The sequence below is a fragment of the Lagopus muta genome, chromosome 5 (assembly GCF_023343835.1).
Source record: "Lagopus muta isolate bLagMut1 chromosome 5, bLagMut1 primary, whole genome shotgun sequence".
In the NCBI taxonomy this organism is placed as follows: Eukaryota; Metazoa; Chordata; class Aves; order Galliformes; family Phasianidae; genus Lagopus; species Lagopus muta.
In genome coordinates, this window is record NC_064437.1 from 20856619 (window position 1) to 21000797 (window position 144179).

General features: G+C 39.8%; 3 protein-coding genes across 11 annotated transcripts in view; 1 reads left to right on the forward strand and 2 right to left on the reverse strand.

The window, feature by feature from the left end:
* Window positions 1-649: 649 nt before the first annotated feature.
* Window positions 650-60184, reverse strand: PTPRC (protein tyrosine phosphatase receptor type C). Of its 7 annotated transcripts, none has more exons than XM_048947077.1 (32): window positions 60052-60184; window positions 59849-59966; window positions 29515-29604; window positions 29139-29159; window positions 28602-28739; window positions 27729-27815; window positions 26882-26911; window positions 25882-26097; window positions 25258-25380; window positions 23756-23908; window positions 22660-22791; window positions 21523-21678; window positions 19075-19277; window positions 18126-18186; window positions 16767-16875; window positions 15506-15537; window positions 13648-13763; window positions 13019-13109; window positions 12847-12923; window positions 12576-12612; window positions 11865-11962; window positions 10787-10912; window positions 9245-9402; window positions 7796-7931; window positions 6965-7114; window positions 6516-6606; window positions 5395-5528; window positions 4493-4627; window positions 4197-4319; window positions 3592-3770; window positions 2773-2908; window positions 650-1994 (listed from the first exon to the last, which is right to left on the reverse strand). In XM_048947077.1, the coding sequence occupies exons 2-32, from the start codon at window positions 59913-59915 to the stop codon at window positions 1725-1727; spliced, it is 3675 nt and encodes a 1224-aa protein (XP_048803034.1). In that variant the 5' UTR covers window positions 59916-59966; window positions 60052-60184; the 3' UTR covers window positions 650-1724. The 7 variants fall into 7 exon arrangements, with proteins under 7 accessions (XP_048803034.1, XP_048803033.1, XP_048803035.1 ...); XM_048947076.1 differs by having other exon boundaries at window positions 13648-13799; XM_048947078.1 differs by lacking the exon at window positions 29515-29604 and having other exon boundaries at window positions 13648-13799.
* Window positions 60185-82830: 22646 nt separating this feature from the next.
* ATP6V1G3 (ATPase H+ transporting V1 subunit G3) lies at window positions 82831-94387 on the forward strand. The gene is made up of 3 exons (XM_048947084.1): window positions 82831-82993; window positions 90382-90482; window positions 93679-94387. Exons 1-3 carry the CDS (start codon window positions 82912-82914, stop codon window positions 93850-93852), a joined length of 357 nt encoding a protein of 118 aa, XP_048803041.1. The 5' UTR covers window positions 82831-82911; the 3' UTR covers window positions 93853-94387.
* Window positions 94388-139368: 44981 nt separating this feature from the next.
* NEK7 (NIMA related kinase 7) overlaps window positions 139369-144179 on the reverse strand; it is a 71224-nt gene continuing 66413 nt past the window's right edge. For 2 of the 3 annotated variants that reach the window (XM_048945254.1, XM_048945255.1), the window contains exon 11: window positions 139369-144179. This exon is cut by the window's right edge and continues 6306 nt beyond it. The gene's annotated coding sequence lies outside the window, so the exon portion shown is untranslated. The other variant, XM_048945256.1, reaches the window with a different exon arrangement.

The following is a 144179-nucleotide window of genomic DNA, read 5'->3' on the forward strand; positions in this document are numbered from 1 at the left end:
CTGAGAAGAATCCACTGCCTCTGTGATTGCAGCCACTTACTTAAGCAAAACTGTCAAGGATGCACTTAATTGAGCTGATAATTGTGAATGAATTATTTGATCTATATTAGCAGCAAAATTAAACTAATGTTTTAACCAAAGCAGTGTGACAGTGTACACTGTTGTAAAGATAGGCGGCAGATAGAACTGCCTTTTGAACACATTTTGGATCAGCAGAGGAAGGTATTGATCACAATCTGTAACAAAGAAGGAATAGTTTATGCCTTTCCAAGGATCAGAGCTCACTGAAAACTCCCAAAAAGGTGATCTCTGAGTAGAGATGCTTTCCCTCTGGCTGCCGGCCCATCAGTGAGGTTTGGGAGGGGTGGACCCTGGATGAATTGCTTGCACCTGTGCTCCCAGGGCTGGCCGTGTCCTTTCACCAGTTGCTCAATCCCTGGTTCAGTCCCTGACCTAATGGTCCCCCACAGTTGTTTACATAGCTCTCCAGACATTTTCAATTTTGTTTTGAAGGAGAATTTATGAACATGGACTGATAAGTGAAGTGGCACTACATCTATTGAGAGACAGTTTCTTTAATGACTTTCAGCAGAAGAAAATCAGCTTTGTTCATCTGTAATGAGAGAATCATGACACATACCCAGGCTCATACAGTTTCATAAGAATTTAATGGTGTCTTTTCCTAATGAAATTTGTTGTTTTTTTTTTTAATCCACATGTTGGATAGAACAAGATTTTGGGCCTTTAGAAGAAAATGGCCAGTTTAGAGACTTCAACAGAAGAAAACAATTACCACTTTGTTAACTAATCTGCTAGAATGCAGCAAGAAACAGTAAAATTATCATAGCTATAACATATAAAATCTCAAAAATAAAATAAAATCCCTGTACTAATAAAAATCTACACTTTGGAGAAAAGCATGTAAGTATTTTCCAGCTCTGAAAACAAGTCATGTGCATTTGTGGAAGTATTCTCTTCAAATCACAGGATATAAGCATAAGAAATAAATGTGCAAGCATTTCCATCTCTAAGAATAAACAGAATGCGTTTTCTGTCAGAACTGTTGCAGTCATTTAAATCTCAAACCCTTCTTCGAGTCTAATATTGAAATTGCAGATGAATTTTTGTGGAGCAACAAGGCCATCTTGAGGCAAGATAGAGAAATGCAAAACTTCTGTTCCACATTGATTTGGGAGGATAGAGGGTCAGAATCTTGGCACACAAACGTAAATGTTATCCTCTTGAATTCTTTGGCAAAGTCCCACAAGTTCCTCAGAGTATTATTAAAGCAATTCTTAGCCAGCAGTCCTGAAATGATAGGAGGCATGCTTACCCCTTATGTTGCTCTACTTGCTGAAAGCTTTGAACACAGAGCTGCGTTAGCAACATGCTTGCCATGGTGCGTTGAGTTGCTTTTCTCCTTCTTAGAGAACTGAAGAAAAAAAACTTCCCACTGCTCAAAATAAGAATAAAGTATTACACTGTACATATTTTAAAATGGAAAAGTATAAAGATAGTGAGGAGGCTTTTGAAGCATTAGACGCAAATCTACAAAAAATTTAACTTTCACAGTTCTTTGTCACTCTTTAGAAGTTTCAAGTATTGCTTTAAATTTGTACCTTTGAAAATCCGATATAAATGTTCTCCAAAAGGGAGGGGGAAAAAAATCTTAAGTTTCTTACTGTGGTTAAGATTTGTTTGGTATGAAAATACCAAAAAATTTTCTAAGTTAAAACTGGAGTTGTGGGCCCATTCGTAGAACTTTCTGTCCCCTTATTTGTGTCTGCAGCCTTAAAATCATCGCAACATTCAGGAGCATCATTTGCCTCTGGAGTTGATGGAGTAAGGTCAATAGTGATCAAATCAGTTTCCTGATCTTTTTTCTCTACTTCGTTGCAAAATTCAACCTTATCTTCCTGCTGGCTGTTCTTTATTTGTCCGTTCTGGGCAGGATAGGTACGAGCAATGGTGTCATACAGAAATTGGTAATGTTCCTTAAATACAAAGAGAAGAGTATAGTATGAATGGAATGCACAGAGCCCACAGATTATCTCATTCTTACTTCTTTAAAATTTTAGAAATGTAGCACATAGCTGGATGTGCAGGACCATATATGAAGCAGATTCCACAGCTTCTGGCAGAGAGGACAGTGGTTCTATGGTATATTCCAATATCATGCGTATGTAATGTCTCTGCAGCTGCCTTTATCAGATGCACCAAGCATTGCACTTTTGCTTTACAAAGCGAAGTCACCAAAGCACATTCTTCAGAGTATCTAAGCATTAAACAACTTGTACTGTGAAGACTCTGGAAGAGTTATCTATAGTCTGCACCATACTGACAAAACCATTTGGTTTGTTAGTAAAGCAGCAAATGCCACAGAGATCCAAAACCTCTCGAGTGATTTAAAGTAACTAAGTTGGTGGCTCCTAATCTGTGCGATGGAGTTAGCTCCCTAACCGCTCAAAGGACGCTGTACCTGCATGTCCTTTGAGCAGCTGCAGAAACACCAGTTTATGCTATTTGTAATTGTACAACATGCATCCTTCCGTAATCTGTTTTACAATTCCAGCTTTGGACTGCTGCTACAATTACAGCATAGACTGCTTTATTTTTATCAGTAATGGCCAGTTCTAAAGCAGTGGTAAGTGGCTGTTCATATTCTGATTGTAATTAGTGTTCCCTATGCAGAAACAACACATATGGTTAGGAGGATATTTGACTGATGAGAAGCCTTGTGATTAGTCCTGTTATTTCACAGGATTTACTTACAAAGGTAGAGACCACTCCCAGCCTGCTGCGACGAAGAGCTTTTACTACTTGGAAAACATCTATTACTTCTTCAGTTTCTGCACTTTCCAAGAGGGTCATCAAAGCACAAAACACACCAGTCTGCTGCGATCCATCACTAAAAGAAAATGCACCTTCTTAAAATGTAAAATCAATAAGACTTCTTATTAAACAATAACTTCAATATTTTGACAACAATAATTTCAAAGTCTATACAATGAATTACATATCTGAAAGGTGTTTTACTGGACAGAAATTGTGACAATTAAGGATATTTGTAGGATACACACAAGACATAACTTATTTAGATTATATCTTGAATTAATGTGGCCATTTAGTATATCAGAGAGAAATTAGAAGTAACAGACTTACAGGCTCAGCAATGATTAGCGTAATTATCTTCCTTTTAAGATAGTATGCAAGGTTATTTTATTTCTAGAAATGGTCCTAAAAAAGCCAACTTATGCACTGGGATAAACTAAATACTCTGCTGGATCCTCACTATTATTTCACTATAAGAGCACTCTGAGCTAGCACTTCTCAAAATACACATATCAGGCGAAAGTAGCTAGCTCTAATCACCTACCCCATACAGGCTTGTTGAAGAGAAGTGCACTCATCTTACAGTACTGCAATCAAAAAGGTCAATTCTGAGCTGAAAAGAACATCCTAAGGATAGCTGAGTCTCTCCCTCAAGCCACAGAAAGGCCTGTGGGAAAAGGTAGCTACCACAAAATTGTGGTTACGAAGCATACCCAAACCTCAGAGGCAGGTTAAAATATGTGTTGAGTCGAGACCCACCAGCAGTGGATGACAAGTGGGACAGTGCGGCTGTTCCTGTTGTCCTCAGAGGCTGCTCTGGCTGGCACTTTTTGTTTAAGGCTTAGAATCATATCAACTAAATCTTTGGGGTCTTCGGGAACATCCAATCCATTCCACTTGTGATATTGATACTGATACACCTTCTGTGTTTCTTTCCTCTGCAAAACAGCAGTGGAGATGTAGTTAATGGTCAGGCTGAAAGAAAAGGTTCATGTAGCAGTACATCCATTACAGCTGATACACAAAAGAAAACTTACATTCCTGGGGAAGTACATTGTGATATGAGCTCTGCCTCTATGTAATTATGAGGTAGGGAGAGGACCAAGCTTTGCTCAAAGTACAAAAGATAACTGACCTCCTGGGACTCTGCTACCACTCTCTTGGCAATGAGCTAAATGGTAAATCTGAGGCAATTTGTCACATTTAGTGTAATTAGCAGCTGGTCTAGAAGACAAAAATACTTCAGTTTTTTACAGCAGAAGGTGTAAGTGGTGGGAACTGCCCCTACTCTCTCTTTGAGCTAGATCTATAATTAGAAGAACAAATGTAAAACGTCCTTTCATAATTTGCAAAGAAACTTCTACCTTCAGATGTGTGACATCAAATGCGCGTATGGTGTAGCTAGGACAAGAGTTGACATCTGTCATTTGAACTTCTATGCCATCGTATGTTTGTCTTCCTTCTCCCCAGTACTGTGCACAGAGTTCCTAAAATAGATAAAAATACAAGTTAGTGCTTACTGTATAAACTTCTTTATATTTTATCTTCCACGTTCACTTACAGAATTCGTTCTCTTCAAAGTAGAAGAGAATAAGAGAGTGCAGGTCAGTATTTTCTTTATATATAGATGACCTTTAATATGAGAAAATGTCGCCCTTACCTCATCCCCTTGTTTCAGCTCTGTCAGCATAACAATGACTTTGACTTTTCTTTGGAATACCATTTGCCAGAAGTCAGAGATAGTTTCCTGCAGTGGGCCTTGCGTTGCAATCATAGCTTTTGGACCCCAGTAACCCTACAGAAGAAATGTAAAATATTTTTTCCCTTAAATTCATTTCAAATGTGACTGCCATGCAACAGAACTCATTGTCATTTAAAGAGCACTAAATTAATTATCTCTTTTGGTCATTGGGAAAATACGCCCATCACAGCAGGCAACAACTTTGCAAGAATTACAGAGTCAAATGACAGCAAAATCACAGTATGAATTCCAAAGTATTACTTCCAGATTGACAACAAGATGCATGCATGCTACAGTGAGTGAGGCCTCACAGTGCCATTACCTACAAAGCATATTTTTTCAGGGCTAAAGCAAATATTGAATTCGATAGAACTGTTTAATTGGATCAATAAGAAATAAAGTTTACACTATTACAACAGAGTTAGTATGCCACAAGTTCACATTAACCTACCAAGAGTAAAACTAAGTTTACACTTAATAGAAACAGTGTAGAAATAGAAATGTAACAGTGTCACATTTTAAAGAATCCAGATAAATCTAATTTACCTACTAATTGCACAATATCCATTATTTTCGTAAGTGACAGATAATGGCTCTCTTCCTTGGGGGTAAATATGTCACCGTAAAGCTGATAGTCCAAACTTTACTAGCACAGATTTGTATATGTGAATAACAATCACATTTCACTTGTAGAGAAAATATTAATATGGATAAGTATGTTGTAGCAAAGTTTAGAATATTTTTATGACTAAAATTATAAGTTGATTTGCCAGTCAAATCTTCCTTGTGAGTTACTTACAGAGGACCCTCTATATACATACAGTTATGAAGGAAGCATTAATGTATTTGCTTGATTCTTCACAGTCACTCTCCTCATCTGAGGAGTCCTCTGAATCGTGTTCGCCCTCCTTACTTTGTTCCTCTTCATTCCTGATTGGCACTCGGTTAAAGTCATCTGCATGAGACAGAGTCACAGTTACACCACACTGCTGCTCAGATAACAGTATTTGAGCAGGGCTGACCCTCTGTGTCATCACCCTCCTGCCACCTCCAGGGAATCCCAGCTACTGTTTTATCACTGGTGAAGGTGGCCACACACATGGTGGCTTGGGTTCCCTTATGGTTTGCTTGCTTTATTCTCGGAGCTGAGCACAGGAAAGAAGTTTATCTACTCACTCTGAACTGTATCCATTTCTGAATTTGGGATCTTGCTACCAGGTGTACATTTGTCACTCTCTGACTAGTAGAGGAGGGTCAGGAAACTGGGTACTGATTCTGGAAAGCCCTTGCAAAACACGTTATGACCAGCAGTGTCCTTTCTGGCAGAAAGCCAGAGGCATCAGAAAAAGGGGGTTTGATAGAAGAGCACTATGAGCTTCTGCACCTTGGGTAATGCCAGAGGTCAACCTTGGAGAACTCAGGATTTGAGAAAAGCTCCTCCAGGTTTCCACCTGTCAGGCTTCCTCTTCCCAGTGCAATTCCTAAGTGAGCCACAGACATTTTGGGGCACACTGCATCCAAATACTGAACAAAGTTTTGCCCTATATGTAAGAGAGCAACCTGCTCTTTGAAGCTTAGTGCCTGTCATCCTTCACTAGCTTGTCAGTCACCAAGTTCAAGTTCTTCATTTTCACCATCAGAAAAGACAGCTGGTTCCTGATATTTTAATGGAAGCGGCAACCAGAAAAAGGCCAGTCTTTCACCTAAAAATTGCAGAGTGAAGACCACCTGGTTTGAAATAAATCACTCCCCAAAATTCATATTTTTAACAAATCATTTCTTCTTTGAATCACAAGGGGAAGTTTCTAATTTTACAATCTTGAGAAAATTACTTAAATACATCTCTGTAAGGTAATTTACTGCCCTTGTTTGTTCAGAATTTAATAGGTTTTCTTGAAGAAGACAACAGATAAAATTCAGAAGGTTCACAGAAAATACTTACATGGAATTGTGTTGGCACTCCTATTTTTGTTTTTATTTTCCTCTCTATTCCCAGTGTTCTGTGTCCGCCATCCCTTGTAGGAAGGTAGTCTCTAAAGAAATAAGTTTGAAATTATATTTGAGATAAAAATAGTTTCTTGTATCTTGGTCCCCTCTGAGCACCGACATTCTGTCCTCATCTCCCAGTGCCTTGAATTCTTACTTCAATTCTATGAACTTTGGTCACATCTGGACTATAGCTTACAATTGCCAACTCCAACAAGTACAGTAACATGGAAAATATGCATGCAGACGCAACTAATCATCCTATGCCCCTAATCTTTATTAAAAATATTATCACAGAAGTGATCTATTATATATATTATCTCTTTCTTGTGGCTATTGTGCAAGTCACTTTCAAACCTAAGTGGGACTGAAGGCCTAGGATACCAGAAAACAGTGCTTCTTTACCTGAAATTCTGCCTCAAGTAGAGAAGGTTCACTTGGAGGATCTTTTCTTTTCAGATTGTTAAGGTAGGAATGTAGTTCTGAGAGGCTGACCTCTGTTTCTCCATACTGATTGTATTCCACCAGTGCTTGATGGATAAGGATGTACTGTGACTGGTGTTAACCATTTGAAAAGTTTAAAAATGAAATTATGAGTAAACAAATTTATACCATTATTTTAAAAACAACTACCAACCACTATTTCTTACATTGTAAGTAGTAATAACATTAAACATTATCATTAAGCAGCCATTACATTCAAAAAATCATAGGGGCTTCCAAGTTGAACATTTTGGATCACGCAATGTGTTGGATGAAAGGTATCCTGCAAATAAATGCCACATCAATAAAAAACCATGCAATTAAGATTTGAAAGATCAGGGGGAAAAAACGAAATAAGTTAAAAACATGCATCCCATTAAGCCTACCATTGTACTCCCAACTTAACTGAAAATCCTGCTAAACTGTTTCTTCAATACAAAATTTATTTAATTATGCAAGTTCAACTCTGCTTCTTTGCACTTATGAGTTGCATGTCAAAAGCTGGATTATCAAATCTAAAAAGTAACTCTCCCCTTTCTCTAGCATCTAAACTCAGCAAGCCTAAACTTGTTAAATTTAAACTAAAAAAAAACTTTGCTGGAAGTTCTCTCACCCTTTTTCAAAGCTGTATTTTGTATGAAAGTCTTCACCTGAATTTCAGCAGTATCCATAACTGAGCAGAGCAGTTCTGAGAAATACAGATCAAGAACTAGTAAAAGAGAGTTTTAAGTGAAAGGAACTTTAGTAAGATACCTCTACTTGAACCATGAGGCATCGCTGCCGGCGCAGCTTCACAACGTAGCCATAAACATCCACTCTGCCTTCTGCATCCAACCCCTCCAACATAGCATCAATTCCAATATAGGTCCCAGTGCGCCCAACTCCAGCACTGCAAAGTGCAAAGGGATTTGGTTATCATAGAATCAAAGAATCACTAAGGTTGGAAAAGACCTCAAAGATCATCTAGTCCAACCATCTACCTCCCACCAATATTGCCCACTGAACTATGCCTATAAGTACTCCACCTGCATGTTTCTTGAACACCTTCAGGCACAGTGGCTCCACCATTTCCCCAGGAAACCTGTTCTTCAACCACTTTTTTGGAGAAGCTTTTCTTAATATCCAATTAGAACCTCCCCTGACACAACTCGTCCTATTGCTAGTTATGCAGGAGCAGAGGGCAATCTCCCCGTTGCCACAACCTCCTTTCAGGCAGTTATAGAGAGCAATAGGGTCCCACCCTAAGCCTCTTTTTCTTCAGACTGAACAACCTGTGTTCCCTCAGCCATTCCCAAGAAGGTTTGTGTTCCAGACCCTTCACCAACTTTGTTGCCCTTCTCTGGACACACTCCAGATGTCCTTATTGTAGTGAGAGGCCCAAAACTGAAGACAGCACTTAAGATATAGCCTCACCAGAGGCCTCTCTGCTCCTGCTGGCTGCACTATTTCTGACACAAGCCTTCTTGGCCACCTGGACACACTCTGTTGGCTCATGTTCAGTCAACTGGTGACTAACATCTCCACGTCCTCCTCTGCACAGCTTTGCAGCTATTCTGCCTGTCATGTTTCATGGTGTTGTTGTGTTCAAAGTGCAGAACCCAGCACTAGGTCTTGTTGAACCTCATCCAATTGGCCCCAGCACAGCAATCCAGCCTGTCCAGATTTCTCTGCAGGACCTTTCTACTCTCAGGCAGATCAACACTTCCCCCCAGTTTGGTGTTATCTTCAAACTTAATGAAGGTTTTCTTAATTCTCCTACCCAGATCATCGAGAAAGATATTAAACAGGCATATCTGAGTCCTTCCCTGAGAGAGGAGCAGTCAGCAAGAGAGCAAAAGTGAAAACAATTCTCGCTGGAAATTAATTGCAACACTAAAAATGATGAGTCTGAGTTTTAAATGCTTTGTAGTGACAGTAAGGTCAATTCTGTCAATCATGGTGCTTATAGCCAGAATAGTGCAGCATTTACCTGGCTGCTTTTCAAAAGTCTACATATCCTCAGGTTTAGTCAATTTGAATAGAGAATGATTCACCAGAAAAAAAAGCTTTTCTTTGCATCTTTAACTACCTCCTCTCAAGTAATTATTGCACAAAATTTGGCATAAGCCAATTACTTTTGACTTTTGCTAGCTCCATTCTGTGAATAGCTTAACTTCATATTCATTTAACGTAACATAATCATTATAAATTTTTATGATTTACCTGCAATGAACCACTATTGGGCCACTAAAAAAGTTGCTGAGAGCATTCACTCTGCGTCGGAGTTTGAGAAGGAGATGTGGATCCTCAGGAACACCATGGTCTGGCCAGCTGGTGAACTGAATGTGAGTGACATCTCTTCCAGATGTTCTTTCTCTTCCCTGGACAAAGAGAAGTATGACTTTACATATATATATATGTGTGTGTGCGTGTGTGTTTATGAAAAGCCAAAATCAAATGCAGATACACAAAGCAAAAGAAAAATAAGGACAAAAGTCATCAAATATTGAAACAGAAATTTCTGACAGTTTGGTGTCATGTGAGGCTCCCAGCAGCCTCTCAGGTTACATTTTTCGTATTCACTTTTAATCAAAAAATTACAGTCAAGAGCTGTGAATCAGGAATTCACAACAACTTGAACAGAGGACAAGCAAAAGGTTCAAAGCGTTACAAATATATTATTCTCAGGCTAGCCTATGATCCAGGGTGTAATATGTTTCCCCATTCCATTCATGAATAACTTAGTTTATAGCTCTTCTTGTTTCAAGTGATATCGGTTAGTAATTCTCTCATGTCTCCTAGAAGTAGTCTGCTGAGGGCACCTTAGATTAAGAACAATAAATAAGATAATAATATATAAACAAAATAATATACATTTAACTGCAGGCCATACAAGAAATAGACACAGTAAAGCCATAGTTCTCATCCTGTTGCAATTTTTTCCTTTTAAGATTAGTCACAGAGCAATTATTTACATCATGATACCTTACTAAGTTGCAATTTTTGCATTATTGCAATGTAATGAGAGAGAAGAGGAGGAATTTCCAGCTGAAATAATGACTCAAGATGGGTGGATTTGCTTGATTCTTCTGCTCAAGATATCTCAGTAGAATTACTCTTTGAGTTTTAATGCTTTTATCTGTGAATTAAGTTCCATTTGCCCTTGCTAAAATTTATTATCATGAGAGAAGCATTTAGCCTAACATGGTAATTTTTTTTCCTCAATTACTCATAGAGGAAATAATGTATTTCAGATGTGTAAAGAGAGAGCAGTTAACCATGCTTATTGACTCTTCACATAGGTAGATGGTAATTTCAAAATGTTTATATTTATATTGAGATCACTCAAATTTTGCAACTACTGTACAATTATCATGGAGTTAGGTAACAATGTCCTATGAGTCACATTGATACTGCAAAAGATAATGCTAAGATGCCTATACAGTTTCTGTATTAATGAACAAGTTATAAGAAAATCACGAAGTATTAAGTTTTCCATACTTAACATGTTAACAGATTCCCCTTAAACACAGACGAGATACTACAAAAAATAGTTTTTTAAGTTGGGAAATACATGTCTAACTCACATTTCCTGAAAGAAATGACACCCACGTCTGTCAAGTTCTCTTTTACACAAAATGTTGCTTGGGAAACATAAGCAAAGCATCTTCCATTGCTACCTAACTCTTCTCATGCTATAAATAATCTCTTAACAAAACCTACAGACTGACCCCCATTCAGCCTTATGCTCCTAAATCAACTTACATTTGTGATGTGTAGTTTCTGAATTATATAGTCTGGACACATTTTACTTTCATTGATCTTCACAATAATGTCTCCATATGTTGCAGAGCCATTCTCCATTGATGGCCAGTACTGGGCACACTTGTTCTATGAAGATATGAAGTTAATTGGTGAGCAGAATGACTGCAAAATGGCAGACAGCAGAGAGCTAGAACAAAGTCTGATTTAAAATAGACAATAACTTCATATCATTTTCCAATTCCTTATAGGTCTTGTTCTCCCCTGAAAAGGCAGTCAGTGCTTAGGATGTCACTGCCAAACAATTCCAAATATCTATGGAATTTAACTTGGAACAGAAAGTGGGAAAAAATCTCGTATACTAGGTGACAATGTGAATACCTCCATGCAGACCTTGTGGCTGTTGCCTGAAGACTGTGGAGAAGTTTGTTGCTAATTCTACAGCATCTTTTTCAGCCTCCAGGGAGGAACTTTGCTCATGCTTGCTGATAAAACAACTCAGAAATGCTTTAAACCTGCATGCTGCCAACATTTTAATCTTTAAAAGCTATCAAAACTCCTCATGTTACCTTCCCTGCTCTATGTGGAGTAAGGAACATAAGCAAGCCAGAAGCATTCAACTTTCCCAATTAACGGAAGGGAAAAGATAGTAGATACAAAAAATATTATGAACTGAGGGCATTGGCAGAATATCAGAAGAGCCTAGACAGGGGAAAATGCAAATCATACATTTTTTGCCAAGTCTACAAAAAGCCAGAATTCTACCTCAAGCCCTTTTCTGGGCTTTACTTGGAAGCCCACCCTTTACTAACTTACAGCTGTAAATAAAGTGACGTTTTCTGATAAGTGATAATTCCATATGGAAACACTGGTTTGGCATGCCATCCAACATAGGTTTTGACAAAGCCAGAACAACAAAAAATGAAAACAGAGGACTTAAGAAGAAAATGTAATTCACCACAGCATAGCAACCCATTCTGATTTCAGACAAAAGAAGGATGGATGGATGGGTGGATGGATGGATGGATGGATGGATGGATGGATGGATGGATGGATGGATGGATGGATGGGCATTTCTCACCCTGTTTCCTTCCTCACAGCGAGTAACCATGACAATAATTGTTGCTTTCTGTTCCCAGATCATTCTCCAGAAATCATCCGTGGTTTCATCCTTGGGACCTAGCGGCAGAAAATTTCTTTACTGTGAGGGTTATATGGCACTGGAATTGTGTCCAGGGAGGCTGTGGAGCCTCCTTCGCTGGAGAACCCGCCTAGATGCTTTCCTGTGCAACCTGCTGTAGGGAACCTGCTTTAGCAGAGCGTTGGACTCAATGATCTCCATGGGACCATTCCAACCCCTACGATTCTGTGACTGTGTGATATTTCAAGGCATTTTTTCAGAGTACAGCTACTCAAAAGCTGCCTTGATGTTAGCCCTGCAGTCTGAAAAGCTAAACAGATACCATGCAAATAACAGACACAGACTTGCTTTTATAAGGGCTGCTGCCATTATGCTACATTTTAAAATTTTCATACGTTTTCAATACATGGCTGTGAAATGTGAAAACTCCTGCTGTAAAGTTATGCATCATCAGAAGTCTACCTCTAACATATTATTTGTTCACCATCACAAAATTCTCTAAGCTAAAACTTACTGGAAGCATTTTCTCATTAAATTTTAAAATGTCAAACTTTCAATTCCTCCTTAAATTTACTTTAAGTTTACTTTGTGACTACTCCCTAAAAAAAAGTGATTGAAAGAATAAAACAGAAAATTTAAGGTTAAACTTACCTTGTGCAGCAATATATTTTCTTGGTTCTTTGAAGCCCTATTAAAATGTACAATGTTATTCAACTTAAAAAAAAAAAAGAAAAACGCATGACCAATAAGATTTGTAACTTTAAAAATGAATTCCATATGCAACAGTCCAATAATCTCAAATACATTGTAAAAATGGAACGAACACATGAGGACATCTTCAAAGCTGTTTAACACATGAAATGCACAGGCTCAAAATTTCTTCAGTAAGGCCTATAATTTTGTACAAGTAAAACTCACTCACATCAATATAACTTGCGTTGATATAGTCTGATCCCGGGTCTCCTGGAATCTCAGAGAGCTCAACACGGTTATGATCATCTGTTTAAATTATTTGAAACAAAATAATTATACTCTCACAAGGAACTGAGAAAAGAGGTACTAATACACCACGTAAAAACTGTAAAAATACTCACATGGAAGAATATCGATGTAACGGTTTTTGCTCTGATTATGGCTCCTCTTGGCCTCCTTCATTGGAAATTTAGTGAAAATTCTTGGTATGCTCTGTAAATAACAATGTTTATTTAACTGGTAATCACATACTTCAAATAGCTTCTGTTTACCACCAAATACATACAGAAGACATTTGGTACTGCTAAGAATCTGGAAGACAGCATTCTGTTTCATACAATTCTATTTCATATATTTCTGTCATTTATAACAGTCATGACATTTATTTTCTTTCGTTATATATCTCCACAATATTATTTATATCCCCAAGCCTACAAAGTAAGAGAGACTAGAGAAAATCTACCTCGATAAGCACTTTTGAATTAGATAATTTTTAAACTATGCATTTTATACTTTTGCTGAAAAACACCTCCAGAAAGAAAAGGAAAAATTGTAATATGATCTAGCAATGAGGAGAAGTAAGTAGAAAAATTAGCTGGAGCCTTATTTGACCTTTGATGAGAATTCACTGAGGTGTCTGTTCTTTGGGTTTTATTTGTAAGCAGTGCATATACTGCAGAAATGCTCTTGAAAAGAATTCTTCCCACCACCTGGCCACAAATCTGTGGTATATTTCAAGCCAGTCACAAACCTGAAATTCATCCAAGAAAAGTCTTCCTTCATCAGCAATCTTCCTCTTGTATGTCTCCAACAATTTCTCTGAAGGTATTGGATCTATGTTCAAAAGCTGCCTTTCATCATCTTTAACTGTGTAAATATGTCGAACATTTATCTTTACTGGCTCTTAAAACACAAATTACATTTCAGCAAATGTGATTCTCAAACTGTCAGCTGTATTAACAAAAGGACAAACCCATTTATTTTAACTGAGCACGTTAATTTTTCACGAACTGGTGTCCCTCAGGCGATCTACAAGGAAACAGGTCCCAGGAATAACAGAACTTGCCTAGCTCTGCTGCAGAGTTGAGAATGCACCAGCAGGGCGTGTGCGGGGCTCCTGCCTGAGCAGCGCTCTTCTACAAAGTGGCGGTTGTAACACCTGGGTCAGTGCAACAGACTGCCCAAACACCCACCGTAGTTACGTGGGTGTTCTAATTCTTTATTGGCAATGGTAAATTGAATTACTGTATAAACAGCCTGTTAACATTTCTCTTGAAATATAACAAGACACGTTGCCTATTTTTCCCAATTTTCTCTGACATATTCACCATCAGATTCCGTTGTAATAATCTGTAATATTATGTTTAATGACAATGAATGACAAGGCTTAACATCTCTAACTATATTTTTTCACTTCTGCTTCAGAGATTTCTTTAAGCAGTAATATGAGTCGGAACAAATGGATTTGAGTATCAATATTGTATAATGTCCCATTTAATACAAGGGCTGCTCCGAAAGTAATGCCTCTCATTTCACAGTGTTGGCCCACGATGTCAGAAGTGGATGATGGCGGTATGGCAGTAGAGGTTGGACCTTCCTAACAATATTCCAGCAACATGCTGTTGCTGTGTGACAGATGGCAGCAGAGGGGCAATCTGACAAAATGGCATCTGACATGGAAATGTGTTTGAAGCAAAGATGTGTCACTGAATTCTGCCATAGGGGAACAATGGCACCCAATGACATTCAGTGACACTTGCTGAACGTTTCTGGAGATTGAACAGTGGATGCGAGCACAGAAAGGCAGCAGGTGGAGCATTTCAGCAGTGGTAAGAGCAATAGTGTGTCACCTCCACTGGTGCAGCATGCAGGCTCTTGTTCTTCACTGATGAAAACGCACATCCAGTTGTAGTGACAGTGTAGAAAAACAGTACTTTGTAGCTGAGAATTTGCCCTCTCAAACAGTGTTATTGTACTCCTTATATCTGTTGTTTCCATGAAAACATATAGGAGGCATTACTTTAGGAGTGGCCTATAATAATCAATTTTTCTGTGCTTAAATGCAATAAATGATTTTTTTCTTGAAGCTCTCTAGTAGTCACTGATTTCATCTTCCTCATAAGCTTTGAAATCCTGTACAAAAGGTTGCACACACTGTCTAGTTTCAGTCTCCGGAATTTGAAAGCCTTAAAAAATTTACAGTGACAAAGTACTGCTTCATGTTAAAATCCTTGCTTTGAAGAAGGTAAATTGGGAAGGAAAACTCTAGATGAAGCAATATTTGACTCTGAAGTTGCTTTCAGGGTTACAAATGTGATGACCGTTGTCAGAGACAATTGTTTTTTTCAATGAAATAATAAATAAGAGTGTTTCAAACCAATAAACTTTTAGTTCATTTAAGTATAAATACTTCTGAAACATATTTGAAATTCAGTATTTCAATGTACCAAAAACACTCAAGTTTTTTTTTTTTCTTAAATTTCCCTGAATTATGTTATATCATGCTAATATTTGCAAACTACATTTATAACCTAGAATGCAAACATTTCAAAATTGGCAGTAAGAGATCTGACTTATTTTATTTCCATCTGTTATATAAAGATACTCACCACCTACAAGGCTGATGACTTCAGAAGAATTGCTGTAAGAGGCAAAAGAATCTGTAAAAGCTTTGACTGGTATGACACATATCTGATAACAGGTTAAATAAATGCAGTTTCGCATAAGAACACCAAGGCTTTTCAGTAACCAACAGACAGCATTACAAGCTCACTTTAAAACAAGAATGCTACAGCTGAGTCTGACAGCCCCTGGGCAGATGTCAGGATCTCTGTTGTCCTGCATTGAGCACTTAGAATGGGAGAAACAAGGGAGCTGCATCACAAAGTGTTACTGCTTGCACAATTCTGTCCTTATCACCAGTAGGTAACATCTTTAATTTATTGACTGGAGTGACTTCTCACACCACCTTTGTTCCTCTTGTTTAACAAAAGGAAACATGTGTCAGAAAACTTACACATATGTAAAATGTAAAATTAAATTAATCATTAAATAATAAGAAAATTAAGTTTAAGTACTAAAATAACACAGAACAACTCAACCTCCTCTGGAGTCATATAGTGAAAATTGATTTTGATTCTTGTATTAGAAAAGTTTGAGTCTGGGGAAGAGCAGCTCCCTGTCCTCCTACTGGAAAAAGAAAAGATGAGAGGATCTAGCAGAGATGAATTCCCTGGTTTTACTGTGGCTTGAAGGCTGAGAGATTTCTGAAGAAACTGTTCTAACTCCTCCTTCCGTGCCAGCAGTAAATGTCCTCTCACATGTTGCACAGCACCCCTCACAGCAGAAGCAGCAGTCAGCCTGGTGTTCTAGCACAGTACTAAGGGAAGGCAATAGCTGTCCTGTCCCAGTACACCATCCTACAGACCTGTCAAGTCAACCCAGAGATGGCTGTAATAAACAATTTCTCTGAGATGGGTGAATCCAATTTCAAAACAGTCCCAAGAAACTGTGTATCATTTCCAATACTTTTAATTGAAATCATTTAGGAGAGGTATTCCAGATAACTTGCGAATATTTTTCACATAGTGAAAGGCATTTTCTTCTAGCAGATTAAACCCTCCATGTTTCAGATAAAAAGGCACACCAGGGAGATTTTAATTCTCTCTCACTGTATTTGCATTGCCAGACAAGACGAGAGGGTTTCTGAGTTTCTTTTGAAAGGATGAGAAGATGAATGAATGACTGTGCCAAGGATTAGTGAAATTAGAGACCTTAACACTTCCGAACTACTGCTTGTGAAATATTGTTGAGAAACAGAAAAGAAAAGCAAAATATTTTTTAAGAAAGGGAGAGAAACACGAAGCTTACCTAAGCTTTTTTTGGTGAAGGTCATAGATTTTATACAGAACCAGTAGTAAAGCAATTGATGTCACAACAATCAAGAACACCAAGAATATAATCAGGGCCCTCGAGTTATCTAGAGACAGGCAAAGAATAAATACATTATTCCTCAGATAAATAATTAACAGTATATAAGTTTCCTATTTTTTCTTTTTTTTTTTAATTTTAAAAAGTATATACGCAAACCAGGGCAAGTTTTTTATGTGTGTGCGTGTGTAAACAACTAAGTACTTATTTTTAAATATTAAGTTTAGATTTGTTATTCCAAGGTCAAAAAATGTTAAGCTCACAGAAAAGGAGGGAACAACTTCTTCCTCATTATGAAAACTTTCACTGTAGTCCTCCATGTCCACCTGTCAAAATGCCAAAGCTCACCAGCCTGGCACAGCCCTGGTCTGCATGCTGCACACTGAGCGTGTGAGTGGTGGGAACGGGGGACCTCAACCCCAGGGCCGCAGCAGCTCCAAGTGCAGCCTGCCCTCTGCACGATGGCCCATCCTGTCATCATCTGCTCACTACACAAATAGACATGGGAAGTCTTGGGTAGTTGGTCAGAAAAACTTCTGTTCCTCAACTGATCTCTTGATTCACCTCTTTTTATCCTTTTTTTTTTTTTTTTAAATTAATGACAGCTCTTGCGAGCTCTACCAAGAAACTTTAGTAACAGATATTCTTCAAATGAAAAACTCAGTTATCCCATTTATCCAATTCCTTTAATCCAACCATCATTTTGAACTGAATTCAAAACAGGATATCTCACATGGGAGATCACTGACATGTTCCCTGTGCCTCTGACAGTTGATAAGACTTCTCTGACAGACACGGAGGGACATCTCCCAAAAAGATGCAGTGGGAAAAGTCTTCCATGTAAATAAGTTACTTTAGTTCAATAATATATAAAGTTCTTCTTTATTTATATCTTGTCTACTATACTTTTCATGCCTACGATACTTCAAGTTTCTTAAAATAGTTGGCGTTGTACACACACACTCCATGGGAGTGGGGATTCCCTCACAAAACACAGCTCTTGGAACACAACATCTGAATACAGGAAAATAATTCTGAAGTGATCGATTTAAGTCAGACGAATGAATTTCTAAATGCACGCATGAGGAAGCCACGGCTATGCAGGTATTCTGAGTTGTGTTTGATGACTTGTTAACATGGTCTTTTACATTAATGTTGAAGAAGGATTTTTTTTTTTTTTTTAATGCAGTTAATTATTACCTATACAAATAGGCAGATTGTAACAAAATTCAGAATTTACACCATTACTCCATACTACACTTAAGTCAAGAAGTAAAGATGCTGTATGTTTTTACTTACATCTGGTATATATTTCTTCACATACTGAGTCTCCTGTATAAAATCCATTATTCACGGAGATCTGCATACAGTGGGTGAGAATAATAAAAATGTTCAGATACACCAAGTAAAAATGCTTGCATAAATTCTTTAAAAAGAAAATTTCTTTAAAAAGAAAAAATCTGTAGGTCTTTCAAATATATCTATTTCCAATGAATATCAATCTCATTGACAGCCTGTTACAGTGCATCTCATGTTTCCAGTTAAGTTACAGCAAGATCTTGATCCAGAAATAACTGTTTAACTGAATGGCAATGTTAATGAAATAGAAGACATTTTACAAAGTCAAAGACAGATGCATCTACAAATATATTCTTTCTCTAATCAAATCTCTCAAATCCGAAAGAGAAACCAAACGATGTGCAATGAAGCATCATTATTACATTTGCTTCAATACCAAATACATAAATAGCAAACTGATAGGGATATTTCTAAGCCAGTTATTGTGCTGGAATTTATTCATAAAAGGTTAAATTACAAAAGCCGAAGACAACTGTTAAAAACTTGCTTTCTAGAAATATTAACTTTTGATTACTTTAACTGTTAAATAAAATACCAGCTTTGTTTAGATATGTTCATGTCTTTCATACTATTGTACATTTATCCCTCCTTTTTCATTTTCTTTATAGAAAATATCTTTTTCTATCTGTCCCAAGCTATTCATCTTGTAGGTTGCATGCTGTCTGAACCTATATGGAGTAGCAGGTAAGGGCTTGATTGATACAACTAGAAACATATGCAGAGACATGTTATTTCATAAGTAACAGCCACTTGTTTACATCTCCTGCCTGCAGATCCACAGATGATCTCACCGCCAGATTTGCCTTTTTCTCTAAAATCAAGAATAATGCACTTAAACAATGTAAATATAGGAGTTTTGCTTTTTATTTAGCTAAATAAGCTCACTTACCTTAAAGGTATATTTTGTCAAGTAAGAGAGATCTTTTATTGTAAAATCGCATTCATTGTTACTCTTTTTCTCACTCCCGCTGCTGGAATTCCAAGCCAATTCAAATTTTGTTTCACTTCCATACACTTTTTGACTTCTGCATTCAACTTTGACAATATTATCAGCCACCAACTTTAGTTTGAAGCCAGCCACTTTCTCTGGTTCTGTTTGTAAAAGAAGTGTTACTGGATCCATTCTCAACATTTCAAACCAAACATTTTAACAGTATGTGTTCACGTCTACTTGTTATAACCTCTCTTAACAATGTTATGCAATTTCTTCCTTAAAAATCACTGTCCCAATTTAACAAGATGAAAAAAAAAACAATTTGGGAAATCAATTTGGACTTATCTGAACTGAAAAAGCTATCAAAGGGAACTGAGACAGCTGGGAGGAACAGAGCTCCACTGGAAGTCGGGCTGCAAAGATAATAATATGGCAACTATCTTTTGCTTCTGATGTCACCCATTTGAGGACAACGGACAAAACATGGGAACAAACAAAGTTTTCAGCCTGAGCACATAGGTTTCAAAACTGATGTGGAAAAGTATAGTTGGATTCAAGTATCAAATTTTTCTAAAACTCCTAAAACTTTTTACTTTTTAATGCTAGTACATCTATTAAGTCTAATCTGTGTTTTCTACCTTTAATATTGCATTGTGCTGCAAAAGATTTAAGAATGGGACACAGCCTAAGGGACCTTTCACTGGCTGTTAAAGCCTCAAAGGGCAGTAAATAACCATCCACATAAGGCAGCTTTATTAGCCACACTGCCATGGAAATTTTCTCCAAAAATCACTCCAAGTTGCAAGCCATACACTAAGAAGTATAAATATGCAGCTGTTTTTCCTTCGTATGGAGAGTTAAGGTGTGTGAAGCTTTATGAGCAGACTGAATTTCATCTGGGGGGCAGCAGGACACAATGCTTCGCTGGATGGGCTGTGGTTCCTGATTCACTTTTATCCACAGGGCACATTTGTGACTTTCAGAATGCTGCTAAAAGAACTAGGACAAGAAGAAAGCAAGCATTTCTTGTGGGAATGTGCGTGTTGAAGATGGAAAACTGTTTTCCAAATTGTAGCTTTTCCTATTCCCTAGGAGCTGTGCTCTAATGACATGTTCTCCTGTTCAAGAAATCAAAAAAGCCTCTCACAGTATCTGCTTGATCATGTTGTTATCATCTGTTGTAGCAGCTGGAGAAGGTTTAGTGTCACAAATTTGTGAAAACAATCAAATTCTAGTTTTCATGACTAACACAGGATTTTTTTTTCCTGGACCTTTAAATATATGGTGGACCACAATCTCTACCTGATATATTAAAACATGACTGGAGCCCAAGAGAGTAGGAGCTCCAAAATTCAGAAGTTTTAAAATTATTGTCTTAATTTAAACAAACAAACGACTGAACAATTTATGATCATCCTATAATTAGGACTGTTCAAAAAATAGTCATTTTTTAGTTTTTCTTAAGTCTCAGATCAAACACATTACATTATCAATCAATTCATTCATCAGTATTTGTTGATGTTGTTTTAGCCCTATGGGGCTTCAAGTGATAATTTTCATCTTTATATTCTTGTGCGTATAAGCTCCAATGTGTTATGAAAATGACCCAGAGTAATAGAGAGATTCCAGTGCTTTCATGAATAATATGCAAAACTAGATGCAAAACTCCCAACATCCCAAAGAGAGAGAGAGAATTTAAATTCAAAAGAACAGCCTGCCTGAAATACTTCCCAAAAGCCTACAGAAACACATTAATAAAAACAGCAGCCAGAGTTGGTGATATTCACAAAGCAACAATAACAATAACAAAAAACAAACAGAAACAAACACGCATACACAAAAAAGCACACCAGTTTAAACTATTGTAACAACACTAGCACAAAAATAATATTTTATTTTTCACTATAAAGTATTTTTTCTGATTCTGTGCAGCCAGAGGAAATATTAATTTTGTATTCCATCAGGTTATGTAGCAGTGGTGATGCCACACCTTGACTTCTGTGCTCGGTTTTGAGCCTCGGGGGAAAAAATCAATCAACCCATCACCACCACCACCAAAATAGGAAGCAGTGATGTCTGTATTAACCCTTGTCTCCATCAGGAAATATTTTCAAAATCTGGTGGGAAGGGTTCTTCTGCTCTTGTCACAAATTTCAAATGAATGCAATTAAAAAAAAAAAAAAGTCTAGTATGGATAAAAATATACCATGTTTAATTAAAATCATATTAAATAATCAAAAATGAAACACTACTGATATTAATGTTAGTAAAAATAATAATGTTAATAATTTTATGGCAGAATAGTAGTAACATACATAAAATTGCAATTAAGTACAATAAGAAATTACGTACTTCCTGTGTTAGTGTCAGCCTTGTTTGCAACAATTAGCAAATGAGACTTACTTGCTGGTTGTGTTTTCAAGCAGTCTTCCACTGGAGCTCCACAAAAGATTTCACCCCTTACACACTTGCTGTTTTTAAATGCTTTTACAGACACAGAGACATCAGTATAAGGTTCTAAATCAATACAAGTAAAGTTGGTCTGATTCATGGTAACGTCTTAAAAAAGAAAAATGAAATTAAGATTTATGCATGTAATCTCTTGCACCTCATCAGAGTTATGCAAATCCACTGTTATGCACTTCCACTTTAATTACTATCTACATTTGGCATTTATTTTCTGAAATAACATATCAGGCTCTTTCTTTTCAAAACGCCATCTTCCAGCACGTTTCTTATTTTGAATTAAAGCTCACAGACGGAATATATGGTCCCAGTATAATGGGGACAGACACATCCATCTAAATGTAACACAGTCTAAAACAGCATAGAGGAAGGGAGTGAGAAGAACCTGGATTTATTTGTTTAAACATGTATATGCAATCCTGTACTTAGCACCCCTGACTTTTACATATATAATTTTTCCACAGAAGGCAGCCCCCTTTTTGCACTTTCTACCATTTCAGTAAGCAGTCACAAATCTGTAGTCCTTCTTGAAAGTTCAATTCTGTTTATCATCCTTGAAGGAATAAACAGGTTTAGTGCTGCTTTAGGACAACCTACCCACAAAGGTTCTTAGCCTTTCCCTAAAAAGTAGGTTTTTCCTAGGGAAAAATAAAAATAAAAATGATTCCACTTTCTCACAGATTTCTGATGTGTTAAAAATTAGAATTCTAAATAGGAATGTATCTTCTCAGTAAATATATTAACAAGCTGTAGGTGCATTTTCTGAGGCAGAGAGTACTGTGCTAAAAACCTATCAGGTAACTGATCCCATCGGGACATTTATATTGCAAGACACATGAGAACTGAAGTGTGACAGATGATGTCCTGAAATGATAAAATGATAAAATACACCACATTGTTGAAGTGGAGCAGCTCAACTCAAAGAAATGTATAAATATGTTTGTACAAACAATATGTTTAATTGTTTCTACTGGACAGGTTTAAGAAATACATTTGGAAAATGCATCATGCTCAGTGCTTTGTGAATATTAAAATATGCATGCAATTATTCTATGACAAAGGGGCAATACTTACGTTTAACAGTGCCATTGCACATCACAATATAGCCATCTACATGGTTTTCTGCTGTGTTGGCGGGTTTCATCCACGTAAGTGTTACTTTTGTGGCAGTAGGATGTACTGTAAGATTTTCTGGTGCTTTTGGAGCTGTTTGGAAAAAATGTGACAGGAAGAAAAAGTTTGAATGAAAGTGCAAAATACTCCTTTTTATATCTACTTTGATCAAATTAAATTTCGTTAAACAGTACACAACATACCAATATTATTTAACATTTTGCATAGCACATTTCCTTCAGAGAAATTATACGTAATTATAAAGAGAGTACATACAAAATCATAAAAATCAGAGAAATTTCATAAATTTATTAAATTTGAGACACAGATGAATACAGCAATACCATATATTCCTAAAATTTTCCAACACTTCCAGTTAAAATGAAATATTTTAAATTCCTTACAGTTTTAACCATATGTATATTTTTTTTATCCTGAAATTTTATTAATAGGTTACATGTTTTAGGGTGATTTTCTGTTAATTCAGAAAACAAAGCTAAACCATTTAGCCATCTCCAAGGGCAATGCTGTAGAAAAACGTGTCATTTTCTACGGAGACATTTTTTGCAATCATTCTATCATATCTTTCTTCAAAAGCCAGCATTCAACTCTCGTTTCAGGCTAGGCCTGCACCTTCAAGTGCTGGGCAGCCTGGTCTAGTTGTTGGCAATCCTGCCCATGGCAGGGGAGTTGAAACTAGATGATCTTTAAGGTCCATTTAAGGTCCCAGGCAATTCTATGATATGATTCACTGAAACCTGCTTACATTAAGCCAAGTTCTCTCCCTTAAAAAAAAAAAAGTTAATCTCTGAGTGAAGGAGAGAATGGCTTCAGACTGCAGGTCTGAGCCAGGGGCTAGAAAAGGAAAAGACAATTGTGACTATGGCCAAAAAATACAAAGGACGTGAGATGGGGGTGGCAGGAGCTGGCAGAGAACCTGAGATTGGCTGAGCATAATGTCGAACAAATATCTTCATCTTCAGGAAAAGAGTGGAATTCCTAATGGGTTTTTCTAGAAATATATGGAACGTAAAGCAAAAATAAGCATTATACTTACCATCATAATCTGTGGTTATTTTGAAATCTTTGGTGAAGTTCTTTTCAAAAAAATGTACTGTAACACTGCAGTTGTACTCACTGTCTGATGATAAAGACTTTAGAAATATGGAGTCATCAATTAATTCCCGAGTGTATTCTAAATCTGGATTATCTGTGGACACAAAAATGTCTTACGAATATTTTTCACAACTCTAAAAGTACATAGTATCATTTTAAACGAGATTTGCTCATCTGCGTTTAATCAATATCTAGAAAACTACAGAAGTACCTCAAACAGAAAAGTATACAAGCTCACACATAGACTGAGTTCTATGTGCTTTGATATAAATTCAGTTTCCATAGATCTTTACTTTTCGTCACTAACACTCCCTTGCTTTGACTTTCCAACAGTTTAAGTACAGAAATAAAGCAATTCATGGCAGAAACCTGAAGAGTCGCAGCTTCTTAGAAGCTCACCCATCACCATCTTCAGCTCCCTCAAAAGTGGAAAACCTCAATCCCAGGACACTGAAATCATAGACCTTATTCTGAATTGGAAGGGACTGAGAGGATCATGGAGTTCAATTCCAGTGCAAAATAAAAAACCATATATATCAGAGCACTGCTGAAACACTTCTTGAACACCAGCAGACTTGGGAACACGACCATTTCCCTGGGGAACTGTTGCAGTGCTCGGCTATCTTATCTGAGGAGAACTTTTACCATCAACTAAAACCCCCAGATCTCCGTGTGCAGGGCTGTGCTGCAGCAATTTGTTCCCCAGACTATATGAGCTTGCAAGATTACACAGTTCCAGGTGCAGAATCCAGCATTTGCTCTTGTTAAATTTCACAGTTAGTGACTGCCCAGCACTCTATTCTATCAAGATCTCTGTGCAAGGCAGCTCTACCATTATGAGAAGCAACAGCTCTTCCCTATTTAGTACCATCTGCAAACTCAGCCTGCACTCAATGCTTGCGTCCAGATCATTGATAAAAACACTGAAGAGAACATTCATCATACATTTTTCTGGAACGTGAGGATATATCCAGCATATCTTCTGCATAACATCAGTTGCCATTGAACCAATGTTTCCTCAGACTCCAAAGCTGGCAAACTCCAAGACCAGAGTGCCTCAACTCTCACTGTACAGGAGCCTGCAGAGCCAACTGCCTAGGCAATTTGCAAGGAAGCAGCTCACAGCAGACACTCAAGTCTCTAAGCTCTCACTTTTCCTTCAGGCAATCAAGCAGGAGGTCAAAAGCTCCTTATGTCTGCAATGTGTGAAGCTGGGAATCTCAGCAAGTGAGCTTTCTGGGCTTGAACTCTCCCCACATGTCCTGCAGGGCACGCAAACCCCAGAGGGCAGTCTCTGACCCTCTGACCTCAGAAATTCTGAACAACTCTTCCCTCACACTAATACAAATAATTTAAATCTGCCAGACTCATCCCAAAACATCTACATTGCTTAAGAAATAATAAAAAACGATCAGCATTTAAAATATGTTAGATGTATCTCACTCGTTTTGCAGCTAGCAGTCACATTGGGACAGCCATCTTCACAATCTCTACATAAAGAATGTAAAGGCAATGTTGCAGAGTTGTTTCCAACGCATGAGTTATTAAAAGTGTATCTTTTTTCATCTAGAAAAGATTAAAATTAAATATCACTGTGATAATAGTTATATATATTGATTTGTTATTTTATACTTATTTGTTTTGCAACACGAAGATTCAATTAGCACAGAATAACATGCAAAGAATTTAGAAGCTGAAATTGAAAATTAAAAGGTGTTCATGAAATAAAAGACAATGTTGGCATTCAAATAAAAAATGAAACTTTTAATCCACCGAAAATAATATCATTAATGAACAAAACCTCAAGCATAAGTAATAGCTTTCAAGTACTCAGTGGCCCTGTTACTGCTAGCCATGCTGTATGTGGCCAACACAGATGAAGTTCATTTTTTACATTTACAATAAGAAAAGTACATTTTTTACGTGAAAACCTCTGTCAGAATCCCTGAAAAGGCAACAGTAGATAAGAAAGACCAGTACAGCTGAACTACCATATGCCAAAAATAAATAAATACATAAATTAAAAAAAAAATTAAAAAGAAATTACTAAAACCCATATATACCTACCAGGTGGAATAGTAAGATACATGTCGTTGCAATTATCAGATCTAACTGTATATCTTTTGCACCACTTAAGCATTGCTGTGTTGTTGCTGGCACTCACTTGTGAGCTCTCCCCACCTTTCCCCAAAATATAATAGGTTCTGTTTCCTTTGAGATTCCGTAGCGTAACTTCAGCTAAGTTATTCTTGTCTACTATAATTACGTTATCAATATCGTTATCTAAAAAGAGAAGGAAAAAATAGTCAACCATAATTTTATGACAATTTTTAAGAAGTATTAAATGCTTTTTTGGCTCTCCACAGCATCATACTTGTTTTAAGAACTAGAAAATATAGGAAAATTAGTTGCTTTTTTATACTTCATTTTTATTTTTATATAACTTCTACCTTAAAAACAGTTTAGTTGAAACAGAAAATTTACTTAGGAAAATACTCTTTTAAATTGTTGTCTAGTAAGGAAACCTAAAGAATTTAAAAGATTAACATTCCAGAATAACTTTTTATTATTATTATTACTTAAAGCACCAATTGAAAGCTAAATATTTTATTTTGACACATTGAATCAATTGCTTGAAGAGAAATTTAAAATCTTCTTGTCCAAAACATTTCGTAGCTATCTAGTAAATATCAAAAGCCATTCCTGAAAATCAGAGAGTGGAGTTATTTCAAAAAGAGAGAAATCAACATCCAAGCTTTGGATTTACTATGGCTACAAATTGTGTTTTGCAGCATGTGATTATCGGCGTGATGGGGGAAAATTAGAGAGGGCGTCGTGAGATGAACGCAGGTTCTTCCATAGCCCTGAACAGCCCAGTACAAGGGCAGTTCAGCAGCTCTGCGAATGGAGATGAGAAGGCCAGAAGAGTTAATAACTTTAGAGCCCATCTTCCAGAAACACGAGACAGCTCAGATGGTCACTAATTTGTTTTTGTGATCAGCTTTCTTTGAGTTTACCGATTTGCTCAACCAGTAGGGCTGAGATGAATAAGGGGCTTCTTTCTTACCACAAGATTCTTTTGCTGTTGTAGTACTTTCTGTAAGAAAAGAAAAAAAAAATGAAGGTATGCTTCTCACAGAGCGTTAGAGGAGCGCAACTGATAATGCTCAAAACTCTTCAATACATTACAAATATTGTAAGTCTACTCACTTCTAAAAAAAGGAAGAAAATATCAACTACCTACACACTTCTCTTAGCCAGTTCTTTCAAAGATGCATGCTTCACCATCTTCAAATGGTGTCAAACTGCTTCTTCATAACATTACTCCATACAAACTTACACCAGAATATTCCAAATTCACTCATTCTCTGTGATATAATGAGTTATAACAGTGTCCCAAAATACATATGCTATGTAATGCCTAACTGACAGTTTCTAATATCACTAAAGAAACACAATTTACCTACTTTATGCATAGCTACTCTTTCTGAAAACAGATTCATTCAACATTACACACTAATTTACAATTACTTTAATACTGGAATATCCATAAAAGGAATTAAGAACCAGTGCATAGGAAATCTGTAAAGAAGCTCAAACAAAGAACTTCATCCTGCAACCAATTATTTAAAATGCACTAAGGTAAAAGTATTATCCAAAGAGACTGAAATCTGAAGAAAGGCCCTGGGGTTGTGTCCCTCCAGCACTGGAGCCACACACTCAGCAAATAGTATATCTCATGTCTTGTGCTATTAATAATATTGCTTAAAAAACAAACAAACAAAAAAACCCGAGAAGTTTAATGCAGTTGTATTTTTAAAGTTTGATTTTAAATAAATCAGGATTATTTCTCTCTAACACATTTTCTGTGCTTGCAGTATCATAATTGTGACAGCTGTGTGCAAGTTTGTCACCTATTGTGCTAGTGGGGATGGTCTCAGTGCTTGCTGGCATGGTGACTGGTGATGTGGTGCTGTGCAAGGATGCTGAACTGTAATAATCTGTAAGGGAATAAACAACACATCAGCATTTAAGAAGTAAAATTGACTATTGCATATGGCTATGTCACCAGTAAATATCATACACTATACTCCCTCCTCCCCCTTTATTTTTTGTAAATCCAGGGTTTTTCTAAGTTAGAGAAAAGTGCTGAAAGAAGGATCATGCTAATTTATCCAGTAAAAGAAAGCAGACTTTTAGGAATATACCATTTAAAAATGAATTTTGCCAAAGGAGGAGGCCATGCTTTCTGGTTTTTTTTTGGTTTTTTTTTTTTTTTTTAATGCATAATCCAGGATAGAGTCAATAGAATACAGTACAATAAAAACTGCTTTAATGTTTGTGAACAAGGAACTAAAGCACAGTGCTGTGCTCTTACAATAATACACAACTATGAATAGTGCTCATGCTCCTTCAGAAACAATAATCCAGTTGGGTTTATTTGGCAGATAAGATACACTGCTCATGATGTTACTTACTGTTAGCATTTACCCCATTGCTTATGAACCACTGACAAGTTCTTCCTTTCTCATAGGTCCATTTGTGTGGTTCTTGCTTTGACAGCAGCCTCATTCACCAGAGTTACAATACTACTGAGATGACTGCGAGACTTTTCCATCAGATACCAGATCACAAATACTATTGGGCTCTTGCCCCTATGCTGAATTGCAAGTGCCTGTTCTATCTGATAAACCACAATGTGGAAAAAGTTACCCTGAGGTCAAATAACTCTGTTTTTCCCTACAGCTCCGAGGGCATTGCATGGCACCTGAAAGAAGTAAGCAAACCTGATGCAGGCTGATGAAAGGCAGTGAGAGTGTGTGTGGTGAAGGCAACAGGGCTGCTATGCTGCGAGTGGCTGAGTCCCGTGGTCGGACCGGAGCCTGTGTGCATGGAGAGGTGTGTGCTGGCTGCGGGAGAGGAACCTGTGGTGAGAGGCACAGCGTCAAATGCTTTGGAGACATTAACTCAAGGAGAGACACAAAGCTCACGCAGCTCTGCTGAGGCAATGTGAACTTGGTAGGAATCAAAGATACCGTGTATGTGCAAGGCTCACGGTGCTGGGGGGAACAGGAGGCAAGAGAATATCCTGCCAACGTAATCCATTATGGCACTGGTTGCACATCTTCCATAATACATGCTGAGTTTAAATATTCTCAAGTACATCTTGTTTGATATTCTACCCTCTTAAAAAAGCATATTTCATTTCACCGGGCTGAATGAAAAGGCATTACACAAGATGACAGTGAGGAGGAAAAAGGAAGAAGAAACCATAACTAAAAGGAGTCAACAATGTTCTGTAATTTAAATTAAACATTTCTTACCTGTTGCTGCTGGCTGAACTCCTTGAGAAAGAGAGAGAAAAAAAGATGTAAATCACACTTTCAACAAATGATACATAGTCAACAACAAAAATAATAATAAAAAAGAATAATTTCTCCTATCAGCTGAGCTCTCCCTGGGGAATTACTTATTCTAAAGTAACATTTAAAGACATGTAGCAACAACAAGGACCCCAAAACATCAAGCATATAGCGTATGAACTGATACTTTCACATTAAAGTTCCATTTTCCTGAGTCTTGAGGGAGTCTGTGCCAAGCAGCCTAAGGGATGGTCATAGCTTCAAGGAAGGCTGTGATGGATGCCAGCTCAGCTGAAACAGAAGAGCAGCAGAGCCACGGTCCCAATTTCACGGTTACCTGCAGCGGTGCTTGGAGGTGAGAATGATGTGGAGCGTGTAGGTAACGCAGAGGAGAGAGAGCTGGCAGAGGTCAGATTATCATTTCCTTCTGCGCAGTGAGAAAAAGATATCATCAAGTGAGAAATGCATGAAGGTGAGAAGCTCACCTACATTAGAAAAAGACTGGAAGTTTGTATGGCTTTCTCTAAGTAATGTTCTTAGGACAGAAGATACTGGACAGTACTGAAATGGCATCTTCATAGTTCTCAGTGTATTTTGCAATAACAGAAACTAAAACATTCAAAATCTTTCAGTTCATCACAAAGCAGTGTGTCTGAGTAATACCAACAAATGGAGCTAGACTTGAGTGAAAGAAGAATGATTAGAAGAATGAATTAGAAGAATTAGAAGAATGATTTATTAGCAAGAAAAACACCAAGTTTACTTCTTTTCTCAAGGAAAACCTTACTGGTATATAACCCCCAACTACATGAAAGCTAGAAATACTTGACTCAGTATTACTAAAAGCCCTTTAATTTTACTAATACTCATTCCTATATCCCAGCACTTTTCCTGGACCACTCTGCTGATATTTAAGAAACTCTCCTGAAAGCACTAAGTTAACCTCTTATAAACCACTCCCTGATTTCAGCTGGAAGCTGTGACTTTTTCATAGCTATGAAAATAAACCTCAGCTTAACACTTTGCTTTGAAACTTTGACCAAAACCATTCTACATTTGTGTAATGCAATATCAGGAGAAAGACAAAAATAAATGACAATGCCTGGGACTGTGAGAACAACAACTTGCAGGAGCATCCACCATAAAACAAAAGTTTGTCCTCATCACTGTATCTTCTGCTCACTTTGAGGATTAGAAGGCTCCACTTTGAATTAAGAAACATAAAAGCCCTGCTCAATTCCTGAAGAAATCTCTCTCTAATACAATTGCCATGCTTTCAATATCTAGCAAGCTTCCACTTGTTCACATGCTTCTTGCTGTAACTGTCCACAAACTGTCATCTCTCTTCTGTCACTTGTTGTTTTTTTCTTTTCTTGCCCTTTTGCTACTAGTCCTTCTCCATTATATTTCTGTTAGAGTTAAGAAACAAAAATGTAGATGATCTTTTGAACCATCAACACAACTTTAGCATCTGAAATCTCAGGTAAGGACTGGAAACTTTGTTAACAGCAATTGTATAATCTAGCAATATAGATTAAGTTGCCAAAGAACCATATAATGCTAACATATAATCATATTTGCCGTAATCTATTCAGCCTCCAAGTAACTTCATATTTTTTAAATCCAGTGTTCGAAAGCTGGCAATTAGTCACTTTCATTGTCATGGTGTGATTTGCTTTCTTCAATCGGCTTATCAGCAGAAGAATCAATTATTCCCCCTTCTTCCCAAGCCTTGCCTTGTTTCAGTGCATTAAGTATACTTCATGCCTAAAATTTACTTTCTGTAAGCCTCTGTACAGATTGACTTTCAGTTTAAAAAATAATAATAATAAAAGGAGTTGAAGTATCACAAAGTGGCTAATGAAACAATTCAAAATATTTGCTAGGTATTTAATGGAAATGCGATGAAGGCAAAAATGTATAATTAAAGATTCCCTCTTTTGATTAAAATTGAGTAATATGAGCAAAAACATCACAGTGTTGTAATTCAGGCTGTCTCACTGATTTCCTTACAGATCCTGTGAAAGCCATTTTCTTCATTCTTTCCCTTGTAAAGTTAGGAACGATGATACTACTGTAAATACAGTTTCTTGCTTGCTCATGGTGACAGATGCTACATGTTACACACAAAGAACTGATGAAGTTTGGAGGGAGATGACAGAGGAGATTGTCTTGTCCAATCTGACCTACACCAGGGTCAGCTAGAGAAGATCATTTCTTAAAGAAGTCTGGAAAATAACAGTCCTAGATTACCCTTTTTACCTTGGAATAAGCACTGGCATTTTAAAGAACTGCATGGCAATTTTGTGTCATTCTGAGCGGTTTATAAATCTCCTGTTCTGTGATTCAATGCTGTTATTTATCATGGCAATGGAATAGGATGCAGTTAATAAGAATTCAATAGGTGGCACCAAAACACTAAAGAAGTCCTTCCAAACAGCAAGGCATAAACTTACAGAGAGATCTTAGACAAACTGAAAAGAGAACTCAGCAAACAAACTGTAATACTCCAGTATGAGTGAGCATGTTGACAAATTAATTTACTTTTCTCTAAACGTCCCACAGTTGTCAAATACGTCTGAGCCAATCTCTGGTTAACAAAGTCCAAACTGTTTGCTCACACTTGGATTCTAAAACGTGTCTCTGGAAACTTGGAGGCTGAAATCTAAGAATATCTTTAAAATTAATAAGGATGTTCAGCCCACCAAAACCATGCCAAGCAGTATGAAAGTCTGATGATCACCAAAGTGAGCAAGTTGGTCTGGGTTTAAACAGGAAATGCTTTTCTCTCATCTTAAAGTGCATCCATTAAGAAGCCTTTTTTAAGATAATATATAGAGGATAGCCTCAGATAATCCAAGTAAAAGAATTATAGCACATAAAAAGTACTAAAATGCACATGAATACTTCTTTTGCCTTCCCTTAATTCGGCCACTGTCTTGTTCCTACTGACTTACCCAAAAGACTTATGATCTATCAATAGTGTTTGAGCAGTTCTAGCCTTGGCCAGGTACCTTGCAAAAAGATCCCACCAGCACATCCTGCCAGCAGATGGGCAGCTTGGCTAACTCATTTGGTTCTCTTTTATGTCTCACTATCAGTTGGCAGACAAGAGTACAGCTGCTGCTTAAAAGAAAGGTTTTAGTTGAGATGACAGCGTCTCAAAGAAATACTCCTAAACTGGATGAGCTAATCATGTTTTCTCCTGAAAGCCTGAAGGCATTCAGGCCCTAAGATTGAAACATGGGACTATTATATTTTGTATTCAACAAGAGTAAACAGAACAACTTTGAAAGAAACCAGGCTACAAAAGAAATAAACCCGACAACCACAAACATCTTAAACCCCAAGGAGAACAAGGTGTAAGGTCACATTTGGAGACCCAGGAGCAGCTTTGTCACTGCTGCAGTTATGACTTTGGACCTCCTGCAGTGAACCATGGTCGCACTCTTCTAAGAAGTTAATGTTTGTTGATGTCCTCTAAGGAAAGGCAGAATAAAGTGAAAACACTTCACTTGGAAGAAACAAGCAACTCAAGAGCAGACAGCTAAGGTCTAGGATATGTTAAAAGTTAGTGCGCGTCAAGGCACAATCTCTTTAAGCAGAACTCTCCAGCTTCATGTGCTTGTGTGTAAGTAAACAAAACTCCTATTACATAAACAGAAGAACCTGCGTTAAAATCCTGAAAACTTAATGTTTTTACGGACAAAAAGACTCTAACTGAAGCACATCTCCTATCAAGGAAGGTTGAGGGAGCTAGGCTTACTTAGCTTGGAGGAAGGCTTCAGGGAAACCTCACTGCAGCCTTCCAGTACTTGAAGGGAGCTTTGAAGCAGGAAGGGGACCAACCTCTTACAGGGGAAATAGCAACAGGACAGAGAGGAATGGCTTTAAACTAAAAGAGGCAAAATTTGGGTTAGACGTTAAAAAGAAATTCTTTACTTAGAGGGTGGCAAAGCCCTGGCACAAGCTGCCCAGAAAAGCTGTGGATGCCCTTTCCCTGGAGGTGCCCAAGGCCAGGGCACTGGTGCTGTGGGCAGGGTTGTGCCTGCAGGTAGGTCGTACACAGGTCCTTTGGTGCACACAGCTCAGAGAAAGGAAGAAAGGAGGGTCCCTTTCTGCTGACAGTGCATTTGGCTTTTTATCTAGGGTGGTGCCACACCTACTGGCTCTTTGCATCCAGCTGCACTCTGCGTGTCTGCTTGAGCTGGGGAGAGGCAGAGGAAGTAATCCTCTCAGCCTCGTGTCCGCATCTGGGCTCCTCTGCTGGGAGAAGAGCTCAGTAACTCTGCACAGCTGCCACCCTCTCCCAGGTGCTCTCTACCCTTTGGCATATTGGACAGACCCCACACCCCCCACCTAGTAGGGCTTCAGACAAAGCAGCCAGTATAGCACCAGAATAGGTCTTCCTCCTTTTTACAGTTTCAGCAGAGGCAGGTTCTTCATGCCTGCACTGAAAGTAACAGGATGTGGTCTTGTTCAGATGGAGTAAAGCTCTCTGAGGGGGTCCTCTAGCAAAGAGCGCAGACATTAGTCAGCTCCACTGCAAGCCAATCCTAAATTGCAAAAAAAAGAACAGTTCCTAGTGGGAGGTGAAGGGTGAGTAAGGCAAGGAGCCTTACAAAATGCTGCCAGCCGCCCTTCTTTGATTTATTTTTAAACTTCAAGTGGGATAGGATGTAATTCACACCTACTTTAAGGCTGCCTTCTGCTGCCAGAGCCAGCTGAGGAGACATTAAAGTAAATGAGCATCAGGGCCAGAGATGTTACTGCTTCTTTTGGCCACAAACACAAAATAAAGAGATCCATTGCTACTTTATAAATAAACCTGGGAAAACCTATGAGTAGGCTTGCAAACACTTAAATGTCTGAGTATTTCTATACCACAGAGGATGCCCCAAATTCTAAAAGTAGAATCATGTGTGCCAAAGTGCTTCCACAGTCAGAGTGCAGAACTGCTCTTCAATCTTTACCATTGTGTCTTGAGGACGAAAAATAAAGCTGTTTCTATTTTCCGGACAACTTGCTGCTTTTTGAAAATTAACTAAAATAAAGACACATACAGTTCACACAAAAAAACACATGAGATTTTGCATGCTTTCAGTTATAAAGAAAATAAAAGTTAATCCTTCAAATTTAACATGTAGAAACTTCTCAGGAAAATGGGGCAATTCAGATAGATGGTCCTAAACAAATGCTAAGGGTTTTGTTTGTTGTGGATGGAGACACGAAAGCACTTGAAAATAATCCATAACCCTAAATGATAAAAAACTTCAGCAGTCCTAGGAATGCAACAAACTTAAGGGAATTAAAAGTAATTAAGAATTAGAATTTCTATTCACACAGGAAATATGATGTTTATTTTCATCTGGAACTCTGGGATACAAATTTGGAATTATAAATTTTAAACTAAGAAAAATTCTTAAGTGTGTTGATCATACATTGCCAATCATATCCTTTTGGCATCAGGATGTACGCATTCATTCTGACTCTCCAAAGTGATAATTAAACTAAACAGTTTTGGTGTGAGTTTCTCAAACTGCTTCCTTTTATACAAATCCATTAATTGTCCCCACCGTGGTTCCTTACAATACTGCAATCACAGTTTAAGAGTGTGATTCTGGCAGCTCTTTCCTGCCACACATATACCTCTGGGGAACCAAAGGTTTTGTCCTTCCCGGGACAGGGGAACCTTTGCTCAGACCTGAATTCCACTGCAGAAGGCACAGTCCTTCAGCAAACCGTGTCTCAGGAGTAAGCACAGGTCTGCACACCAGCTAAGTATGATAGGATGCAGTACTGTATTTTTAATGAAAATTGACCTTTAAAATTAATGCTTATTCTTGCCTTGCCAACCATTGCCATGACCTTCTTGCTCTACACCTTCCAGGATGGGAGCTGCCTCTATCCTTCACAGTTCCAGAGCCAACCAGATACACTAAGCAGAAGGCAATGAATTCAAATTGACCAGAAATCAATACAAGGGCAGGGGGTGGAATTAAGAAGAATTTATAGCTGGCAGATACATCAGGGAACACAGTGTTGTAGGCTCAGGAAAGAGGGGGAATTGCAAACATCAGAGTTTGTCTGCATCCACCAAATTAATACCAAGTATAAATTCTGCTATCATACAGAGCTTCTCTTAAGGAAAGAATAAGAAGAAAAGTGTAAGAAGAAAGCTGGAATATTTTTTTCCTCAGCTCATCTAGCTAATCTGAAATCTTTTTTTAATCAAAAACAAATTTCTGATTCTAATTTACTTTTCCTAGAGAAAAAAAATACAGGGATAAACAGAAATTTCCCTCTAGAAATATTGATTTTATGGAAACATCTGTTACAAACAATATCTGGAGTCTGACAAAACCATAAATGTGGAGTAGAACATAACCCAAAGGCACTAATTCAAATGCGTTTTGCCAGCTGCACAGTTCTTACAAACTAATAAATATCTAGGAAGATAGTGCATTTATCAGGCAGAAGAAAAGCATTTCTATCAATTGCACTGCATTTCAAATGCCCTCCTTGGTCTTCATAGGAATACTTTAGCTACAGTAACCCACTTGTTCGACTGCAGCTAACGACGCCTTTGCTGCTCTGTGGTTTCTCTCATGCTGTTTACTTCTGTTTTTCTTCTACAGAACCCTGCTCAAAAGGAAGAGGGTGCAGCATACTGTGGTTTTCAGCTTAAGCACTTCCAAATGGTGAAACTGTGTTACCATAGCACCCACATGCTCAAGCAATCAGACCTATCTCAGTGCTAAACCACAACTTCTCTAGTGCAGTCATGAAATTTCCCTATTAAACTCCTTTTTGCCAAATTTGCATTTTATAATTATTTTTAGTCGTACATTTAATTGTATCATTAACACGATACTGCTGAGGATGCTTTGCATGGAGAATTTGTGATTATGTGAATTGCCTCCAGGAGGAAAAAATATCAATTGCTGATGTAACAGTTCGCTGTGAAGCGCTGGCTACCATCCACAGTCATTACGAAACACCGATCCATGAGGGATGTAGGACTGGCTGTGATATTTGCTTGGCAATTTTGTCATACGTCCAAAAGAAAAGATGTGCTGTTTGTGTTCCCCTTTGTATATTTTCAGTGTTTGAACTTGTACAGAGCCAAGATCCTCTGTCAAGAATCGGTACCTAACTTCAGTTACGACTCTTCCAGGTCTGCTGTCCCTTCCTTGATCTCCTTTTTCCAAATTTACTGTGAGCAGGAAAAAAACACTTGGTCCAAACTGGTGGCTTAATGATATAATCCAGTTGTGGAAGTGCTGAGTGCACATTGCTTACGGCAAGCAGAAGAAAGAAAGGATATGCACCTGTGGCACCCTCAATTCCTATGTTGTAGTTTCTGTGTTGTTGTTGTTGTTTTTTGCTGTTGCCACTTCTGTTAGTCTGTTAGTTCTGGGGAACTACTGAACACAGTTAAAGGCAGATCAGTTCCCAAGAGGTTTGAGCGGAGACAGGCTGCAGCTGAGAAATCACTACTGGTGAGAGTGTGAGGTGAGGGCAAACTTCTTCATCCTGGACCATCTCATTGGACCGTGGTTTATCTAAATGTCTACCTTCTCCATCCACCCTCTGCCCCGCTTCAAGATAAAAGCGCTGTCTTGTATCACATCTCTCTCCAGATTGCAAATTGCTTCTTATAATTTTGTCAGCAAAAGAAAATGAATAAGCCCTGAAACTGTTTCCCTAAACTATTCCTAATCAGCTCAGATATCAAACCATGAACAATTTAACATAATATGAATTGCAGCATTTTGACCGCTGATAACCTAAAGTCAGCTAACATCATAAACCTCCTGTATGTTAATATGAAATCCTTGGATCAACAGCTCTGTACCTATTGTGAATGTTGTTTCAGCAAGTGAGTTTCAAAAGATGTGGCCAGCAATTTTAAAAAACAAATGAACATTTCTTTTGAGAAAAGAGACCCGTCCATGATCTTTCCTCTATGCACTAGTGCTTTTTTTCTGATTTGTTGCTGTGTTAAAGACTCAACAACTATAACACAGCTAACAGGCCTGGGGGTGCTGAGCTACAGAAATAAAAAGTTGATTTTCAGGTGCTCTGAACATTTATTTCTTCATAACTTTTTTTAACATTAAATGTGTATTGCATTCAGTCATTAAAGAGGTTTAGATGTAAGACTAACTTTCAAAGTAAGGTTGCTTCCTCCTATTTGGCTTTTATTTAGAAAGCAGACATATCTTATTTATAAAGCAGAAATAATTAATCTATCACAAAAATAACTACTCAGTGCCATATTCTGTGGATGCAACGAAAGGGTTCATTTGGACAAGGTGGACAAGAGGAACATTTCTTGCTTTACAAAAGAAAAACAATACACAAAAGTTGAGATAGGTGTTCACACTTTCTTTAAAGAAAGTCTGTGCTGCAATCAGGATCCTCAAATGACAAACCACATGCCTGAAAAGCCCCATACTGGCTAAATCCACACACCTGAAAAGCCCCACACTGCCTAAAGCCAGTGGCCCTATTGCATAGCAGAGCAATGCATAAGCCACTGCTCCATACCTCTCATGCACAGCACTGCGCACCACTCCTTTGCCTGCACAGCCTCAGCTTGTGAAGGATCCTTATCTAGAGCAGAGATTTATGAATCAGAATAAAGGGGTTCTACTGAAACCCACAAAAAAATATATAAATAAATAAATAAATAAATAATTCCAGTGATCTAGCATCCACTTTCTTGCTCCAAGATTAGCAGGACCCTCAGCAGTTCCTGTGCCCCAAAATCCCAGTGAGACATCACCAAGCAGCAATGCTCCAAATTATCTTCAGACAATTCCCATGACCCAGATTTCTTCCAGCATCAAGAAAGATCCTAACCAGCACTGACTGATAGATGCCTAGCTTCTGTTTTGTAAAAAGATAGAGTACAGTGAGAAAAAATGTGCAGCTGGCTCACTGGAGAGCCATTCCCATATCAAATGCCTGCTAGATAACTTCCTTACTGCCCTGGGCAGCAGCTGCAGCCAGCAAACATCATTTCAAGAGAGAGAGATTGCACTCGGTCACCAACCTCTTTTGATTTTTCCCCTCCAGACGTTTAGGCCATAAATGACCAGCAAAGCCAAATGAACACCATTTATCAAACACACAACTGAATAACATTTGTGTTATTCATAAAACATTATGATAAATGGAGTTCACCAATCAATAGCTAAGTCAACTGTGCACTTGCCAGGTTACAATTTAAAGCAGTAAAACACAGTGTTATTAGGAAGTCTCATTCAAGGATCAGATTCTACCACTGTTACTGAAAAAAGTTAATTAGTGAACCATATCAACATCCTTTAGAAAAAATGTCAGTTAAGAGCTATTTATACACATTTCCTACGGAAAACCACATGGAATTATTTTTCTTTTTTAAAAATCTTATTATTGAAAGCAGAAATTAGTCAAACTTCCTATATTTGATGGGTAGACCTAAATCCATCTTGCATTCAGATACCATAAGGAAAGTTGGGACTAAGTACTACCCACTGATCAAGCTGGTGCTTCAATTCCACATTTTATTACTGCATCAGTGGTCAGACACGACTTCCACCTCTGTAACATCATCTGCAAAGCACAGATAAAGGCACTATCCTACTAAGATGGCATATTGTTATTACAAGCTCACTAAGAACCATGAACCTTGCAGTCAAAGGACCTGACAGTGTTAAAAAAAACAATTATGCCCACACCTGCTCGATAGCATGGAGAGAGTCATAACGCTACAAAGACTGAAATACTTTGAACTCGAGCTCCTCAGAATGCCATGTATGCCTTACAAATTCTCACACTTTCTTAAAAACTATATTGCAAAACTTGTGCTCTGCCTCTTCAGGACAGGGAGCCAGCACTCAGGAGAAGAGACCTGCACCTCATGTCACACCAGGAGCAATGGAGGTGAACAGCTTACAGAGCAGCACTGAGCATACACAGCTCCTCCTGGAGCCAGTAAAAGCTTTGAGTGAGAGGAGCTTCTCCATTCCTCTTTCCTTCTCCTCTGGCTTATTTGGTTGGTTGGTTGCTTTTGAAAGTTCAGATCATCCATGTTGGTGTCCAACCATGCCAGCATTCTAAATCCATCCTTTTCTCTTGCTCTCAATTTGCCATTTTCATTAAAACAATCATGGCACGTGAACCTCACTTTTAAACAAGCAATTTGTCTGAGAAACACAAGAACAAGTAGGAGGAAATAGTTCATACTACTCCACCTTCAATTCTCTGATGACCATTCTTTTCGAAAAGACAGTGTGAGTTGAAATTTTCAGGAGATGAAAATACAGGCTCAGAACAGGACTCCACTGGGCTCACAGGGATTGTGGTGCCCCAAATCAAGAAAAGAACCTGTGAAACCTAAAGCTCACATTCCTCTGGATCTGAACAAGACTAATTTTAGCATTGTTTTAAATAATTCAGGAAAACAGGAACACAACCTACATTTCTTTCTTTGGTGTGTAGCAAGTAATTTTTAGTAGAGCTTCATAAATCTTTGCTTTTTTTTTTTTGCTTGTTTTGGATTATAATTTAGTCTAAAAATGCTAAGTGAGTAGTGTGGGGAAGATAATTAAAATCAAAGATACTAGGTAAAGTATTCTAGAAAAAAAAAAAAGGAAATTAATTAATTTAGGAAAAGAATTTTATGGACTTCCCAATGTATAGGGACCCAGAGAAAGCCCTCAGGCAAAGCCAAGAGAACATCCAATTTCATGCTCCAACTAATTTAAACCCTTGCTATAGAGACAGAAGTGTAAAAGCCAGGAAAATTATCAGACCTTTAAGTATTTCTGATGTCTAATAGTAAGAAAGATGTATGTAGTGGCATTACACATCTCACAAGTACGACTCCCACTTGGAAGTGAGAGGTCAGAAAAGCTACGTGAGCAGTAAAGTGAGTAGCAATTTGTATACACACATACACAGATGGAGCACTTTGGAAGGAGCATGTGTAATGTCTCCTGCGAGGACAGGTGGAAAAGCTGACACAGAAAGACACAGTATGTGCAAACGTGGGTAAGATTTTACTCTTTGACGGTCTATACTTTTCCAGCCTCTGGCTGAAACAGTGATGAATTTACCACCACACGAGCTGGTAAACTAAATGCTTTTTCCTTTTTAAGTAAGGGAATGTATCAGGAATTCTGAATGTATCAGAGATTACTGAACATCTATAAAGCGTTGAATATATTTGCCTAACAGATTTGATTATATGAACAAAGTAAAAAAAGACAAAATTTCTGGCGGTAAATATTCATTTCCACACAGAAACTCATAATTGACTTCAATAGGAATTAAGGCTGCAGTTTAAATTAAGATGAGGTTCTGAATGAGGACTGTTACGTTTGTGGCATAAGCATGTGACACATCCCTAAGAACACCTCAGCAACAAATACAGATGGGCTTAATTCAGCATTCAGCTCTGCTGGCTAGGGAAGGCATGAGCCTTTTCTGTGCTTGGTGTGCCTAGACCAGCTCCAGTGTGGAACTGACAAGCATACTGCAGGCTGGTCTGCACCAGGTGGGCACGCTGTTAGGAGTTACTTAGATAAACTGAACTGCAATCAAAACCCTGAACAATCTACAGCACCCGCAGCCAAACTTCATCAATTCATCTTCACAGCGACTAAAAATTCCAAACTTCGTTCATATTGAAATTATGGAAGAGGATTTATAACTGTGCCCAACGTTAGCAGAACAATTGAGACCGCTATACCCAAGACTGAAAAAAGCTGCACCTTTTCTGTTTGGACTTTTAAAATTAAATTAGCATCATACCCAAAAAGAAGAAATCTATTAAAAAGTAAAGCACCGTCTACTGAATTCCTGTTTTACTGCACAGAATGATTTTGTAAGAAGCTCCATGATCAGGAATACTTGATGTTCTGCTCAGCGTAACACAGAAATTTCTATTTTATAAAATAAAAATGAATTAAAAGCTGTCTCTTCATTTTGGCTGATGCCTGGGGCAGAGAGCTATCCCGAAGGAGTAGGGTTTCTGAGAATGAGAACAGAAATTGAACTTCTATGAAAACCTTCTCCAAAGGTCACAAGAAAACAAGTTGCCATCCTCCACATGGCTGACGGGGAATCCAGCCACAGTTGGCCCGAGCTGGCCCTGCAGAGTGAGGGGCTGATGGCTGAGCAGGATCCCACTACACTGGCCTCACAGCTCACTTCTCACTTGAGACCAATTACCATCTTACTCTGCTTTTCACCCTGTGATTGTGGGTGTAAACTCCATGAGGAATGCCAGAGCATCTGCTCTCCAGGCAGCAGCAAAGGTGCATTACCTTGTGCAAAAATAGCACAATGGCTTCATAGCCAATTGTATCTTGTCTTACAGCTTTAAGTTAGTGGCAGTTGCTAATGAAAAACAACTTTTACCTCATCAGTGCTAAGGAGTGTTGGCAGCACATTACCAAGTGTGGTTATAAGAAATCTGCTTATGGAGCTAGCTGTGTTACTGTCTATACAGGGAGAACTGAGAGGCTAGTTTTGGTGTTTACCCATTATTCAGTCCACAGTTTTGCTTGCTCTGCATCTGATGGTTTGGTAGAGAGTTAGAGCTATCACAAAGTAAATAGAGCCCTCTGCAACTCACCAGCTCATCAAGAAGTGGAAGAAGAATTTTGAGAACTTTACCAGAACAAAATTGTAGTAACTTTGTCCAACAAAATGGCTTCATGTGGTCCTTTCCAGGCCATGTATCAGTGCTAACACTTAAAATAGTGTATGACTATGTGCTAATATACTAATGGCCTTATACAAAGGGTTGATGGATAGCTGTAGGTCTAACAGGGCTCTGTTGTTTTCTGCACATGCACCAGCCTACAGTACTGTCCGTTGGGAAAACTAAAACTGCAAAAGCCGTATGTGTTCTGTTATTTCTTGCCATGTTACTTTTTTTTTCTCCCCAGATGGTTTCTTCTCTGCTTCTTCTGGAACAGTTTCAGCAACCTGCCTCATTGGTGCAATGGCCCCCAGTGCTCAAGGGGCTGATCTCTTCCTGCCTGGCATAGTTTGTTTTCTTATCATCGTGAATCTGCTCAGGTTAAGCTCATCTCTGCCTTTACTGACAATGTCCCCACAACACAAATATTCCCATCTAAAAGATGGCTCAGCCTTCTGTAACATGATTTAGACCTGGTTGTCCAGCAAGCCTGAGACATGGCCATAGTACTCTGATTATCCTCTTAATTTTGAACAGAGTTCACTGGGGGAATATCATTTGACTTCAGACAGACTTGCAAGCTTAATGAAAATTTGTTTCTTCTCAGAAGATAACCAACTTAAATTCAGAGGAATGTCCAAGTTAACTCATGCCATTGTTCCAAGCTCCATTTAGTCATATACCATTAAAGATAAAGAAATCTAATTCCTACCTTCATTCCTGTTCACCACTAGAAAGGAAATGTCAATTTCCATTAAGTCTGAAACATTAGAAGTGTGTATGTACTCCAGAAATAGAAGACCGTTGCAATTTTTTCACTGTTTAAAGCTGGATAGTTTATGAGTTTTGATCAGAAAGAAGAAATGACACAGGAAATAAGAGCAAATAATGGTTACAGATGTACAAGAAGAGCCAAATTAACTACCATTTAGAGGAACGTACTCGCTTTAATTTGCAAAATTAATATGGCAGACAAGTATACAGAATGGAATTTTTCTCTTCCTCTGACACCAGCAGGAAAAGCCCAAGTTGCATCAGAAGAGCTAGCTCACAGGGTTTGCTTTCCACTATATGCAGCAAATCAAGCATAACTTAAGCACCATGGTGTTTTAGCAGCATCTGGAACTAATGGACTTCTTTTCATTTCCTGGTAAATGGCTGCCTGCAAGAACTTTATGGTATCACAGGATGTGGGTGCCTTAATTTTATCTCTCTTTTGCAGCGTGCTGGTCTGTACTTAGCAAACTAGTTCTCAGCTTGCATTTTAAGCTAGTGCTTTCCCGTTCCCATAGCAAGGCTGCCTGTCAACCCACAAATGAGTAAACTTCCTCACTGAGGTAAGCTGAATAGTAGCAATATACAAAAATAATAATGCTTCAGTCTACACTTGAAAACACAGAATTCTGCAAAACAAAATTACCAGAAAGAGTAATTGTCCTAATGACCCACTTGTCATCTTCAGAAATTCCTTTAGCTACAGAGTACTACAACAGCAATGTCTACAACGCAAGTCTCATAAAATATCATAGTATGAGACAGTTATCATCTAATAATTAACAATTTCTGGTTTAATTTCCATGAACATTACACTCTACACAGAAAATCCAGAGGTTCTCCTATACTAGAACTATTTGATTTGCCCAGTACAAACCAATGTACTTTTTCCTCTCAGTACGGCTGTGGCTTCTCCAAGTTGGTACCCTGGCTAACTTAGTCGTGATGACCTCCTCCACACTACTGCCAGCAAGGGACAAAGAGCTGCAGCACCTTACCAAGAGCCACTCAAGTAGATAGTAGGCTATGATAACTGAGATTGAGAAATAATTTAAGAAAATGCTTACAATCTACTAATATACATTAAAATATATTGAATATGTGATTTTTTTTAACTATGCAACAGCCTATAGACTAACAATGAAATATTCCACTTTCTTTTCCCAGTTAGCTAGCAATGCAATTGATCATTACCAGAAGATTATTCTTCCAGGCAAAGGCTTTCAGATAAACAGGTTTCAGGGCTGGTGCACACTATTGCCTAGGATATCTATTCCCTTTTGTGGTTTTGTCCAAGAAATACCCCTGCAGACCTGCTTTTGAGAAAGTTCATAAGTCAAAAGTAGATATACCAGTTCAAGATTAATTCTAAAATAAATGTACTATATTTTCCTTCTTCTAATCATATTTCAGTCAACACAAACTGTGACAACACAGACAAATAGCCCATTATCTGTTATCTGGACTAGGTATCTGGTCACTTTTTCCCCACAGTATTGTTCCTTGGACCTTTGAAAAAAACTTTTATCCGTGAGACAGCTGTTTGAGAAAGATATTGGAACTTGAATATTACATGAAAGCTTTTTAATATTACTATTTTCTTTCAGATCCAAGTTAAAAGACGCTTTCAAAGACATCAACTGAAGCAAAGTAGCTAATGTTTCATTACTTTCATTATGCAGTCTTTCCAAAACTCCCTTTGTATTTTTGGGGGGATATGGCTGGCATGGAGTTAACTTTCCCCACAGCAGCACATGGAGTCAGAACAGCACTGTCACACCAGCATCTTGGCTGCTGCTGAGCAGAGCTGGTGCAGCAGACAGGCTCACTCCCACGCCCCCTTACCACACAAGGTGCATTACGATGGGGGAGCAAGAGGTGGGGAAGAAACACAGCCAGGAAGGTTCTAAACAGATCATAGCATACCCTGTGCTGCACGATGACATGTTAAAAAATAAATTCTGGGGGAACAAGAAGAAAGGGAGATGGTGATTGTGGAAGTACAACTATGTGTATTGAAGTCTGCTTCCCTAGAAGTGGCTGAACATTGCTTGCAAATGGGAAATAGAGAAAAATTCTTTTCCTCCTTTTGCTTCCACAAGGCTTCTCCCTTTCCCCCTCTTAAAAAAAAAAAAAAGCGTTAAGTTTAGAAAATAAAACAATTATTTCTGCCTGCTTAACAGATTTACAAACGTTAGAGAACAGCAAAATAAGCCAGTTGATTTTTGTGAATTTTCTCAGATAGGTAAACCATAAGTACCACTGAAAATAAGGATATTTACATAAAGACATACAGAAAGTTCATTCTGATAAATTAATAGTCTGTTGACAGCACAGAGCTACTGCAACAGACCTGGCTGTGTCCTTGAAATGCCTCTGGCCTTGTGAGCCAAGAAAGAAAGTGGCAGGAAATGGATTTTGCAGATTATGAATGATTCTCATGTCTCCAGAGAATCCTCAAAACTCCCCAAGATACAGAGAATGTGTACAGCATGGTTTAGACCATGTTTTTTTCTGTACTGTGCAGAAAACTCCTATCCCAGTATAAAAATTCTAAGGAAACTTTCTGACTTGCTCTATTATCCTCAGAGCAAGACTTCACATGTAAAGAAGACATGAGCTCAGCTGATGCCCACCAATTTGATTATTATGTCAATAAAAGCATCGAAGGCAATACTAACAATATGCACTAGTAAAATTGTAAACACTGAACTTCTAAATCATATTAAATATATATATTTTTAGGCAAAGAATCATCAAAGAACTGGAATCCAGTAAGCAGGTACATAAAAAGAACTGCGTCATAAATACAGTGAGCTGAGAAACCAAGCTAGGACCTATTTGCAGTCAAACTGGCTTCTTCTCCAGTAACTGCACTGCGAAGCTTCTAGATGGAACCTACAAACAAGAAACCAACATCCAATACTTCAAATACTCCGCATCAGGTGCTGTCAGTCATTCCCAGTATTCTTCATTATGAGTGAAATCTCCCATCTCAGTATGGGAAGGAGTCATAGGGGTTTGGTTTTGAGTTTGTTTTTGAGCTTAAAGCTTTGAAGCCCTTTTTGTTCTGAAACATAGCATTACAATGAATTCTGTGACAGATCATTTCCCTAACGATCATGCTTCCTGCAGTGAGACTTGTCATCTGCCTCTGTACTGCACCACCACTGCAACCACGTCACATCATAACATTTTCACCCCCAGTGAAAACGCTATTATGTGTGCTCAGATTGACATGCAGACAGGGCTCAAAGAGATGTATCACTCTGACCTAAGGCACAGATCAGGAGTGTTCTTCACCAGCATGGTTGAGCTGTTTTGGTTTTGGATTTGAATTTCTTTCACAAGGAGAGTAGAAATCACCTTTAAAAAAAATTCACCTTGCTAAGACCTATCATTATAGTCCTCATCATCCTAGTTCTCACTTGCACTGGCCTCCAGCAGTACCACAATAAAATCCAGACTATGACATTAAGTACGCTTATTAAACGGACCAATGCTGCAAAATGGCCAGCGTTATTTTCATTATTATTTCCCTGCTCTTAACTTACTCTTTGCACTTCTCTAACTTGCTTATGGCTGCAGAACATTTGCAAGGCATCACTCTTTGATCTTACCCAACTGTCCCAGCTATCCTTTCATTTGTACTCCAATTTGATGCCTCTGCCTGAAAGCAGGCAGAAATTTTCCTCTGGAGCCGACAGCAGCCTTCTCTCAGGAAGAAGGACTTTCCATGGCGTCATTCCCTAATAGCCTTTGCTAATTTCAGGAACAGTTCTTGTGGCTGCCCACTTCTAGAGTGACAGTACTTTAAGAAGAAGGTTAAACCAGGATTTCTGCAGTTGACTGATAAACAGAGTTTGCACGATTTGGCTGACTGGCTCCTAAGACACGTTAAATGAATTGATTATTTTGCACATAAATCAGTGTTAGACATGTCTGTCTCTCTGCACTGCTCAGTATTTTTTTGCTTGTTTGCTACTTTCTTTATAAAAATGAAATTTACAAGCAACTTAAAAGTTCTAAGTTTTAAAAATTGTTCTTCATGTGTTTTTGCTTCTCCTTTTTGCTTTTTCTTACTTGGAAAAAGTTCCAGGGTATTTCTTTTCAACCACCACCACCTTCCTAGATGACCTTTTGGATGTCAGCACTCTGGACCTATTCTAAAGCCTTCAGCATGCAGGAAGAGTTACTGCTTTTCTAATTAAATACATAAAACCACACACTATGAAGAACTATTAAGCCATTAACAGTTTGTGAATACTGGATGCTTAAATACATACAAGAGACTAAATCTTGTATGTTTAGGTTGCTACTGACACATATTATCCACACTTTAAAGAATCCAACTGAAATTAGCTCTTAAACTTTTGCATAATCATTATAGTAGTGGATCTCAATGATTACTGATGCACTTTTCTGATTGGAAAAAGAGTTTTCTTAACTAGATACTGTTTATTTCGCTCTGCATTGGTTCTGCACAATATGCTTACTCCAAAGAGAACTTTCTCAGCAACTTCTTTGGGCAAGAATTCCTTCCCCTAAAGAAATGCCTCTAGTTGTTGTAAGTGGAAGAATGATAGTTTTCTGCCTACACTTCCTGGAAACTCATATAGGTCTGTGTCTGCTTTTATCAAAACACCTATCAAAGGTCAGGTAATTTTCCATACTCACAGAGAGATAAAAATGCTACCTCTATCTTGATGAATCAGTGCTATTGCTTGTCCCTTAAAATTAATCTGACATAATCACTGAGAAAACAAAGGACATTATTTGTATAACTTCAAACTCATTCAGAATTAGAAACTTTTCAGGTTCTCCTACTGTAGGGCCCTGATCAACATCTAGAGTCAGGGACAGGAGGCAGGTGACCACACAGCAAATTGGTCAAGCACTGGGTAACTCACCAGAAAAGCTAAGCTCTCAGCTAGTTTTGGCTGACATCAGAAACTATGAGGTCATCAGAGAGCAACAGACTGCAAGTGCTTTCCTTGGAGAGGAGTGAGGGGAAAAAATGATTTAGAAAAAGTTCTCTTTGTCCTAAAATGCTGGAAGTTGGTGACTAACATGTAAAATAGCAATTGTGCCTTTAATACTTAAGCATTACTTGTGTAGAAAAGAATTGCATGTACTTCCTTGCGGGGGGGGGGGGGGGGGGGGGGAGGGGGAGGGAACAGAAACAACACACAGTGCCTATAGTTTATTCTGACAACAAAACTGCAATTATCAGTACAAGTTATGATATGTCCACACATTCATTGTATGCCATTCCAGAGGTTAAAAGTTCCAAAACTTAGCAGATATTTAGGAGCCTTGGTGGTCATCAGAAAGCCCACACTATCCATCAAGAAAGCTTCTGTCAGCTTCATCAATGATACAAAAAAAACTGACAAAAGTGTTGTGCAGCAAGGATTCTAATGCGAGCAAGAGACATCAAAATATCTTTTAGCACCTGATTCTTATTTTAACAGTATAGCAGTATATACAGACAGTAACAAATAATTTACTAGGGACTTTAATTTTAAAATATTTGAAATAGTAAAATAAAATTTTAAAAAATGATCTTTTTTTTTTTTAATCTTTTAATACCTCTCATACTCAAGATATTGCTCTACAATATTTGGCACTCGAATTTTAATAATTCAACTTAGCAAATAATTCAACGTAGCAAATTTTGATGCTCAATAAAGACATAAAAAAAAAGACTACAACTGAAAACATACTAGGAGTTTATTTGATTATAAACTGGGATATTTTCCAGCAGGATTCCCTTGCCATTTTCATGTCAGCTCTATGTTCCACTAAACGGAAACCTTTAAAAAGTTTTGCTCTTCTTTGCAGGTAGCAAGAATACCTCAGGAAACAACACTTGAAGGCCTTTTTCAAATAAACAACAACAAATGTTCAATTTGATACACAATAATAGAAAACTATACCAAAATAACAGTAGCACTAAAAATATGTATTAGTTTCAGCAGTCTTAATTCATAATTCCCAAAATTAAGTAGGAAAGACAGCTGCCAGTGAGCTGTGCTGGGTTATGAGGCACAGGTATGGGGGGAGCTTGGCAATATCCTACCACAAAGGACTGGATGTTTTAGCAAAACAAACCAGCACAGTCAAAAGAACATCAGTACTAATTCTTTAATTATGTTACGCAAGTCCAGAGAGTAGCTATGAAAGAGTTCAATTTTCTTCATGCCCAAGGAGGTTGTGGATGCCCCATCCCTGGAGGCATTCATGGCCAGGCTGGATGTGGCTCTGGGCAGCCTGGTCTAGTGATTGGCAGCCCTGCACATAGCAGGGGGTTGAAACTAGATGATAATTATGGTTCTTTTCAACCCAGGCCATTCTATGCGATAGAATGGATCTATGCAATATAATTACATGCATAATTAGTATTTTATAATACAATCCTACACACAAACTGTTTCAGAAGACGCGGCTTGGGAAGCAATGGTATTATTCAAGAGTTGGGAAATATCCATTTGAATTATCAGAGCAAAGCATTAGTTCTTTTCCTTCCCTAAAACCTAGGGACGTTCACTGAGGTCTGTCAGCCTGTTCTCACAGGCTGCTCCAGCACATGCAGAAATACACTTAAGCATGCAGGGCAGATACCTTCTGCTGACTCTGTGCATGAGCCATAGAGTTAGGAAGGCAAGGCATCACAAAATGAAATGTCATAGCTAAATAACAAAATGCTTGTTCAGGTAATGAGGTTATGTTCCAGCTCATCTCAGAATGCTTGTGTGATGCTATAAAACCATCTTAGGCTAAATTTCTCATACAGCAACCTGTAAGTACTGCTCTGCATTTAACAGATTATCTTCACTATATCAACCCGATTTACAGCAAAGGGGAATCCTTCAAAACAGCACATTAAATGAAGTAAGAGATGTTTTTAAGTTAGGTCTCACATTAAACTTCCTTTTTAGATCATTTTGTCACAATGAATAAGAAAATCCATTTGTGCATAGTGCTGAAATATGGATGAAAACACTACTGAAAATCTTAAAGGAAAGTAATACTTCTGCTGCAGAAAAGGTTTTGAATGATGAGTCAGTAAACACAGCCTCACAGCCTGAACTATACACTGAAATACACCAAAAAATACACCAAATATATTTTCATTCTCTGCATAAAGAAAATTGTACCATGGGAGAACAATAAGTGACAGTAAAAGCTGCCATAGATTATACAGACAAAGCTGCTCCCTGAAAAGTGAATGCTTAGCTTGGCAATTTTCATGCATGTGATTTTGCAGTTATTAAAAATATCGCTCACCCACAAAACAAAACAAAACAAAACCAAACCAAACAACCCACCGGAAAAATGACTGAAATGCCATGAAATGGCACAAGGCTGCTCTCTCAAAGTTCTATCAGTATGGTTGTGTCTCTCTCCTTGCTCAGGTCTGCTCTGGGGGTTAAAGGAACACTGACAGGATTAGTACCTTTTCAGCTTCTGTGCTCAACAGTGCTAGAAGACTTTTATCAGTGAGGTTTGAGGAAATTTCTGACAGCAAAAAAGTTTTGAAACTTGAACTTTCGCTGAGTACAACACAGAGATGAGCAATTCTTACTTCTAGCTACAAATATCATTTCTGAACTGTCTTTGCTCAAACCGTATTTTCTATCAAAACAGCGCTATCTTCTTTTCTCATCTAAGCAGAACGAGGTCCTCAGACTTGTGATTCCTATCACATGCTTGCCTTTTCCCACTGATCCCTAAGCAGACCATTTGCATTCCCATCTTTTGCCTGCTCTTGCCTAGGTCTGGTTTTCTATCAGTTTCTCATATCTTCCACCTGCTCCTTCCAGCTGCCCTGTTCCCCACTGCCATCTCAGTCCCAGCACCCCATCTCTTCTCTTAAACCACTCGCATCATTTGGCTTCATATCTAATCAGAACTGCTTTCTGAACATTAATTGCTTATAACTACAAAATACTGCATTAAAAAGATGATTGCATCTAAGAATACTGTGAAGATCTGGTATCAACCACAGATTAAAACACTTACTACTCTGTCAATCAGTAGAGAGCTTTTCAAAGACTATTATAAAAATTTTAAGTGATTTTTTATAAAGAGAAGCAGGTTATGTAGCCATTTCCTGCTACCTGTGTTGCTCACTGTTATGGAGATAAGTTGACCCCTGAGATAGAGCTCAGATTTTATAGCAAGACAATAAACAGCCATTACACCAGTTTCACTTGGGAGTCTACTTGCAGCCATATGCTATGACCAACTACTTTGTTTAGAGCAAACACAGCCACTCCAAATCCTTTGCATTTCACAACAAAATCATATTACTCACACTTGCAGACATCTCAAACCTGAAAGTTCTTATGGCCCCAAGAACTCCAACTCAGCAAATGAGCAACAACCAATTCCACAAACACTAGCATAATAAAAACCAACACCTCTATTGACTTCAACTCATATTTCCACAATTTTCTACATTGTACTGTGGATCCATGTCAAGCTTGAATTCATTAGAGGCAATTCCTCGAGCTCCTGCCTACAGAGCTCACCATATGATATCCAAGAAATAGGATGTCATCCTCTGCACCCCTGAAAGGGAATTCTGTACTCTGTCCTTTCTAGTTTTTTTCTTCAAAAAATATCAGTGTGATTTTTTTTTTCCCCTAGTCTAAGCAAATATTTCAGAACAACGATGGGTCAGAATTCATTTCTTTTTATAATACTGTTTGTATTCAGCATTCACATATTCAAGTGTCCAAAACATAAAAATTTTTGGAACTGCCCAAAACATGAAATGCAGTCTCTCGTTTTCATATGCAGATGCTATTCATGTTAGCTCATTTTCTCTACATAAGATAGAGTATCTGTTGTAGGAATTGAATATCGGAGGAGTGAGATCATATGCTCTCCCAAACAAAAGTGCAAGTGTGTGTATGAGAATTAAAACATTTGGACCTACACAGGAGAGTTTAGTTTGAATCCTGGGAGTAATTTACTGAGTTCTGTGCTGCACTGAATAAGATGTTGCGCATCCTTTTTTCAGAAAAGGAAATAGCACAGGGGGTTATGCAAGTTGTTTGAGGGGCACACGTCCACTGTTGCTTTTCCCTCATCCCTTTATTTCACTCTTTTTTTTAAGAAATGTCCAAGCTGTCCAGAATCAGACCATAAACTGCTCTGATTTCATCCCATAGTAGTAGAGCACCCCGCCCCCAAGTTATGTTTGAACATGTCTGATCTCATTGCACTCATGTGAACACTGGTTGCACAGTCTCTCACACACAGAAGCAGCTCCCTCCCAATTTTCCAAGTGCTCAATATTCACAATTGCAGCAAAAATTTCAGGGAAGACTAACTTGTAGCTGCACACTCAATTTTTTCACATCAGTGATCAATATGTGGAAATCTTCTGAAAATCTGATAATTTTCTCCTTTTAAAAAACTCATCCCACGTGTTTTGCAATGACAGTTGGAAGCAGAGGTGTCTCCTCAAGCAGCATTCACAGGAAAGCAAACAAAAAACTGCACTTACATTTTAGCAATCTCAGGAAGGTTAAAAAAAAAAAAAAAAAGTGGAATCTATTTTCTTATTTTAATATAAAACCAAAGAAAAAAATCAGCAAACCACAAAGAAAACCACAAAGATAAAATAAACTTTGTAAGACTTTAGAAAGTTTCAGAGTCTTGCCTTCACAGACTTTCCACTGACAGCACCACTGAGGAAAAACTGGGTGAGAAGCAGTTCTCTTGCAAAAAGAAACCAAGAGCATCAACTGCAGAGACAGCAGCTGTAAATGGCTGCTCTGGCATGCGCAGTGCCTCTAGGCTGCCTTCATTGCTCAGTGGGGAGTGCTTTTTAGAAGCTGTGGTTTGCAAGCAATTTCCCTTGCCATTTAAGGCACTCTCCTGCAATGGCAACACACTTGTTGACATCGTTGTAGCAGAATCATTTCCACACTATACACTGCTCTCTTCCTGACATTAAAACACAAAGCTTCTCTGTTTAATTCAGAATGGTGCAAAAAACCCTGCATCTTAATTTAGTGGTATTATGGTTTTATGACTTTTTGGCTATTGGTATTCCACATCATAACTTGTCAATGGTTTATGACAAGTGGCCCTTAAGTTCAGCATTAATCACAGTAGGAAAGACTCATTTGCTATCCTTTTTAATAAGCTAACCTTCAAATCTTGGAATGTTTGTGAGAACATTATATCCTGAGCTTTGCTGTGATTTTCAGTGAACCTAGTACATTCTACATAGGTGAGATTCCATACATAGTATGCTATCTTAAAAACATACCAAAACTTACCTACTTTATCACTTCAAAATCCTCATGAACAGGTAAATCTTCAGAAAAGTATAAAGTGGCAAATTCGGGAGGTCAAAACTCACTATATTTTATTTAAGTTTCGTAAGCGTTCTCTAAGTATTACAAAACTTGGATCGATCAGTATGAAGGATAAATAACTCCTTACAGATCTTGCATTCATTTATTTGAACCACATCCCTTGTATTCAGCATTATTCCACTGCTGAATATTCATTCCGTGCTTAGTCATTCTATTCTCTGTTAGTATATACTGACCCAAGTGGACACTGGGTTAAGCTATTAACTGGGTAAGTTATTATTCCTAGCATTTTCTCAGAGGGAGAGTGAGTGCATAGTGTAGCTCTTAAGAAATGTTTACTTCTAAGTTCTTTAACTAGCAATCCAGAACAGCAAAACCAGCAATGCTACTTAATCACAGAGTAATAGAATGGCTTGGGTTGGAAGGGACCTGAAGGGACAAGTTCCAGCTCCCCTGCCACAGGCAGGGCTGCCAACCACTAGATCAAATACTAAGTAAATCTTGCTGCTATTTCACATTGCTCCCCCAATCATAGTTGACACTCCAGGCTAGAACAGTAGGCTGCAGGTGTGGAGGATGTAGAAATGTCTTTCAGTTCTGTTGAGCCATCACAGTTGAGCACAGAAGCATTAATGAAACTGCAAACTATGCTAAGTTACTTCATCTACATATTGGGCAGCCTCAAGTACTGTAAATTTCCCTCTCCACTTACCAACACAGATACACTGTGCAGGTGTGCAAATTCACACACATGGGGATCATTACTGGGGATGGAGGAATGCGTATATTGCTTAGAAGAGACAATATTCTGTCACTGCCATCAAGTACAGTGTATATAAAACATTGTGTGCATTTAAAAAATAAATGCGTTTCATTATAATTTGAATTCTTCCAAGAAAGAGCAAGAATACTAAGAAATCCTCCAGATACTCTACCCAAACTTCCTTAAAAACCAGAGATTTCTCTGAGGTGGACATGCATGTGATTTACATGTCTTTTAAGACTTCTGAGCTGTATCTCCTGATTAGCTGATTTGCTGTAGTAGCAGTATTGGCCATCTTTCCTTGTGTTACGTGAGCATGAGATTTTAAGTGGATTCAGCTTGGCCTGCACTTCTCTAGAGCTGCTGACATATATTTATAAATGCTACCACTAAAACTCCTAACACACCTACATTGCAAAAACGTGGAGGATGCTTTGCAATGCAAAGCCTTTCACAGCTGTGGCCCATTTGGCACATTTGTCTCATCTCATCTGCAGACAGTGGAAGTACAAAGCTGGTGGCCCTGTTCCTGTGTCTCACAAGCTCTCACTGACTTCCGTTATTTCATCTAGAATTGTTTAAAATGGAAACTACAGTTGACATGATCACATTTTTGAGAATTTCAGATTTGCTGACATTAAGCATAGCACGGCTTGGCACAAAAGCACCAGCTCTCCCTTGACAACACCCGTGAGATGTTGAACTGAGATGTTGTATGTTGCAACATTACTGCTTCAGCTCAACAGATGTTGAAACTGAGATCTGGAGAAATGAAGACAACACCATGAGTTTCTCTAACAGCCTAGATTGTAGCTGATTTCTGTCTCTTACATCTTATTCCAGAAGCTTAACTACTCTCTACCATTTGTCTCACTCTCCACCTACTTGTGCCTTAACTCACAAGCACACAGAAACAGTTCAGGAGCTAAGATGATAAATACTCCCTTCAGAGGCAATGCATATGATTCTGTGGAAAGGCCTTACTAGCCATAAACTTTCCTTTCATCTCAGTTGAGACTCCCTATTGCCCTACATTTCCTTGAGTACAAAGTATGTCAGGTTGTATAAGACGGATATGCTTCATATAAAAACAGCTCTTTGCTTATATATTGTACAGTGTTTTTGCAAAGCTCCATTTTTCTGTTAGGCAGCTAAGCTTGATTATTTCTCTTTTTTTTTTTTTTTGTCAGGGAAAAAAGTCTATTTCAGAAGGCAATTAAAAATACTGCTCCACAGAGTCCACATCTTTGCAACAACAAACACAAATCATTCACCCACAACAAAGATACATCTAGAGTTCTGTGCCATGGCACTGGGATCACAAATGGAGGACAGAGAGATCGTAAAAGAAGCCTTTGAAACTAGAGAATAGAAAACTAAGCTAGTGGGCTAGCCGAAGAGGTACTGTCACAGAGGGAGTAAGTGGAAGAACTTATTGTGGAGGCATGAAAGAGCAGAAAAAAGTGGATTCTGTTAGCCATACAACACTACAGATAATGTAAGCTGGTACTGAAGTGCTCACAGCTAGTTTCTAAAATCCCAGCACTGAGGGCCCCAAACTGCTTTACTTGAAAGAAAAGGAAACCTGGAAATAGATAAAATATTTTAACAGTTTCAGAAACCCCAGTGAACATGATCTGTTTACAAGTGTATGGGTAGCCCAGAAATATATCAGGGGACACAGTACAACTGTCTCAGAAAAGTAAAAACAGGGGTGGACAGGGGACAGCTTTCAAAATTGTCTAAGTAACTTTAATCTTGATATTTACAACAGGAAGTCAGTTTTGCCACTTTAAGATTTTCTACTCCTGTCTTTGCACAGGAGAAATTCAGGGCTCAGCCTTAGCTTTCAAGAGCTATTACAAATGCCCCCAAAATATTCTTAAAGTTCTGTAGTTCATAAGTCTGATTAAAAGAAATAACACATTTTTATTCATATGCAGTTAAAGATGAATAAATGCCAACAGCAGACACCTGCACATGCTGCAGAAGGTGGCAGAGCTCAGGGACCCCCAGAAAGTGCGGGCTGTCCTGATCCCAGAAGCCAACACAAGGGTGCTTCTGCCTGGAGCAGCACACAGATATTCTGTTTGACACGGAGCTGTTCTTGCTGGAGTTTGTAAGGCATTCACTCCTAGCCAAGGAGCTGAACACACGCCAGCAAGCCCTGCTGAGCATACAGAACCTTTCTGCAGTGCCTCTTTCCATTGCCAAATTGGGTGTCCCCTCTTTGGCTGCCCTGCATGCTGTTGCTGGCAGCATGGGAAGAATAGGAATGGTGACAAAGGGGAGTGATAGAAGTAGGACTGGGGAGGTGTACTGCAAAATGCAGGGTAACACAGACATTTGAACTAGTGCTAAATGAGGAAGTTAAATAAGCATGATGAGACATCAAGCCAACACAGCACAGTTAAGTGTGAGTTAATTCACTCACCTACCTGGGGGGGCAGATATATGCCTATGAATATTAACTCTTAAAACTAAATCAAGAGTGCAAACAGAGGACAGAACATTTTTGTGGCTTGCTGTTCTCCTTTGCTTTCTCCCAGCGTGGTATATTCATTGCTACAATGCAATTGGCTCAGGAAAAGAAAACAGGATGACTTTTGTGCACTAATACAATGCAGTCACAGCTTCAGCATGCAGGCTGCCTCCTTGTTCCATGCATGCACACACTCTCATGGCAGCAGACAGTTTTGCAGACAGGTCATTGGAGTTAGACAAATAGAGACTGATTCCTAATGCAAGGAACATTTTGAGAAGTCACTTCATGCCATTTCCTCCCTTCATTTCTTCAGCTCCACTGTATATGTGACCTTCCTAGCATATTCACTGCTGATTTGTTCTTCAGAACCCAAACTTACATTATCTAAAGAAAAACTAAAACTATAGATAATGGTTCTCTGCCACTGAGAGCTGGATCTTCAGCCTCTGCACAGCAGTTTTGTGGCTTTAGGTTTATACTGGCGAAACATTCTCAGTACGGTATGACAGTGATGTAAGTTAACACAGAATGATTAGCAAATATTTCTTCCATACAACATAAGAAAATCCCATTAGCTTTTAATCAGCGTCTCACCTTATCTGCAGTTATCAATCAAAATCCCACACCAGTATGCCAGCCATCAGCTTATTCTGTTTGTGTAGGGCCAAGTGAAGAAAACTACACATTTGGTCCAAGTGATTAGCTAATTCTTGTCCAGAAACCACATAACCATGTTGGTGTGGTGCAGTGCTCAGAATAACGTGTCCTCCTTAGGTACATTACTGTAAGAAAACCGATTGCCTTACAGCTTAGAACTGGTTTGTGTCTGAGACAGCCCAGGAAGTGAGCAGGCCTGCATACAGCCATGCATACAGCCCTATACACCATACTGCATAAACCAAGTCTTGATTCTGAATTAAGCATTTCAAGGCTGCAAGATGTGAAAAGGGAGCGTTCCAGAGATACCAGATTTCACTTCCTTCTACTTTAATGCCTATCCTCCTGCCTGAGAATCTCCCCTTATTCTCTAGTAGCCAATATTACTAAGTTCTGCCACTTAAAAATTAGGTCTGCTAAATCCTTTCTAGAGGGATAGACAGCAACCCATTGCCTGAGCAATACAGAAGCTGATGACTGGAGAAGGAAAGCACAAAAATTCTAGATGGAAACATCCAAAGCTCTTTTGCATGGAGACTCCACAGCCTCAGATTTCTGTGTGCTTACTGAAAGTCAGTACTTTTCACATGGAAAATAACAAAGTCTCACTGAAAGCTGTCAGGCAATTATTTAACTTCCTGAAAGTAAGGAAGTGGCTCAGTAGTGAGCGAAGCTTTTCAAAAGCTGCTAAATTGCTAATATATTTGTGGAGTGTAGGGCAGAAGCCTACATTAAAGAGCTAATGGAAAAAAAATGCTTGCAAGCATAACTTTTTTTTTCTTTTTTATCTATATAAAGAGAGCAAATGATTTTTTGCTGTTACTTTGTTTTGTTCTGTTTTTGTTGCCAAAAAGACATCATGGTTGCATTGCATCAGGTATGATAGTATGACTTTTTTGATCAGAAAGTCAGCATTGATATTAGGGCACATTCTGTTATCAATTTTACACCAAAGTTTTTAATAAGTAAGCACCTGGCAATTACAGATTTTCATTAAGCTTGCTATTTCAAGTGGAGGAAGATGACAGACTAAGAAATACTGCACAAAGCACTGAGGAGTTTAATGGGATATTTCAGCAGTGCAAACGTTTACAAGGTTACACTTCAACAAAAAAATATGAAAATAAGTCCCAAAGCACAACGATCACAATTACGTGCCTGAAATTTGTCTTACCATAAAACCAAAGCCCACGTCACCTCTTCCTATTGTTGCTCCTACAATAAGAAATTCCTTCCTACCAGGCAGCACAGTAGCCCATAGCCACCAGGCAGAGTAATCTGCACAGTAATGACGATGCACAGTGGCTCTGCTGCCACCGTGATAGGAGAACCAGTCTCTCTGAGCCACCTGCTCCTACCCTTCCCACTCTGCCCATGGTTTATATAAATGAGTTCTGAACACCAAAATGCAAGTTAAATAGAAAAATATGCAGATGGATCTCTAGAAGTGTAACACCAGGCAGAGAAAGAGGAGCTCCATGCTCTCACATAAGCCTGTGCCAAACTAGATGGTGAAAGCAAGGTCTGTGAGGTTGAATACTTGACACTGCAACAGACTGTTAATTGCTTTAAGTGCTCTAGAGAGGAGTTGAAACATATCCTTACTCTGAGGTTCTTCTGTTTAGTAAAAGTGCATAGAGAGGAATTGGCTCAAGCTAGACTGCTGTCTGCAGACAGAGAAAATAACTATTTGAACTTCTTGAAATAAAGCAATGTAACCCCTCTGAGTCTTCCAGCCCTCTCCGTTAGCTAACACATCCACTGTGTGGGGTGGCAGAGAGAGCAGGCAGTTACCTGCCCTTCTTGGAAAAAAACGACCAGTGGGAAGTCTTATAAAATGGAAAGTAGGACAGCAGATTAAAAAAAAAAAAAAAGAAGAAGAAGAAGGGGAAAAGATTCTTTACCATACAGCATTCACTTGTTTTTTTACAATATGCAGCTGCTACAAACCACATTTATTCAGTGTTGACTCTTTTCAGAGATTTTGAAGGACAGGAAAGCTAAATGCTCAGACTTTAAATGCTCTTAGTGCGTTATCAACTAAAAGCAGATCATTTTCTTGCTCGCATCAGCAACAGAGAGCTACTAAAGTGAAGTTATGACAGAAACAGACACATTTAACGTAGGTGAGAAGATATTTCAGCACTGCATATAATCTGCAATTGCAGAAAATGTGCTCTTGGCCATTTTTAGGGTGAAGAGTACTTAATAAAAAACAAACTTTGTGCCAACTTTGTGTCGGCTGTAATCCCGCGTTACATTAAATATTGATGGAAGGTACTTAGACACAAAATGCTGCATGTTATTTTCAAGAAAATAATTTCTGAAACAGATCCATAAAATTATCTTTATAGTAAGTATTAATTCAAAATTAATTGCTTTACTTACTACTCACAGTATCAGTGACAAATTCATCTACATTGGGCTAACATCTAGAAGCAGTTTTAAAAACTAATTAATCATAAATGTAATTTTTCAGCTATAGAAACTACCTTGCAATGTTGAGACTTTTTGTCTTAACCACACTGCTGTAAAAGTCAAATTGAGAAGCTTAGGGTAGATTCTCAGATCAGGGAGTACTTAAATTGATGAGAAGATCGTTTCTTACAGCTTTTAAGCACATAAAACAAAGTAATGTTTTTTGAGACTAAACATAAAGATAATGTGTGTTCTCACAAGAGATCAATTTATGTGTCTTCAAATGCAACTATGAATCTTTTGTTTTTCTTTTAAAAAGTCTCACTAAACCCACAACTGCGCGGAAGACATTTTAGCTTTGTACATCATACATTAACTTTCCAGATCCAGGTTATGACACCATTGCATTCAATTATATTCTAGCTGCTGAATAAAGATGTTTTATCTCCACTTAACAAAGCTTAGAATCTGTTTGAATTCTACAGAGACATTATGGGATTAAAATTAGAGAAGCAAATATCAATTGCTACCTACCTTGGGCAAAAGCATCCTGGCACAGAAAGGCAACACCAAATGCCAAGAGTTTAAGGCGCAAAAACATGGTTATTTCTGGAAATCAGACGTATCCTTACGAAGCAGCATGTGTCTCTCTCTGGAAAGCAAAATTTGTGTTATCTTTCTGTAAAATAATTTTGCAGCAAAACTTGAACCAAAAAGGAGAATAACCGGGCACATACATTACACTGCCTGCTTATCTGCGAAGGAGTTGGCTTCCTCTGTTGCCCCAACCTAACCACTCGCAGACTTGCTGTGCACAGTGATGTCAGAGACCATTACTTCTTCAAAAAAATCTTTCAGTTTCCAGGAAGTTGAGAGGGTTTTTCTTAAATTGCTGCAGTAATACCCAGCTTCCTTAATTCAAAAGAAATAGATTGTTTTCAGCTATTTCTACAGGGGAACTACTGAGACTTAACTTTTCAAAGGACCAGACTCAAGAAACCACCATTCTTTTTCTTCTTATTCACTTTTCTGTTGGATAAATTTTATTGACCCTCCTCTCACTTACGGACTGTCAAGATTTCTGTTGAGACAAAAGGAAACCAAAACAATCAGTCAACAAAATACTTACAATGGCAATAATAAGATCTTCATAAAAAGACACAATTCTGATTTTTTTTAATTCTTTTCTTTTTTTTGGACTTAACGCAATTCTAGAACTGACAGTAAGATTGAACAAATGGATATAGGCAATCTAATTCTATTTTCTAATTCTGTCTTCAATTCTTAATTACATATCCCCCATACAATTCTCTTATCATGATAATGCCAGAGGACTGTGGTCCATTTCCTGCAGTAAATGCAACCTAACCAAAGAAGTTTATGCCAGTACACCCAATATCTGGATAAAAGATACACACTGTATAGTAGTCTACAAAGGGAATAAACGTTGGAGTAGCTTCTTTCATTGGAATATATTTGTTTTATTTTTCAGGTCTTCCTAAGCATCACATGCATACATTTACATAATAAATTACAGACAACATAAGTAAACTCAATTCCTCGTAAGATTAAACCCAGCTTCAACTTTGAGTCCAACTTTGAGTGAAACCCTATAACACAGGCCAAAATCCTTCCATAGACAATGTGTGTCCATACCACCTCATATAATAATTACTGAAAACGTGTTCAGAAAGAAACTGACATGGCCTAAATCTCCAGAAAGCCCAGTTTTGATACACAGGAACTTCATCATGCTGGATTTGTTTTAAGTTGATTTGGACTATAGCTACATATTGCCTGCATCAAAACCATAACTCTGAAGAATCCCAGCTGATTTACATAACACACTGGAGAATTTCACAGAAAGGTTCTCAACAAGAACCAGGCGCCACTTCTATCTGACCTTCCCCAACAGTTTTACACAACCTCTGCTTCAATTTTTAAGCTTTCTCCCTAAGCAAAATTCTAGCACAGTGGACCTTATCTGGCTGTGTGATATTTACAAAGCCTTCATATCACTTAAATATTGCATTTATCACAAATGTTATTTAATTAAAGCATCACTCTTTCTAGTCATCACACCATTACAGTACTTTATTTAACAGCTGAGGAAGTATAAACGATTAATCGCTAAAATTGCTGACCAAAGTTACAAATGAAACTCATGGGGAAATTATATTTTACTGATATTTTACTGAGACTAGCTGTGTGGATTTTACCCGTAAGATTCTCAAAACAACTGCACACCTGGCTTAAGGAGGAGGAAGGAAGTGTGTGACAAGAAGCAAAATCTCTCAAGTTCCCTCCCTTCATAACAAGCCTTTAAAAGCAGGTAATTATCAAACACGTAAGAAAAACTGGAAGTTACACAAAAGAAGCTCACATCTAGGCAAAACCATACAATCACCCAAAGGGCATCAATATACTCTGCTAGTATGTAAATTAGTCAGAAAAAGCTTAGTGACTCTTGATATAAAATCATGTGTATTAAAGGACATGAGAACTGACAGAAATCTGAGCTCTGCTGAATAACAAGGCAGGCAGCTTACCTCCTCCCAGCCACAGGAAAGTCACAGAATGGTTGTTGTGGACTTGTTGGGTGGAAGCTAAGGTCCATAAAAGCAGTTGGTCCAGAAAACAGAAAATAGAGATGGTTTGAAAGGGAAATTCCTACAGAAAAAAAGTCACTGTAGGGCTGGCTTACATCCAGGATATAGGATGCCTTGCTTCACTTTTCCTTCAAGGATTGATTCCTCAGTTTTGTTAGCTAAGAAAGTGCACTATAAGGAAGTCAAAGAGCTGGCTACAAGTACAGAAAATTCAGTTCCAGCATGGTTCAGACTTATGCTGAAAATGATACTATAAAGATGCAATATTGAGATTTTACACTTATAGTTTTGCGTAGGTTAAGCACATTTCCATTTTCCATTGCATTTCAACCACTGTGAAACCAAACAAATGGAAAGCTTGGGCTGTACTTGCTTGTGCAGGAGCTTAACAAGGAATGAAGTTACTGAGAAGGCAATTATATTTGAGTGGGCAATGTGCAAAAAGAGGGCATGAGGTTTTCAAACACGTCTAAGAAATGACAAAGACGAGCAATGACGTGAAAGAGTAAAAGTTACCAAGGTAGACCAGATGAACTTCTCCATAACTCCCTGCTTTACAACAGCTTTACCATCTCTGGTTGGATTGTCACAGGTTGCCGCATGAAGGCTGGGGTATCCTATTTCTGACATACAAAATAATAGCCATGTTGTACACGCACACTAAGTATCTACGGGGCCTATACCATACAAAAAGCTTTTCTTCTGGTGCTTGTTGTGTTAAATGGCATAAAACAAGACAGTGACCAAGAGCTACCAATGAGCCCTGAAACCACAGCCTTTTCGTTCTCTGTGTGGTTTCATACATCCAGGCTTCAGTGCGTGTTTTTTTTTCCTAAAAGTTTAGCTAAATAATGATGAGACAGTAATACTCCTCACTCTCCACAACTTCCAAGTTCAAATTTTCAATTTTTGTGTGGTGTCACTTCAGCTTTCATCGCAAAGAATTTGGACTAGGGTACGTTTATTTTAATTTTACACAGGTACACAACCTGATGTTATTTTGTGCTAATTTGTTTACAGAATGTTGTATAAACTAGCTTTCTCAAACATCTGTATTTGTGAGAATCCACCTTTGTTTTCTTTTTGGTTCAAAGATCCTCAAAGTACTAGTTACAGAGCACGTAGCTCAATAAAATGGAAGTTCTCTAGATACTCCCTGCATCACTTGGATTTAAATGCACTTTGCTCTGGATAATAATCTCTACGTGGAAACTAGCTGGTATGATTCAATTCAGTTATATTCACAAATACAATGGCTACACATCAGAATTAAGCAGTTCTCACAGTCTGAAGGCATACACCTTAGCAAATGCTATGAAATGCTGGACAAATTCATCCCAAGGGCAACAATGTTTAAGTCAAAGGAGCCACCTCCATAATACTGTAACATTAATTTAGTAGGATACCTCTGACAATACTGTTCATGCTAAAGAATACATGCTATACTGCTTTTAAGTTTGTGTTATTTGCTAGGGAATCTATTGCGCAGATAGTTTTTCAGGCTTGTTTGCAATTGCCATGAACAATTTCTTGAAGAAAGAAAACATTTTTACTTAATATGTCACATTGCATCAAATTTTTTTAAGCTCAAGAGTAAACAATACAGCTCTTTGTGCAGGCATACTGCTATGCTGCTATCAACCCTCAGGCAACAGTGATTTGACATCTTCATATGTTGCCTGCATCATCTATACAGTACCTGTTCAGGACAGAGATCAGATTTTGGTATCCCTGAGGCACCGTTCACAATCTGGCCCCAAATGAGCAGTATATGTATGATAAGCTCTCAGAAGTGCCAGGCACTTCTTTCTTGCTTACAACTGAAATCATTCTGGGATAACACTAGGCACAGTTGTTCTGAAATGAATCTTCTTGAATCACTATGTTTAACGTGCCCTTTAGAATTTACTTCCTTAAGCAGTGGCAGTGCGTCCAGGAGCACTGTGTCAGCTTTCCCTGAAAATCTACACCTCCTCCTTTGAAGGAGTGCTAGATTCTGAGAAGCGCTCAGAATTTAGCTTTATAGCACTCAAACCTTGCACACTAAACAATGAGTTTACTTCATCTTATGTAAAGAGCATCAAATAAACATTTTTAATCGCAGTGACTTTTCTTACCCTTTCATCACTCAATTTGAGAGGAAAAAAACAGGAGGTGCAGAAGAATTATTTGAATATTTTACCCTTGGCCCATCCTGGTTGAACTCTCATTTGAAAATCCCTTCAATGATGATAGATTTCCTTCTCTTAGATTGATTCTCCATTTTTCCAGTTTCATTTCTCATAGTTGTAACCTCTAAATTCTCACAGACTCGCATGACTTTGTCATGACAAATATGACTTTGTTTCAGAAAATATACCTGAACAACTACAGCTTAAAACAAAAGTGAACTGACAGCCAGGCAAGGAGCCATGCTCTGCAAAATCACCGACACTCGGGAGCAGGAGTACCCAAGCTAGAAATACAAAAGGAGCTCCTTCTGCACATGATGATTCTCCATTACCTTCATCAAATCCATTAGAAAAATGGATTGCTTACAATTAGTTAATCAGTATCAGTTAGTTAATTTGCCCAAATTATATACAAAATTATATGAATACTATATAAAAATATACGTACACAAAATAATATATAGAAAAAGATGCAAAAAGATACGTGCCTTACTTGCAACACGTGGAAAGTCAGTTGTGTCATGTTTACAGAAAGACTGACAGAACATAAGTCAAAATAATAGCAGCAACAATCTCCAGTTAAAAAAAAAAAAAAAAAAAAGCCTACAGATTTCCCAAAGTACTTCCCTGGTAGTTTCAAAAGAGCAGTCACATGCTTTATCATAGTTCACTGGATATTCCGTTATCTCTTGGACATTGTTTCCTGTGGGCTCTGTAACATACTTACAGATACGAGGATATGTCTGCATTAATGTTTTAAATATACCTAACAGAATGGGGGTTTTTTGTTCTTTTGTTTTTAAATACTGTGGCTCTGTCTGGAGCAAGCCAGGACTAGTGTCAGATGGGTACTGTAGCTTCATTTTGGTATCCTGAAGGAGAGTGGCTTTCTTTGTGAGAGCCCTCCATCCATTTATCAGCTTTCCCCAAGTAGGTGTATTCTGTGCTGTGCTGTGAATTTCTGGCACCATGTTCCTCCACACAGGCTGCTTCCCACCTAGGATGCCAGACCCATTGTCATATACTATTAGCTGTAGCCTGCAAGGCCTCCTAGTGTTTTTGCAATCTGTCAGACAACGGTGCTCATATCCAAGAGTATTGGTGCTTTTTTTTTTTTAAGATACCAGATAACTTTATAGCAGATGTCTTTCTAACATTCAAATGCTGATTTTGTGTATAATAATGCATTCTTACAGCTGATTGCAGTCATTATGATACACAAACATAAAAAGCCTCTCGGCGAGGTATTATAGGCATAAACCAAAAAATTTACTTAGAAGGCTGGTCCGCTTACAGTAATGCTGTTGGTCATCTTCTGATAGCCCATCTCTTACCATTCAACCTGTTCTGACATATTTTTCTCTCTGGGGTTGTCCAAATGATTTAGACAGATGACTCCGAAGACAAGCATCCAGCAGGCATTACTTCTTCCTCAGTGGCTTGTCAAGAAACTGCCATTATAAAGCTAAAACTGCCCAAAAGATTTCTATAATCTTAATTCATAATCTGCATCTTTGAATTTGCAACAGTTAGGAAACCAGTCTGATCCCACTGTCTTACCCTGCACATCGCTGTGCCACAGCTCCCTGCCTCAGTTTCCCTGCCTGAAAGCTCTTCCTTTCGCACACATTTACACACATACAGTAAGGCAACATAAATCATGTCAAATGTATAATGCTGATACTCAAAAAAGAAGAACAAAAAGGCAATCCAAAGATACACTGGTTGTCTTTGTTTATCCTCATGTTACAAAAAGCAAATCAGCACATGCAAAAAATTCAAAGTTTATTTAAAGAGAAGTAGTTATGAAACATGGAAAGAGACATTAAAAAGAAAGTGAACCATAAGCTGAGACAAACTTTCCTGAGAGCTTTCTGTAGCATATAAAGACTTCTGAAATAGTGGAAATGACATGAAGCTACATCCTGGAACTTAGGCTTTTGAAATATGTTTTTCAAGTATTGTCCTCGTAACATTTTCAGTTCACAGTCTTGTTAAGGTCCACATGCCTTGGTTATTTGCTCCTTTAAAAGAAGTGCTAAAGATAAATAATCTTGCCACATAACTTCCCTGACTTGACACAGTATGAGTCAGTGCTTTAAAAAGAGCAGTTTCATAGAGTAGGTAACAAGTGGGAACAAGCTGGGGACAGTGGTAGAAAACACATGGGATGGAATTCAACAGCATGGAAGAAAGGATCCTTGCCATGAGTTTCATGTACACCTTTGTAAAAAAGTTTCAAGTCAGTAAACTCTGCAGTGATTGTTTAAATCCAAATTCACTAAACTATCAGCCTTTTCCTCATCTCTTCTACATTCATGTAGTCTTCATCCTCTCTCTTAATCAAGAACATTATTGTTCTAGGACAAAGATGACATTTCTTGCAGATAAACATTATGGAAAAGGAAGAACCCACAAATATAATACAGGATTATTTAAGGAAAAAATGAGACCTACCTACCTACCTACTGCCTACCTAGTTAGGCCCTACTAAAGGTTAAGATTGGCTGATATTTTAGGTCACGTATTCATTTGGACATTTCCAAATAACCACAGTATTCAGAGATCTCCATGACAATCATGAGACTCGAGCAGATGGCATAAGAACTAAGAAAGTAGATCTGAGCAAAAATGAGATGGACTCAAGCACTTCAATTTTATTAAGAAGATGAAAATGAGTATGATACGCTACTTTTTACGTAATTTCAAACACTTCTTTATAACTTCTTATTAATGGACATAATTAAAGTCAATTATTAGAGGTGCAGAAATAATGGAAATATATGTTTTTAAAGCAACAGTAAGATAAACAAAAGGCTCTTGTGCAGGAGAAACTGTGACATACAGCCAAAGAAATTCACGATAATTTAAAGACAAGAGGAAAGACAGCATTGGGAATTAAATACTCTGGCATAAAGCGACTGGTTTCATCTATATTTTCTGTTTCACACCCTATTTCTATTTCACTGTAGGTCATTCTGCAATAAACATTCAAAGAGAGATAGCATAAACTATTTTAATTATTCCAGGAAACCTCAAGGAAACATCACTGGGTCCTTAGAAACACACAGAGTATGTTTACTGCATACAGTGCAATGAAACGGCCCAAAATAACCCAAAACGGATGATGAAGGAAGAGCAGGAAAAGCTGAAATAGTTCATGCTGTGATGCTCCCTAAACACTGGGAATTCTCCAAGGATGTTAACTACAGCATTACAATGACAATAAAACAGTATCCATTTCTATTTGTCAGAATGGGAAAAGAACTTCCACCTGTCTCAAAGAAATATCTAAATTACCCAGCAGTTAATTTATGCTTACATACGAGCTGCCAAAGCTCTAGTTTTTGTTCAAGAAAAGGGCCTAATATTGCTGATATTTCCATTTGTTTTTAAAATCAATACAAGGATCAGCAATGTAAGTTCTAACATCACAAAAATACTCCTGTTTCCCATATCAATCTTAGGCTGGCAGATCAACTGAGGTAATGTGCTCTCCCTCCAAAGATAGGCACAAAACATTTGTGTATCCACTTACTGCCTTATAGCACTAAGTTACTTCCTATAAATTGTAAGTTAGGAAATACTGCAAATGAAATTGTGCAACAATTATTTGGCAAGAGGCTCTATCTTCTTCTGACAAAAGATCCCCTTTGTAGTTCATGAAATTCTGTGTTAAAACACAGAGACAATACTTAAAACTCTTCTTAGGTAAAACATGATAGCTTACCATAGCTCAGTTTATAAGGCCCATAAACCCAGAAACAAAAATCAGGGCTTCTCCTTCGGGCAGTCGTACACTGAGAAAGACACAAACTTCATGTTCAGTTTGCGGGTACAGTTGCCCCACACAAATCCACAGAGACTCATTCTGGAGGGGAGATGTTTCTGACACATTTTATCTCCTCAGCCTGCAGTTTTAGCCGCAGAACATCAACACTGATGCAAAGATAATGTCTTCACAAAAGTTTCTCTAAGAAAATCTACTAATTTTTAATTGTTTTCCTTTCCTTATCCTGCTGTAAAAAGCAGCATAATTTTAAGATAGAAGATGACAGTAGACAAAGGAAGACCAGTCTGCCCCTCTGCAATCTCTCATACCAATTTTTTTCACTACTGTTTCACAGAGCTCTTGATTTCTTTAATTGTAGTCTTTTAAGATCATACCTACACTTCCAGCTGTAAAGAATGTCTTTTGTGTATCACTACAGTATTTGGACACTGAGAGTGCCAAATAGGAGTCCTGAGGAAGCCAAGCTGCAACTGAACTGCTGAATTTGGGGCGAAGTGCAATGGAGGGGGAGTTTGGTCTTTTCCCTTTTGTTTGCATAAGGAACACAAGCAGAGCGAGAAAAGAGAAGTACTGAAATGAGATGGGAAGAGATTTCTCTGCTGCTTCCACAGCGCTCTCTGCTCTGCTCCAAGGAGAAACAAGAAGTAGAAAAAGTGTTTTGAGATAGCCTATTTTCGATGCATGTCTCAGCTAGAGTTGTAAAGCTGAATGGGCTCAAAATGCAGGCCTTCGCTGTACAGCCATCCAACCAAGCGAATTCTCTGTTCACGACACATCTTACTCATTTACAAGAGTTTTATACTTCCATAAAAATTCAAATTACTTAAGGAATAAACCAGTTTGCTTTGCATGACCTTGAGTTATTAGATTGTGTAAATCTGGTTTTATAAATCATTTACACCAATTTTCAAAACCTTTTAAGAGGGCTTATTAAGTAAATGAAAACTCCAAAGGAAAAACAGAACAAAAGTGTGTCAAACACATCATTTATCTTGTATCCAAACAAATACCCACTTAAATTATTTTACTGCTGATACTATTTTTATCCTGTGTTTGTCAAACACTTCGTGTATTGGAAACAAGCTTTGCTTAACTGCATCATGAGATGCACTTAAAGCCTTTGCTGACCACTACTTTATAAAAGATCAGCAGCATTATCTTCAAGACTGCTTGCTTATAATCATTACCCTCGAATATGCTATGACTGAAATGAACATATCTGAGCAGTAAAATCTCCTGCCTTCTGCTTTCTGCTTCTGCCTCAGCTTGGCCTGCAAAGCTTGGTAGCTGTCAGCCTCCCAGGCTGGTTTCACTTTCTGGTTCCTGTATGATAATTAGCAAGGCCCAGCAACGCGGCAGAGCTGCAAAGATTATAACAGAGGCCTAACGAAATCCATAACCTTTCCAGCTAAGTGAAATCCAAGCTACACCACACAAGCCACAATTTTTTTCATGGTGTCTCTAATAGATCTCTCTGAGGGACTCTCCAGAGAACAGCTAAGGCGTATTAATGAAACCCACTCCAGCTCACTGATAAGAGAACACTTTGGGAGTAAATGACTTAGAAGTGCTGATATCCACTCCTGCATTCCCCAGCCTTTGCACAGCAAAACATTTCCTGTCAGTGTATTTCTTCTCACCATCAAACTGCTTGGATTAAATGATTGGTCATTGAACATTTCAGGTTTCATTTTGTACATCAGAAGTACAAAGCTCAGTGTTACCAGCCTGGCTTTGTAACCCAAGTGCCACAGGAGCCAGTACTTTCTTGCTGGAAGTGGAAAAGAACGACAGATAATCACTGTCCAAATTCAGCAAAACTTACTCAGTTATTGGCCTCGGGTTCTTCTAAATTGATATATTGGTTTCTTAACTCTTGTCAAGATGCATAGAATGATTAGGAGTTTGCACCAAAGCATGTCACATTAACTCCCAAGTCTCGCAGGGCCAATGAATGCAGTTCTGAGGTGTGGATGGAGTTGCGAAAGTATACAGAAATTTGAAGTCATGTTCAGATTTCCTGCTAAAATTACCATGAATAGCATTTAAAGGGTCATGTCTTTAAAGCTGCAGGGTCTAAAAACCAAAGGCAGGAGGAAAAAAAACAAAACAAAAACAAATGAAATATCTTATCTAGCAAGAGACTTAGTATCTTAGATTAGTTGCTAGAGCTTGAATGATGGGGAAAAATCTCACTAAGTGTTCCTGGGGCCCCTGACTAAAAAGAAGAAGCCTGACTTCAAGAAAGTTCACTTCTGGTTTTCTTAAAAATGAGATGTTGCCCTAAAGCTGTAGGAACCTGGAATCTTATAATAATTAAATGTAAGCCAGAGAAGCTTTTAAGTAATCTACATTTTCACCTTAACAGGGAAATGGTTCATCTCCAAGCTGCATAAGAAACACTGAGCAAAAATTCTATATTTTGTTCTGAAGCTTTCTTGATAATACAGTGTTCTTTTTCTTCACATTTACAGCTTACAAATAAATATTTGCATTTTGACATATCAGAAATTTCAAACCCATACCAAATAAAACAGCCATTGTTAGCTACAGTTCAGAGCTAAATACTTTCAAACACGACAGCCTCACTCCTGCGCAACATGCAGGACATACTCCATTTGTCCATAGAGGAGCTACTGCTATCAGTATAATCTTACGACTGTCCCTGGTGAGTTGAGAGGAAGAAGACAAAGTGAACTCTTCTCAGAGATGCACAGGCGAGGAACAACAAGTACCAACTGCACTGAGCACAGTTATGACAGCATATGAAGAACAAAAATTCCACAAAGATGATCAGTCAGTAGAATGCAGCATCCACATTCGGGGAGAGTGAAAACTCAGAAAAGGCCACCAACAACTAACACTGAAACAAAAAAAACAAACACCTCTACTCTGAGCAAGGGAAACAAGCAGATTATGTTCTCAGACCATACCCACCTGAGGTTATTCTGTACAATAGTATTGTATAAATCTGAACCAGAGAGCTTTTACCAGGTGTGAGGGGAAGGCGTTGGGGAGTTCATTTATGAAGCTTAGGGAACTTCTGGTTAGTTCTTAAATGATTTCCAAAATACTTCATTTACTTTAGAGTCACCCTCCTTTTCTTAGCATCCAAAACTTTTTTTGGTTTGTTATCATGTGTGCTTTTTGGTTTTTCTTTTTGGTTGGTTGCATTGTTTTGTTTTGTTTTTTTGTGGGTTTTGTTTGTTTGTTTGTTTTTTCTCCTTCTGCAACATCTTGCTAGGAATAGATTTCAAACAGATTTCAAACTATCAGAGCTTTGCCTTCTTATTCGGGTCCACTGGCTGACTATAAGAATTTTTTCAGACATTAGATGTATTTGCTTGAAATACCTGATACAGAAATTGAAATGGTTCTTCAAGCAGAATTCCTAGTGAGAAGGATTTGTGACAGGGAGATTACAAGATTTACTTTTAAGAAAAAATGTGTGTTTAAGAGAGCCATGAACCTCCAAATGAACACCTCCTTCAAAAAGTCCCATCTCACAGCTAAAAGGGAATTTTTTCTCTGAAGTGAATGTATTTACATGAAGTGGAAAGACTTGCAAACAGTACAAGGCAATTACTGCAAACACCGCTGTAGTACTGAACAAAATATTCCCGATTTCCACTGTTTGCTCAAATAAATCAACTATTTCTTTCATCTACACTGAAACTACAGGCCAAACCCTGTAGTTCTTAATGAAAAAAAAGTCATTTTAGAGCCCCCCTGCTGGTTTCTGCACAAAGAAAATGAATACTGCAGTGAGGTGAAGGGCACAACAGAGATTGAAAACACAGTCCATATGGAAAGAAAAACTGCATTTAAAATGCACCCAATAAACACTAAAGATCTATTATGCTGTATTTGAGCAACTTTGATTTTTACACACTGTTGTTGACATTTATATATCCGTCTGTATGTATATAAAGGCACATACATGCACCAGTATATACACACACTTCATTCCACATGGAACCATGTAGATTATAAAGCCTCCCCAGTTTTACTTTTAGGCACATCAACCAGGATCCTACACATTCCACAGTATCATTAGCTAACAGTTCCCAAAGTTGTGGTCTCTTATTGCTGCATGCCTCAAATCAACTTTGTGAACATATTAAAACTGTATTTCATGAAGAGAAGTCCAGAAAAGTTAAAATAATGCCCCTTTCCTGGGCTCTGAGCAACCTGGTCTAGAGGAAGGTGTCCCTACTTACAGTAGGACACTTGGAACCAGATGATCTTAAAGGTCCTTTCCAATCTAAACCATTCTATGAAAAGATGCAGAAAAACAGTCGTGTCTACTTAGGGGATTCAAACTTGCAACTTTTTTTTAACTTTATTTTTAAAATTCCCTTCTGGTTTACACATAAATTCTTCTGCATCTCATATTTTATGTTTCTTATTATATCTGATAGTCTTAGAGGGCTTTGGGGAGGAGGGAAGAGACCTTGAATTATTATTAGAGCAAGGAATAGGTCTGCCAGCTTTTCACCAATGTGCACATGCACACACAACCATGTCTACACACCAACAATCATAATTTCATTGTGGATTCTTCCCTGGCCTATAGTGGTCAGTAGGAACCGGAACAGACCAACAAAAATGAAAATCACTCTTCCCACTACTGTAAGCTCAATGGTATCATTCAGTCTATGCACAATAATGTTCTGCATTGTAGTCTAGTAACACTTTTCAAAATCATAAGAATGGCAAGAAGTTACACAAGGTTACCCAGTATCTACCAAATATCATTCCCTTTTATCTGCTTTAACAACTGGAACATTTTTCATTTATTAAAAATCAGATTCATTTTTAAAACTACCCTAAAAAATTCTGAACTATTAATAATCATCAGTTCCCAGTAAATTCATTACTAGCTGGATGTTTCATATTTCTTAAAATCATTCTACCTAACTGCAGAGTGAAAATATAAAAATCCATCTTATACATCACACCCAACACATATAAATTCTATGAAAAATGAAGGTTCTGTAACCACGGATATCAACATCGATGAAAAAAATATTACATTAGCATTTCCATATCACTCACTGCATAATTATCAAGTTAGCTCTGAGATAAGCAAGCCAAAGTGATACCGTTTCCCATGGATGGTGAATTCTGAGGATGGGTATGCATCAGTAACCTTCTGTTAATAACTAGAGTTTATGAATTTGCATGCAGAGCTATAACTGAAAGCAGACCACCAAGTGCTTGCAAAACTGTGCATGAAGATTTGGATGCACTTATTTCATAGAAACCAAGTCCCCAATAACTAATGTTATGGCTTTTGTTTTTTCTCCTTAAGCTTCAATTTGCTCTTTTGAAGTTTTTTGGGTTTTTTTTTAACAGAAAAATATAGATATTTCCTGTCTACTTTAAATGGTATTTCAAGATAAAAATATTCTGTACTTTTATACATTTCCATTTATGTATTTCTGATACCATTAATTTATCAATAATGGTAACTTGAATAATAATACACAAAGTGCAGAGGAAGATCAAGGTACCACAGACAGTGAAGCAGGAAAAAAAAAAAAAAGAGAAGTCTTTCAAAGTTAATCTCTTAATCCTAGTATACGACTAAGATAACAGAACAATATAATAATCACTTCGTAGGAACAGGGAAAGATAAGGTAACATGATCTTCAAAGTCAGCATCAATTTCCAAGCAAACTCCATGCTGAAACTTTTACAAGTTCTTCCTGTTTTTATAGCAACACTTTTAGTTTATGATGCTCCAGAGTGACTCTGCCTTTCCCCTCCAAGTCATTCAGTTCTTCAAGCATTTCAAATATTTGTTTTGAAATACTCTTTTCTGTGTGAAAGCCTCCTCAAGTGCAGAGACTATTGCCACTCACCTTCTATTGAAACTGAGCACTAGGAATTGGTGTGATCGTTGCAGTAAACGCAAACACACCTTCCAGCTGTTTCCCAATACTCAGACTTATCTTTGCTCATATGTCAAGGCCTGCCACTCTAAGGTTTCCGTGACAGAGATTATGATTTAGTAATATTACTGAAAACCACAGGCCTGAAAGCATTTAACTCATTGTGATTCATAGGTGGAAATACAGCCTCCTCAAAACCTCTCCACTTTCCCACACGGTGCTCCTTGAGAGCTTGACCAAACTGCTGATAGGCCAAGGAGCTAAGTTATCTTCCACCCTCCACCCAGGCTGATAGGGTTCTTTAAATTATGTTCCTGCAGAGAACTGTGAAAGTTTCCCTTGCAAAATTATTTTTCAAAGTAGTTTTCTACAGTAAACACATTTCTCTGTCAAATGACCTGTTAGAATGTTAGGAACATTTGTGAGACCAAAACCAACGTGACATATCTAGTCATAGAGTTAAGTTCATTTTCATACAAGCCTTTGGGTTTGTTGGTTGCAAGCTGTCTAGGGAGGAGAAAAGTTCATCCCTTTATTATTTTTTTTTTCATCTGAACATTTCAAAACAGCTAAAATTTGTATAAAGGAAGTCAAAGTTACTGTAAAGCATCAGGTTTGTGAACCTCTTACCGCCAGCTCTCCTCCCACCCTGTAATTCACATACCTGTTGACACCACTTTCTACAATGCAGAGCTTTCTTTTTTCTTCAGTATCATCAGTGCCATAATAACAAGCGTTTCACAACTGCAAAACTGTAAAAAAAAACATAAGTGAGAGAGGCTAAGAAGAAAAGACCAATATAAAAGCTATTAAAATGACAGTAAGTAATTTGCATTGCAAGAAAAATGTAGCGTTTTACCTGCAACGCTTCAAAGCACAATAATGCACACTCCTATCTTTTTCATAAGTATATAGGACAGAATATGTGCATTATGAAAAATATATCAACCTGTTGCTTTTAGAGTCAGTAGACACAACATCCAAAGAGCATGACACTGTAACAATGCAGTTATTCAGTGTAGAGAGGCGAGTGCTTTCCTTTTCTCTTCTCCAATCAATGCAGCTCACAAGAAAGTTTCGCCCTTTCATCACTGGTTCTCCCTCTCCTCTTCCATTGGGGGATTCATAAAAACATGGTTGGATGAGAGATGGCTGCTGTAGCCTATCCAAAGATTGTACTGGACAGCTAGTACTGAGCAGGGAACCATTGGTACCTACAAAATGCATGTGCTGCTCTCTGTATTACCACAGGGTAGTTCATAAAGCTAGCATTATCTTTGTTCTGCAGGCAAGGACAGGGTGGAAAGAGGTAGAAAAAGTAATCTCAGAGAGTCTCAATACTTTGGCATAAGGTGCTCATCCCTACCTATGAAAGGAAGAGAACTGAAAAGGACAGATGAACTGTTGCAATATTTCCAATTCTATGACACAGATCTACAATCACCTCAGCTGTTAAGAGGAGGAGCTCAAATGGCTTGGAAGGAACAGGTTCAGACAGAGTAAAAGCTATTACATAGTAGGCCTTTTCTGAAGAATTTCAGTGGATTTAATTTCATTTCAAGAGGGTTTTGAGAGCCAACCTTGTGCAGTCTTTTATCAAGGGTTATCTTATCATAAGCACGAAGTTGCTGCTTTTTTTTTTTTTAATGCATCATTTGAGGTTTTTCAAAGCAACGTATTTCCTATTGAGAGACTTCTTTTAGAGCCTGTACAATGCTCTGTGAGAATAGGTTTAACTTATGCTGCTTCTGCTGTTCTCCATAGTATCAGAAAAAGAGCAATGCAAATATTCCCAATATTCTCAGACAGAGATCAAGAAAACAGCTTTCTGCTTTCATAATAGACTAATTCTAACTAGTTCTTCAACCAAAAAAATATGTAATCCACCTTGCCCTCATGATGACTGCGAACCACCACACCTTGGTGGTCTAAGCTTTGCTCTCTGAAGAGGTGTGCTTTACCACCAATGCCCCACTTCTCTGCAGGGCACAAAAACACTTGCTCTGGCAACTGCCCAAATCCTCCTGCTGCACAATAATTTGTTCCTCCTTGATCCTTGCACCTTCCAGGCCAAGTCTGACCCACTGTATACTTGTCTGCAATAGCTACAGAAATACAGAGCCAGCTTCTCCACACAGGTGCCCTGGCAGAAATGCACAAGAGGCTTTTCCACAAGCAGCCCCTGCTCCAAGAGCCACCATTAAAACCATAATTCCTACCAGAAGATAACATCTCCAGCACAGCAATGCTCATTATCTTCAACCAATCTCTAGATGCCCACTGTCCCACGTGAAAAACGAGTCTCAAGCAACGCTGGGCCAAAAGCAAAATTTAGAGGCCAGTCCCACAGTTCCTCTGAAAAAGCATTACGTGGGCCGCAACTTCTCTGGTACTGCTTTCTGCCAGCTGCATTCTCCTGTCCCAAGCCTCCGGCCTCAGACAAGCCCATAAGCCATGCCTTATACTCCCCTACCTCAGGCAGCTCAGTCTGCCAGCTCCCGTCCCTGCCCTGGCAGCAGGCCCTCAGGGAGCAAGCGGCTCTGGGAGCACAGAGCTCTGTGCTGGACAACTGGTGGCTCCTGCCTTTCACTGAGAGGGAATAATCGACGTGATGTGGATCCACGGGAAATGGCTTCCTTCTGTGCTCGAGGCCTCACAACCCAGGTACAACACTGCTTTGCTGTCAGATTTAACTAGGAGCGAATTCTGCCTTTCTGATTGCAGCTCCCATGCATTTTCTTCACAAGTTCTGCCACAGTACTTGTATCTCAGAAGATATTCCACCAAAAGGAATGCTTAAAAATGATACTTCTGGACTAGAAACAATGACCGTTTGACACACTGTGCCAGAATCTAAAATATTCACCAGAGCTGGCTTGCAGAAAATTATCTGATTTTTGCAGTACCAGTCCTGAAAATGTAATGGAAGAAAACCATCAGGAAGGTCTCTTAGATGCATGCCCTTACCAGTTAAAATAGCAAAATTCCTCTCTGCATTTTCTAGCAAGGAAAACATGAAATACATTGTGTTGCTCACTTTTTCTTTCTTTCTTTCTTTTTTTTCTAAATGTTCTGTACTTTCCAACATAAATCATTCAGCTTCAAAAGAAAGACGTCTGACACTGAAATTCAGGACTTGTTGAACACACTCTAACCGTGCTTAGATATGCCGAGCTCTGAAATAACTTTCAGAAGTGAAGCATTTGCAAAGAAAAGCAAAACTATTGGTGAGTTTTGACCTTTTCTCCAAGCCTGGAAAGAGGACAAATGCTATACATAAAAACATATAAACATCCTCACCAGCTGAATTACTCTCTGCAAAGCAAAACTCAAACTCCTGTAAGTAGCCAAGGGAATAAAAGAAGCATTTACTGCATCAACTCTTGATGAGAATAGCCCTTCCTCCTCTAAGGTGAGGGAGTGACTGACACGCCAGACCTGCTCTCACAGCCACATGAGGAGCAAGAGACATGTAGAATACAAATAGCAGAGACATGATGTAAAGTGATGATAAATAGGCTGAAGTTAGTTTGTGTTCTTATTTCTTTGATGAAGAATGTGTAAATTCTTTTTTTTTAATTCTTTTTAAAATTAAACTGAAAATTTGAGAAGGTATGGAATGGTGAAGAAATAGTAGAGATTTAAATCTAAATATGCAAATGTCTGCATGGCAACATATAAGTATACTAGTATTTAAGTATACGTACATTTTTCCTGCCAGGAACACTAATTCATAAGCAAGTCTTAAATAAAACGAGAAAAATCCCATCTTCTTCATGAAAGTATCAGGAAAAACATCAGGAAATGTTGTAAGAACTAGGCAATGTCTACTTTGGTCTTAAAGACAGACTGCCATCAGATCAGCGTTTTTACAGATTTTGTGCCTTACCTTTCCAAACGTTCACTTGCTTATGTAGACTAAAAAAAAAAGAAAGCCTTCTGTCCTCCTATTGTAGTATTAATATTTTCACTAGAAGGAAGGAAAGTCTTCTTATTCCCTTTATTCATTTTCAGTTTAAGCTGGTGTTGCCCAAAGCTGGAATGAAACACAATGAGATGACTAAGTACAAAATTAAAGTTCTCGTCAAAGGTCAGCAAATTGGTTAAGTATCCTTTGAGCTATATATGAAGCTGCAGCACATAAGTACAGTACAGAAGATTACAGGTTCAGCTTCACCAGGATGCAAGCAAAGCTGAATTACTTTCTTAGTGGTGTCTTTTTGCAGTTCAGTAAATGCAACTGTAAATAGCACTGAATTCTTCTGATATATTACATTTCTTTCTTCAAGTGAATGTTGAGCTGCAACATAGATGCGAGTTTTTGGTTAGCCTACACAGTTCAAAAATATATTTAAGTGACTCCCCAACTCCCCTCTCCTCCCAGCCTGCCTGCACAGATGTACTGGTGGAGCTGCAAACTTCTCTTTGAAAAGGCAGCATTGCTAAAAAGTCATCAAGGGGATGTGGTAAGAGAAGAGGCATGCTCTGTGTGCCAAAGGGTAGGAAAAAAAATAGTAAATAGCTGCACTGGGAAAAGATGGAAGGAAGGAAGGGAAGGAAAGAAAACATCTGAAATGAAACTGCAAGCTGGGTCTGGCTGGGATGGAGTTAATCTCTTTCCAATAGCCTGCTTTGCTGCTGTGTTTGGCATCTGTGACCAAAACAGTGTTGATAACACACCCAGTGATAGCACACTATCAGAACTTTCTCTGCTTCTCACTCTGCCCCAAGAAGGAGCAGGCTGGTGGGCAAGAAGTGAGAGAATACAGCTGGGACTGCTGGGAATAAGCCAAGGGATACCTTACACCTCATATCACAAGGCACAGAGAAATAACTCGGGAAACACTCTTTCCAAAGCAGCCGTTGCTCAGGGGCTGACTCGACATTACTCTGCTGAGGGGAGGTGGTGACTGACTTGTCTTTGCAATATTTGGATTTTGCTCTTTGCTTGTTTGTTTGGTTTTCCATTTATTTCACTTCTTAAACTGTATTTAGACTCATAAATACAGTATATGGATCTGTATTAGGCCCATGAGTTCGCTTGCTTTCACTCCTTCCATTTTCTCCCCCATGCTACTCTGGAGGAGTAACCTGGTTGGGGCTGAAAAAGGTGATAATCACAGTCACACCAATGATCAGGTTATAAATTTATCTCAAACTGCTGGTGACTAGAGTTGCCTTTTTTCTTTTTTTTTAATGTACTGTACCTGAGTTATCGTATGATTAATTAAAAAATATATATACTCTTCTTCATTGGTGTCCTTGCAATTCAAGAGATTTTTAAAAGGACTAATTAAATAGCTCACACGGGCTTTCTCTGAATGCTCATCCAACTAAAGAAGCAAACATAATTACATGTATTTGGACTGCATCAGCCAAATTTAGGAAAAAACATGGGCTGATTAACAAGTAGAAGCTTAATATAGGATACAGAGGCTGCTAAGTCAGTCAGAGCTGGGCCTCTGTCAATCAACTTGGCCAGACACTATGGCAGCAAACTGCTTCTATCAGTACACTAATCTTTGTGTATCTTTGCTTACCTATTTGTTCCCATATTTGTTCAGGCTTCCAGATGAAACTTAGGCTGCTGAGGTCAACTGCACTGAAGTTAACAGAGCGAGAGCATCACTGTTAGGAACCGCTGTAGAGAGAATCCCAAATTGCAGACATAATTATAGCTTCCATACAGAATTCAAAACTATCTCTTTAAATATAGCTGTTTAACTATGAAAGAAAAGGACATAATTTTGAGAGGCATGTGATAGTTGTTGCACACAGTTTAAGTTATACACAAAGTCCTTTTGATGCTAACGCTGACAGAAGCAGCAGAACTGTGCACTATCTGTTCTTTCTCAACATGATAGCTCTTGCTCCAGTTGAAGATGTTTCATTTTCACTAGAAAAGCAGACCTCAGTATGGTGTAAGTTATGCAGGTGTGCACAGTGCTTTCTTTTCTTTACTTAGACCTGTCTAGAGCAAAGAAACAAAAGGTGCACATGCTGATACACAAAAGCCTCTGTGCCAGCTGTCCTGCCTGACACGCTGCTATTTTAATGCTTTAGCATTGAATCAGTCACTGCTTTGAAGCCACAGCCTGAACAAAGAGTGCTACTTAGTACTCATATCAGCACTACTTAGAAACAGTATTTTTAATAATTAAAAAATAAAGTTACAAAAATGTGCATGCTTAAGGAAATACAACCACACAGACAATGCATGGGAGAATTTCAGCTTGAATAGAGTTTCAGCGGAAACTCTGCCTGCTGCTGTCCTACAGAGAACAGTCTGCGCACATGCAAACCACAATAAAAGGGTGCTGCAAACACTGCTTGGTGGGAGATGTGTTGAGAAGCTGCTATATTCGCGCAAGGTAAGGATCAATCTGAGTCATAGCAAGCAGACCTTTTTCCAAGTAAAAAAATCTGAATTACCTGGGGTGAATTTACTCACTGCCACCAACCTTCCCACTGCAGACAGAAAACAGCAGCCTCCATCTGAAGTAGAAATGGTTGACTTAGAGTGTCTCTGCTGGCCAAGCTGCAGCTGAGCAGGAAGGTGTCTGCAGGGTCTCATATGTCACATAAGACTCATCATTACATAGAGCCACAGTTTTGCTTTGGGGGAGCAAGAATACCAGAACTGTGCCAATCTTCCTTTATGTTGGTGAGAACAATCCGAGAAGACTCACAAAACTCTGAGTAGTGAGAGAGCTGGATGAGATGCAGAAGAGGGAAATGGAGACACCTTTGAAAGAAGCCTCTCTGCCTTTGCTCCCTCTCATAACACCTTTGCCCACATCATCAGTCATCACATCAGCTTCTCTTCTCTAATTAAGTGAGTCTGGACCTGACTTGAGAAAAAAAAAAAAAAAAGAGGCCTGTGACTACAGCACAGAAAAGTTACTTATTTGTCTGGGTGATGAAGTAGGAGTCTGGTCAGTCAGTGGCTCACCCTACTTTATTTTAATGAATTGTCCATGAAGTGGCATATGCATAAGGTGCCATGTCAAAATAGTCTGTCATCATCACCAGATGAGCTTCAAAATGAGTACTAGGTGGCAGTGTGTGTGGAGCCCAACAAATTGCATATAAGCATCAGTCAGAACTTCCCCCCTGGGGAGACATGCCAGTACCTGCTCTGTCAGGAATGCTGTCTTCTCATCCACATACTTGGCCATACAAAAACTAACTATAGGGCAAATTACTGAGATTTTTTTTAAATTTAGAATGAGCATTAAAATATGTGAATATGACATTTGCAGCCCAAATGGCCTGCTTTAGAAATGCATGCATTTTTGAATGATAGAAGAGCTTGGTAACCAGTTCAAAGTTGGAAATTTTTCCTATAAAAATTCATCACATGTAACTGTTTTCTGTGAAATATTAAAATCAACAGATTTTTAAATACCAGTACGTAGACCATTACTGAGGTCCACGTAACACAAATACAGCGTTGAGAACTTCTCAGAGAAACAGAAGTAGCTCACTCCTGGCTCTTTTAGTTAATTCCAGAAGCTGTGAAACAGCCTAGTTTGGTAGCAGCTTTGTTTCATTTCTTGTAGCACAGAGATTTGCTTGACAAGACCCTTTGCCTTGAATACACTTTTGATGTCTGAGAAAAGCCTGGCAACATCTCTCCTTCCCACTTAATTTTTAAGTAACTGCTGCTTTCAAGTTCTGCACCCAAGTTTCCCATCCCAAGTTAACCATTTTTTTTCCCTAATACTTTCATTTTCCACTTCTGCTTTTCTTTGCTGGTCAGATTACTTGGAGCTGAGCTCCAGAAGCACAACGGGCTTCCCAGCACTGCAGCTTGCACATTTTCTGTACAACTGATTACCACTTCCTTTTTTATTTCTGAATAAAGCAAGCTTCAAGGATACGCATTAAAATCTTCTAAAAATAGTGCCATGTCTGTTCCCCTGCATAGAGAGCCGATCTCTGATGTCAGCACTAGAGCTGGGCAGACATCTCACGTGGTTTCTGGATGAAGGTTGTTAACAAACCATAAGGAGTACGTAAGTGCTCAGACCTTCCCAGAGAGAGCCTGGGTCACTAATCAAAAAGCAAAAAACTTCCTTTTCTCAATGCTACCATCATTCAGAGCGCAGCCGAAGGCAGTAACAGGGCAAGAGGCTTCTCCCTCCATTTTCCCACAAACCTACAACCACTTATGAAGAAAAAGCCTTCAAAACAATTTCCTCACAAAAACCAGAATGCATGAAGTGAACAACAAGGTCGTCACAGATCTCCATTACAAATCTTGATGTGCTCCTCTCCCGTGTAATGCATGAAGTACCTTTAAGAGCAAGATTTGATTCTGTTTTAATATATCTTGAATTCTTATTTAAAATATTCGTGCAGCAGCACACAAGTCATCTTCCCTCCACAGGGAACGGACGTGCACTACAGCCAGGCTCCCACCTGCTTGACTGCTCTGTGTGTTCATACAGCTTGAAAGGGAAATACATGGACCAGCAGCTACCTTCCCAGAGCCCACAGCCACCCAGCACAGCACTCAGCTCCCCAGGAAATCATACCTACCCAGCACATGCCTATTTAACCCACAGTCCTTGATGAGCTCATTTCCTATGAACGTTTTGCTTTAAGAAAAAAAAAGAAAAAAAGAGACTACCTTCAGGAAGCAGTGTGAAACAGAAGCCTACAACCAATTCAACCAAAGCTATTTACGTACTGCCCAAGTCTGATTCTTTACATTCATGGGACGTTTTGTTGAAAGCAAATTTCAGGAGCCAAAATTATTTTTCTCCTTAGTTCCTCTCACCAGGTTTAACTATATTCCACTTCAACAACAGAAAATTAAAAAAAAAAATACAATCACAAGCCACTTGGAATGCTTTTCTCCTCTTTTCCCAGAGCATGAACCAGATACTTTGGTGATCCTAAGGAGGGAAGTTCCTTGTAAATCTAGTTGCTGTTTCTCCAATTACACCAGCAGCCTTTTTTAGCAGAAGTAATCCGGACAGAGCAGGCTGGTTTGGTGTAATCTGGAAGGCTATTGTAATAACTGACAGACAGAAAAAAGCACAGGGAAGGGCCTGGCAGCTGTATAAAGCTCCCTCCGAGCCCTGAGCGCTGTAGAAGTACATCAGCCTCGGCCACCAGCATGACCAGCCAGTCCCAAGGAATCCAGCAGCTTTTGCAGGCAGAAAAACGTGCCAAGGACAAGCTTGAGGAAGCCAAAAAGAGTAAGCATGTGGCCTGGTTTTACTCTCTTTTTCTACTGTAAGCTTTTCAGAAATACAGTGGCTCAAGGAAAAAAATTATTTCATCTGCACACATTGCAGATGTGCACCTATTCTTTCCTATGTGCCACTTCCCTTTCACTTGCATTAGTGCCATGCCTTTACTGCAGCAGGCATTTACCCAGATGCATGCTTGGCTTAAATTCTGTGCACACATGTGCTTGTGTGTGTGTGTGTGTGTGTGTGTGCCTCTTTACATTAAACAAGGCTTTCTTTGTTATATTCATCCTGTCAGCTAGATTTATTCTTGTTTTTTCTCTATGCCAATAAGGTCATTCCTTCTTCAGGTATTTAAACTAGAAGCCTACATGCCTCTGGTGGCCAGCTCCAGAGAATGAGACTCTAGACCATGTATTTTGCTTTACACACATTTTTAGTGTTCCTCTTTACTTATGAAAATAAGCACCTTGCCTTTTAATCTCAACTGGATGTCAAAAAGTATTTGACAATAAATTGGGATGGAAATAATCAAAGCCCCAGTACAATAACAAGAACTGAGACCGTTTCTTATAAGGTCTTATTACAAGCTATCAGCAAGTGATCAAACATTCTGTTTAGTATAAGCATATCTTGTATAAGTGTGCATAATCGGTATCCAAGAATAAATTCAAACCTTTATATTCTAATCAAATACAAGCAACAAAATAACAAGAAAATAAAAGCAATATCTCAACTTATAAAAAAAAGTTGAAACTTTAATAATTCCAGTAAAAGCAGTAATCATGAAAGCAAGAATACCATTCCATCCATCATTTTCTGTATTCATCTCCTATTGATTTTAACACAAAATGCTGTGGCCACAGTTTACTGAACGTAGGTTCCAACTACATGAGTCACCAACTTGCATTGGCCATGACAGATGAATGCTATTTCACATAACAATCTTGACTTAGAAACAGGAAGCTTAATGGCATCCTGCAGCACTGAGGTAAAATGGGTGAAGATCATAGAATGGTTTGGGTTGGAAGGGGCTTTTAAGATCATCTAGTTCCAACGCCCTGCTATAGACCAGGACACCTCCCACGAGACCAGGTTGCTCAAAGGCCCTGTGCAGCCTGGCCTTGGACACCTGCAGGGAGAGGGCATTCACAGCCTCTCTGGACAACCTCTTCCAGTGAAGAATGATGCCATGTGCAGCAAGATAGTGTGATAAAGGATTTTGTTTTCCAAGAAAAAATAGAAGCTAAATAGTCTATGTAATATGTACATTCCCTCTACATATCAATCAGTGTCATTGTGTGATGTGCTAATTTGTACAGCAGACAAGTGGAAAAGTCTTGTCCCTTCCTTGAGCACCCAGCTGCTGCCCATGCCTTGCAGCCATGCAGAAGCAACAGCATTCTCCCATCTTAAAAAAAAAAAAGAAAAAAAAAGAAAAAAAAAAAAGGCTCACCAGAAGAGTGTTTGGGGTTGCTATTCCAAACTTGAAGTCCAGAAATAATTAGGTAGAAATTCAACCTTTCTACAGCCAGCTGAGGTGCTTTCAATGAGATTTGCTCCCCTTCTGATGCAGGGCAGAGGACATGCCTGGTTCCCCAGGGCAAAAAAACTGGGTGATCTGTAAGGGCACAACCTCACACGCAGGGAATGAGTAAGGTCTGAACACCAATTGCAGACTCAGTCCTTTAGCTGTGACAGCTTAACATCACTTACATTTTTGTGTGTTTGTGTGAGGTTTTTTTTAAACAACAAAAAAAGGCAATTTGGCTTTTTCTGAAACATCCAGTTTAAAAGAAACTCTGTAAGTTAAGAAGTCTCCAAAATAAAAAGTAGCATTACAGCATTCAAGTAATGACCAAAATGAGCATCTTGCTGAGTCCAGATATAAGCCAAGCTGGGTTTACTCTATTCTGCCTACAAGTACACTCCTCTGTCAGCAACCCAGCCCCACGCACAGCACTCATGATAAACATGGGGCTTCTTCTAGATAAGCTTCCTTCCAAATCCCTCTGAGTCTGAGTTCAACCCCTGCCCATGCCTACCAGTGCTGCAGTGCTGAGGGAAGAGTTATTCAGCAGCTACAGCAAACAAGCTGTAGAAGTTTTGTTTTCAGTAAAAACAGAATACAAATATTTCATCAGTATGACTTCCTTCTCTGTAACTCATCTCCACTCTCACGCTCTTGCTATTGCTAGCACAAATTCTCCTTGCTGTCCTTCACTTCAGGTTTTCATGGCAATGTCACTGTGCCACTTTTACATGCCTAAGTATACCGGGAATGGCCTAAATAACTTCAGCCAGGGACTGAAGAGGTTTTCCTACTGCCAAATCCCGTTGTGCCAAACGAGAATTATTTCAGCAGTCTTGTTCCCAGAGTGATTCAGCAGTTGAATCAACATTAATGACTGCAAAGTCTGCCTCTGAGTGAGACTAAAATACAAGGATCAAACAGAATTAATATATTGAAGTGCAACCAGTTAACCTGCACACACCGTTCGGAGAAGCAAGGTGAGGGTGTCCTTCCTCACCTCAGAAGCACCAGCCCTGGCCCACCTCAGACCAGCTGGGATCAGCAGCTGCTGCTCTTGGTCGGGCATCTCAAAGCTCTGGTTAAGAGTGCTGAACCCGTTCTGCCCGTGCCAAGCAGCCCTGCCCCTGCTGAACCCTAAATATGACCTCCTTGTCACTGCAAACAGTCTTTGCACAACACCACGGGTTGAGTAAACCAGATTATCCTATTTATGCTGTAATGTGAGAAGAAGGAAAGGCCGGCTGCTCGAAGGTCACAAGTGCAAGTCATTTTCAAGGAAATGCAATTACCAAAAGTACGCTTCTGCAAAACTGTCATGTTTACTGCTGAAACTCACATAATCAGAACAAAATGTAGAATGGACACACAGAGAATCATACATAAGCAGGTAATGGCCCTGACTGTTACTGAAATACGTGCAGCTGTTTGTAATGCAAAATCTACTTGGACCACTGAAGCTCACCAATAAATACAATTACAGTCACAAAGCAAAGTAAAAGTGTAGCATCGCAGCTCTTCTTGCTCAGTATCCTTTATCTCGCCTTCCATATCACATCCTTTGCCATATCATCAACTGATGTCATTTATACCTGACAATTTATTAACAGTCATTTGGTAAATACACATATGCAAGGCTGAAACCATCCAATCCATTAATTGTGAACAAAAAAGAGCTTGCTGTTCTCTATCCTTTTGTACACTGCACTGCCTTGTCTATTGTTTTTTCCTTAAGCATAAATTGTATCCCTGAAATAACTTATCATTGTCAGAACCAAAATGTCTATTTCTGAAAACCCTTTTGGCTAAAAGAAGGGAAAATAATGTGTCACGTACACTGGATTTAGCAAAACTTGGATTCCTATAGATTTTTATGTCTTAGCTTGAATTTCTAGTTTCCAATACAATGGAAGCCTATATGAAACTTTTCAAGAAATCATGTTAAAAAAATCCACAAATATTAACATAACACTTCAGAAGAATGATATCAATTACATCCATCATGCTCACTTGGACAATACCCACAACATATTTTAACTAGCAAAAAGCTATATATACACTGATCAGCTGGTTTTACTGCATTTTATTGTAACTGCAAAATAGTCTTTAAAAATGAGCATTCTTAAATCCCATTTAGCAGACAAAAAACAAAGCAGAAAATGACAGAAACAGTCGTATATAAAGAAAACGTCATTAATTTTTGGCAGCTTATTCATTTGACATTTCTGTGCAGAAATTTAGCTAGAAGCCCAGATGATCTGTTTGAAAACAGAAAGATGATTTTAGCAAGTCAATTCTGGGGAAGCAAGATAACAGTGTTTAAGCAAATTAGAACATAAAATTTTCAGAAAGATTTAATTCCTACTACCTTTCTCTTGCAAGATGCTTGAATAAATAAATAAATCACTCTGGTTGCTCCAAATTTAACCAGAGTTATTTCATTAACATTGTGGCAATACCTATAAAGAAGGGCATAACCTTTCTTTATGCTACTAGTTCCTTCCCACAGATTGTGTAAGAGAATATCTAATACAGGGCTGACTTGCTACAGAAAGCTGGTTAAGATTAGCGTGATTTAACATGAAGCTTGGAGCCTGCTGATTCCCCCTCCTCTCCCTCAGGTACCATATCCAGGGCATAGTGGGAAATGGAACCAGGACAGCTCTGCTCCATTGCTGCTCCCTGTCCTGAAGGATGAGAAAGAAGGAAGGACAAACAGGCAGCAGCAGACCTGGCCCTCACTGTATGTCCCTTGGGACAAAGGTCTCTTCAAACTCAGAGCTTTCTGCACCTCACCTTTTCAATCCTGGGGTAAATCTATGAAAGACAGGTTGGCTCGCCCATCCTTCCTCTTTCTCTAGCCCACTTTATGCATAATCTTGGCTTAATTGCTGTGCTCTGCCACCCATGAGGACATAAGGTTTAATATTAGCTCAGCTGTATGATAGAGAATCCCACCTAGAAGTCCAGTAAGACCTGGAAAAGGCAATTCCTTATTGTACATCTAAGGTAGCAGACAAGTGGTTAATAACAGACTGATTAATTAATTGTGGTTTGCCTCTAGTGAAACAGCAGGTTAAGCTCTAGTTTCTGCTTAACTTAATCAGGTGCAGCATATGCACTATCGCATATGTTGGCAGTTGCTGCTTCTGTCCACAACATTCTCGAACTAGCAGTAATTTACTCACAGCTTTTCCACTTAATTAAATAGGAAGCAGCAGGTTCCTGCTGTGCCAATCCTAAAGGCAACATGGAGAAAAGAAAACAAAAAAAACCAGTGGCTATCAGTCTCCAGTGACACGCTATGTATTGTGCTTATTCCAGTGTCAGGAACCAACATGTACGTATATATTCACTTTTTGGTTCCCCAGCTGCATTGTGAGAGGTGGATGAACTGCACTTCTATAGTTAGCCTCTCTTTCTATTGTATGCATTTTAAATGGATTCATTTATCTATCTCATGGCCAAATATGCAACATATTTAGTACAGATGGCCCCCCAGATGGAATTTGAAATTAAAATCCCACCATTTTTGAAATAATTTAATTTACTATAGAGATCCAATTCTTCAGCTGGTGAAATTGGCAGAGCTTCATTTTAGTCACTCCCTCTGATCACAGTTCCAGAGAATCTCCTCCCAGTGCCATTTCTAAAGGAAAACCTCTATATTAAGCTGAACAGCTCTAAATTTGGAGATGAGAGGAAGAGCAATTTGAAAACACAGTTCTCATCTGGTCCCAAATCTTGTTCTCCAGATTGATATCAGGCTTTTACATGAGTCTGTCAGTCAATGATCCCAACACTCCATAAAGTGACACAGAAGCTGAAGGTATCAGCTCCTATCAAGTAAATTCGAACTTTTGGGAATTAAAATACATCATTATTCCTCTATACAAACTATATTACTTTCATGGCAGGAGAACTCTGAGATGAGTAATAGCCTGCACAGGTGAGTACACCACTGATGAACTGAAAGGCTGTAAAGCTGTGGAGCTCCCCACCATTTTCCTTCTTGCTGTAAAACCTCACCTCTCTGTGTTACCCACAACAAGTCCATCAATGAAATCCAATGGTGTGAGAACCAGAACTTCAAAAAGAAATCCATGTTTCAGGCAAATCTCTGCTCCTGCTCACTGTCCTGCAGATAAAGCTTCTGAAGGGGCCACCAGCTGAGCAAATACTTTACCACTGGATCGGGAATTTTGCCCAGTCAGAAACATACCAAAAACAATGGCCTTCCTCTCACATTCGGCTCTGTTGTGCCTTGCCCAGTTGACAGATTGCTACATGTCACACCTGATAAGGCTTCAGAAGCCCAGCACAGGTGCAACCAATCCGACAGAGCCACCTGGAAAAAACAGGTCTGAAATTGGAATGCACAGCTCCCCAGCTTAGTTCAGGAATGTTCTTCAGGCTTTCCAAAAAGATACTGTTTTCAGTGTACTTGCATTTGAAGATTTAAAAACAAACCAAAAGCTTTCTGAAAGTACTGATATTTCTCAGTGACATCAAATAGGTAGCTACAGTAAATTAATGAAGGGGCATTTCATGCATCAGATTAAGCAAACATGTTCAGTTGTCCAGTTTTGCATTATCCTCACTTATGCAAGTAAACAAGGGATTTCTTATCCAGTTGAGCAAGAGTATCCTCTCCCACCCCTTACATTCTAGATGTATAGGAGAAAGAGACCAAAGAAATAAAAAAAATAAAAACAACAAATCAGCATCAGTGCCAACAGCTTTAAACTTAATGCATCAACTTTCAATGCAAGAGGATTGCTGCCCTATCAGTTAGTGATCTGCAGAAAGTAGCATAGCAGAATCATGTCGAGATCCACAACTTTTCCAAGTTTCTACATGCAAAGCATGCACACAACATGTAACCATGGCATTGTCATGAGATGCTCAGTACTTCCTTTGTGTAAAAACTTATCACATGCCCATCAATCCCTCTACTTTCATCCTTATCTAACATCGCTGTGACACCCAGGCCGTGCCTTTTACCTGCTCCTGCAATAACTTACATGGGTTTCATTTCATATACCCTTAGTGTTTACCTAAGAACAAATTAAGCTTGTAAACACAAGCCTTCCCAAGGGGAAAAGTCTAGTTTTCACTACTGCCTAAAATGCCATTTTTAAGTTCATCATCGTATTTAAAAATAAAATGAAGACTTCACAATAACTTCGATGTTTTCTGCACATTTGTAGAGAATACTATCAGCTTCCTTTTTCTCTTAATCACCCACCTCTGCATTTAACAGATGTTCAGGAAAAAGGGTGGGGGCAAAGAGGACAGAGCCAGGAGATTGCAGCTCAGTTTGGTAATGGTTAAGATGTATCTTGCAGCACTTTGGAAATCTGCCAGCTCTAAACAGAACCCAGTTGGTGTGGGATGAAGGGATCCTGGCAGCCAATCGATGCAGAAAAACCTCACAAAATAACGTCTTTTCCAATCACTGACAACTAAAATCTGTTATCTGGCTGCTACTATTGCTGATGAAGGGAAGATAGATATTTATTTAAACACAAAGCTGTGATGAAAAAAGAGTCATTTGTGTTATGAGAAAACGTGTAGTTGCAAAAGGACTTCTGTTGTTAGCAAACCAGCAAGATTTTCATTTTGGTGTGTGCTTTCGTGTAGAGAGCTGATCTCAGAAGATAGGTATTTTCACTCTAAAAGAGCCCTACTAAATCCCTTCGGCTCTTCTACCAATTCTGTGCAAATGCCACTGCTGTTCACCTTGCTCAAAACTTTGTCCAGGAAACTTCTACCCAAGTGAAATATCTCTTATGGTGGGAGATGCACCTTTTGGGATAATGTGACGACTGTGACATAAATCTGCGTTTCTTCCCTCTGTTAGGAAAGGGAAAGAGACTGAAGCAGGCCAAAGAAGAAGCCATAGCTGAGATAGACCATTACCGGTTGCAGAGGGAGAAGGAATTCAGGAACAAGCAAACGAACGTAAGTGAGACCTGTACGGGCTTTTGCAGTAAACCAAACTGTGTCAAAGAGCAGGATGTGGACACTCATAAACTAACCTGGCCATGCTGATTAAACACACCTGTCACACGGGCCTCACCTATGTTGTGCATATACTTCAGTTCGACTTCTTTCACAGGATTGGAATGCATTTGTACCTGATATTGTGGATTTTAACTACTGAAATTGTCCTGATTCTGTATTACGGTTCACGTTTGCCCTTTGGAAAGCGTTTTCTCCCTTAAGCAACAATACTTTCAGGTTCTCCTAAAGGAGTGTTCCAGAAAGACCTCGTTTCTGCCCCGAAACTGGAGGTTGAAATAAGGTAGATGTTCCAGTTAAAAATCCCTCTTCCACTTCTGTGGAGAGATCAGCTCCCTCTGTTCCACTTGAGCTTTTTAACTGCATAGAACAGCGCATCTTTGATGAACTGAAATTACCCAAGCTTTGGAGTTTTTCTCATCTTCCTAGAAACAACTGTCTGGATATTCCCATATCTGATTTGCAGTTTGTTTTATATATTTATGGCATCTTGCTGTCATCTCTGCCATTTTCATAATATTTCACAAACTATTCTCTTTTTGCTTGGCAACTTTCCTCATGGTTTTCTTCTTGTTTCCTTCCTGTTTGTTTTGTTCAAAGGAAAGAAAACTGTTCAAAAACAGCAACAACAAAAAAGCCAAGGAGGTCAAATAAAAACTGCCATATAAATATATTATTTCAGACATATTTCACATAATACATTTCCCAGCAGAGAACATAATTTTTAGAACATACACACCAAGTTTCCTGTATGCACTGTCAGCCTCCAGACACAGTACCAGTCTGCCGGGCCAGGTGGAGTTGTCTTATACAAACAACTTCAGATTTTTACTGATCCTAACAAAGTAAAAATGCATCTAAATGTCTTAAACTTCTCAACCAAACGGAACTTCCTGGTTTAGTCTAACATACACAGCAGAGGAGAAATAAAAAAACTTTGTTTTGGTGCACTCAATATTTTCATCATAAACAAAAACTCAAGCTGCAAGCAGAGGCCATTGTTCGACACCTGAGCATGTTACACAAGCAGGCCAGAGCATGTATTGCTCCTCAAATGAGAGCATGCTGTGTAAGATCACTGCAGTCCTGCTTCAAGTTCCCTGGCCCCATTATGCTGAACATTTAGCTACCTCAGAGCAACGTCATCACGTTTAACCTGCACTTAGAAGGCAGTGAGGAGGTAACCCAAGAAGGTCTGACACCCAGCTCAGTTTGCTGGCTCGTGTATGCAGACACTGATATAATTTTTGGTCAGTCTCACTTAATGCTGTTTCTCATCTTACTGTGTGTTGCTGGACCTTCCTGGGGTAATTTTTCCTGTCCCATGAGATGTTTGGCACCAGTTCAAAATGAACAATGACCAAAAAAAAAGTCATGATTAATATGAGGTTAGAGTGACAAACAGCAAGACTTTGTTTTCAGAAATAACAACTTTTCAAAAGAGACATACAAAATTGAAGTTTAGAACCCAAATTGGTTTTCATAGTGCTTGTGGTGTTGCACTCAGGTCTGAGGTCACTGAACTCCGGCATTGTGAACGCTGGCTCCAAACCTGTGCTTTCAGAAACAGAGTAATGCATCAGCAACTTCGGAATGCCTCTAACATAAAACCAGCGTGGGCAAAATGATGGACAGACTATAAAGGTCAGAAGAAATCACAAACTAAACTGAACATTGCCTGGATCCTGATAAGAGAACGAATTCAGAAGTGGAGTGGAAATAAAAGATGAAAAATAAGATTAAGAATCAACAATCTCAGATCAGTATTTAGCACAAACCAGGAGAGCAGGTTCCTGATTTAGAGATGCTCTTCTTATTATAATCCTCTCCTTGAGGTTTTGCAAAAATATTTAGTAGCTGGATAACATGCAACCATCTGGGATCTCTAGAAAGTTATTTTCCCCAGTGGAAAAAATCAGCTTCATAAATCTGGTTTAAGCTGTACAATCTTTCCCACATGAGACCCTTACAACTTGTCTAAAAGCTAAAATAAAATGCCAACTAAAAATAGTTACTACAGAAAATGATACTCTTTTCCCAGTGTTTACAATTGTGTCTACATCCTGTATTTCTTCCAAATCAGAAAATGTTTTACATCTGGACTGCAGACAAACTTCTTACTACGTTGCCAGGTACAGATAATTGCAAGCGTGATTTGTGCAAAAGGAGATCATAGTTCAGCTGCCTCTCCTTCTTTCAAGTACTAAGTTGGGCAGAAGTCACATGGAAAATGCAACTAATGACTCCTCCTGTTTGAGGTCATCCTCTATGTACCCCTACTACCATCACAGGTTAGTCCAGCTGCTAGTCCGCCCCAGAGAACTGTGGCAGGAACAAGGAGAATATGTTATTTATTACTTTCTTACTCTGTGTGCAGAAATGTCTTCCGCTCTTCCCTGTGGAATTCTCCAGCTGAAAACAAAATCCTCTCTCAGTATCTGAAGGACTTTTCCATAAGGGAAGAATGCGAGAGATGTTGGGGCAGTGGGGGAGGAGGAACAAAGCCACAGATTTGGAACGTGTGCATCTGTTTATAACATAACCTTGCTAAAATGTTCAGCGAGCGGAGAGTCAATTAAATTCTAAGCGAACGTCCTGATATTAACTGTGCCAGAAGCTGTCTGGTACTTTGCCAGATAAGAAAATGTAACATTAAAAGACCTTGTCTGAGGCCTGTTGAGGGTTATACATCGGTAGCTGCTGAAGACATTTCAAATACTCTGAAACTCTAACAATGCAGTTTCGGGAAGGCTTTCCCATGTTTTGCTCCTTAGCTGTGCTCGCATTCATTCTGAATGAGGCCAAATGAGGCACAGGAGTGCTGAAACTTAGTTGACTAGTCATTAAAACAGAAAATGAATAAAATGAATGGTTAAAAGACAAAACACGTACAGCATTGTTCCCACAGGGAGCTGGGAAATTTGCATTACATGGGAGATTCCTATTGCTAATGAGCATATGAAAGAGTTGCCTTTAATTCTGTTTTCATGTGTACGGTTCAACCTAGATCATACCCTTACTGTTAGAAAACAGTGTGACGTGTTTGCATTATCTTTATGCTAGACAATGAAGAGAAGTGCAATAAACACAGTCATGCATAATGTCTGCTTTGCTTAGAGGACTTTTGCTTTTTCAGGTAATGGGCTCCCAAGGTAACCTCTCCGCTCAAATAGAAGAGCAAACAACAGAAACCATCCGAAACCTCACCAGCAGCTATCAGAAGAACAAGGAGAGCATGATGAAAAAGCTTCTGAACATAACATATGATGTCAAGCCCGAAGTCCACCAGAACTTCAGATACGCAGCTTAAGATCAACTATATCTAGGGGAAGGTTGTTTGTAAAAAGTAGCCTTGTTTCTTAATAACCACAGATAGTTCCTCATCTATTGTTTCTGAATGTGTGAGAGAAAACACTGAAGCCAGAAGTGTACAGTTCCATAAAGGTTTTGATGCGATAACAACCACGCAGAGTTTCACAGCCATTTGTTGGAATAGTGCTGTTCCCTGTTGACAGCCTAGCCCCTGTCATTTGGATGGGTGCAAGTCAATAACTGCAGAAGAAATGATTATTTGACACCAGCAGCTTTTCAGTGGGAGTCTTTTTCATATCAAATGTTCTCTACTAAACGGGTTGTTGCATAATGTCTGTTTATCTCAATCTTTAGTATACTCCAAGTCACATGAAATAAAATACTACAAAAAATAAAAACAAAGCATTTCTATTTAGATTGTGACACATGTAGCAGTCAGGTTCTGGAATATAAAGGAGCAGTCCAATTTTGGAATATATAGGAGCTGCCAGTTTTTGCTGAAAAATAAGACATCAGAATAATTCTCATTTTTTTAATCCTAATTTAAAGCAAAATATAGATATCTTGGGTAGAATTATGTTCAAAAAGCCATATTCAAGGTATCACCCTGTTATTTAAATACATCATGGGCTTTATCGTAGGGTTTTTAAGTCTGAAAAATGACAACAGCAGCAATCATTTATAAATTTGCCTATGCTCAAGGTGCACTCTAGCATGCCCATCATTACCTATACATTTACACCAAAAGCACAGGAATCCATCAGCTCAGACCATCCCTCTGCTACGCTAACTAGTCCCTTATTCCACAACACGTCTGTGGAAATCCAGTCGGTCAGGGCTCACCTACTTTTACCTGAAGTGACCCTGAGTAACATTTCTCTCCACAGCGGCACAGATTTCCCTTGATATAAATTTTTCTGAAGTTAGGAAAAAAACAACATGGTCTGGTTGCTTTAAGTTGAAGCCCATTAAATCTGATGGCAGGCTGAGGGAACGAACTGATGGAGCGGGGACGAGTTGGCACACACCTGCATTGTGAACCATATAAATGCTTTGTCTTCACTACAAAATTACACTGGATTAGAAAACAAGCTTGAGAAATTGTGAAGATTAGCAAACAATTGCCACGTTTTCCACTCCACGCAGACACAGACAAATCATTTCAATTTCATGGCAGCTAGTCATAGGCAATCTCTTATTCCTGGGAGGTTTACACAGCTGACATGCTGTCATGTGTAAAATGACCATAAAGCTGCAGTCAACTTAATGTCAGCAAATGTGGCTCCTCAAGGCCGTGCTTGATGCTACACAATCTCACAGCCCTGACTGTTACAAGCTCCCATGCTTGATTATGTTCTCTGGAGACAGCACAAGGATAAAGGGGAATGGGAAAGAGACCAGAAATGCTACTGACATCAGCTGAAAGGCTCTTTCACATAGGAGTGCTTGGAATCAAGTTGTGATGAGTTTGACTTACTGAGGGGATGAAGGAGCCCCAGTTCCAGCTCAGGAGCCTGAGTCAGTGCTGCACCCTTCTACAGGCACGGGCAGCTGGAATGGCCTCAGCGCACACACCTCCAGCCTGCACTGCAGTCCCAGCACGGTGCTCAGATGTGAAGCATATGCCTTCTGTGAAATTAAATTAATATTGGAAAGTGATCATTCTGAAAGGAAACAGCATAAGCCAAAACACAGCCTGAACTCCACAATAAGAAAGTATCCTCCACACTAAAGGAACATCCAGTGTCAAGATGACTGGCTTAAGTTTGACCCCTTAGCAGTTACTGCCAAATAACCTGACTTTTCTAAAATGGAAAAAGATGGTGACTGGCAAACTGATTCCAAATTTGGCTAAGCCAAAGCAGAGACAGGGGTGGAACAAAGAATTTATTTGAAAAGCTAAGGCTTTGAGGTGTGGAATAAGTGATAGTAGGAAGCCTCAACATAATTAGGTGCAGAAATTATTCCTGTGGCAAGCAAGCAGGCACAAGATCCTGCAGTGATTCTGTGGTGGGAGGATGTGACTAGATAGCAAAGAAATTACTTTCCTTTGATTCCTTACTCTCTTCCTACCTTACAGAATTGTACCAACATTTTGGGGGCAGGAGAAGTTATTTCTTAAATTTTTCAGCTGTGTTCTCCACCTAAATGTTTGACTGCCAGTCCAACTAGAACTGTACTGCATGATCTCCCCATGCACTTGATGTAATCAGCACTGCTCTACCTGCCCACCACCTTTCTCCCGTTCTTGTGAAAATCTCCCCTGTCACCAGCTGCTCCTCTTGTGAAGCTCTCGACCTTGTTTCAGGGCTGTTCTGCACCCTTCCAGAGCTAACAGCCACATACACATCTTCTCTAAAAGACATCTTCTCATGAATGCAGCCCCCTGACAGAAACACGTGGCACAGCAGAGGCCACTAGGAGCAGGAGACTTGCTGTCTGGAGGGGAAGATGCAGCTCTATGTGCACACATCTCCTCCAGACCCACTCTCTGCATGCTTTATTAATGTCAACATGGCCAACTACATTAAAAACTCATCTGAAATACAGGGAACAGACAAAGCAGTTAGACTACTTGAGGCTCTGTGAAGCCCAAACGAGGCTGCTCATGCCAGCCTACCCAGCCTGTTCAATGCCAACTCTTGCACAGTTACACTGTGAGTGCAGCAATGACCTAGCCATACCCTCTCTACCCTCCATACCCAAGAAGGAAATTGGGTCTTAAGTGCTTAAGCTTCCTGGATGTGATATTTTTGAACTGTGGCCACTATGAAGAGCTACCACTCAAGAAAATGAAAATAATTCATTATGTTTAGTGGCTTGCTACTGAGAGAGAAATCTGAGCTTTGAGTACTCTGTGCATTTAGACTAAGTCCTACTTCTGGATGGGGATAGTGTGGTTGTGTTGCTGCTTGTAGCTGTGCGGAGGTAAAGGCCAAAGCAGACTTCATGTAAGTTGGCAAGAACCTTTCTTTTTTAAATGAAGAGTTGCATCAATGGAATATTGAGAAGCCAAGAAAATGTCTGCAGAATTTACAAGAGCACAAATATCTTGTATGCAACATTCAAGTTTTAGAACAATGGCACACAGTAATTCCAGTGCAAAGAAAAATAGAAGAAATGAGGTTTAATTTAAAAATACTCTTCAAAGCATTTCAAATAAATAAATAGAAAGTATAACTGGGTACTCTGTATCATCAGTGACCTACTAGGGATGACCAAAAATGACTGTATAGATCACCACTTGAGGTTTGATGCAACATCAGTTAGGGTGGTGCCTGCAACACTTCCATTCCCCTCAGCACTGGACCCTTCCCATGGCTTAGTGCTCCCAGTTCATCCTCCGCCCATGCACAGGGTTGTATGCTTGTGCTGGGAGGTGTAACAGAGCCCAGCTGCCATCCCTAACCTGATGTCTTCCCCCCAGGAGGCCCTGCAGCTCCAAGGAGCTCCCAGCCCTTGCAGCACTCTGATGAACTCGTACCTGACATGTACTAATGCAATTACCAAATAAAGTGGCACGATGTTAACAAATGGCACAACAGAAAGTCATAGATTGCATTCTTGCTTGGTAGTTTCTTTTTCATTAATAACTGTGAAAACAGGGTCTCAGAAAATACCTGAAGAGGTGTTGTGAAGAATTCTGTTTCTCCAACCACGTTCTTGCCATGGAAACCTGCTCCCCGCCAGCAGAGCACCATCGCAGCATGCTATCATAAAGTGTAGACAGTGGGCAACTGTAGTCTAAACCTAGTAAAGATTTTGGTGTAAGAGCAGCGATTCCAGCCTTATGCTGTTCCAGAATACACTACAGGCAAATGGCAATTAAGCAAGAAACATGAATGCTTTGTTATGTTATATTCTTCTTTGTGCATACAATACAAATACTTCACAGTGGTTTCCTCCAACTCATTGAAGGAAAAGAGGAAATGCCTACTATATAATACACAAGTGACACATATTCCTGCCAACCTCACAGTGGCCTCTTCTTCACAGATTTGATTATTCCTCATTTTATGGCAGAATAAGGCACTTCAAACTCTAAGTCTTCCCCGAGGAATGTTAACGCTTGTTAGAAGTACATGACCCAACCAGCAGTACTACAAAACACTTGGAAAATGTTACATTGGAGTACTATTAATACACTCTATTGCACTTACAGGACATGACTGCGTGTGGAAAATCTGATTACTTGCAAGCTTATTAACTTACTGAGATTCCTCATTGCTTTTAAGACAGACAGGCCGCAAAGGAGTTACCTGACTCAGGGCAATTCCTGAAGGTCTTCTCTTACCCAAACACTTTATTTACAAGCATACCAGACTCCCAACTTCTTACTGAATTTCCACACTGCTTTTAGAAATACTGCAATTTTCTCCAAAGAAAGCTAGCTTGGTTGAAGTTAAATACCATGACAGGCTATGTAGAACCACTGTAAGAAGATCATCTTAGACTCAATTGTCAGCTGCTGTGAATCAGCACAAGTGGGGTAATACCAGTGAAGCAGCAATCAACTCATTTTTGCAGTATTTTTTCTGAGCTCTGCATCTGCATATAGCTCAGGCACTTAACAGGCATTGCTGCTCCAGAATGCCCAGAGAGTTCTGCTGCTTCTTAGTAGCGTTTCTCACATTGGAACCCAGAATCAGTAAAACACCTTATTCTGGAGGGGATGGCTAGACTAACAAAGCACAAGAAAAGCAAGCATGTCCACAGTCACTACTTTTGCTGGACTAATATATGCGGCTGTTTCAACTCCCAGAACAGCAGAGCATGCTGTCAATGAAACTGGCTACAGAGTACAGCACACAACTAAAGCAAACTTCAAGTCTCAATAAAACTAACATTTTCTGAGAAAACCTGAATGTTTTGTTTTTGTTTTTGTTTTTTTTTTTTCCCAGCCAGATCAAGCTTTAAATTATGGTGTTGTATTATTTTCCAATGAGAACAACTAAGAAGCAGAACTTACCACAGAACTCAATGCAGTGCTCCTCAGGATACTGGTTGTTTCAACTGAAAAAAAATGATATCACCATGGTCAATGTAACATGAACATCTGTCACAGCTTTGATCTATACAGAAATTCAATAATGCTGCAGTACAACATGGCGCTTTAAAATTGTGATTCACTTGTTTGAGATGATTTGCTCAAGCACTAAGACCAATATTTATATTCTTTGGTGGTTAAGAAAGATGTCACATTCTAGAGGAAATATGTTCCTCGCAGAACCATGTGGATTCATCAGCAAACATAGAATGCAGTCATGTTTACTAATGTGCTATTAATTACTTTGTGGGTAGTAAAGTTGCATCCCTGACCAGCTTCAGAGTGAAACTATCTTTCCTTGCAATGGTTTGCAAACATGTATCCTACACACAAACATTCCAGTTTTTCCCAAAACCTTCGGCAGCTTTTCAATTAAACTTGAGATTCATTCTCTAGTATCAGCTGGAAAAAGATGAGATTATATGTGCACTAGCCAAGGCAGCATGTAATTAAAATTCAAAGCACTAACAAAAACTGTACTTTGCTGTTTATAGGTGAGATGCAGGCATAAAGTTTAATGAGCCTCTTTGTTTTCTCACCCCCTTGCGACTTGTTCCAACTCTTAACTATTCCTTTGCCTTGTAAACCTCGGGTCCATGAGAGGTGAAGACCAGCCTGAAGGTGCATAACATAACGAGCATGTCTGAGTTTATGTTACACTGCTTCGCTTCCGCTTTGCTGCTCTTGTGAGTCTGGAGTCTTGCAGAGTACTAACAGCAACAAAGTTCAGAAGTCATCCAATAAATTGGCACTGATACAGTTACAAATGTCTGCACAGCCAAAACATTAGTAGTACAAGCAGAAGCGTTTGCTGACCTTATAGGCTACTACTGGAGTTCAGAATTCAGTGTCTCCGTGAAAGAATTGGGAATTGAAAGAGCAGTCTTAACAGACTCACCAACTAAAGGAAGTGCACTGCAATGACATGGGCTGGCAAGGAGGTCCAGCTCTTGACTTAAAACCTCCGGCTAATGCCCTAAATAAATTGTTAGAGGCGCCCCTGCACTGCAGTAGCTTTTGCCGACCATAGTAGTACTCTGTATTTTTTTCTAATACACTCATGAGGCAGAGAAGGTCTGTTTTCCAAGAATCACACAGACATGCTGCCATGACTAACACACTTGAAATCATCCCTCTGTAACCCACGATACTCAATTCATCTCCCTTTCACAGGGTCATTCCTGAAAATACATGTATCTACTGCACCAAAGAAGTACAGATGTCGGAGCACTATCACCAACACTCTTAAAACCATCTCATTCTATTTTAACTCATTCTGAAGGGCTAGAAACATACACTAACTAACATCAAACTGATCAGGCATTGTTTTTAATTAAAGGCTTGAATTTAGTAAGCCTGACCCATACTATGAATTATGAGCCTCCTACTTCCAAGCTGTCTTCATATAAACACTGGCTGCCCATCGATAGCACAATCTGAGCCAGTTCTGAACTTGTAAATTGCTCTCTACCACCTGACTCTAACAGGCTGCACAAAGCTGAGTCTAATTGCTCGATCAGGGGTGGAAACTATCAAAATTATTTCTCAACAAACCTATAATGTATCATGTTTAATTACAGCACGTTCATTTCTAAGCATATCATTGTACTGTTGGTGGACAGACTAATCCACCGTATATATAAAGAAGGCACTCTACTGCTTTTCGACTACTGCTGTCTAATCTTAATAAAATAACAATGTCTATAAATAATTAGATGTCAGAAGTAAGGGTACTGTTCTAGCTCTGCCCTTGTCTTTTTTTATTTGACTCAGTATTTCGAGAGAGTGATCCAATGGCCTCCAGTTCTGACCTTTATCAAGTATTCCCGAGTTCTGCAGCTCAGCTTTTCTAATCTTAGCTTGACTCCTCTTCAGTGACCCCCCTTCTTACAGACTTCCCAATTACCTCAATATTCACAGTATTCCCTAAAGCGCTACTACACGAAACACTATTATCTCTTATCTATTTTATCTATTAACCTTAGGAACACCAGCAAGCTATTACAGGCAATCACTGTGCTTAGAGAAAGAGAAAAGAAAAGGGGCTGTGCTTTAAAGCTGTATGTGAAAATAGTTTGCATTTAGGCTACATTTTGAATTTCTTCCGAAGGAAAATGAACTAGATATTTCAGAAGCAGAGCCAATGTATCTCAGTTAAGCCTTTCAGCTGTTTTGCATTCAAATGAAGTACTCATATTTTTTTAAAAGATGTTTCTACTTGCTTGCATTTTTTCCACATGCTTTCTGCTACTTACTCCTCATGGAGAGCGCTTCAGAAGGCAAGTGCCACCTGGGGATAAAGATGTGCTCTAACTCAAGCCCCATAGCCTTCCACTCAGGTTGACTGTCAGGTTTCTCAGGTTGGTGATGCTATGCATCTGCTTGGGGATGGGAAGCAGAGAAGCAGAATGCTTTACAAGAAATAGTTTGAGATTGAAGGAGCAGTCAGAACAGAACAGCATGAGACACTAATAGCATGAGACAGCAGTTAAAGCTGGAGGAGAGATCTGCAGGAGCAGAGATGATCTCCGCTTGCAGAACCAGTGAATTATTTACTTTCTAGACAAAAATTTTTGGTGTCTTCTGAAAACTGAAATTCAGAAATAGCATCTGAGAAGACAGCTGAGATCAGTCTTTCCCCCTCTCCGGTCATTTGTTTGGCTTTTTTAATTGCAGAATTGGCCTTGTGATCACACTGGGTAACAGTGTCGATTTCAGATGAAGGGGGAAATTATTTTTGTTTCACAAACAAATTCAAAGTATGAAATCTTGATCTTTCTGTTGTTACTCCTACTTTTTAAGAAGGAACAAAAAATGCAATTTTCCATTTTTCCCAAAAGCTCCCAAGACTTTTGAAAACTACTTCTGATTTTGAGTGGCAGAGGAGTAAAAAGACCTTTAAGCGTGAGGAGAAAGAAGAATCCGTGGGGCTCCTCTGCACACACGGGATGAGATTTCAAAAGCACCATTCCCGTTCAATCTCCTTGATTCACGCGGCCCCAAAGTGCTCAGTATGATTCAGAGGCGCTGAAATTTCCAGGGAATAAATAGTAATAATAAACCCCAGGTATTTGGTGCTTTCCACATTTTACAGCTGTTGTTTAATCACAGAGTTAAATGTTCTCTTAAAGCTGAGCCCACAGCGAATTCTCCTCCCGACTCGATCTCAGCGCTAATTCCGTCTCTAATCAGTAGATGGCACCATGAATTCATCGTACAGGATGGAGACCAGAAAGAAGAAACATTTCATCCCACCAAAAGAGCATACACCCAATCTGACACACAAAGACCAGGAATTAAATTCGGAGGGTGCACCTTTCTCCTTATGTCACCCTTCCAAAAGAATAAAATTCATGAAGCATGCTGCGTTATGCACTGAGACACAAGCAGCAGCTGCGCCTAACGCGTCCCCAGCTTGCCCTGTCACTGACCTACATTGCCTCATGACTTCCTATGAGATTAAAAACAAGAAAGATAACCTTTTCTCCATCCTCCCTAGCTCTGAACAGCAGCACCACCAGAACAGGTCTCCCCTTGGCTGGAAGAAGTCAGGAACAACCACCTGCAAGAACAGAGACCAGCAGGCAGGGCTGGAGATCCAGCCCCACAGGTTGACCTCACCTGGGACTTCTGCTCTATGGGCAAAGCCCCATTAGCTCTGATACTGCAGCATTCCGTAAGCTAACCGCAGCTTGTTGGTAACTGTAAGGTGGACTACAGAGAGGTGGAGAAAAGTTTACAAGCCACTTTCTGCCATGCAAACTGCAACCCTTGTACCTGGAATTGTAGAGGCAGCCCCTACCACATTGTTCAGCAGTGCCCTTTGACTCCAAGGAGCACAATGTGGGGCCAGTCATTACCACCACAGCAGTGCCTGCCTGCCAGGAAGGCAAGCTCTGCTCAGAGGAGCAGCTCAGCCCACTTGGCTGTCCCCCTTAACTCCTGGCCTGGCCAAACTCACCCTAACCAGTGTCATGGGACAACTGGTTTGCCAGCAGCGCTTGCCTGGCACCTCCTCATGCTCACCCCACTGCTGTAGGGCTGTCCATGCAGGTACTCAGCATAAAGAAGCATGCACAGGAGTAAGTAAGAGATGCAAGATGTGCTCAGCCCCATCAAAAATCTACTGCCTCGAATGTGTGCTTTCCGTGCCCATACATATGAACAGTGAGTGTGAAAATCCTGTTCACCCATCTGTTACTTAAGGTTTCTCTCTTTTGCTGCCTATTAGAACTTCTCCCTGTCTTGTCCGCAGCAGCACAAACCACATCAGTGAAATCTGTAGGATCAGTAACTAGTATGTGTGGACATCATCTAAGCACTGTAACAATAACTTCAATGCTATGGACCTCCAGCTCCATATATTCTGCTCTCAGTGAGCAGTAATAAAAACCTGCAGCAATAGAAGCACTGCTCTGAGAAGCAATAGCTCTGCCACACAAAACACAGAAATACTGCCCACAGAGAAGAAGAGTTCAGACAACAGTCAAACCACGACATTTGAAGCGACATTTGAAGACAGAGCAAAGTAGCACAGGAGGGAAAAGAGAAGCCAAGCTCACACAGCATGGAGCCATCTGGTCTCAGGCCATGGAGGAGGTGCCATGCATCTATCCCCTTGGGGCTCACAAGCCTTTTCTCTACCTGGCCAACCCTCACTACTTTCCCAGACTACCTAGCAGACACGGCTCAGGAATTACCTGCACCATTAGCAGTGACACCATTGATTAAGCACGAGCAACACCAGCTCGGGTTTTGCCTCCAGTCAGCACTCAGCAATGGCACAGCACAAAGGCCCCGCTTGTAGGGGGAGAAGGGCTGTCTGTTGCCTGTCCCTGGAGCAAGGTGCGAGGGGGCCTGACTGAGATGGCAGCAACTGCACTGTCAGAAGCCATAGTCTCAGGAAAAAGGCAGAACAGTGGAGATTAAATTACAGCACTGAATCAAAGAATGACTCTCCCCAGAGGCTGGGACAGTCCAGGCTTCCCTGCAACACCTGCTAGGGGCACGCAGGAGGGCCTGGAGCTGCCCCTGGGGAGCCCTGGCAGGCACAGGCCGAGGGGCAGCCTGCAGACACAGCTGCAGGACAGCAGGGCCCACAGCCAGGCACTGGGCTGCACGCCCACTTCTCGGCCTGCTGTCATGGGCTGAAAAACAACCGTGTGCCCTTTGGCTGCTTAGGGCGTGACCAACCCTTTCCTCAGGCTGCTTCTCCAGCTTACACAGACCGGTAAATTTTTTTTTTGCATGAGAAGGAGGCAATGAGAGACATGATTCTCACCTGAGAGACACAGCCTCAGCTGCAGCCTAAGCACCTGCATAGCCATATTTTCCACAGGCGAGGACAGAGCTGAGCCAGGGAAGGCTCAAGCCGCACAGCAAAGTTATGAAACAAAAACGACCTGCTTGAAAATCAGACTGAATTACAGCAATATGCAACTTCTGCTCAGCTCAAACAAACAAAAACAAGGGTTAGCAATACACAGTGTAGTGACAGGGAGGAAGTGGCCAGCAACAATACCAACAAATTTATGCAATCACTCACATTTGTTATCAATATGAGACTGCTTCCCTGTAGACTTTCTTCCTAATCAGGCATCTATACAATTTTCTCTCAGCTTCAAGTTGGATAAAAGCTTTTCAAAGCTAGCTGTTTAAAAAGGGGAAAATATTCTCTTCAACATAGCTTTGGGAAAAAGTTATTTGTGTTTCAGTGTATTAGCAATATACCACTAGGAATTGCACTTAGCAAGAAAAGCTAGTGACCAAAATACGCATGTGGCTCCTTGTGGCCGCTGCTTCCAAAAGGGAAGCACAGGGCAGCAACCACTCTGCTGCCACCCCTGCATCCACCATGCTCCTTCCACAGCACACAGGCCTATAGCATCACTCTCTGGTTCTCAGAACTGCTGATATTCCTGATTTTATGTGCACCTGCAGCTGGCTGTTGTTTAGACAGCTTTTGTATTATTACAGGGGAGCCATGACTGAGCTTACTGTAAGCACTGCTGAGCAGCCCTTATAGAGCTAAGTATTTCTGGGAGAAATTAACTGGACATACGTAGAAATGCTATGGGCGGTTTTCTATTATATAATGTGGGTGGTTTTCTTGAAGAAAACAAGGCCAAATTAATCAGGTCTTCATTGCAATTTAGTGATCATCTCTGAAGATCAATAACACAAAACTCACACCTCTCTGCTTCACTCACCATTTGAAATTACACTCCTTTCGGGACTCCACAAGGCACAATGGGGAAATAAGTCAGCTGGCAGCAGATCCAAATGCGAGTGCATCCCACCATTCAGAGAAGATGGAAACAAATGTGCATACATCCAATGGTACAACAGAAATAATTATCTTCAAAGTTTGACCGGGCTGTAGCACAACCAGAGGTTGGAAATACACTCATGTGACTGAAGGAGTTATACCACAGGTGAGCCCCAGAGCCTAATGAATTCAACCTGAGAGGAAAAGACGTTTTCCAACTGTGTAACTACGGAGCTGCAGATAATCTTCAGGCTAACAAAATTCCACATTTCCTTGCAAAGAAGCATCAAACTCTTTAGATTTAACTTTGAGCTAATGTCAGTACTAACTTAGAAAATCCATAGCTGTGTAACAACAATTCAAATTCAAAACTCAGAAGTGAAGAATATTATACTGACACAGTGCACATTATCAAATATTCCATATTAAACAGATCACAAATAATTACTAGATTTGTGTTGCCTTCCACCCCCTCCCCCCCCCTCCCCCTCAGTAGAGCTTTTCTGTTTTTGGTAATCTTTCATTAACAGGAAGGTTGAGGACCGTATGCCAATATATGCACTTGCACCATACTTCTTTAAATATGTTCCAGGAAATGCCATACTCATGAACTGCTCTGTAATGTAATCCTTCAGACTGGAGCAATTCATAAGATCTCCAGAACAAAAAAGCTTTTTTCAGCAGGTACAGTTAATCAGGAAGTGAGTACATGCCACATTAGCATCCCCTAAGGGTTTTTCATGCTCAGTGAGAGTATGGCCAGTTTGTTGTTTTGCTCAGAAAGCTGTCATAGGACAGACGTCCTCATTAGAGCTCCATTTTCACATTCTCTGGAGTTTGGAGCAGAAGCTTTGCCATCTCACCTCCGAGACCTTTATTGGCTGCACCCCAGGACAGGCTTGAAGGAAAACACTTGGCCCTACAGTCCAAAAAGTTCACAGTGTAAGAAGCAATTCACACTAAGGATAAACCGTGAAATGCATTCTTAAAAGTGTTTTATTATCATTTTCCACTCAAGCCTTGTGCAGGAGGTAGACATCCATCTTTGACATAAGGCTCCTTGTGCCACCATCAGTGTTAGAGCTCCAGAGACCCAACTGCAAATTGGTTTCCAAGATAATTTTAAGAATGGTTTAATAATTGGAAGAGGAAATATAATCTTCAAATCAAACAGCTAAATTTCTCAACCTTAAAGGTGATGCAGCAAGATTGGCTCTAATAGCACAGAAAGAAGAACAAAATATCCTTGCACAGTGAAGCTGCACCAGTGGTCCAGCACCCACCAAAGTCACAGCTTTCTTCATGCTGACTTCATTAGGGAATGAGGCCCCAGGGGAGCCAGAACAGCGAGAGGCTGGGGCCGGTCTCCTCTCCCAGCACACCACACACAGCATCACACACTGCAGCAGGTAGTGCACAAGGTCAACAGCACCTTTGCTGCAACACATAACACCCAGCACTCCATGATAAACTCAGGCTGCCTGACAGCTCCAGCTAATTGCTCATCAGGGTGTATTGACTCAGTACCATGGGTTTATAGACAGCATTAAGCTCCCAAAAAGCAGCAGCAAAAGGATGCATTTGTCCTAAATTTGGCACTTTCTTCTTTATGCTGGAGCAGACTACACAAGAGCAGGATGACAAGTTACATCAGGTTGGCATGGAAGGCAATAGCCTCTCCAAACACAGAGCCTTGTGCCTCCCTGGAGTCTGCCAGGTGTCAGCAGAACGCCACTGAAAGAGCAGAGCTGTTCCACCAGGGCTGCACCAGTGCTGTGTGGCTACACGAGTGGAGCCTGTATAGATATTCAGAAACAGTTCATCTCAAACTGCTTTTCTAACTCCAATGAAAAGAGAATATATATACACTCACAACATACATAAGCAAACCTAATTTGTTTACACTTAGCAGATAAAGGTTTCTTAGTGTTTTTATTAAGCCTTTTTTTGTTTTAAACAGTATGATTATTCATTGCTCACTTGCAGCAATGCAGAATTTGTAGATCTTTTGTCATAGAAGGAAAATATTATCAAGTGACAATAGAGCAAAACTGCACTGACAAGAATGGAACAACTTTAGATTACTTGAGCAAACGACCCAGCCTCCAGGGTCTTCTATGATTTCAGACTGAAATGGACACATTGCAATCCTTATGCTGAAAGAGGATAGGTCTGATATAAAAAATACTGAAAATTACTGGTGGCTTATGCCTTTATACTTTCATTTTAAAGTATATCATATGCATTTTCTTGGCCCAACTCATTAAACACTACACCCTACCATGCCCACTGCAGCATGCATGACATTGAGCCTTGCGATGCTCTGTCTACGCAGCCTACAGCACCACAAATCCAAATTTAAATTCCTGGCACAGGAAGCAAGCCAGTGCTCTGAGATGTGTGTGATTACAGGGAGCCTATACTACTCTGCTTGTCTATGGGCTATAGGATAGATTTAATCTTGTGGTTACATGGCTGTGACTGAACATTAAGCCTCTGCAGCCACACTGATGAAACTCCCTACCACTGAAATATTTGCAGATCAGTTTAAGTAGCTTTGAATGCAATATAATTATTACACTGGCATAATCATAAAAGGACATAATTATTTGTGAATGACATGTAAGAAGTTAAAGACTTCTCTGTAGATGCTAATAGTAATGTATCCCTAGCTATTTTTTTCCCCTCTGTTTCACTGTAGGCTGTGGGCTAACAAATGGAACACAGACAAAACAACCAGCATCTGGCTTTCACGTGTTGAGTGACACCAGATAAGTCACTTCTTGTTCCCTTTGTGCCTGTTGGTAACACCAAGATCTTTTTCTGGCAAGAGAGGAGAAATGCCAGTTTCACAGTCAGTGTCTAATTTCACTGCTACACCCTGCCGTGTACCCTGCACAAAATCTTTTGCTCAGCATACCTGATCCTGACACTTGCAATAGGTTTGCATATTTAGAAACAACTAGCAAAACTGAGCTCTTTTCTGTGTGAATCTAACCAATGTAATTCTCCAGAGACAGGTGAGAAAGAATGAAGACACATTTGAATGAACTTCCTCTGAAGCCCCAGAGGAAGATCTCTCTTTTGTCACAACACATTACAGAGCTGCAAAGATGCACTGTGGTGGCAGGACGTCTCAGATGTCCTTTGACCTTAGAACAGTATCTCAGCCTACTAGGTGAGTGGGACACACTATCTACTCTACTACTGGCTTAAACCTCCTTAAAACATATTTGCTGGTAGGTGTTTCTGTCTCAAAAATCATGCTGCATATTGAAACACTCACCACCACCTAGGGAACTGTGCTGATGCTCTGGGATGTGGTGGGCTGCTGCAGAAACCTGTTTCACAGAGCACACCCCAACCAGTCACAGGGCCATGGGAGCCCACATGTTTCTGAAGACTCCAACCCAGCACCTACCACAGCTCCTCACGCCTGGTAAAGACCACAAGCAGCGTAAAGGCTAAGCAGATAACAGCTTGACATAAACAACAGAAAGACGGTACCCTCTGAAAACCCAGCATGCAAGTAAGGGGAAAAAAAACCTAGTGCTCCCAAGGTAGTGGTGTGAGACAAATCAGTTTAAACACCAGCAATCTGCCTTAAAACTCCAGACTACACCTTAGGATGCTATTCTTCCCCTGAGGGTTTTTGAACAGAAAGAGTAAGTCATATTTAACAGAAAAAGTTTGTGTTCTCCCCATAACTAGGACAGGCTATGTGATCCTGGAGGCCTGAAGAAGTCACTTTCTACTTCAGTTCATTGGTCAATATAACAGTCAGTGCACTCTGTATTATCACACATTTGCATTTTAACACAAGAAGTATTCTGAAATGTTGAAGTTAGCATCTCTCTCAGACACTCACAACTTAATAACATACAGGTGACACATGCTGCACACGTTCATTCTGCATAATCAAATGATCAATTCATGACCTTGCAGATACTAAAAAATGCACACATCTTGTGAACAAAAAAAATCCACAGTTCATTTTTTACCTTATCGACTTGCAAAAACAGCATTCATTATTCTCGCAGTTTCTAAATGCACCTCTGACAAGGGTTTGTCACACTGCAGTTTAAGAACCGAGGTAACTAACTTCATATCAGAGAAAGTGGAACAGATTACTCATACTTACCAACCTAAATAAATATGCAGTTCTTTGAAGGCACAGAAAACAAATTGAGACGTAAAACAGTACAATGGGAAAACAGATTGCACAAAGAGATGACAAAACCATACCAGATCAGCGTGACATGGCCACCTCACTGTTGGGGTGCCTGCTTGTGCTGCTTTCTCAAAATGTATTACAACTCCAGGAGTTGCTATGTATTTATCTTCTCACTAAATCCAAGCCTATCTGAAGGTGCCAGACAAGAAAGCTGCCCTTGCAACTTAAGGCTCAGGTTTCTCTGCTGCACCAAGAGACTTTGAGCCTCACCTTGGCAAACCTGTAAAATATTACGATGGGAAGTGCGTTATTTCAGGGCATGTGGATATCACAGCGCAGGCAGTCAGATAAATATCTGGAAAAGAGTCATCATCTGCAGCATCTGAACACAATTTTCCTTTAGGGTTTTTCAGCAGCTTATTTTAAACTTGCTGCTCTCTCCTTTTTTAATGTCTTGCTTAGAATCTCAGCAACAAACAGGGAGCAGCGTGGGTCATCCTGGCTGCATTTTAAGCTCCATTGCTACAAGTGGCTGTTCCAGGCATCAAGATAAGTAAGAGATGAAGGGAGGGCATGGTGCACTTTTTAGGCTTAGGTTGTCAGTGAAGCTGCTAAGCGTGACAGGTTTTTGGTTCAGGTACTAGTTTCTAGGAAACACTTTGGTAAACAACTTTGAAGTCAAAATGAAAAATTACAGCCCGAGTGCTTTTTATTTTTTGCTTTTATCCCGCGTACCTTCATGACTGCACTAGTCCATTTAAATGGCAAAGCAGTGCTGAATGCAAACAACCTCCTTCTGCAGGCTGTCTCCACAGTTCAATTACCAGTGCTTTAACAGTGCTAATTAGCATTCCTCAGAGCTAGATCTCTTTGAGTGACAGGTAACCATGGAGAGTCACAGTCCTGTAGGTGATCAGCAAGAGTCTGACTTTTCTTTTTAATTAAAAATTAGAAATGCCTTAAACAAAAATAATAATTCACTGATTTATGCTATTATCCCAGGGTTGCCAAGCTGGTGAGAATAACAATAGCGTTGTAAAAATGAAACAATCTTTAAATGAATAGACAGGGACGACAGAAAGGAGAGCGGGTTTATTATCAGCAACAAGAGAATGTACTCGTAATGATGGTACAAAATAGTAGACACTTCTCCAGAGAGTTGGCATGGAGACCAGAAGTAGGACACTTCCCTGAATGTGGGATGGGATTGCCCCACTTTATTTTAGTTTTTAATAAGATAGATAGATAAATGCTGAGTTTGTAGCACAAATAGAAATTTCACAGGGATGTGCTTTCAGAAAAACTTCACCATGAGCTACATTGAGAGATAATATTGCATCTGGTACATGTGAGAGCCAAGACTGGAAATTGAATTAGCCAGCTAATCAATTAGTGAAAATTGTTTTCAATGCAGCTATGCCATTTTCTGCCCACTAATGATCTAACTCCTTCCAGAAATGGACTCTAGCAGCAAAAAAAAAAAGAAAACAAAAAACAAAACAAAAAAAACAAAAAAAAACTTAGTCATATATTTGAAAACTGCAGTGGGTCCAGCAGTGTTGACCCAACCTAATTGTAATATTATTCATCAACAAATAATGATGAAAATTTTAGGCTGAGCTTACCAAAGATGGGAGGTGGGATATATGCACATCCACAATTATGAAATACCTTCCAAGACCAAGTCATCTCAACACTTCTTAATTACCTGTAGACTCTTGACGACAGCGATCACCTGTCAGACAATAAAGGGATGACTGAGCAAAAATGGTTTAAACGATGAGCTCAGTTGAGAAAGATAACCACTGTTTGCCAGTATAATCAGGACTGTAAACTCTGAAGCATCAATTTCTCCTTTAAGGAGATTGTTTAAACCTCCCCTATATATTTTTCTTTTCTATACACACACACAAAAAGCTGAATCATTATGGCTTTGTCTATTATACATGTCTTTACAACTTTATGAAAGAACCCTTGCTAGGAAAATTTATATAGTATCTATATAGAAAGGAACTGAAGTAATTAACTGCCCCACAATAGTACTATTTTCCTTTAAAATCAGAACGGTAACCAAAAAGAGTCAATTTCTACAAATTTGTGGAGAAACATTTTCAAAAACAAATTGCAATTTAACACATCCGAGTTAGATTCTCATCTTACCATTTTTAAACGTAGAGAACTCACTAGTAACATCAGTATCTAATTTTCAGCTCATTTGCTAGATGTTTAAGCTTACAAATTGATAACAAAAAAAAAAAATCTATTTATGGTTGACAGGATGGGCACGTAGCCAGGGCTCATCACTTTTTTTGTGAAGTCTATAATACAGGCAAATAAAGGGGAAAATAAAAAGATTTTTTAAGAAAAGCGTCTCTGCACAGATCTGATATTATCTTTGTTTTCTACAATATTTATTACAACATCAACCAACGAGAGATGCTTTTTTTTTTCAACTGCACTGACTGTCCTGAACTTGTTATTTTGGAAGGAGAAGTTCTGCAGGCAAAAGAATCAGGGAGCTGCCTTTGTGCCATCAGGAGATCGATCAGTGACCCAGTTTCTGCAAGGAAGCTTCTCAGCAGAGCTGGGATGACTGAGCTCATTCTGCCTCAGCCTGCCCTGACGGCTCTCGGTAGATGTGCTTCAATTCTACACTAGTTACCTATGTACATGTTGTTTTTGTTGCTGATGTTGACTTTTTTTTTTTTTTTAAGGTCGTCATCTTCTTATTACCTTCATATTTCAAGGCAATAATAAACCAAAATCAATAAAGCCACTCAGAATTAAAGTCTGCCTTCAAGACCATATTCCTCACCTTGTTTTCTGCTTTCCTTCATCTCTACTGCAAGGAAGAGAAAGAGATGGCTTACACAGCACTGGCACAGGAAAACAAATACATCAGTCTCTGAAGTAGTAACACTCTTGTCCTTGTTCATGGAATTAAACTCTATTCTTACGGATCTGCTAAACTATTGCTTAGTTAAACAGAACCTGGATTTCAGCAACTACAGAAATCACACCCCTGCCAGCAAGTTCTAAATTTGAAGATCAAAAAGCATGCAGTGTTGAGAGAAATAGCCTTCTCCAAGTCTAAAGAACTTTCTACAAAAGGATTTCATTATTTTAAAGAAAATTAAACATCTTCAGTATTACTGTGTCCATTAACACAGTTTCTATCCTGCTCACTTCCCTCACGTAAATAACTACATCTCAGAAAGATTAGGTTTTCAACTATTAGTTATCCTCTAATCTTCTATCCATCCTTAGTTGTCTCAAGAATACTTTGCCTACATGTTGGCAAACTGTTAAAATATAATCGCTAAGATACGATCCAGCTTTTATAGGATCAAATCCCATTCAAACAATGAAACAAGCTCCTGGATAACTCCTAGCTGAGGGATGCAGCCTGCTAACAATGGAGCTGATAAATTCCCCTACAAACGGCTACCAGAATTTCTCAGCCAAGTCTCCTGATAGGACAGCCTCAGTGGCTTGCCCTCTTACTGCACAGTAAGAAGCGTTGCTAGCTGTAATCTCTTGATTTCTTGTTCAAAATCTTTGACGAGATCACGATTGCTCTCATCCTTCCTGAAATCAATATAAGCAATCAGACTGCCTTCAATAGAACATGTACCAAGACTTAAATCTGCTCCTTTTACCAATTCAGTGATCGATTTTGTCAGATATTTCAGTGTTAGTAAATATTTACAAAATTTCAGAGTTTTATGTAAGCTATTATTTCTCCTCTTCCCTGACAGGAACCCTCTGGCTACAAAACTGAGTGGCATTTTTCTGAAACCACACTCTGCTACTTTTCTTTCAACTCTTACCTCAGTCAGCTTAAAAACACAACTAACCTCAGCCCAGACTGGTCTGTCCATTAGTCTACTTGTAGGCAGGCATCCAATTGTCAAAAAAACACTTCCTTTTTTTTCTTTTCCTCCTTCTTCCATTAAGGGATGCCCAAGTCTTCACCTGCATTAGACTGTGGAGAAGGCTTCCAAAGCAGGTGCCCTCACAGGTGGCAATTCACACAGCACCCCATCCCTGCTGGAAAGCTCATTTGGCTTTCATCATTTCTTCACTGTTTTGAAACACTTACCATTTGATACAGCTCATTTTCTGAATCACAATACTGAGAGTAGTATAAATCTGCTGTTTAGAGTCCCTCTGGATGAGTGGATAATTATATAGCTGAAAACATTTCCTTCAAGATAAAAAGCAAAACGTACTGAAACATTCAATTATTTAAGTGAAAAAAATTGCTTCAGTGAAAAACAGCGCATGACAAAAAAAACCTAATAGGGAGCTACACACAGGTTTGTGGTTTACCACTGTTTACACAGCATGCGATTCCGAGCAGCATCTTTCTTCCCACACGTGGGGCCATGAGCCCAGCACGCAGAGCTGCACCAGTCAGTCCCCCTCCCACAGTGCTGGCTGGCTGCCACACACCAGGGCAACTCTGCCACTTGCTGAAAGCAGTTTGGCTGCCGGGATCCAAAGAGCATAACTGGCACATATACCTAGGCCCCTCAGGCTCAGCACTGAGCCATGCACCAGAATGGTCATCTCTTAACCTATGTTACACTGAGCGATACTTCCCTTAGCCTCAGGAGCATCTCAGAAGCAGATCTGCTGTGGGTGCAAAGCAATGGATTCACCTTGATCTCAACACAGATGCAACATGAGAGGCCACAAGCGAAGCGTGGCACTCTCTGTTATTCACCTTGCTGCTAAAATTCAGGTTAGGCCAATCTTTGAATTCTTTGAATGGTCACAAAGGTGACCAACAGAATGGATTAATGATCCACTCTTAGGCTCCTTTGTGAACACATGCACATCAGTTGTGCTGCGTTTTAGTGGCTGTTTAAACACACAGCAGGATGAAAGGAAGCAATACAAGTTAGACGTTCACAAAATAACTTCTCTCTCTCTTTTTGAAAGAAGTTCTTGGAAAAGCTGCTCTCCTATGCAGCTGCCCTACCTAGCTCAGCTACCTCCTTAAGACTCAGCATTACAACAGGAAATTACCATGCCGCCCAACGTCTGTGCTGCATCTCAACACTCATAAGAATGGAACAGGTGTTCATAATGACAGAAAGCATATTGAGCAGTTTCCTTCAGCAGCAAAGAGTACAAAACACATGTGAAAGCCTGTAACAAGTAGGACATCCTTCTTTTTTTCTACCAAAAAAACAATTATTCACAAATAAATGAGAGCTTCACAAGTTCACATATGGAATACTCACACAAGTAGCTGTGTACATACCACAAGAATTTCAAGTGCACAGAGGCTAAACCTGACTTCCAGTGATGTTAAAAAGGTGTTTGCTACTTATTTCAATGGGCCATAAGTGATATGATATTCAGGAGAATGGAAAAGAATGTTTTTCTCTCTCACATACCAACGGAGCATCCTGCAAAGAAAGGATGTACTGCTTTGTTCCAGCTAAAGGGAAATAGTTAATGAGTGAATAAGCATCATCTAAATGGAAAGATCCTCGCTGACTTCTCCAGGTTTCTGATCAAGCCTCAAAAGAGCAGCTATTTCTCTCTGATAAAGCAAGGAATCAATGCCGTCTCCCAGCGGTACTCTAAATAATTCAATATTTTGTCTCAGATCATTTCCTAAGACAAACGATGAGGCTGTTGTTTAAGCGGGCAATCCCCCGAAGTGACAGCCCTTGCCACACTCAGCCACATCCCACCTCCCGTGCTGCACACAGCCAGTGTCCACACGACCCCCAGGAGCCGAGGGCCCGCTCGCCCTACTCAGCACTGCATGCGGTGCGTTCCTCCCCCCGTGGGCTGAGGAACACGCAGGGACTGGGCTACATCTAAAGAAATGTCTGCACTGTGACATTTCTTTTTAGAAGCAAATTTTGTTTTTCTCTGCTTGAAATCACTCTTTTCTCCTATTTGCATGACTCATTTTGGTGGGTGCAAACAGGCAACACAGCTGCAATGCTGATTGTGTTATTTACCTACAGCCAAGGGTACTCTCACTATTCTGCTATGTGGATGTTTTGTAGAGCAAAACACAGCACGGAAATATCTTGTTTTTGAGCTCTTTCATTTCACATGAAAAACAAATTTTTAAGAAGCAGAGCAGCATTACACTGAGGAAGCATCCTCCAGACCAAAGCAAAACCTTGCTCATTTTCCCTGCCATGATCAGGTGGCTTTCTGCTCATTTATCCCTGGCTACTGCACACTGGAGGTTGCTATGAGCTGCATATGGACAGCTAAAGCATGAGCTGCTGTTTTGGCACCACCACTACATCTCAGAAGCACCCAGCCCTGCTTGTGGCCTCATTGGCTTTCAGCCACTTCAGAATGCCAGGGATGCATTCTGCCCATTTGCACCAAAGGACAACAATTTGCAATAAGCCTTTTTAAGGGTAGGGGGAAGAAAATGTGCTTCTTCACTCCCACCAGGCAGCTCCGCAGCCCCAGCTGCAGTTGGTGCGACTCTCCCATCCCTCTCACTTCTGATTGAGTTGCAGCCACGGGGAGCATCTCGCAGCAGCACCTCTGCTGAGTGCAGACGTGGCAGTTCCAGCACAGCCGCTCCCTTCCATTCCCAGCACAGCCTCATCTTTCCTCATTATCTATGCAGAAATACTCACCAATATCAAACACGCTCCTATTTCCAGGAGGCAGGCACAAGCAGGTCTCCCACCTTCGTTTGCTGCCTTTCCCCTGAGCAGCATTATGGAGATCATCACCTCCTTCTAAGAGCAGGCAGAACCTCGCGTGCCAGTCCCAAGACCTCCTCTTGCTCCTCCACAAATCCTAGAGATCTCCCTACAAAGAGCAGGGCCCTCTCGGCAGCTAGTCCCCAAGGGCAGAAAGCACATGGCTCAGCACTACCACAGACAGACAAAGGTCTTTTCTTCCATTCAAGTATTTCAGCATTTGAGATTATATTTGCTAAACTGAGCTGATACTCAGACAAAAAAACTCAGAATATTTCTGACTTTTCCTTGCCAAAAAGTGCTCTTTGGTTTTCGAAAGGTATCAGAACATTCAGGAATGAGGAAAGTTGAAGACAATAACAGCCAACACCAACAAGAAACTTAGTCTGAGAAAAAATTATCACTAGAAAGATGAACATGCCAGGAATTTCCATTGTTACTTTTGCATAAGGGTCAACTGAATCACCTCCATTTCTGGACAAGGCTCCCCACAAGGCAGTGGCACATCGCTAGCTTTGTCATTGCTTCCTGCAAGAACTCTCCCAAACCCTCCAGCTCCAATTCCTCCTCCCAAGCCAATTTTTCATTAAACAATGTATCACACTACCAAGGGGTATTTGGCAAAGTACCACCTTTAGCACTGACAGGACAAAAAAGATAAATCACTCTGATTTGCTGCATATATCTATGAAGATGACTTAATATTTAACATCACTCACTTGAATGGCCATAACAATGCTTCAGGAGTTCACTCTACAACTAAAGCAACAATGTGAATTCCTTGTTTTAATTAGCATTACATTAATTTATTGTAATAGAAATGCTCAGATCCCACAGGGAGCACACTTACCGGGGATGACATCGCATACAGCTCTCAGCCTCATCACCTCCAGGCTGGGGGATGCTCAGCAGCCGGGTGCTTCTCCCCGAGCCAGCCCCACACGGGCACTCACAGTGCTGCCCATGCCAGTGCAGCTCTGCCATCGGGTCCCACGCAGGCAGGAGCCGTGCACAGGTCCTTGGATTACATGCTTGCTGTCGCTGCCTCCATAACTTTTCAGAAGCTGGAGGAGCCTTTGCAATTTAATTGGTGCTGACACCTTTTGAAGCAATGCCCGGAGGCGCAAGGTCATTGTCTGCTCTTCCCTGCCTTTCTGGGGCTGCCTGCATTCGGCTGCCCTGCAGCCCGCCGTGCTGCGCTGGCCCCTGCACTCTACATTCATGTTTGTGCTTGTACCGCATCCCCTTACAAGGACCCTTGTTAAACGCCCAGCAGGCAGCACTGAATAGAGATTTTGACTATCTGGGATTTGAAGGCCTCTAGCAATAACAGAGAAAGCCCTGAGCACACAAAAGTATCCCAGTAGCAGTGGGGCGTTAACGTAATCACGCATTTATACCACGGGACCTCAGGACCATGCTCCTCACAGTTGATTCACCAGCTATTAAGTGCTGGTAATTAGGTGGTTTCCCGTGACTTCTCTTTCCTGGGATTCACCAGTTATTCTCTTCCATATGTCCCTTTTTCCCAGAGCAGTTCTATATCCTCTCACGTGCAACAAGCTGGGCAGATGGCACCATGTGCCAGGTTCAGAGCAGCCAAAGCCCAATCAAGGCAAGTGAAAAGGTTTGGCATGGCATTCCTGGAGCTGCCTGGGAAACCTGGATTTCATAAATCTGTTGGGCTCCCCTGGCCACATGATGGCAATCGCACTTCTCCAGGCTCAGCCCCTAAGCACACTCGTAGGGAAAACGGATGGAATCACGTATTCATCCAGCACAGGAGGCAGCCACTGTCAGCACTATGGAACCATCTCCCACAGTCAACCACAAGAATCACCCAAGTATGGAATATAAAGAGCATTCTGCATGCTGACAAAGCCACGCTCAGCATGAATAAAGGTCTCACCTTTCTTAATGCACTTCAAAATCCTTTTTCCATCATTCCAAATGCTTTTCCTCTGGCACAGCAGATGGATCTTCCTGGAAGTACTTCAAAGTCAAACAACGTGGGGAAAACAAGCCTTCAGGCACACTGCTGAGGCCAGGCTGGCCTGGGTACAGACACGGCAGAGTTACACAGAAACTACCATTGATGACAGGTATGTTGTTCCAGTGAGCTTAATGCAAATAATGCCCAGAAGAGCTTTCAGCCAGAACAAGTTCTCGCAGCACAGCAGGCTGTGCCAGGCTTCCTTTCAGATGGCATAGAATAAGATCACCTGCAGAATAGGAATATCCTGGGGCTCCACCAGGGATAACAATTTGCTGCACTAAGTTGCTGGCCATCAGCTGACCACAGCCAGAGAGGCGTCTACAGTTGCCTGAAAGATCCCTGCAGCTGAACTAAGAGAACACGTTGGAGCAGAACCCTGCCTGTCTTCCGTTTTCAACATCTTCCACACATGGAGCCAGCAGGAGCAGATAGCAAATAACAGAAAAATAAAGCTACTCTAGACCAACAACTCTATCATGCAAGTTCAGTTCAGGCTGTTCCTTGCAATGATGAGGCTAAAATTAAGACTCTAAACTCATGGAGGCAAGGACTTTACAGAGTTCAAAGTTGAATACTAGGTTCCAACTGCCCTTGTGCCCTTTCATTTAGCAGCCTTCAGTAAAAGTTTTCTTCCATCACTGCACCCAGAGTTGGATCCATGCAAACTTTCAATATCATATCAGTATCTGAAGAGGGCTGTAAGAAGGAATGGGACAGACTCTTTAGCAGAGTATGTTGTGATAGGGCACGCTGAAGTGGTTTCAAACCACAAGAGTGGAGATTTACACTGGGTATCAGGAATAAGTTTCTCTACATTAAGAGCAGTGAGGCACCAGAAGGGGTTGCTCAGAGAGGTGGGAGATACCCAAAGTCAGGCTGGATGAGCGCCTGACAGAGTCAAAAGTGTCCCTGTTCACTGCAGGGAAATTAAACTAGATGACCTATAAGGATCCCTTCCCAACTCAAACTATTCTATGATATGTAGGAAAAGTTCTATTCCAGAAGCAAAATGGTCGTTTAAAGTATCTGCTGTTTCTTTAATTAATTAGCACAAAGCACCAGAAGTGCTCCCACTGCTAGAAATGTGTTCTCACCTGAACACGATGCTCATCTGAAAATAAAAGGACATGGAGGAAAAAAAGCAGTTGTATTTCAGAAATTTTCACTATCTTCTTTCTGCAAATTATTTTATTACTGTTATTATTAATTTTAATTCTGCTGCCTTTTCTCTGAGATGGGAAGAGCACACACTATTTAAGGACTTCTACATCCAGGATTTGCTCAGCTGAAAGATGCTTCTATCCCTCCTTCCTCTGACACGCATTACTTGGGAGCTCTCATGCACAGAGAAAGATACTACCCTTCCCCCCCCTTGCCCAGCTCCAGGAAGCAAAAAAGACTGGACCTGTTCTCTTTAGCAGCCAGCAAGGACAGATTATCTTTAGGTACAACCCACAGCCAACATAGCACAAATGTTTCCCCAACATCTGCTACTCCTGCCTGTATCCCAGGGGCTAAATAGTTGCGCAAGATATGGTCATTTTAGGGAGACCAGGACTAAAGAAGTAAAACTAAACATTTTGGTGTATTTATAATACGGCTTAACTCTTGCCTGGGTCGGATTTACATCTGTCCCCATTGTCTTCTAGGAATTCACCTCTGATTTACAGTACAGTGAAGACGAAACCATCCATGTGAGGCTAATTATCAAAAGAGCAATGCTGATCCAGGCGTCAGAGCAGGGGATTAAAAATCCCCCAGCTGATTGGCCACATTTCAAAATCCTTTCCTCTCTGTACCCCACATTTGCTTTGTATTAAAGCACAAAATAAATAATAAAAAAATAATGCCATGTTTACTCAGCGCACAAGGTAGCTGTAAAATTTAATTAATCACTGTAACTTAGCCTGCTGAGATTTTTAAATGAAAGCCCCATAAAAATGCAAAGTTTCCTACAAAGAAAGCCCCTCAGAACTGCCCAACTTCCTGCTTTTGTATTGTTTGTTATGGGATCAATGGCTGGACACTGCCTGCAGTTCTGATTCAGCAAATTACTTGGAAATATTTCAGCCAATGGACACCGAAGCATGCATTGATATGGCTGACTTGAGACAAACCGGTGCCCTAAAGACTGTCTGCTTCTGTATTTCTCACCCCTTTCCAAGCAAGTCCAAACTACCAAGCAACCCATCCTTTCCCATTCTCAGATTCCCAATTGCAGCTCTAGTCAGTCAAACAAAGCACAAGCCCTACTTAGCCATACTGCATTTCATGAGCACCCTCACAGATGCAAGCAGGTAGGCCTACTGCATGCCACCTTAATGGAAACAACCATCACAGCAAGGATTGCTGCTCTTGAACACACAAGATTCCCGCGCTCAGAGCAGCCTGGGACGTGCCCCAGGGTGCAACACATGAATGCACACAGCGACGCAAAACGTGTGCGCTGTATCTCAAGCAAGCACTTCTTTTGTCTTCTGAGAAATTTTGTTTCATCGTATGAAGCTATACTGTCACAAGCTGATAATCCTCACAGATCCCACTTCTTTTAAATCAGATGGGCTAGATGAGAGCAAATACCCTCTTTGTCCTAAATTATAACCTTAAATAAAGATTGAGGACATAAGGTTGGGATGAGCACAGAACTACCTCACTACGCGCACATTTTACTCCTCCAATCTCAACACAAACACCCACTGCTTAATTTGTCAGTTACAGGGCAAAGAAGACAAGGAAGAGAGCCCTCAGTGTGGCACAATAGCAGGGGTAGGTTTCTATGGATCAACTGCCAGCCACGACGCCGCGTCCTTTGGCTGGCAGGCATGAAGGACCACACGCCCTCCTCACCACCTGATGGACTGGGAACCTCGTGAGGGACTCAGAATGCAGGAGATGGAGTAGTGCATGCTTTCATCTTTCTCTTTTACAATCCTTCGCTCCCCGTTTACGTATGACGTTTCAGAGATTGAGCTTTGTTACAAACTGTTAGCCCAAGGCAGTGGATTTGGGAAGTGAGATTTAATGGAAAGACAGAGCACAAGAAAGTGTGAACAACTGAAACTACATGTGATATTAGTGGTTTGTTGTTGAAGGGATTTCTGTTTGGATTGTAGATCAGACAGTTGCCTTGATGTACTGCAATGAAAATCAGCACCCAATGTGCCTGGAGACAAACCACTGAACTGTCAAAAAACACTTTTTTCTTTTTATCTCCCAGAATGTGAAATGAAAAGTCCCCACTCGCCCACCACACGAAAAACACAGCTCTGCAATCACAGTGCTGTGCAGTACTGCACTACAGAAAATAACACAACTCCCCCCATAAGCACCAATGTGAGTCATCTCTGTATCCAATTGTACAGATATATAGTCACACTTCTTGACACTGCAGAGCCTACTGCAAGCAATCCCATCTCTGGTAATGACCAAGAGTCACAGAAGTACCCATTTGGATTGACCAGCTGTCAACCTACAGCAATTCTACTGAATTCTATTTTTATTCTGCATTTTCTTCCATGCAGTAGAGAAGAACAAGGCATTTGCTAAGTATATTGTGATCTGTATGTGACCGATTTGCTTAGCTGTGCTGAAGCATCCACTGGTGTCCATGTAAGCTCCCTGCCCACAGGTACCCACACATTCACTCCAGCTGAGGGCAGGGACTGGGGCTTGCACAGCACGCCATGATCTGGAAACGATATGATGCTTGTCCTGCTTACAGTGCTCATCTTTGGCAGAGCTTGTGCATGCAAATTGTGCAACGACTTCTCAGAAACCAACGAAACTGTTCATTTAAGCAGCATAAAACAATCTACAAGTGCCAAGAATTTCTCTAGTCTCCTAACTAATTACAGCTCTTAACTACCGAGATGAGGAGACTGGAGCAATGGAAATGTCTTCAAAAATCCACACAGAGAATATGGAAAGGAGAGCGGGGGACATTCAGAAACAGTCAGTCTCTTTGATGGCATGCCAGTCTCACTCAAATGCTTCAGTTTGAATGAAGATGAGCAGTCATGCAATGCTATGGGATCCCGCATGGCACTTGCTCAAGTTTACTTCCAACACGCCAACGTGGGAACCACTGTGTTGCAATTAGTTTTGCAGGCAAATCATGAACTGCATTAGATGACTGACTGGTCTTGCAGGAGTTCTACAGCTGAACAAAATTAAAAATACTACCTACAACTTGTTAAAATAGCTCTTTTTGTCCCTTTAATTGTGAGAGGACTAGCTGTGAGGCTTGCTTCCTGTCAAATAAATTCTTTTCCACTCAGAGGCAAACCCAACTGCGTACCGGGAGAGCCTTGGAATGGAAACAGCTGAGGAACAGAAGTCCCAGTTGTGAGGAGCTGAGGACTTAAGCCAAATGGAAATGTTGTTTTCCTTATTAAATTAATCAGTTTACAAAATACAAGATTATAGAAGGAAAGCTGAGTTCTCCTTGTTAAATATTTACCATTAAATCTCTGCAGGGATTCCTACCATAAGTCCGATCCTGGCTGGAACTGAAGAATTAGAGAATTACAGTGAGATATTTCCTGCACCACAGTACATGCAATGCCTCCAGGGAGGGACAGAAATCTCTGCCCTGAAGACAGCATTAAAGGTGGAAGTGCCTTCTCTCTCTCTGAGTAGGTTCCTCTTCACCTCTATTTCATTGATTTTTATTGAATTACTTCACATGAAAACTGAAGTTCTTAGGGCAACGTTTTTAAAGATATTAAACTGAATTTGAATACACAACTTGATTTTCAAACTTACAGGCTACTTTTAATGTGCTTAAAAGTCCATTTCAACTTCTGCTAAAATTGTTTTTCGCAAGCCTTTTTAGGCCATTTGTAGAACTATTTCATATTTTGTCTCCCCATGTTTTTAATGACAAAAATTCAGAATGAACTAAAGCAAGGCTTCTAAGGTCCTTAAAGCAGATAGAAGGGAACACACAAATAAAAATCACAATCACATTTGAGTAGAAAAGTATTTGAAAAAAAAAGTTATAATTAATCCAGCATCCAAAAGGGCAGTTGCCAAACACTTAGGAGATGACTGAAAGATGGACAACTCCGTAAGGATTCTCCGTAAGGATTTGCCAGATTTGAGGCAACCTGACAAGCTCAACAGTAGGCAACTAGGGTATTCACTTTGTCCACGACATACCTTTCTACTCTAGCTCAAGCAAAACACCACACCATTAGAACACTGTCACATCACTTTCCTGCTCAAAGCAAGAACTCATGGACCAGCTGCATTCCTCCAGGGCAGCAGCAACGAGAAAGAACCAAAACAAAAGTGCACTGGTGAAGACAACAGAGGAGGACTACAAAATCCAACAGCTCGGCTGACAAATTGTATGTCACGCTGTGTTCAGTAGGCTGATACTCTGAGCAGTCTGGGTCACCCAAAGCAAGTGTTTAATCTTTTTTATTTCTACAGGAAAATAATGTAAAGAAGGAACAAGGGTCTGAGGAAGCCAACAGGAAGCCAGAGAGGATGACTAATGTTTTGGTTACTGCCACAGGTCGCTCTGGTAACCACAGCGGATTCCAGGAATGCCTTCACATACAGTTCTTGCACATTAACAAAGCTTAAACTTGTTGTAGTATGTTTAGGTTTCATACAGTTCAGGCACACCTCTTTGTAAATAGGCCGCGTCACTTTTAGTAGAAATACTCGTTCTCAAAACAAGTCGAAATAAGGCTGTTAGCATGACTTCAAACACAAAAATAAAGCCTTCCCATCATTCCAGTAAACAGAGAATTTCTGTGGCTGTCAGACCTCACAGTGCAGTCCCCAAAACTATGTCCAAGCATTGCAGTCCTAGAACACGGATGTAGGTGGGAAGGGGTTTGGGGCCCCAAAGGTTTTAAGTGCCTTAAGAGCTTTTTCACAGCTAGTTTTAGATGACCCTGTTTCCATCTAGTCAAGGTTTCTACCCAACACATAGTGAAATAATGCATTCAAAAGTGGCTCCCACACAAAAGCAGTATTAAACTTTAGAGTTGGTGGGGTTCACTGAAAGCAGGAGGTTGTAGCATCAGGAACCTAAGCAGTCGTCTTTTTTTTTTCTTTTTCTTCTCCCAAGGTTGCCTTGCCTGCAGCACACTCTGCTTTCCTCCAGTCACCTAAGCACTGAAGTACTCAGACAACCCTGAAGTACTGTACACAAGGCAAGCATTAAAACTGGTGTAGGATTTGACCCACTGCCACCAACCTGGCTTTTAATCTGGTGCCTGATACCATTCCAGGGACCAGGCAGAGTTCATTTCTGTTAATTAATGAGACAGCATCAGCAGGAGGAAAGAGGTACTCAGTGATCTTATGGTTCTCTTCATTACTGTGGTGCTACACACAGAAAGATTAGGGTCAGAACAGCATCAGAATCTAATTTCTGACCTTCAATTCAAGACATGTAATGGCCACTTTTTCTCCTCCATCTCTCCATCATTTCAAGCCAGAGCTGTCTGTTCTTGCTGCTTGACTGGTGCTACACGGAGTGAACAGAAATTCCTAATGAGCAAAGCCCATGTGCAGAATAACTTCAACTGCCTGGCCTAGACCCTGGATGTGGGAAATGCAACAGGAGCGCCCTTAAAGAGCATCAAAGGTTCATTCTACCAAAGCAAGGATAAAGCATGCTGAAAAATAAGCACTCGCTAAACTTATTTTAACAAGCAAAAGATAGCAGACTTTGCACCTTCAGTCCCAAATCTTTCACAAGCGCTTGGAGGCGTAACAGGAAAATGAAGATCCAACTCAAACTTCCAGAATTAACCACTCAATTTGCATGGCAATCCAACACCAGATAAGATAGACATTTATCAACATTACTTAGGGAAAGCACGATGATATAATGGAGAATCGATCACTGTTGAAAGTAAAACAGAAGGGCAAAATAAAAGGCCTCCACCTGCTTTTAATTTGAGCCCACACCACAAGGGAGAAGTTAAAACTCATAGGTATATATGCTCCTTTGAAAGGCTAGGTTTGTGCCTGAACAAAAGAAAGTGGCTTTTCACTTACCTCCTACGGTATCAAAGAGCCCATTAAAAACCAGTAAAATATTATGAAGCTTTTTCCCTTTGTGAGAAAGTGCAATTAATATCCTTCAGCAGATGATTATTGATTTTTATAAAGCAATTTACAGGCTTCTAAAGTCATGATTATTCAACCCTCTGGGTGCCAGAAAGGAAGAGTTTTCAGAAATAAGGATCGCATGCTCATTTCCACATCAGCATGGCCAGAATTTACAGACTTCTGATTTTTTTTTTTGCCCCCAGGATATTTTTTGTTATTGTTGATGCTGCAGTGCTCCAGCACAGGATTAACCCTTTTATTCCCTCCCACTTGAGTCAGATTTTTTTTGTGACCTGTTCTTGAAGTATATCGCCTGTCAGATATTCTTCCTCTACTGGCGGCTGGCGGGTTGGATGCTCAGCAGAGTAGACTTCGTGTCAGAAAATCAGCAGCTGCTCATATATCACACTGGTCATTAGTAGAGGATCATTCTGGACCTTTGCCCACAGCACCTTGCTATGGCAAGAGAAGGGCTATAAAACCCTAGGCCCTGTCAGCTGTTGTCATTTAGGTGAGAATTTATCAGGTCTCAGAGTGCCCTCTGACTGGATTATTATGAATAATGAATGAAGCTTTATGCCACACTGAGGCGTTAATAAGACTGGGATGACTGGGAGAAATTCAGTACAGCATCATAGCGGTAACTTTCTGAGAGCAAGTACACAGCTGGTGGGCTCACTGGGTTTAGCTTATGGTGGATACTGCCACTGAAACGAGGAGCTCATTTAATTATTAAGCAAGCAGCACAATGCTCCTGGTGTAGCCGATGGCTGGTATTACTGACCCGCTCATGGAGAGCCTTCAACTAAAGGTTTTCGACCCTCTAACCAAATTCATTCTGCTTTTAAGTAGCTGAATTAGCAACAGCCCCCCAAACACAAATGCTAATCTTCATAATTATATTTAACCCACCTCGAAAAAAAAAAGAAGTAATTTAACAATAATTCTCTAAAATCTCCTAGCACAGAAGAAGTCTATCCTGTTGGTGGTACTCCGGGGACGTTAATCAGGATTACTGATGTTCATCCTTACACTTCCTCAGTCCATTCAATACTTACCCCTACAGCACAAAAAATGAGAAGGAAGGAGACAAAAAGGCAGCCACCGACCTAACGAGGGGAAAAAGAAGGCAAAAAAAGGCAGATGCACAGCAGAGACGATTGGCAATAATCACCCTCCTGGTGCAGCAGTTCCAGCTGCACTCCAGAGGACCGAGACCACCGAGCTGACAAGCATTCAAGGCTGTCATTTATCTTGGTACCAGAATTGCAAGGAAAATGGTTTTATAGGGCAAGACATACTTTTACAGACTCTTTATTATCTTAGGTGCATAGTATCATTAAAACATTACGACTATCTCGTATTACCACGTCCTCAGCAAAAGCGGCACAGTCTGTTTCAAACAAAGATATTGTCTCATAACTAATTTTCTTTTAGCTTTTTTTTGCCTTTGATCTGGCATGCAGCCTCCAGGAAATCCTTGCTAATGCTGGGCAGGTCCCACTTCTTCTGAGCAGCCTCCGAGAGGAGCATGTAACACATGAGGAGTGCACTGGCTCATTACTCAGGCAGCTCGAGGGCTTGGCCTAACTCTGATACCAACTTCTCAATTACATGTTTTTGTGCAATCAAACCACCACTGCTAAATTATTAGCAGAGAGAAACTTACTCTTTTTAGAAGAAAAAGGCTTTTGGCAGGGGCTGGATGCAGAAAACACTTTGCTGATAAAGGTCACTTTTCAGTTCAACAGCACAAGCAGAAGTGGAGAGAGTAAGGGTGGCACAAGCCATGGCTCCCAGCAGGCTGAGGGCCAGGCACTGAGCTGCTGGGCAGCTCCCACACACAGCCAGTGTCACAACCAACCTGGGCACGTGCTCACAGCAGCACCTGCACCTGACATACAGCCACAGTAGGTAGCACTGGGAAGCTCCTGCTGCAACAGATCTGTCAACGCCACCATCCTAGATGTTAATCCTAATGCTAAACTTATAAATATGGGCATAGTACAGCAGCCCTCCAAACAAATATTGGGTAAATTCAAAAGCCTTAGCTTAATTTCAAAGCTTAATGCTTTGAAAAGTGTTGCTCTTCCTGCTTCTTGGCCTTAGTTTTTTGGATCTGACCCTCAGAAAACTTGCTTATCAACACAGTATTCAAAATGTTAATTTGTTTACTTAAATTAAATTTGACCAAAATTTAAAGAAATAAGCCCACCCCAGATAATAAGGCTACCTGGATTCTTGCATATTTCCTTTTTCCCATATTTTTGCCAGTTTTTTTCCAAAAACAAAAATACAAAGATGACAACTCTCATTTCTTTAGCACATATATCTAAAAAATGTAATATATTTCCTTCTCATTTTTTATGGCTAGCAATCTCTTCTTCTAACAAAGCCTCACATCATCTCAAACTCTAAAACTGCACTGTGCAACTCCTAGTGAAAGACTCCTATAGATTTTTCCTTTCACTAGATTTAAATACTGACCATTAACATAACTCACCATATATTTAAAGGATTCGAATGTCTTTACATTTGTCCTGCTTCAATCTAGAACGCCTGATACTTGCATCCCACCACTTTTGTTAGGTGTAGGGAATTGACAGGCAGCAGCATATCCACGACTGGTTTTTTTCAGAATTGAAGGCCTCTTCACTGATCAGCCCTTCTCACAATGAGTCAAACAATGCAAATAATTTATGTTTGATTTCACATTGGTAAAATAAACTCTGAAAAGCTTAGAAAGCTGGGAATCAAAAAAACTGAGTTTTCACTCGTTTTTCATTCAATTACCTCTGACTTCAGATGATTTTCATAGAGGCAGGAAAATTTCTCTGTTCACACCACTTCTTAGAAAGCCTCCACTTTTGTTAAGAACAGACACAGTCCTGAGCAATGAGAGTGGGAGTAAAAAGCAGAGCTTCCACTCTCATTGCAAACTGAATCACCAAAGCCAGGGTTTGGGTCTTTCTACATATATACATATATATTCATTTTTTTAATTAATTAATTTTTTTAAACAGGGCCTGTAGGAGTCAGCACAACAGGAACCAGGCACTCACCTTGTTTCAGTTTCCTGTGTCACACTGTCCTTCTGGAGCTGGGCTGTTTGTCACGCTGATGGTTGATAACACCTCATTTCCACAGAAGTGTGCTGTGGGCTTCCCTATTCCTCTTCCTCATTCCCTATTACTGCCTCATCTGGCCCAGCTTCCCCACATGAAGCCCAGGCACAGTGAGCACTGCTCGGCCCATCTCAGACACACGGTGAGGTGCTGATGGCTACCACAGGGTTTGGTTTGACCAAGGTCTCTGCTTTGAGACCTGAGAGTTACAGCAGCATCCTACAGCTCTCCAGCCTTGCACCTTCCTCTGTCCCCCTCACCTTCCAAGCCATTCTGCTTCCCCACAGCTTCATCTGTCTTCTACAGCAAATTCCATTCATGGATTCTACTTCATTCCACTGAAACTATGCTGACAAGGTAGGCCTGCAAACGTCCTGGGCACCATTGCTGACTGCACAGCACGGGTGGGCATCAGAGGCCCCACAGAGAACATAAACACCTGCATCACCCTCTGCTTCCCAGCTTTCTAAAGAAGTGGCACTTTGGATACCAAGCATTTGCTTGGAGCTCATTTATAAATCCTGGAACATCTTAAGTTGGAAGGGAACCACAAAGACCAGAAACTCCAACCCCTGGCTCCACACGGCACCACCCAAAATCCAAACTCAACATCTGAGAGTGGTGACCAGACGACCCTTGAACTCTGGCACTTGGGGCCATGCCTGCTGGTACAGGACCTTTCCCTGACCCCCACCTGACCCTCCTGACACAGCTCCATTCCCTCGGGCCCAGTCGCTGTCACAGAGCAGAGCTCAGCGCTGCCCCTCCCCTCCCTGTGAGGAGCCGCAGCCGCCATGAGGCCTCCCCTCAGCTCCCCTGCTCTGGGCTGAGCAAATCCAGGAGCCTCAGCTGCTCCTCACACACCTTGTCCTCCAGAGCATTCTCCATCTTCAGAGCCCCCCTTTGGACATTCTGAAATAGCTTTATGTTCTTCTTACACTGTTGTACTCACACTGCACCAAGTGCTTGAGGCGAGGCTGCACAGTGCAGAGCAGAGCGGGAAAACCCCTTCCTTCACCCCGCAGCAGTGCTGAGCCTGGTGCTCTCCAGGACACAGCTGGCATCGGCTCTAGTTAAACTTCACGTGGTTGGTATGACCACTCTTATCCATTGAAATCTCTCTGCAAGGTTTCTCTTTCCCAGAGGGAGTCAGCAGCTCCTCCCAATTTACTATCATACACAAGCTTACTTAGAATAACTTCACTAAATACATGAAAATTGAGTTACTCAAAGCACTCAGGCGCTCCCTGCCCACATGAGCAGTGCCCTGTGCAGAGTTCCTACCTAGGAGCAATCTCCCTTTGTCCTCGTGTGCCACCACTAGAATGGATCCAATACCTCTGAGAAAACAGCCGGCCCCCAGCTCATAGCTCACACACACACGCTGGGACACCTCTCCTTCGGAATAAGAGTGCCTGCGAGCACCCAGGACAACTGATCCAGCCAGGACCCACCATCCCTTTGGGAGGTAACTTCCACCAGTGACAACAAGGCAGATTCAGGACACAAAGCTTCCTGCCGTGCCCGGTGCCTTACAGCAGAGGCTTTGCAGCTGTTTCTAGCAGGAGGGCTCAGCACTGCTCCACATGCAGGAGCTCTATGGCTCTCCCTGGACCAAGAGAGTAACAGAGATCAAGTTTAGCTGAGTTCTTCCCACTGCACACAGTGCTTTCAGGGCCTCAAAGCAGAAAGCACAATTATAAACTCTCATCCCAGAAGAAAAACATACTGCTGCAGCTCCACTGCAGTAGAAGAGGTCAAAGTCAGCACTTACTACATTTTTTGGCCGTTAGGAACTTTACTTTCTCCTGTTTGCTGGAGCTATTTCCTTAGTCTTAGTACATCTAGATTTTGTGAATGCAAATTCTTGTGCACTCTGCTGTTGGGCACGCTTCGGTTTGTGCTAGGAATGAAGCTGCAGGCAGCCACACTCACATCTCCCATTTTAGAACGGAGGGCTGTTCTGGCAGGGAGAAAGCACCACATTTTTTAACTTTGAGGCTGTGTGATACAGAAGCACTGATGTAACAGCCCTTTAATTGTAATTGAGCTAACAAATACATCTAAAAATACTAACACTAGCTAACCAGCTTTATTTTATTATCAGCAATAATGAGCAGCAACCCGTTCATTTTAAAACCTGAGGTATACACAGTGAAGTTAATAAGAACCCAGAGTTAATTAAAATAACAGTTAGAGCATCTTATCGATTTTTCAGCTTCCTCCAGCTACTTTTTCTCTGCAGTAATTTTGTTGCACATACCGTAGTGATCTCACAGCTTCTAAGGAGAGCGATCATTTCCATTTAAAAGCTGAATTTATTTTCCTATGATAGAGCAAAACATGCTGCTTTAACTATCTCTCCGGTTTTTTACTATTTTATGTCTCATTTATTTCATTTATGCTATTTTCTAAAGCTTGAAAACATTTTTCAAGCTTAAAATTTCTCCAAACTTGCATTAGGAGAGTCCAGGATAGATGGAAGAAAGGAATAGTCTTAACCAGCCTATATTTTGTATGTGCTAATTCAAGGTTCTGTTCTGGAAAAGAATTTTTTTTTTTTCCTAAATTTATTTCCAACTACTTTTGTTTTCCTTGTGGGACCTTTGAAACACTATATTGCTACTTTTCATGTTTTTTATTTGCCCTCTGGAACAATAAAGGCTCAAAGGTTCATAAATATGCATCCTGTAAATGTATTATGCTGACAAAGTGTTGCTCAGATAGCTGCTCTTGCCTTTAGGGAATGAATAAGTTTACAGCATGCTTAAACAACAGCATAAGGGAAAGACAGTGAGAGGGAGAGCTGTGTCAGCGTGTGGGCTGAAAATGGAACAAAAGAGATATCCCAAATGCACAGAGAGCACAGAAAACAAAGTTCGATAAGGAACCCACCTCGTGCTGTGGGGCAAGGTGTAGCGGGGGGCTGAAGGTATCAGTACTGCTTTGAAGGGGTATCACAGATTTTTTTCCAGGAAGACTAGCAGCCAAGTCATCATAAAATACCCACTTGTGTTTGCTAATTTTGGTGTGTGAGTTCAGGATAACTCCTTTGTTCCTCTCCTGGAACAGGGCAGGGGTCCATGTCAGGGTTAATTCTCTTCCCACCAGACGCAGACCTAACTCTGCTTCATTCACCTCTGGCTTGCTGGAAGCTTAAGGCTTACGCTCATCAATATGGACGCTCTTGGTAGAAAGAAAACACTTACCAATGAAAAATATCACTTAAACACACCTCCAAATTGGCATATTGATTAGCATTGCTACCATAGTAGGCTTTGACAGGTAAGTTTTGCGAATGGCTGAATTAGAAAGGATAAGCAATACACTTAGATGTGAAATAAAAGTCACTAACAACCCTTCCATCACATTCTTAATATCAGACATTTCTTAAATGCTGGGAGTTCACATTCAGGTTTAGGAGCAGGGGCAGTAGGGAGACATCACAAATAGCAAAATGTCACTTGCAGTGCTACACACCAAGCTGCCATAAACCTAGAGACAGAAACATTTCCCAGTGATACTTCCCAATCCTGAACAGCCAACACACAGTCAACAGAGTTCAACTTACACCCATCTCCATTTGACAGCATGCATAGAGACAAGCTATGCCTCTGCTCTTCACAGGATGGTAACTTCTGCAGTTATATCTGCACTTACAGCTGAACAAACACACCAGTACCATGAGGCTACAGGTGGTCTCCTAGAGCTACAGCTCTTATGTCCCTGTGTTTTTGTACAGGTAAAATCCTCACTGATGAAGTAGCCTACTAGTTAGGATTTCTGATTTCTTCATAATCTTTGAGCTTCTGGCTTGATGTCTTTTCAACAAACATATTTTCCTGCTCTACCACGTAGCCTTGTGCCTGGTTCTTTTTTTGGCAGTGTTTTGGGATCGTCTGTCATGTGCGTCAATATGGCTGCAAAAATTATTCTCTGTGGCCTGAGATTGTTCTCAAACTAATTATGTCCTTCAAAGCCTTGGTCTCCTTCATTCATTTGACTCTTCCACTCTATACTGCACCTCTATTAGGCCAGGAGAAATATCGAAAGCTTCTCAATATTTCTTTCCTACAACCTTTACATTTTTATTTTGTTTTCTCTGCTCAACCATGAACAACAACCATTTCCAACATAAGATTTAGGGGGCTGCTTTTAGTTATGTAAACATTTAATGATGCTCTCAACTGTTAAGCATTAACACTGTGTTACACAATTCTCAAAAGCATTCCTAATTCAGTCAAAATCCAGCCAGAAAGTCCGTCATTAATTGTGTAATATTAAGAAAACCACGTATGTCTAATGTGAAGTTGTCCCCTCCAGAGAAGTCAGGGTTCTGCAAAATTTAAAATCAAGCTATGCACCACCAAAACCATCATGAATACTGCTGCCCAGTGCTCAGCAAAACCCCAGGCTGCAAAGCAGGTTTTGGCGTTTGAAAACCCAGCACTCAAATGCACGCTCAGACACCCCTAGCACTCATCCAACACTCCTCTGACACACATGTAAAGTTAGAAACACAACCACCACAACAAAAGGTTTCTCTTGTCTTTACAGTTGTTTTTTCTGCTCTGTTCACCAGGATTGTTCCCATCCTGATTTTTCTTTGCTGACACTTGCGTAAATCTTCTGTTTTCCTTAGTTAAAATGAACAAGTTTGCCATTTTTGATGTACTACACCTAAAATTGAAATGACAGCCCAGTACTTCGCAACCCTTTTCAGGCAGTGCTTTGGATTTCACGTACCACAGCCCCATAACCAACAGCCAGCCTGCAGAATGCTGAATAAAAACAGCATTCTTCTTGCTTAAGGGTAGAGCACCCACTCTCCTACTAAAGCAGGGCCAGTAAGTTTTCTTAAAAGTTTATCCTGAAGTAATTAAAAGATAAACTTGCAAAATATAGTAGCATATGTCCAGAATAAGTTTGGGAAAAATAACGTATGAAAAATCCCAGTAGATAATATTAAAAGAGCTTTAATCTATGTTCTCAGAGCAAACCCCAACACCCATTCAACTGGCAAATTAACTTAGTAACTCCTACATGCTCTTGTGTAAATGAGTGTGATCCAGCAGGAGCCGAGCAGCTTCACACCACAGCATGTGCTTTGCTCCCCCCGGAATGGGGCTGACTGCAAACGAAGGATGAACTGAAGTCTTTCCACTAGTTCATTTATGCCCACCGCTTGTAAAAAAATCTTCCCAATATGGACAGGGCTAGATTTTACATTAAAGTCATATGGAAAAAATCCTTGTCAATCAAACTAGTATGAGGGAAGGGGAAATGTAATAACTTGTCTGGCAGCCAGGTTGCATTCAACAGCAGAAGAAAGGGAAGAGTCCTAGAACTAGGAGGGAGAAAAGAAGCAGGCTCTGGGGCTATTCAAGCCAGAGACAGACATACTGTGAGGGTTTCCAACAGAAAGATAACAGAACAAGACAGGGGATACAGATGCACATGCATTCTGCGTCTCTCCTATAGATCTAATTTAATAAAGCACAATTGATGATCATTTTTTCTTTTCCTTTTTTTTTTTTAAAATCTATTATTAGGTTTTTCGAGCGTGCAAGTGTTTCTTAATCAAAAGAACAGTTCCATACAGCTCTTGACATCAAAGGACAGCTTTTCCAAAGCTATTACAGTATCAAAGTAATATTCTGTGCAGAATCTAAGGTGAACCACTGGAATAATCCTTCTGGGATGGAGATAAAAAATGCTGCATTCAATGTTGCCCAGAAGCATCCAAAGCAATCTATCAAAAAGGCCATAAAAATATTGGGCCACACTTACTTGATGCATGTACTCGCCACTGCTATTATTTTCCTCCATTTTCCCTTTGTCTGCTTAGCCACTAATCTTGCCTTTGTCTGAAAGTTCCCGCTACATATATGAAAGTAACAGCACTGATTAGCAACTCACAGGAGGAAATGACCTCTGATGTGCTTCAAATCCATAAACCTTTTATATAGTTGAATCATATTATGAAGGAAAAAAAAAGGTGTTGCGGCAAAAACAGCAGTGTAGCAGTAGCACTAAGGTGAGACTGCCTGATATTAGCAATCCTTTTCATGCTCAAGTCAGCTATTACTAACTTCTCTTCTGCTCATACTACGTGCATTTAATAGTAAACCTTACTTAACTGGAGGAGTTAGTTTGATCATTCATTTCGCTAAGCTTGGTCAGCCGCCCCACCACCAACTTAACCTCCTGCAGTGCAATGCGCAGACTTCTCCCTTCCACAGAAGTGAAATGCTGCTTTACTTGCACAACAGATGAGCCGTTTGGTTTCAGGGCAGTTGAGCAAAACTTGGGCTGGGGGAGCAGAGAGGAGGTAAAGAGCAGTAAAGAGAGGTTAGCAAGCACTTGCATCTGATAACAGCTCCCTGAACTTAACATCTGGGAACATTTTCATCCTTTGCAAACTTGTAAAACGCTACGGTATTTTAGACAGTGGGAGTTCATTTCCAAAAGAAATTTTAACAGTACAAAGAGACCACAAAATCCATTCCTCACTGGTACATGGGGTTCTCTAATGCTTAATTCCTAGTTTATTTCAATATTACCTTAGTGGTTCTCCATTTATTTGCTTACAATATTTTGAGAATATTTTAAACATCAAATTTTAGCAGGCTGAGTACACACATATGGAAAGGCTGTATCTTACAAATCCTCACAATTAAGGGATAAATTTGGGCAGTTGTTGGGAAGACACTGTTGAGAAATGTTTTCCTTGACTGCCTAATGAGACCAGCATGAGAAGCAGAAAAAACTTCCCTGTGTGTGCCCAAGCCTGCTATCAAAACACGTCTAGGAAAAACATCTCACAGAGGAAGATGCAGTGCTTGCTGTTCCCACCCACAGGACCCTGGCTGGTGGTATAAGGGGGCTGCAGCATTCCCACTCTAGGAAGGCAGCAGGGGGGCTGGCAGTCTATGGGGTGGGACGCTGTGCTCTGGTGCCTTCCAAGCAGCCAGGACAACTAAGCTGGAGCACTGCATGCTTCCTCCTCCTTCTCTAGCAGGACAGCTCAAGCTGCATTGAAAAATGTTAAATGAGACCAGCAAAGGTTTGCAACAGTAAGCAAGCAGTAAAAAATTCCAGCATGGGCAATATACGAGGAGCTGAGCCACAAAGACCAACACATTGATTGTGTTGTGAAAACTCTTTGTAACCAAGCTTCACTTAAAAACACAAATGGAAAAATGCCTGTATTTTCTTTTATACATCCATACATTACTGCATGAAGGCTGCCTATGACCTGGGCAATTAACAGCTGCTCCTGCTGCAAAGGACTATTTTTAAAAAGCAGTGTTAGCGATCAGATAAGTATACCTCTGTGACTGCTGGCCTTGCTAACACTGTTCCAAAGCCTACAACAACCACATGATCACATGGAAAAATGCAACCCAAACCTGCTGCGACCCGCTTCTTAAAAATGGGCATGATAGTGCCTTTCTTCCAGTCACCAAGGTCATCACCTGACTGCCATGATTTTTCAAATCTCACTGAGAGCACCTTGGCAATCACATCAGCCAAAATCATGGAAAATACTGCTTTCTTATCCAACTTCACTTTGTTCCCAAATTTATGAGTTAATTGCAGAAAGACATACCTGCAGAAAGACTTTCAACATTAAGCTTCTACATCAGATAAAGCAAATTCCAAAATACAAGAGTCAGCCTGCAGAGTTAACACTGCAGAGGCCATCTGGAAGACATGGATCCTCCTCTATCTCAAGATCCCAACTTAGCATGCTTCATCCAAGTGTGAAGCAGAAGAGCAGCTCGTCATCTGAGCAGCTCACAGGACGAGAACAAGCTGCAAGGGAGCTTCTGAGCCAGCTAGGTGAGCTAGGCTATTCCACCACTTAACTTCAGGAAAAAAAAAATACAGTAGTCCAGGGGAATAAATTGCTAAGGATTTGTTATCATGCAGTTCTAGAGGGATCAAAAATTGAGAAACTTGTTCATTAATAGCTCTCTTTAAATCCATGCACAAGCATTTGTGCTTTTGAACAATATGAACTAAGTTATCCCTGTGCTTGAAACTAAGTACTGGAATCATATTGTGTAATCAAAAAAACAAGCCATCTAGGAAACCATACTGAACTGAGCTGTTCTTTGTAGAAATACATACGCTTATTTACTTTGCATTTACTACAGGCCACAGCACTAATCATCATCTGCATGCGTAGTGCCTCATATTTCATTCAAGAAAGCAATCAATCTTAAGTAACACCTGGAATTATTTATCACAGGTAAAATGTTTCAGCCATAATACTCACAATACTTCAAATACGGCGTAGATTAAATAGTAAGAGAAACCAAACAGCTCTGGGGAGAAGACAGAAGGAACCAGTTACAGGAAGAGATTTCTATCCTATGGAAAATGCCATTTTGCCTCCTGTATATTTGAGAGACTCGTGTATTCTCTTATTTCCTCTGCTTCACTTGTCTACAAGATGACAAGTGATGCCCAACTACTTTGGCATATCATATTGCTTTGTGTCATTCCACCACCTGCCAATGCCAGTGGCCCATCAAGCCTGAGAAATCAAAAGAAGCCATTTCTAGAAACTGGGGAGGAGAAAAAAAGGAAATAGAAAAATAGAAAGTCATTTTGTATTAATGAATAGACGGAGAAATATTGACCTGTAAAAGTAAGCAAGATTGAGTAAGTATAAATCTCATATGCAGATTCAAGAATTTAAAGGCATTTCAGCGTATGTGTATTAAATGTCTATGTGGAAGATTATATCTACGTAAGAATAAATATGATTCTGCAAAACACTGTTGTTCTTCACCCTGCTGTCTCATCTTTTGGAAAAAAAGCAGAAGAAACAACACGTTTTAATAAGTAGACATTACAAAAGCAAGCCGTTATCTTTGCTGGCAACAATAAAAAGAAGTGTCTTGAAATTAAAAAAAAAAGGAAAAAAATCTATGCTTGGGTCCCCATTTGTTCTTCAGGGTTAGTCCTGAATCATAGAGAAATATACCTTATATAACCGTAGAAAAACTGTTCTTCTATAGTCCACATCTATCAACAAAATTTCCTTTCAGAAAAAAGAAAAATATTTGCTTTGTTCTGCAGTGAATATTAATGGACAAAATACTGACGGCAAACAGCAAGTGCACCAGTACTCGCCACATGACAACAATTGCTGCAAAAGGTGCTATCCACTGGGTAGCTCTTCTGTAACTTGCAATGCTGTACAAGTATTCTTCCTCCTGATGCTGAGCCCTACTAGGTATCTCCATCCAGACAAATTTTTCCACTCCACAGCCTGCATACCATGGCTCTCAATTTCCTTGATAGCCTTCAGGTGCATGCTATGTTTTGTAGTGCACTCTTCATGGCCCAGATCAGTAGCAAAAAACCCGCTTGTGACCGGAGGTTCCCAGTTCAACTTCTGTGGAACTGGGACTGTAACTCAGTAGTTCTTGATGTTGCCAGACGCTCAGAATGGAAAGGGATTGTCACGTCTCACTGGGAGGTGAAGAGAAATCACGAAAGCCATCTCATCCTCAAGTTGCAGCAGAAGCACACAAGCACATGAGAAAAAAGCAGAAAATTACTAGGAGACCAAGTACAAGGTTACCAAGCCAGATGCTGTGAAAAGGGCATAACACTGAAAGGAAAGCTTGTCAAAGCAAAGAAAAAGCACAGGAAAAAAAAAAAAATCACAGAATGGAGCAGAGCCATGAGGCAAAAGGCAGAACTGAAAGTTGAGCACGGTGTGAAATGCAGAATCCCACAGAAATTGGGAACACTAAAAAAAAACAAAAAACCCCAGAAGCACTGTAGGAACTGGCTATGCTCCAGAAATGGCAGAAACCAGAGCTACAAATATATAAGAGGAGGGCAGAATCTACAGGGTTTGCATGCTGCTCCAAAGTAGCTGGACTCCCCTATGACTCCTGCTCACTTACACAATTTATTGTGAAGCATTACATCTGGGAACACCTGCCTGCTGTACAATGGAAATGCTTATCACATAAGTTGCACAGAAAAATAAAACGGAAACAAAATTAAGCAGGTCTGCATACCGAGAGCTGTTAAGGTAGAAAATGTTCACATTCCTCCATAAGGAATTAAAAACAGGCTTAAAAACAGCTTTCAAGCATTTTTTTCACATCTCTGGTTTAAGAGCATCTACAATATCCATATCCAAACATTAAATGCTGAACGCATGTGAATCATCAGATCATTTACTGTGTCTAAATATGGGCATCCATAGGATCCAATAAAACAGATACCCTACCTCACCTAGCTTTAGGACTTTTAGCTATTTTAGAAACATAGAGTCACTGCAGTGATACAAGTAATTTTTCTCCTCTTCCCTTTCTGAACTGTCAGGATAACATTTGTTCAACAGAAGTATGTTTGCATGCTGCTCCAAAGTAGGCCAAAAGCTTACAAGAAGTGTTTGAGTCCAAAGTAATAACTTCTTATGGTTCTTAACAGAGTTCTGAATAAATAAAGTTCTTGCACAAGTGGGTAATGCAGCCACCAATTAACTTCTACAAAGATGACCCCATGCTTCTGCTGTCACTGCTGGCCTCAGCACCACCACTAACCCTGTGCACTGCTACAGCTTATATTAGTAAACTGCAGCTTTAAGAAAAGAACATTTCAATTAAGGCTTATCTTATGAAAAATTCCCAACATAAAATATATATATATATATATATATATATATATATAAAAAAAAAAAAAAACACCTACAGTGCTTTACTATGCGAATAACAGAACAGTGACCTGTGAGCTGGAGCACAGCTGACAGAGCCCCCACGATGGCACTTCCACATTCAATATGCTTTGACTGCTGACTTGTGTGTCAGGCAAAATCTGTCCTTGGCACACGCTGCTCAGCTAGATGGCCACAGCTCTCCAAAACTGCTCATTCAGGAGTCAGTGTCCTAGTAGCCAAACAGTAAGACCAACACTACAGAAGGACAGACCTACACACCCATTGTACCTTAAAGTATCTGCGAGGAGTGAGCTCAGAAATACTACCTGCATCCATTTGTAAGCTAACCACAGTGGATCCAATTAGCACAATGTTAGTTTGTGTTACAGTTTGATTCTGTACGTTTGTTTGCTGTTTTTTTTTAATAAATATTTCAACAGAAAATAGCCCCAAGACTAGAACATTTTTATTACATGGCAATTACATAAAATGGTCTGCAAAGAGGCACGTATACTTCCAACTCACATCCTTCAGCAGAGCAAAAACAATTCCGATACTACTCTACAGCAGTGTACACTCATCGCAAGGTACACAAACATTATATTAAGGGAATCATGCCTCTCCAAGGACATTTTCATGGATTAAATGTCAGGAATGAAATATCGCATTTCAACTTTGTTAGGACCTTAAAGAATGAATATGAAGACAAATATTGAGAGGTCTGAAGAAAACAATCGATTCCATTTAATTTCAACTCTGAGGCACTTAATGCAGTCAAACAAAGAATTTGTACTTTAGTTTCTTATTAGATAAAACTAAGAAGTTACTTTAAGAAATAACACTGACCGTATTTTGAGTCTATGAGAATGGCAGAACTTACAGCTTAAAAGGAAGAAATGTTTTAAGATGGCATCTTAAAAACAGAAATTTCAGCTCCAGTACTGTATAATAAAATTCAGTTATAACATACCATTCTTTTCAGAGTTCCATAGATAGTCAGAACTGACCAGTCAGCAAGAACCAAGACAGGGATAAGTCCAAGAAAAGCCCACAAAGCAGGCAGAAGCTATGCACCTGGAAGGTGCTCTACTGCAGGCAAACCACTGCCACAGTTCAGCACACCACAAAGGCTCTTCTATTAGATGATGGACTATACACCATACAATGTTCTCATATAGATGTGCCATTTTGGTACAGTGAGATTCTGATCAGGATTATGGCATTTGATCCCCATTCTATTAATCAATTCTGATCACATCCAATTCAAAATTCTCACAGAAAAGAAATATAAATCATTAATGCCAAATACACACGAAGTTCCCATATCACACAGTACTAGAATATCTAAACTGTCTTTATAAAAGCTTACATAAGTTTTTAGATTCATCAATGCTATTAAGGAGAACATACAAGCCAAGACTGACAACAACAATAAAATGGGAAGAATTTCAAAAGAACTTGTTTCATTTTGTGGATATTAACTGAACGTCACCTGTTCCTGTCCATCTAGAACTATCATCACCAACCAGTGCAGACCCAGAGAGATACAAAGAATTTTCATTAAAAATATAATCCCACAAATACATTGCTTAGAATCCTAAGCATTTCATTATTAAAAACAAAAAAAAACATTTAGAAAAACATTATGGCTCAAACCAACCCTTTGTGACATGACTGCTTTCCAAACAATGCACACTGCTGGAGTTTCACAAGGCTTGTCTGGGATGCCTTGCTGTGAGGGACATCCAAACGCTGCAGCAACAGAAAGCCAATGACAGAGATGGGTCACCTGCATGACCCTTTGCCCTCATAGCACGAACTGACAACTTGCATTGAACTGCCCACTGCTTCTGAAAACTCCAGGCAAATGGGTCATTTCTTCCAAGTGGTTATCCTCAGAGAGAAGGAAGCAATGGAGGAGGAAATGCTGTGGCCCAGAGGCCCTGTGCAGGCTGGTTGATCAATGGGCAGTGTCAGCAGGCTTCCATTTAATGATGCTCAAACAAGCACCAGCCGTGCTAACAGCCATGCTTACCACTGATACCCACACACAGGAAACAGCATTCTGGAAAGACCAAATAATTGCCTTATTTTTGCAGTATAAGGATTTTATTTACTTATTTATTTATTTTAAGGTGTAAGCCTTACATTTCATGTACGTAAAGATCAGTCCTTAGATTTTAACCATGAGAACATGAACACATTCACAGCAGCACAATGCAGCCATCAGGAACAGCAAGTACATCTGGGTCACTACTATAACTTACAAAGCCCTCCTATAAAGGAGCATGCAGCACTTTGCAAGCCTTGCTACTACATATACACAAATGTATATAAAATTATCATTTTACATTAGGGGGTTTTAAGCATATTTTTAAATGAAGAAGTTTTTGGTAAACTAACAGGGAAACATCATATATTCAAGCTCCTATTTAATTCATCCATTTATCTATGTAGAACTAAAAAGACAAGCAACAAAAGCAACTAATTATTGCTTTACTTGATGTAAATTTTTTTTTAAATCTCCAGTGCTTGTTTCCAAAAACTTATCTTGCTTTCCTCTATATTTAAAGACTATTTCCACACTCATCAGATGAGAGATGGTATTCAAAAGTGGGACACAGCACAGTTGTAAGTACAGTTCCAGTGAAGATGATAAAGTAATTGGCAATACATGAGAGAGTGTTCTTTCTCCATCTTTTCTACTTCTGTAAGCAAGCAAAAAAATTCTCAAAAACAAACAGCAACAAAAAAAACAACACAGGAAAGTACAAAAACGGGACAGATTTTGTAGGTATGTCCTATGTCTACAATTATACCATGATTGAGCTGTTTAAGTCATCCTAAAATCAAACTAGCCCTGAATTGGAACACTTGAACATAGAAAACAAACACCTGGACTATAGAAAACAAACAACCGTTCATAGTTAATCAAATTACCAAATTGCTATTTAATCAACTGCCTATGCAAACTACCTACAAAAACCCCCACCTGAGGAAAGGTTTCTCAGTCATTCTACATTTTAGCCTCTCTCTTGAAAACCTGCTCCAAATAAAGGACAAGCAGCCATCCCTTGAACTCTTAACTGTGTTAAGACTGGGCTGTAGCTGGAGACTTTCGTATTTCCAAAGTCTACTGCTATGGCACAGCACATAACACTAGAAAGCTCACTGCTTTCTGAACGTGAATGCTTTAAGAGCCCTTTCTCCCTGAAAGCCCATTAAAACTGATCATCAGAAAGCTGTCTTGTACCTGTCTAGCAGAGCTTCTGCCCTGGAAGAAACTCCCACCATCTACAAGTGGAACCCTTACAGCTGCAACAGCAGGGTCTTCCTGACTTCCACAATAGACTTGGAATTCAGTTTCCTCCTCTCCAATGAGAGAAAGCACAGAAGGAACTATTTTAATCCTTCTGATAGATCACAGTATAGAAAAATTATGCTCTAATTTAACTGTGTTAGAATAAGCAAACAAAGAAGTATTATTGCTATGAACACATAATGAATAATGTGTAATTATATACCCTTAAAAGATACTCTTTCATGAGTCTGAAACATTTGCAATTCCTTTATTTTTTAAGCTTTTGAACCACATCAAGTCACCACAAATAACTGAACATCAGCTGAAGTTCCACCGCAGCCAACTTGACATACATAGAAATGCATGCTGACAAGGTCCCTCTAAATCTCTTCTATCTCACAACCAGAGGTTCTGACCTACACGGCTCATGCAGGCAAGCAGAGGGGCACATACAGCTTCACCTCAGACCAGTACCTGCCTGGAAGCAAATGCTGCACAGGGGATGCTGGGATAACACCTCCTGTCCATCCAGCTCTGCTGCACGGCTGTGGAATGAGGTAAGAAAAGGACCCCAGCTGCCAGACAGCTGTGACGCTCCACTATCAAGTCAACAAGTCCATACCTTGTTAAGTAAAAGCTCCAGTACAAACGTGACACACAGACACTACCTCCACCCCATAAATCTATCTTTTTTAAAAGATTATCTCCTAAGATCAAGAAGGAATTATTGTTTTAAGGAAATTATCTCATTAAGAGTGATTTTTCCTGTCAAATTTATAAGCGTATGTCATACTTTTCATTTGCTTCCAAGAAATTTGTTGTCAGAAGTTTCAAGCGTTGCTGTCCCATTGAACACCTGGGAAAATATGCCAAAACTCCCCTGAAAACCACCCTTCACCCACCCCAAAGTCACTCCAGCCCCAAATCTCAGATTTGATCCATCTCTTCAGGCAAGTTTCCAACCAGCACCTAAGGACAGAGAAGTAGAGTCCCCATAATCAGTAATTATTCAGATGCACATTGACTTCTTTCTTTCTACCAGTGGTCAGTTACCTCTCCTGAGGGATGCTCCAGAAGACAGAAACACCAAGTTACATCCAGGATCTTGAATCCCCTGCTTCACCAAGATGGGCAGAACAATACTCTGTTGGGAAACATCTAGCAGGTTTAGAAATTAAGTACTGATGGCATCTAAGTAGTAAATGTCACAGAACATTCAAATTTTTACTGCCTCAAATTTTTATTTACACTCCAGTAAAATGAATACAGAGTACATGTCATACAGGATACATATTTACTACACACACATTTGTTAGCCATCCGAGAAAATGAAATACCACTGAATGAAATGAAGCAATTTGTTTCAGTATTTGACTTACCTGTTTTATAGTACAAATAACATCTGAAGAATAGTATGAGAACAAACAGCCAAGATCTGAAACTGAGAAGTGTGACAAACTCAGGAAAACGACGCTTATGGTGAGGCTAGATAAGCTTTTGGCACGTGGCTCAGAGAAGCTACACAATCTCCATCTCTGGACATTTACAACCCACCTCCCAAGTGGTTGGGAGGTTTTAAAGACCTTAATGGCTGAAGCCCAGAGCCCTGTTCCAAACTCAGCACTGATCCTGCTCTTAGCAGGAGGCTGGACCAGGGACCTCTCCCTCGTACCACAACAGTGAAACTATAAGGAAGGACTCAATGTACCTAATTTCTTATGTTCTTTTTATTTCCACACATCAAAAGATTTCTACCACACAAAAATGGTAAGGCCTCCACACATTACTAAAGCAGTTGTAAAAGAACAAATTCAACACTAGTATGACATTACACAAACTGGCAACAAAAAAGAAACAAGAACTCAACACACACTATAAAAGAACCTGCTTTTTGCCAACCACAAACTGATCCTCTCTAAGTAAAGAATTACTATGGTGCAAAT

What these genes read in the sequence shown, in the direction of transcription:
- ATP6V1G3 (XM_048947084.1), top strand. Translation starts at nt 82,912, where the DNA reads ATGACCAGCCAGTCCCAAGGAATCCAGCAGCTTTTGCAGGCAGAAAAA. An exon ending in GCTTGAGGAAGCCAAAAAGA is followed by an intron (nt 82,994 to 90,381) that starts GTAAGCATGTGG and finishes TCCCTCTGTTAG; the next exon opens with GAAAGGGAAAGAGACTGAAG. An exon ending in TCAGGAACAAGCAAACGAAC is followed by an intron (nt 90,483 to 93,678) that starts GTAAGTGAGACC and finishes TTGCTTTTTCAG; the next exon opens with GTAATGGGCTCCCAAGGTAA.
- PTPRC (XM_048947076.1), bottom strand. Translation starts at nt 59,915, where the DNA reads ATGTTTTTGCGCCTTAAACTCTTGGCATTTGGTGTTGCCTTTCTGTGC. An exon ending in CTTCACCAAAAAAAGCTTAG is followed by an intron (nt 15,538 to 16,766) that starts GTAAGCTTCGTG and finishes TGCCTCTTACAG; the next exon opens with CAATTCTTCTGAAGTCATCA. An exon ending in TTGATGTCACACATCTGAAG is followed by an intron (nt 3,771 to 4,196) that starts GTAGAAGTTTCT and finishes GCTGTTTTGCAG; the next exon opens with AGGAAAGAAACACAGAAGGT.